Source organism: Acanthaster planci, unplaced genomic scaffold (genome assembly GCF_054643075.1).
Source record: "Acanthaster planci isolate LZ-2023a unplaced genomic scaffold, COTS_SCS Contig34, whole genome shotgun sequence".
In the NCBI taxonomy this organism is placed as follows: domain Eukaryota; kingdom Metazoa; phylum Echinodermata; class Asteroidea; order Valvatida; family Acanthasteridae; genus Acanthaster; species Acanthaster planci.
The window spans coordinates 1-112,156 of record NW_028257658.1 but is presented as its reverse complement, the minus strand read 5'-3'; the positions used below and the strand labels follow the sequence as shown (position 1 = coordinate 112,156).

Sequence of the window (112,156 nt, the reverse complement as noted above, 5' to 3'; positions counted from 1 at the left end):
GTCCTTTTTTGTCAAGATGTATTAGGGTTTGTAGAATAAAGGGTTTGAATTAAGAGGTACAGATGGGTGTAGGGTGTAGTCTGTTCTGGCAAGCATGCCCATAGAGGTGCACGTTCTATGGATTTAACAATGGATGCACAAGCAGGTCACATAGAAGAACGGGTACAGAAAGCAACGGTGGCACATCCAGAACTTGTCGTGGGGAAGGAGGGGCTCCTCCACCACAATGCACCTCCCCCACACTTCACCACAGGGGATGGGGATGTACAGCTATATCTGTGCTTGTAGTTTAAGATGTTGGTATATATTGCATCTTTGTTTCTCAGAAACTAAAAAAGAAAAAGAAAAAAAATGAACCGGGGGGAAGGGGGCTTCAAGCCCCGAGCCTCCCCCTCAGAACTGGTATTGCAAGCAGCACTAATGGACACATTGGAAAATTTGATTTCTCCCTGAGCTGGTCAATTTTGGAAGAAAAATCAGTGAGTCCAAGAAAGAGATACCCAGCAAGCAGTTGGCCAGTTGGCCAGAATGTGGAATGAAAGGATCCCCGGCAATGAAAATTTCAATGCAAGAGCTGTGAAGACCAGTCCAAAATCAACGTACGCTGACACGTACAAGTTTTGAAGAGAGCAATTAGAGTGTTTCCACAGGGAACAAAATCACAAAGTGATCACAAAAGATCGATTTGCATAGCAACTTATTGCTAGTAGAAGAGGCTCCGGGGTTAAGTTGCAGAACAAATAAGAAGAATTCAAGGGAAAAAGGTCATGGCAAGAGAGAGAGTGTCTTTACCCCGATTTGCAGCTGAAGCACTGAGCTAAAGCAGTCTTAAATTTACCTATTATGGATATCATACCTGATGGGTATTATGTTTGGGTACTGCCTAAGCCAACTCATCTAAAAAATAAAAAAAATCAGCTAGAGAGGATCCTTCATTCCTTAAGGAGGAAGTAGAAAAGTCATCCAAAACAAGGCAGAAAAATAGAAACCGCAGATTGTTAAACCCTTGACTGTGGCATAGAGTAAATCAGGCAGTTTGTGGCTGGTATTGGACTGATGAAGCATAAATAATAAAGAAGCACAATATAAGTTTTAAGAGGATGTGTCCGGTGGACAGCAATGTTTTGACATACATAGGAGATATGTATTAACTTTTGATTTAAAATCTTCATATCAACATATTTGAATTGCCAAAGACAACTGAACACACATAGTCTTCTCTTGAAAAGAGAGCTGTGACACAAGTTTTTGTCACTTGAATAAATTTATATAATGATGTATTTCTACGGTGGCATATTCACTAATTTAAAAAGATGAGTGTTGATACATTGGAGGTCCAGAGTTTATCCGGTGGTCCTCATGTTTCGGGATGCTTGCTTATGGACGTTCATCGATATGATGACAATGTCTCTCCCGCAAAAGGAAAAGGAAGAAGAAAATTAGTGTTGGTGAAGGGAGCACCTCTGATGACTCCTTAGGGTGGCTCCCAAGCCCAAACTCAGAGGCGCAGTGTCTCCCACAGGTGGGGCAAGGGATACCATCACGTGGGGAAGGCCTTTGATTCTGTCGCAGGCATGTTTTGTTGGTGGCGTTGCCCCTCTCGGGGACGATTAACAGCCTGATGACATGCAGACCGCCATGGGACCTGGTCTTTGACAAGCAGCTCCAGGGGAGAGGCTGTGACTCCCCACTTCTTCAAGATCGCTTTCAGATGGTCCTTGAACCGTTTCTACCCGCCGACATTCCTGAATAACAGTTTAGGTGGAAATAAGGAGAAAGAACACGCCTGAATTGAACGCAAATTTGTTAAAGGTTCATCACAACAGTTTGGAATCCTGATTACAGAGGGAAAAAGTGCACGGAAAACAGCACAGAAAACAGTTGGGCTAGAATTGGTTTTGGGTCTGGCATACAGATATTTTATAATCAATGCCAAATAAGATTAATAGAGTAGAGACAATTTTAGATTTGCTCACTTTCCAAACTGAGAAAATCCAGACGAACTCATGCCAGCAAAGCTGCTTGCAAGGCAGATTATCTCCCTCATGATCTCAGCAGGTAAATTATCAGTCAGATTGAGAACCATGGCTATGTTACACAGACAAGTTGGAATGCACCAAAGTAAAAGAGGAGCTGAGGCAAAGAATGAGATAATGTTTTGGAAAGGAATGTCTAACAGCCTAGTAAGCAGGGCATGAGCATGCAGAAAGCACAAAGTGAATGTGACACAATCAAAGTACATAGTGATGCATCCAAGGATTGTAACAGTGGATATCTGTGAGGGGGCCTTCGCTGAAGGCACTGAAGTAGTAGTGATGGGATGAACAGGATACAAAGCAAAGCTCTCCTTGGGCAGAGGATCAGGCTAGAGAAAAACAACATGCATATTTTAAGAAATAGGAAAGTAGCACGATTAAAATATACAGAAAGAAAAAAAGAAAGTCTCCCAAAATCGCTTTCAATATTAGCCAATTCAGTAGAGAGAAAGGTATGATTTTGGAGCCTGATCAGATTGAAGAAAGATAAAACATCACTCCTTTGCTGCTATTGATTATGTTATTTCTAACTAGCATGCTCAAATAAAGGAACAGAAATTGTTCCAGCAGAAGGAAGACATTTTCAAGTTTGGATCAGTGTAAAAAAGATGGAAGCAATTCTTCACATGATGGAGTGATTTGTTATCAAAAACAAAAATATGACATTGATATAAAACTTCATCTTGAGCATGAAAGCGCAAGATGAATGTGACACAATCAAAGTACATAGTGATGCAAAAGTGGATAAATGTGAGGGAGCCTTCACTGAAGGCACTGAAGTAGTACATGTCGGGGAGGAACAGGATACAAGGCAAAGCTCTGCTTGGACAGAACATCAGGCTAGAGAAAGAGTGTTGGAAAAATAACACGCATATTTTAAGAAATAAGAAAGTAGCACGATTAAAATATACAGAAAGAAAAAAGAAAGTCTCCGAAAATAGCTTTCAATATTAGCCAATTCAGTAGAGAGGAAGGTATGATTTTGGAGCCTGAATCAGATTGAAGAAAGATAAAACATCACTCCTTTGCTGCTATTGATTCTATTATTTCTAACAAGCATGCTCAATTAAAGGAACAGAAATTGTTCCAGCAGGGGAAAGACATTTTCAAGTTTGGATCAGTGTAAAAAAGATGGAAGTAATTCTTCACATGATGGAGTGATTTGTTGTTATCAAAAACGTAAAACTTACACTCTCAAATTTGTTTTATTTAGGTGTGGCAATTAAACGTAATCGACATTTCCCTCAACTTAAAACTGAATTCCATCCTCTCAGTACCGTTTCACAGGAGTTCCAATAAAAGAATCTAGCATGAGCTGAAATTAAATCCTGAGTAAATATTAATAGATCTTTTTTTTTATTGTAACCAATCAATTGCATGAGAAGTTCCTACTAGATGAATCCAGGTGTCGATCAAACAACACCCCTAACCACAAAAACCAGTCAAAATGTTGTATCACTGTCATGGTCTTGCTGTGACTGGCCATGGGTTTGGTTGGTAAAAGCTCTCAGATGTGGAAAAGAAATATACTAAAAATTATAACAGTCAAAGAGGGTGTGGAATGGAAAACGTATGAATGTGAAGCAAATGAAATCGCATAGCAGAGAGTGAAATTCAGTTGCCAAGAGAGACAGTGGAAATTTGAGAATAGGGAAGGTATGCTGTCTCACTACCAACTAAAAGGAATCTTAGAACACAAGGTTTGGATATTTAAATGGTAAATTCCTTTTGGTAACAGGGCCAAAAAAAAGGCACTAAAGCACTGCGATCTTGCTGTCTGAACATAGCAACCAATGAAAGAACCTACCTAGAATGAAGCCAGTTTTCCTCTGAGCATGTGGTGTATAAAACCACTTACAAATTAAACTGGGATAATTCAAGTTTAACAATTAACTGTGACGATTTACCTGAATTATTCATTTCACCAAGAGCAGCCTTGATGGAGGTTGGAATAGAGCAGATTGAAGAAAAAGTTGACTTTTGCATCATAGAATCGTACTAACTGTGGCTGGACATTACAAGGGGAGGCTTACTAAAAATGCCTCATAAATTGTAGATAAATGATATTTATTGAAATTGTTAGATATTATAATTGTTTGCTGTTGATTACATGGTCTGAGACTGTGATTGTTTAGGGTTATATTGAATATTTATTATATATAGATGGCCACTGATTTACAATGAGGGAAATCAAGGCACACTACCTCAAAGGTTTTCTGCAGTTGGGCCACTATAGGCCTGTAGGATTGCTGGCAAGGAGGCACATGGCGTGGCATAGAAACCAACGTTGGGGACCCATGGTGGAGTACCAGCCTGAACAATTTTAGAATTGTACATTTTTCATGCCACCTTAAGATTCTACTAATTCATACTATACTTCATGCTATAATTTAGTTTGAGATATTAACAAAATGAGCTAGGAGGAAGATAACTGGAGAAGTCCAAGAAAGTTCAGAACTGAATTGTATACTTTAAATACTTTAAACCAATATTTTGGTTATTATCTCTCAGAAGATTTGTGGGGGAATAGTTTTTGAGTTTGAAACAAGGAGTAACAGAAATGATAAATCAAACACTTCCAGTTTTGTTAACACTGGAAACAGCTTTGTAAAGATTTCAATATATCTACGCTGGAAGAGCAAACAGAAAACGTTCCCCTGGCTTCATTTTGTGGTCACTTGTGTCAGACTTTCAGTGAACCAGGCTCACCACTGGTAGAAGTTCAGTATGGGCTGACGATGGTGATAAAGCCTTATTCACAACCATCAGCCTGACTAAAAAAATCACAACCTTACCCTGTGGTCCACAGAGAAACCCTCCTCCTGAATAGTCTCTTCCTTGCTTCCAAAAGCCTGAAGTTTCTTGAATGGGCACAGGGTAGTCCTCCCTGGCACACACTGTATTATGGCAGCGGCTGAAGATGCTTCAGTCTGTCCCCATGTTGGATATTGCTGGAGCTTCATGTTTAAGTAGACAAAGCTCTGGAGGGGGATGTAGATGCACTTGGTAGCTTGATGTTAAGGCTGACGCTCTAGGATCAGATGGATGGAACCCTTGCCCAACACTCTCAGGTCATACCTGCAGGACACAGAATTGAGGAATAAATTCAGCATAGAAAGGCTACAAATAATGCAATGCATGTACTGGGAGTCCATGAAGCTGCTAATGACTTCCATATCACATGTGTGTTATGTCCAAATGGACCAAGAGAATTCGGCCAGGCCCAGTTTGGGGGGTTCAGTCTACAATACTATTATAAGAGAAAACTTGAGTTGTCTTTAACATCCACAGAGTGTTCTGAAATAAAAGGCAGGTTTGACTCATTGCACAAATACCCCCTCAATAGCAATAAAGAGAGAAGCTGGACCCCAAGGAACATCCGGCATTACTTGTGTAATGGTGCTCTTGTCGGTCTTGATCTTTGAGTTTGTGCATACTTATGTCATCCATACTTGGTGCCATACATGCATAAACAAGTGTGCCGGTAGTCACTGCCTGGTAGCTAATTAATCCTCTTCTCTTGTTCATATATGAAGCCCACGGTAGGAAAGAATATAAGCAAAAAAAGTATGGACGGATCAACTGATTAAGCATTTGACTCTTGGTAATAGTCTGAGATTTGGGGGGGAAATGGTGCCAGAAATGTTCAAAAATTGATGACTACTTTCACATTTCTTGAATATCTGTGTGAAAGTGTCAGTCCAAATACAATTCTTACTCATTCCGAGTGGTAAGTCAACCTGGTTTTGACTGTGCACCTGAAAATTAACACGCTGCCTTTGTTTATCTCAAATGCATAGAGAAATTTAAAAAGCTGGAGCGTTGAAGCTGACACTTTCATAAGGAAAGTCAGTGGCCCGGCCGTGCATTGAGAAGTGCTGAATCTAATATTCTGAACGTTAAATCTAGCATTTAATGATTAAATCCAGCAATCAAGTTTAAATGCCAGATTTACAATTTAAAAATGCTGGATTTAGCATATAAAATGTTGGACTGAAACCTTTCAAAATGTGGCCACTTGATACACTGATCTAAGTGTTGGATTGAATGCTTCAGTTCTTTATGTGAAGCAATACAATTTCAAGCAAGTTGAACTATGAGTGTGACTGCATCGTATAGACTTCTCTCATAAGATGCCATCTATGTAGGCATTCAACTGCATATTAACACCATCTGATGTGTGTGTGTGTAGTGTGCAATATGTTCTAGACGCACACATGTTGATCCAAATATCTTTGAAATACGGCATAGTTAGAGCGCGTCACTCTAAACTGACGCTAAAAATACCGATGTATGTAGCAATCTGTAGGAAGTGAAGTCATCTGTGAGGCCCATTTTTATTTCTTGATACAGTAACATTCCATCCCTGATCTTTGTTAGCTGAAACTTCAAAAAAATATTTGTAAGACATTGGTACTTCACCAGAGCTATACAATATTGGCAATTAAATGACAGTATTAAATGTGTATATACATGCCTTGAAGATCAATCACATGGGTAATTCACAATTTCACTTTTATGATATTTAGTTAAATATATTTAAAACAATCCTTCTGTAAAAAGTAATGGCTACCGATGTCAAAAGCATGAGTTGAAGTTCTTCATATCAGGCAAACTGAAAACAAAAGTCGTCAGAAGTATCCAATAGAAGCCTGTTTTGATGACATCGTGGCTGTTTCATAATTTTGGGATGAATGCGTGCATGAGTGCTGTGCTTGCTTGCACTTAACTGTGAATTAAAAGAGGTCGGACAGTGAGAGTGACTTGGAATTGCTTTTCCATTGACAATGTTGATCAACACTGGATCAATGATAGAGATGAACCATCACAATTTGAACCAGAGTAAGGTCCCTGATGAATTTCAGGCAGATAGCTGCAGTCATTTGCCGAGAATGACATCTATCCTACTTTTATGCCCATTTTTTCTCTGTTCTTGTGTGATAAAGAACCCTATTATGGCCATAAGGTCAATAAACTCTGGGGGACGAGAGCTGTATTATGACATCATCAAATCACTACATCTGCTTGCCGCCCTCATTGACGCATTTTTACTGTGAGCATTCTCGTGGCGGAACTTAACTCCGAAAATGACAATTTTTATAACTGCAAAAGAGAAGGTGTCATGTTGGTCATGATACAGCTAACAATGACCATTTCCCTGTTAAATAACCGTTTTAAAAGCAATGTGAATGATCTTTACAAAACACTGTTGTTCTCAAGGGTGGGAATTTAAGTTTATTTGAAACATGTTCAGAAAACTTTCCCACACCGTTTAAACGTGTAAATGTCGCACCCTTACCGCAGTCTCATTGAAAACTTTAAACACAACAAACTGTACACAATGTCAATAGGTGACACAAAGTTCCGTTGATGAATTCATGGTTTTCCTTTTTATGCCGAACAGTAAAGTGATCTGAAAATCACATTACATTTTACAGGCATCGTTTACAATAAAAACAAACGCCAGATTGCATCAATTAAAATGCCAAACCAAAAAGGGTTGGTTCTGTTTAAACATTTGGGAAAATCTACAAACATATTTGGAACTTTTATTGTTTAAACATGTAATCGTCCCACAAAACTGGTATGACTGGGACTCGATTCCGATTCGAGTCACATTTTTTGGACTTGAGTCACTTTGACAAATGATTCAGACTCGGACTTGAGGCTGGGGACTCAGACTCGGCGTGCATGACTTGTGACTCAGCAGATATTAAATCGTTGCATTTGTTTTTCACTGAGCAAAGCAGCACCTGATGCAGCTACTGCGATACACGCTTAATTGCCAATATATTGATTATTGATGTACCGAAACATGTACCCCATCCAAACTTGATACTGCATTGCGTACACCATGCGTACAGAGGGAGGAGGGAGATAATATGTGAAACGCATAAGCATACAGGGTGGGGGGGTCTGAAAAGTCGGCATTTTGCGAGTACATAAAGGACGGCCCCTAGCATGGTGATCCACCACCGTCCAACCTGAGCACAATATAAAGTAGGCCTACATTGTAGGAGTGCCAGATGTTTCAAATCTAGCAGTCTTTCTCTTGACAAAGATGAGAAAGATTTTGCTAGGATCAAACCATCAGGCTCTCCTACTTTGGTGATTTGAATGTAGGTCACTGTAGCGAGCAGCAAGCAGTTTGCAGTATCTTTTGTATTAGGCCTATATACATGTATATGTAGTTCTGGGCACAATATGATTTTGGACCTGTTATGTTCCAACTGATTGTCCACTGCCCCAACTTTGTTTAGGTAGACCTATGGACATGACGGATGAAAAAAGTGGTCCAATCGACCGTCATAGCTGGACATGCCTAATGGTAGTTATTATGATTACTAGGTAAGAATTCCACATACGAACATCCGTTATTTAGCCTTGCAGTGGTTTATAGCCCTCAGAATGTGATCAAAATGTTCTAAATGGTCAAATTTTGCAGTGAAAATATTAAAACCATTACAGTTTTCAGACCAGTCTCATACAGTTTAAGGTTTTTACAAGTAGGCCAGCTTACATGCTTCAATGTCTAAGTTTGGATGACAAAATTGGTGTTGGGTGTATTACAGACAAGTACAGTTGTACTAGTAGTACGGCGAAGGAAGCAATACCGGAAACGATAAACTGATATTAATACCTAGGCCTATACCATGTATACTCACCGTTACCTGGTTACGTACATGCCGCAATAGAAGCAATATTTCATCTACATTTCTGTCGTTTCAACGTATGTTAGTAGGCCCACAAGAACTTTGGAAGTTGATCACCAGTCTCGATATGTTAAAATACAAGGTAGCCTCCATTTAGAACCATTTTTAATGATCTAAAAATCCATCTTACTTTGAGTTCGTATTCAACTTTATGGCTGTATAGCGCCATCATACAGACGTCAAGTTCCAAGGCTAGGCCCGGCTAGCTAAACGGCATGAAATTTCCAGGTGCACGGTGTGCAGGGCAAGAAAAGACTGTCACTGGTAACCTTGTACTTTAGTTATAGCGAGTTTTCAGCCGTGGGTGCCAGTTAATTCAAAACCGCACGTGTCTCTGCCAGCTGACCTGCGTCGCTAGATTTAGCATTTGTAGAGCGGCTGTAATTTACAGTTAGGTCAACGGTTGGGACTGAAATAATTTATCTGCTGGTGTGTGAGTTGGTGAGTAAAGAATTGGTTTTCGTGGTAGCTTTAATGTTAATTGGAATATTTGTAAAATGGAAAAAAATGTACATATTAAAAATAGTGGCCCAGTTTCTGGACATGTAAAAAGTAGGCCTCGGAACTGGAGTTAGGCTGTTACAATTCCGGGGTACTACACGATGCACCACCAAACGTTGGAGTGTATCGCATTTTCTCTTTGGGGGATTGTGTATTTGGGGACCCTGTTCATATTAAACATGATAGAAGGGAGACCCACATTTCAAGTAACTTCACCATGCCCTCAGCAGATGACAATGATATCGTGCTCAATAACTGTCATGACTTTAGGGTTGATGTGAAAAAAGGGCAGGGTTTGGGGTTTTGAGGGAAGTTATGAGGGGAAATTGAGTGTTTTAACACGACACATGGTGGAATCAAATTTGCGTGGCTGGTTTATCAGTTAGAAAGTCAAATTTTCTCACTGTTTACCATTGCAAATTTCAAAAAAATAGGGTCATTACACTAAAGAGAGAATTGCCTTTGTTTTTTTTGGGGGGGGGGACTGACCAGTTTTACAAGATTAAATTGGCAAAAAATGGGGGGTGCTCAAATATACAATGCTATATCAATTCCTTCCAATACATAAAGTGCTCCTCCAAAAACTACTGTGCACACATGCTCATCTTTTGATATTCAGCCTTGAGCCTTGTGTATTAAAACAGAACTGCCCAAACCCAGTGTGGACAAAACAGACGATACCACTTGACAGATAGGGCAGACCCATACAGTATTGTGCAATGTGTTACATAGAGCAACAGGTACAAGACTTCGAAACCAATGTTCCTTTTACATGCAGGCCTATGTTAACTTCATTATAAAAGCAGTGACTCTTAGGAATAAATGTTATTTGAAAAAGCACAGTGATTTCAATCATATAAAAAGAGGACTTACTAACACAGTTTTTCCCATGCACCTGCGAATTTCTACTGTCTCGATGCAACGTGGCCACCACATGCACGCACATGCGGTATACATACGCCGTGCACACATACACGTGGAAGCCGAAGGCTGAATGCGTAATCTTAACTGTTATTTCATTGGAAGCTAAAAAAAAATTGTTTCCATAAAGACAGGGTGAAATAGTGGCCAATCAAAATAATTTTTACAGGACCAGTAAATTAGCTAAAGATTGAGGAGGTCAAAGGGTGGTACTAGCCTGAGTTACGGTGGGTTCAAGTTGGGAAGTTGAGCAGGAAGAAAGTGTAAACGATGAATTTACATGCAAAATTACACCAGAACAAGACAAAACTCCAATGTTGAACTAAAAAATGACGGAGTTAAATCGATGAATTTTGCTGACTTATGAAGATTTTTCCAAAGAAATGTATCTGAAGTTCATAATACTCAATTGAGGAAGCAAGTGTTTGATACGTTTCTGGGCTATGGTAGAAAAACTAGAAATGAGCACTGATTTTTCGCAGGTATTTCTGTGTGAACAAGCTGCGAGGTTCAGCAGCGCGTTGAAAATGAGCGCCAAGGAATTGATATGCCCCCTCCTAATTGGGCAGAAACATACTCGCAAGTCTCGCATTGGGGTACTACTAGGTACAAACCGTCGTGTGTAGTTATCACACAGACACGATGTGCTCAGTGCGATTGCACCACACGTGTATGGCCATGCCACAATGGCAATTGCCTGATTCCCAATTTGGTACAGCTTTACTGGGCACTGGTTATGCAAAACACCTGACTGTATTGCAACAGAAAATACTGTTGCGCGAAAATTCAGTAAAAAAAAAAAAGGGCATGTTGAACCTACGGATTTCCTTTGAACAACTACAGACTAAAGACTGGGCTTTTGAAAATACATTTGAGGAATAAAAATTAGATGTCAAAAGCGTTTACCACCAAAAAAGTTTTTGTTCATGGATCTTAGGGATGTCACTGTAGAGTCGACTTCGCGGTCAATGTAGTCTTTACATGTGTTCACGTACAAGGATTCGTTAAACCATTATGAAACGAAAATAAAAATTTTTTCCTAGAAATGTTGGGAACCAGCTGGCTTGTGTACATATTGAGTGCAATCAGTGAAAGTGTGCAAATAAAAAATTTTGCTCAACCACAGATTGCACACAGTATTGCATGGTATATAAATCAGGCAACAGTCATATGTCAGAGACTGAAATCAACTACACGTTTTGTGGGGCACAGGTATACACCCCACCTGCTACGACATTTCAGACAAAATTTTGCCTATTTCAAGCTTTTTTATGAAAAGTACCTCATGAGAACAATTAAAACAAAAGTGTTTTGGTGTTGCTCTGTGTGAACGCTTCATTGAATTTTTTTTTTCTGGACATTCATGAGTTGTTACCGAAGGTTTCCCGTTGCCTCCGATGTCAAAGGTGTTGGTGCTGAAGCGTTCACATTGACTTTTATAGCTCCGGTTGACTTAGGATCTTGGCCCACAAAGATTGTGACCCCTCCAGGCAGTGCCTGTGGTATTGTGCTGTAGTTTAAACAATGTCATTTATTAACATTTAACAAGAGTGAACATGACATTAAAACTGAATTGAGATGTGGACCTTAAGCACCATGAATGTTTGTTGGCCCATTATTCTGTCCAGCCTTGGCCAGTGTTTTATAACGACTGTGTGAAACCAATGATTTTGCAGAACAGTTTGAAGGCTCAGGCACAGGTGTAATTGTGCATGAAACTGTCAACGTTTACTTTAGATTGATGCATTGTCTACCCAGAAAGTTTTCTGTAACGTACGCACACTTAACCTGTCTTACTGTTTTAGCAGGATCTGGTACAAGGCGTTAAACGATTTCAATGGATGGTTATTTTGCCTGTTCCGCCAATTAAACCGTATACAGTCGAGTTCAGAGTCCAGAAAGCTTTCATTGTTATCATAACTTGTTTCAATTCCAGGTTATCCCCTCAACCCCCCCCCAGTATAAAACCAAAATCAGATCTGTTTCAGCTAGTACTTGGTGAGCCATTTTTGAAGCCTCGGTCTGTGTCTGGGCATTGATGTCTTAAAGCATGGAGGAAGGACACAGGAGTTTGAACTGCCCGGGCTACAACATATGGCCAGTTAACACTTTCTGGTATGCTCAGTATGTCCATAGCCAGGGTGCTGCAATGCGTGCTACGTACCACCTGTTTTACAATCATTTGTATGATCTGACATCAAATTTAATGCTTACACAGTTGCTTTGATTAGGCTATGTACCCGAAGTTTTCATGTGCAGTTATTGACATTAAGGAACGCTTTCTTCTGGAATTATTTTGGGAATAAATGGCCAAGTTGTTTATAAAATTTGGTGTTTTATTTGAATCATTTTTATTGCGGAATTTACACAAAAGGTATTTTATGAGATCACTCCTCGTGATCACTCCTTGTGATGAAACTGCATTTTTTTTTTGACTTACATGTACATGTAACTGTCCTCTGGTCAACATGTTGTTGTCCAGTTTTAGCCAAATTTGTACAAAGACTTTGAAAACTGTATTTTTATTGTAGCTCCAAAACATCAAACATTGCAAGGATAATGGAAAAGTGCATCAAAATCTTTTTAAAAAATTCTTCACGATGGCAAAAATATATCTAATGTTAGATGTGTTTCTTTGTATTTCTGTGACTGTGATAAATTATAGTTAATTGCAAAGAAAAAACCACAAATATTGCTATGATATCACTGGCCCCCACTTGTATGGCTAAGCTGCAGGCAGTGATCAGGCATTTTTGGAATGTTTACTATTGTTTGTCTGACGGGGCGGTGATGATCATCAAGCACTTTGATGGACCAGACTTGTAATTCCTGCGTCCTTTGCTCTTCTTTTCCTACCTCCATGCTTAAAGTATTTTAAATCTACATGTGCATTTTGTTGACAAATTTATCGCAAGGAAAAAAATTGAATTTGAGCAATATTCGTATCACCAACACTACTCACTGCCACATGCAAACAAACCATTGATAAACAAAGATGGAGCCTCGGCAGCCACGTGACTTGAATAGTTGGATTAAAAACTAAGCCATCAGCAGAATGTGCATAGCCCCCATGCACAGACGTCACAGCTTTACACACATCAACAAGAAAACCGGTGTTCTTTCCACAGCAGACAAGCAAAATCCTAGTGCATGGGGACGCTCTTGATCTCGTTTCGCACAAAGCTCTCGCCTAGTCCAGCGATCAGAATTAGGAGCAATCACTGCAGCAGCGTCACACTCTCACGCTGGTGGTATGTGCATGTGTGCGTTAGTTACCTCTTCAACCGTAGTGTGTTGTGTCTTGCCAAAATGCATGTGCACCCAGAAAAGAACTCTTGCCCATGAGTGTTAGCCATTGGTGACTTTACAGTGAAGGCATCTCCTCAGATTAGTCTGTAGTTGGGCAAACGCTGGGCTTCTGAAAGTTCCTTTAAATTCGGTGATTGGTCATTGTCACTTGTAGACCTCTTTATGAGCTGATTGACTCAAAGTGATTGGTTTTGTTTTGTATTTCCGATGCCTACAGATTTCAAGAGCTTGTATCACCCATCTGCAATCAACTTGGTACTATATGTACTTCAGGGAGGAGAGAGGTCCTTGTAAGATTGCTACAATGTCAAGGACTACCTTCCTACTACATCTACAGCTGCAGCAGTGGAGGATCCACACCCATTGCAGGGCATCTCTGCTGCTTGCTAGCCAACATTCAACATCAAGAACGTTACAGTTACTACCAGAGAGCTCTCCAATTGCACGATGCCGGTCACTCTTGATGGGATTGCTTGTATATATCCACTTGCAGGACACCACTGGAACCCAGCTCTATATGAAGAAATTGTCCCCCTCAAACCATCCGTCTTGCAGGAGACCCATCACTCCAACCGTCACAAGTCACAGAAAACAACTACAGTCCATGTCAGTTATGTAACTGTTGATTGACTCTGATGAAAGATCGTCCCCAACCATGTCTGCCAGTTGTTATTCTCTTGATGTACATACCTCCCAGACATCACTGGAATCCATCTCAACTGTGCGTTAACTGGTTGATCCCAAAGACTTCAGCAGTACACTGAATTCAGAAATTAGTGTTTTCAGCATTCATGAGTCATGGAATACGACTGCAGTATTCCTCATGAATTGTGTTGAGCAACTGATCATCTCAGTAATGGAAAGATTTGAGTTTTTAAAATCTGTGAATTGTGCACTGGAGCTTGACGATGCTCATGACTGCATGATACCTGTCCTTCAGCACCCTGACCTCAAAGACTCAGAAACGTGCTTAGTGCAGGGTGTCTGTTATTTTACAGGTTATGATACGTGTTTGTGCTTGAAGGACATCACTAGAATCGACATCAACAGTGCACCTGCTGGTTGACTTCTGAACATGCCGACTCTTGCAATTTCTATACAGTATCTCATACCTGAGGTCTGGATCTGCAATCAGAGTCCCTTAGGTTCTTTCTCAGCTACAAACTTTCATCCAGCCAAGAGGACAAGATCGATACAATTGAAAGTGCATTGGTTTCGTAGCATATTGAAAGATTCAGGCCATCCACTATGCATCCAATGAAATGAGACTTCTTGTGGCATGCATAACTTGTACATGGCATGCTGACCATCGGAAATACATGTACATGTACATCTGCAGGTTGACCCCATTCAAAGCCATGAGCCATCTAGTAATCGTGACATAAACCTTCACATGAGACTTCCCACTTGGAATTACTGAACGACTGTACAACCCACGGGTCCACTACTGGATGTGCTGTCAGCCCATCCACACCTGACTCATGTTGGAATCCATCCAGTCACCTGCTGTCACCAATTTTGTCCAGTTCGGTCTCGTGGGAGCCTGCTTGCCTCTTGGAGCTGCGTGTGAATTGTACCTGTGACTGTTGAGGGATGCACTGTGCCCCTCTGGTCTCGTGGGAGCCTGCTTGCCCCTTGGAGCTGTGTGTGAATTGTACCTGTGACTGTTGAGAGATGCACTGTGCCCCTCCGTTCTCGTGGGAGCCTGCTTGCCTCTTGGAGCTGTGTGTGAATTGTACCTGTGACTGTTGAGGGATGCACTGTGCCCCTCTGGTCTCGTGGGAGCCTGCTTGCCCCTTGGAGCTGTGTGTGAATTGTACCTGTGACTGTTGAGAGATGCACTGTGCCCCTCCGTTCTCGTGGGAGCCTGCTTGCCTCTTGGAGCTGTGTGTGAATTGTACCTGTGACTGTTGAGGGATGCACTGTGCCCCTCCGGTCTCGTGGGAGCCTGCTTGCCTCTTGGAGCTGTGTGTGAATTGTACCTGTGACTGTTGAGAGATGCACTGTGCCCCTCTGGTCTCGTGGGAGCCTGCTTGCCTCTTGGAGCTGCGTGTGAATTGTACCTGTGACTGTTGAGGGATGCACTGTGCCCCTCTGGTCTCGTGGGAGCCTGCTTGCCCCTTGGAGCTGTGTGTGAATTGTACCTGTGACTGTTGAGGGATGCACTGTGCCCCTCCGGTCTCGTGGGAGCCTGCTTGCCTCTTGGAGCTGTGTGTGAATTGTACCTGTGACTGTTGAGGGATGCACTGTGCCCTTCCCCCTTGTGGATTTACCATGAACTCCTATGACATTCACTGAACATGTTGTAGATTTCTCCCTGATGAAACATTCTAGCGGTCTTGAGCTGAGAGAGATTGTTCAGTGTCACATTGAAAGCAACAGTAAAAGAACAATGAACGATGCGTCCTGGAGGACATTCAAATGAACTCTGAACTGTTTGATGAAATATGAAAAACGGCAAGACAGAACCAGGCCTCACAGAATATCAGTCAAACATGCAAATGTGAATTGTTTCAGCGTGTTGCATTGAGGACAGTCTGAAATATTTGTTAATGACACGAAAAATCCAATCAAAGATGTGCTTCTCTGATGAGCCAAATCTAATACTATTTGTTGGGTTTCTGACAACATATATGTGCATTTACCTAATTTTTCTGCATCCTGTTGTTCCTGAACTTCCAAAGAATTTGGTTTGTTGTGTATAACAGGAATTTCTTATATTCCATAAAACTAACCATTCAAAAATCCAAGAGTATTTCTGTGAGGACTGGTGATGTTAATGCCAGCAGGATAAAGATGGTTGAGCAATGCCTGTTGGGTGCTGGGTACTGGATTGGATATGCGTGTATTCCATAAGCAAAAATCACTTCCGGTACACATAAAACAAACAGAAAAAAAAACCAAAATTTTAAAAATCAACTTAATTTTGATGTATTTTATGAGCAAAAGTGCCTAAAATATGTTTCACACAAGCAAAAAGCTTGTACATCTTATCCAAGTCAGATGTGCTGCTCCAACTGCTCTGTATACTCTGTGCCTGTTTGCTCCATCAATGCGGCATTAGCGATCAAAATGGCTCGATCTTTCCACTAGACCTACATGTACATTTGTTGAAAGACATATTTCCAAATTTTTTCTGAACACTGCAGTCTTTGAAAGATGACAAGTTATTAAAATACACAACTGACCAGTCTGGTACCCAGCATTCTGCGTATAATCAGTACTGGCAATTATTTGAAAGTAATTCTAGGGATGTTAGGTCTCTTCATACACGAGTAAACATACATGTAGCTCGTTTTATATTTATGAAAACCTAATAATCATTTCTTGCATGGTAACCAAAACTGCTACATTCTTAATTTGTTATGTAGTACTACACACAATTTTGCCATGGTAACCATATGGTCTGTTGAACAATTTAGAGAAGGACAAATGTTCAGGAATAATTGCATAACTTTGAAAGTTCGTCAATTGGGCAAAAGTTCAGCAAGTTTTTATTTCTTTGAGATCTGAAGCTTATTAATCTGTCAATTTGGCAAAGTTCGTCAAGTCCACATTTCCTCTTGGAAAAGCCATACATGTATGTGGAATCTGGAGCAATTCAATTAATCCGTTTGGCAGAGTTCAGCAAGTCTACGTTACGACTCGAAGAGTAATTTGGAATCTGAATCAGATCAATTTTGTAAAGTTCAGTAAGTCCACATTACCACTCATGAAGCTATATTTGAAATTTGAAGTTATTAAGGTTCAAGGAAGTTTTTAAAAAATGTACATATATTTACGCCAGTACTGATTATACATCTTGAAGCCCATTTTAACATCAATTTATCAATTGTCCTTAACCAACAGGCAAACTCAAATCTCTCGAAGCACCCTAGCGCATACAAGTCCCCCCTGGTGTGGGCTGCGTGTTCCCCGTCCACAGGCGCCGACAGGTTCTGGTGAGTTGCCTTGCTGCATAACTTGTGATCGGTTTGTTCAAGATGTGTTACAACTCTCAGATCATTAAATGCTGGGGTTGACAGCAACATGGTAAGGATCCTGTTAACTTTGACAATCAGTTTATCTTTCTACGAAGCAGATGTGTGTATTCCACACTCCAAGCATTGTGAATAAGGAACACTTCTTGCACTTCCTGTGAAATTGCTTGCTTGGTATTTCAGAGGTTCCTGTACGTTGTGGTTTTTGATCTAACTGAATGGAGCATTTACGAGTGGTTACTTTTTGTTGGTTCTCTCGAATGTTTTGAATGTTTGCGGATTTTAGGTAGTTTTCTTGGTCCCATTTGTGATTAACTTCCATTGTGTTAACTCTGAAACTTCCATGCCATTTGTTGTGTCGCCATGCAGTGTTAAGTCTGACAAAAGAAGTTCACCTCTTTAGACTGCCATTTAAAACTTTATAAAAGTGATAAGCTGCATCTCAATATTGTTCGTGAAGTACTTTGGAAAACTTGTGAAAGGAAAATAGAATTCCTCTGCCTTGTAAAAATTCTGAACAACTGAAAGAAGTTGTAGTATATATTCCAAAAATTCCACCAAGTTCAACTGGAAGAGTTTTTCTCTAGTGCACTAACAATGTCTTTTAAAAAATTCAAAAGTGAGCTGATTCCTGAAGTACTCGAAAGATGAAATTCAGATCATCTTTATAAACTGCAAATACCTTCACTGAAGAAAATGAGCCTAACAACCTTTTCATGAGCTCAGTCTTGGCATTGTAAAATTTGCAGAAAATTCACATGTGATCTATTCAGCGATTCATTCCATTAAATACATGTAGCTAGCAATATCTGCAGGAGCCCATTTACACAGCGAGAGACAGAACAGGCATCAAGCAGCTGGGGAAAGCACAGGAGCCAAACTCTCAAAATTGCCCTTGAAAAGTCCTGGTGTGCCAGAGAGGAAGAAGCATGTTGCTGGATTGTTTGATGGATGATGTACCCAGGCCATTCACTCTGATGATGGGGAGGGGGGGTGCACATTTGTTGCCCACTTTGTCACTCACTTTGAATTATCAAAAAATGCAAAAGGTTTATATGAAAATACACAAAAAGTAAAATCTGGGTCCTTGGTATGACTTTTATATTTTCATTGTGGCCTGTGGACCGTGTGAAGCATGTCATATACTTCACACGGTGAAAAACAGAAAAAACAAATTCGGAATGTAACAGTTTTTCAAAATGACCATGTGAAGTTAAAACTATATGTCAAGTGTCTGGTGCATGTTTTGTGAGGACAATCATTTGTAACTTTTCAATTCACTTATCAATCACTGTGGTTGTTTGTGAATTCCCTATATTGTGTGTACAATAACTTTGTGCCTCCATCAGGAGAGCAGAAAAGCTACACACTTCACAGGGATCCCATTGAAAATGCCCTTGAGAAATCAGGGAAATTAGTCAGAAAAATCAGGCAACAAGAAAGGGACAAATGCGTTTCCCTTCTCCCTCAATGAGGAGTGAATGGCACTGGGGATGAAGTGGCAATCTACCTGTTGGTATCCTTCACAGAAACTGTGGCATCGGGCATGGGGGGCCAGTCCTGGCTACAAGGTCCATGGTAAGTTTAATTGAAGTTTGTAGAATTAATTCATGCACTGTGTAGACATCCTCATGTGTTGCTTGATAAACCCAAGGTACATCTCATGGCTAGGAGTGGTACACTGGCTGCATAGACAAACACAGTATTGCACAGGCAGTCTTCAGTCTACGGCAATACCTGTACACTTGATCAAGGCATTGACAAGGCACGAAAACCAATCCTGGAAAGGTGGCCAATCATTGGTGGCGTACGAGTCAGTTTACTCCAATGCTGACATTTCGACAGTCAGCACAGATGTGGCTGCTACCTGTATAAAAGCATCCGTTTTGTTTTGTACATTTTGTAACGTTAACGTTGACATGTGTTGCATTGCCCAATCCTGCAATCTCTGTATTTTCAGAAGTGGCTGCAGGTATAACCAGGTTGGGCCTAAAAGCTGCTCATGTTCTCAAATATCTAGAGGCTTTACAGTCCAATTGTCTGTTAGCCAGACACACACACACAAGCCTCATGTCAGAGACACTGGGATTGCAAGAGTCCCATTTATGGCCGCCATTGTAGAATTACATTTGTAGTGGCCCTAAAAGATATTCATTTTGTGGGAAGAGCACAGCATTGATGAGGCCCAATTTTTCAATCTTGCATGACTGATTCTCACTGGGCTGCAAAAAATGCAAATTGTGCTCTTGGACATCAAGTGAAACTTTGTCCTCAAGCAGTACAGTAAAAGCTGGCATTTGTGCTTCCCACCTGAAATACTGTGAAATTATTTGAAGTGAAGAATGCACAGTATCGGGTTCTTATATAACCATGACAACCTTTTCAGTGGTTCAACTCTGTGCCGACTCCATCCCATTGGACAGCCACTCTTATATTCTCCTTCACCTCAGTCATCTAAACTAGTGATACTCTCCCTTGTCAACATTCTTATAATTGAATATGAGTACACAGACAGGGACTTGTCAATGCCTTGATCAAGTTAAATACTCCCTGAAATCCATCTTGAAGAAAGCATACAAGTTGTGTCAGAAAGAATAAAAGCCCTACTGTCCCAAAAAATGTTGGACTTCGTGCAACATTTAGAATTGTGCTCACTGCTGTATGAACCCAAGATGGCAGTATTTTTGGGGGGGGGGAACCTCTAACATATTGAAAATGAACAGTTCTACTGAATTGTTCCTAAGCCTTAATGTAGGACACATGTAACTGTGGTTGTACTGCTGTTGCATTCTCCTGTGGTCCTTACACCAGTTTTAAAGTACTCTTGTGTCCTGGTGCAGTTGGAAGATCCAAATCTGCCATGGTGTGTAGAAAAAGAATCTGGTGTGACTTTGTGACCTTTTAAACTGCTTTTACAAAAGAAGGCACATCTCATACTGCATGCTAAGTAACGAATAGTTGCTCTCCAACACCATCAAAAGGTGCTTCAGCATTACCAGAAGAGAGCATACATGGAAGATGTCTGGGATGATTTTCAGTTTCGTCTGACACACCCTGTGCCAAATATCTAGTGCAGGAATACATGAATGAAGAATGAAGAAAGTTATCGCCTTTTGAAAGGACTGGGAATTTCCTTGACAGTTCCATTTCAGTGGAATTTTGTCGATGCCCAAAATAAACATCCTTCCAAAACCTTTTCTCTTTGTGAAACCGTTCTGGTTGGCTTTCACTTGCTGCTGTTTCCATTGACAATTTCTGATGGCAACAATTTGGAATTACAATGAAAAACTGCAGGGACAGTAGAGGAACGAAATAAATGCTCCTGGTATTGCCTTGGACTGAAGACTGTAATGCTCCATGCATCAAATCTTCATTTAGCATTAATGTGCAAGGGAAAAAAATGTTCGTAAGACACTGATTCTGTCTTATTTCTAAGGTTAAACACAAATATTACCATCCTCTGTAGATGGGGCATTAATTACGTAATAGGATGTTAATGAAATGATACTATTGATAGGAAATTAACCAAAGTGTGTTTTAAAAGGAAAATTTACGGAGGACTACAACAGCACTTTTGTAACTAACAGAGTTCTGCATCTTTCATCTTGACAATCACACGCTTTGCTCCAATGAGGTACATGTATTCTTATCGCATCCCTCTACACTCATTAATTAACCAAGTTGCCAACATCTTTAATGTAATAGGTAGTGCGTTGTCAAAAGGAAGATATCTGATTTTCTGGAGCCTGGAAAATTGAAAAAAATTGAAAAAGAAAAAAAAAAATGGAAGTAACATAGTACAGAGACTTACTCTGCTGGGGGTCATCCCTCACACTAGTCTTGTCAAATAAATTTCATAGGGAATAAAACTATAAAAAAAAGCACCTGCTACCCTTGTAGAATGACAATCTTTTTGAAATGACATGAATAGTCGGAGGTAATTTTAACAGACGGCGAGTTGCATGGCAGAGGGTAGTCCCTGTATTGCAAATCAAAATGCATGTGTGAACAGCTTCATGTAAATTAATGTCCCAGTTTGCTCTTCAAATAAAAATCTTGAACACAGAAGGCTGTGTGCCTCGTAGGACACTTAGTATCATTTTCTGTCTAAACACCGAACCGTCTTCAACAAATCATCACCAGGATAAATCTTTTTCGCTAAAAAATGTACTAGAATTAAATCAATTTTTAAGGAAGGGAACAAGAATGTATAGCATTGCTCTGTACAGAAGTTTTTTGAGGTACATGTACATTTATGTATTACAAAGTATGCTTTCGTACAGGAGTTTCTAGAAATGTATTGGCTATAGACACAAAATGCTGAAATCATTCTAGAAATGTATTGGCTATAGACACAAATTGCTGAAATCATTGATGAAATTTGATGATAAATGAGCCATGAATTTCTCAGTATTTAGTTGGTCCTGAACATATCGGCCAATTTAGAATTTATGTAGGGTAGGGTTTGCTTGTTCAGCTGTTCCATTTTCTACAGAGGATGGTTTTTCTTGTTCTTGGGAATTAATCTCCCATCAAAAATGCAGTTCACTTGAATTTAGATCGTTTGCAAAAATAAAGTAACTTAAGCAGGCACCAGGAAAATCCACAATTGCAGACGTTTGACAACAAATATGCACTAAGTTGTCAAGAAAAGGGAAGAAACAGATCAGTCAGTAAATGTGACTTCAGTTGGAGTATTTTCCTGAACGTGATTTGTGTGAGCAAGAAATCGGTTGCATTTGAGTGCGTACCAAAAAAGCTTAGAAAAGATGGCCAGTGTCTTCTGTTTCTGCTGTACAGTGTGCCTCCAAGAAAACACTTTCCGACTTTTGGTCCAGATGTTGCATGTTAGCCCATGGTTTACCATCCATCCTTTTTCATTGTTTTGCAAGTTGTTCCCTAAAAATAGAAACCTTTGGGAGCCTCGATGATACAGCCATCACTTTTGACACACAAGAGTTGCGACACTTGCCGGTGATGGTGGTGTTCTTTGGCAAAAAATGTTCAATTTCAAGGAGAAAAAATGCATCATTCCATAAAAAATACAGCCAAATGCCCTGGCCAAACACCTCATCCAAACACCAACAGTACTGACTTTTTAGTTATTTTTATCGGTGTTATGACACCACCTTGTACGGCGCTCGCCTTGCATGGCGAGTTTAACACAAGAAGATAAGGGAGCCTTTTTTTTTGTATTTTTGTTTTTTGGCAACATTTCATTACTTGACAATACTTGTACTCACTGCTTAGACTGACCAACATTTTGAAAATGTTAGATAGTTGAAGCTGAATGACCGAATTAAGATTAGTCCATACTTACAGCAGTGCTGGTAACAATGAAACAATGACTGGTTTACTTCATGTAATTTTTTTTCTTTTTGTTGGCTTTCCCTGGCTTACTGTGGCGGCAGTTGTGGATTTTTCTGGACCCTGTTTAGGTTAGCATGTGAGCATGTGCAATATCTGTGATTATGTAGACCAGTGTACACCAAACTGCCATGAGATTGTTAGGGTTTATGAGAGCAATACATGAGGATGTAATTGTAATGTGCATGAATTGATGAAACTTCAATTAAATTTAGCATGGAGTACAGGACAGGCTAACCCCGTGTCATCAGATGCCATAGTTTCTACAGATACCGACAGGCAGATTGCTACCACATCGTCCATCAAGGCTCAGAGGAACATGGATATTCAAGAGGGCACATTGGGACTTCTGCTGAAAAAAAAAGGAACAAAAAATTGGGCAAAGGAAAACAAGTTGTGGTGGCTGTGCCATCCAACATGTTGAAAACGTAAAATCAGACGATTCTCAAAGAACTGTTTGCTAGTGCTGACATGTTTTCTATCAAGCAAAAAATACTTCTGTCTAGAAGTAGAGAGTTTGCCAATGGTGTAAAGAAAAAACTCTGCCTGTCAGTTGGGAAGCTTTGGAACAAAGTGCTTGTGCCGTAGGCAAGATCATGTGCAAAGTAAAAGTTGGCTGCTGTGGCCGTTCAGCAGTGTTTTTGAAATCGAAAGGGCTCATGTCAGTGCGATGAGAAAGAGCTACAAGTGCAAACTCGGATCAGAAAGTAGAAACGTTATTTAACAATGCTTATTGCCTTGTGGAGTTTTTGAAAATTCAGAATTCTTGAGAACCTGAAGATGTTTTCTTTAAATTTGTTCAAAATACAACAAACCCTGAAAACTAAATGCCTTGCATTGAGACATTGAAAAAGTTTGAGAAATCTTGTATACGTTACACTAGTCAGTGAATTGTTTCCATATCAGAACTTCTCACATTCATATACTTCAGACATTGAAAACGGCAGTGCTTTATATGAACAGCATGTGTACCAAGTAAAAAACCACTTGTTTTTTTTTGAGAAAGTACAAAACTTTTTTTTCCCCAGAAAACAATTTGAGAAAACTTAGATTTGATGCATTTTATCACTGTCTATAAACACACCCAATATTGAGTTACTTGGCCTTAAAACAAGGCTAGTCAAAATTACAACTGAGGTCATCCAATTCATTTGAAATATGTTAGTTACGTTCGTCAATAGAACGGCATTAATATACAATTCCCAGTACTCTTTCTTGTGAGACAGGAGACACACAATGACGGAACATATTGGTGTAACAAATGGCTGGATTTTAGGGGTTAAACTTACAAAGTTTGTCACAATTTGGCACCAGCATTACTGCTCTAAAGTCTGGCAGATATTAAAAGTGTCCGAGAGAAACCAGCAGAACGTTAACCATCTTGTAAAATGTTTTATTTCATTTAGATTAAATTCTGCAATGCAACTGGGAACATTCTGAAAATACCCAAGTGATGCAGTTGCACATAGGTGTGAGATTGTTCCATTATTTGCAATCGTTTGGGAGTTGTAGAAATACAAATACATCTACTACGTAGAAAGTAAACTAGTTGTTGGAGTTAATGCGATCCTTATTATGTTGCAGTCAACTTGGGCATTTTTGATCAGGAGAGTTGGTATACATCAAGAACAACTGATTGCGAGTTAATGCAGTGGGCAACTCACTGGACCTGTTGGTGTCTGTGGGCGGGGAACACGTGGCCCACACCAGGGGGGACTTGTATGCGCTAGGGTGCTTTTTTTTTGGTCGCTCTTTTCAAGTTCAATGCCAAGTTCAAGTTCAATACCAAGTTCAAAGTCAAGGTCAAGTTCAAATAAAAATTGATTTACAAAAATTCTTAAAAAATAGTTTTTGGCCAAGATGAGATTGAGGGCGCCCTTTCATCCAAGAGTCCTTCAACTGCTGCACCAAAATACCAAGTTTATTGAGGGCACTCTTCCACTTTACCTGATTACTTTAACATGCACACTCCACCTAGCTTGAGGGCGCTCTCATCCAACAGTGGTGCAGTAGTGTGCATTTAGAGAAAACAAACTCCTTTGCCTCCGTCCCCCCATTCCAAGCAATAAGTAAACCAAATTGAACAAACACGCCTGCTGCCTGTTTTAGCTAATTTCTGCACATCTTTGAATTAAACATGGTGATGGATGAAATAGGAAGAAATTGGCTGGTTCCTTCAGATCTACAGCACTTGTATTTCATTTGTTTCTGTTAAAAACAATGGCAAATTGCTCTGCAAAGTTGTAAAATAGGCAGCAGGCACAATGACCACAAAACACACGCCATAAAACACATATTTTTAATTCAGCAATTAACACAAGGACAATCTACACCAGCACATCATACATGTATGATAGTAAAAAAATTGTCCGCAACGTTTAAACGTACCAAAAAAGCTGTCAAGGAGCCTGAAGAAATTTAATGATAGATATCTTAGAAGTTTCAGAAAAGTCGGGAAAAAAAAATCTTGACACATTAATATGCGGAGCTAAATTACAATCAATTACAGAAGTGTCAAGGGGGAGGGCTTTGGTTTCAAAGGACCTCTTGAAGTCTATAATGCATTAGAAAAAAACATGCTATGTACACATCCATGTGGAGTGGATTATGAAAAAACATTGCTTTTTTACACCAAACAAATTAAACTTCACATTGCGACTGTATTTAACTCTGTGACTGTATTTAACTTCACTATTTACGATGAATGTAACCAAGCACTTTATTGCGGCAAATGTAATGCATTTCATGTGTACAACTTCAACAATTGAATTTCATCGGTACTTTTCCTCGCTGAAGAAAAAATATATAATATGATGTGCTGGTGTAGATTCCAATTTCATTTACACACAGTATACAAGTATTTCTAATACTTCGTTAAATATAACCTTTTCAGAAAAAAAAGAACTGAACCAGGCACATGTTGGAATTATCAAGTTAAAATACCTGTCAAGGAAATCAGATTAATTTTGATCCAAAAAGTCCCAGGCATCTCAACTAAATGGAGATAGAGAGCTTTTTAGATAACCATAAATTTGGTCAATGAGAGGAAGATGGATTTTGCCATTTTTTTATGGCATAAAACTACATGTGCCTGGTCCAAAACCAACTTTCGGCAAAACAGTTCATTTTTTTAAAAGCAAATCCATGGCAACAAATGGATTCAATCACTGACTGGATTTGAGTGGTTGGTTTACTAACCCTGGTGTAATACAACGCTTCCATGCGAATACTTTCAGTCGAAAAGTGTTCATTATAAAAAACACAGACTTGCTAATACAGCCGTTGCCATGGATTTGCCCTTCTCTAAGATAAGTGCATCCAGTCTTGAAGGTGAGAATTCAAGCAGGTAGGCAGCCAATCCCTTGGACATCAGTGGTGCCATCTTGGACCCCTTTGTGTCTGTACTCCACTCAAAGTGTTTCTTGCTTCTCTCAATCAGAAGTTTCTGAATTCTAGAAAGAGAAAACAAAATTTATTAATTTCCTGAAATACTGCTTTGCTTTTAGGCAGGGTACAGGAACAAACTGTTTTAATTATCAAGGGGTCTGTGCAAATGTGTTTCGGAGGTTGAAGTAAAGCATGGATGAGGTTAAGTGTGCCAACATATCTTACTTTTCTATTCACAAGCAAATCATCTCACTATTTGTCAAATATTTGTGGAGGTCATGTTTTGGTTGCTTTTAAAGAGAAACAACCATGGAGAAAGAGTGCTCCTCAAGCCATGTGCATTTATGACTTGTTTGAAGTCTGAAAATACTCTCCTTTCTCTATCCTTCACTTATTCACGTAAAACACAACTTTCAAATTCCAAACAGATTACTTTCACGTATCAACCTGTACACTGGAGTTAATATATTTATTCCTGTACCCTGCCTTGAATGAACCGCACGGTCATCATGAAGTTATTACAAATGACTGTCAACTGTATTAAGGATCATTATGTCATCGCTTTACAATACCATTTAGATCCAGTTGGGGAAAGAGGTTAGAAATTCAGTTGTTTGGGAAGATATTTAAGACAATGTGTATGTGAAAGGACACTGCGAAAGACAAGACGAGGCATTAAAGGAATGTCAGTTTCATTAAGAGTCAAGGTGCCATGAGCACCTTAGAAAATCAATTCAACTTGGAAATTGTCAAATCCATTAAGTTTACAGAGGCTCAAGATCTTTTCCACAGAGCAACCATAATGTCTTCAAAACAACCGTTGTCAAATCCATTAAGTTTACAGAGGCTCAAGATCTTTTCCACAGAGCAACCATAATGTCTTCAAAACAACCGTTGTTTTGGCCTTGAATCATGCTATTCCAAAACGTTTAGTTGTATCAGAGAAATAATCTTCATGATTATGCACCAACTTCAAACTTGTAACCATGCAGTTGTATTTCTGTCACATATCACGCAATTCTACTATTCATCCTCTGAACACCACTCATGATGAAATAACTTCTGCTTTTTGCCATGTGTACACAAAGTTTCCAATGTAATCAAAGTACAAAAAGAAAGAAAAATTACTAGAAATGGTATTCCCCAAATCCTTTTCCATTATTTCCTGGAGAAATTTAGGGCCGGCTTATATTATAGAAAGGGCCAAATCAATTACATGTATTTTCCCCTTTAACCATCAAACTATTGAACATTCATCAATTTGATACAAATATTTTAAACACCGAGTTCACTCTCACTTTTTCTATCCAAATTAAAAAGTATTAAGAAATTTGCATCAAGCCCCTCCCACAGAATTGGGTAAAGATGCATTCAAACTGTATCCGTCAGTCAGGTCTTGTTCCCAACTGACACCCTGATGTGAGGCCATTCCAGGGATACAGCAAGTGACATGCATTTACCTTCAACATTCTGCTATAAAGATAAACTGGAAAAAATACCAAAGGCTGATTTTTCTATACACAAATTAAAAATTGCATGAGATAAGACATCCCTACCAAAAAAAAGGAAAAAGCAACTCCTTGTTACAGTCAAATTATGTGACGTCTACATGTACCTCACTCATCATCAGTGTCAGAAAAAGACATTTGATTAATCACTGAAATTTACAAAACTCCCTCCCCCAAATGACATGCATTTACCGTCACCAAACTCTTACTTCAACAGAGTCAAGCTAGAGGAAAAACAGAAAAGTTGAATAGTCAAGATCCCTCCCCAAACTGTTAAACAAAACCAAAACCCCATAAAGGTGAAATGGCTTCACTTTGTTTTGTATTAAATCAGTTAAGTCTATATGTATCTTATTTGAATTCAGAAAAATGACATGTGATTCAAATTGCCCAATTCTCTAACACCCCCTTCCCACAATCAAAAATGGACAGAGTAGTTAACGACACATTCTACTAATTGAACACCTTTATAAGGAGGTCGTTAGGACTACACAAATTACCTTGTTACAACAGGGACCCTGTATTATAAGTATCTGGAAACAAAGATTTCAGGAACTAGAATGTGATCTGTGGTCTGGTAAAAGTACATGGTAATGATGTGAAATTCTCCCAGCTTGGTGTCTTTGTTTCCGACATTGTTTCAACATTTCTGACCAGGCATGAATAATGCTGCCATCAAAGTTGCTGAGAAAATTATATTTTGAGATATATGATTCTGCGATATGAAGAATTGAATGGGAGACAGATTAATTTTCCCAAATATTACAAACCCCCAAAACTGACCTCCACTTCAGTAATGAACCGTCAAATAGGAAAGCGGGGAAAGTGACTTTACGCTCATTTTGGCATGCCTGGTCACAAATGTCCCTTGTTATAAGTACGACTTTGTATTATCAGTGCTCTGATTATGTCTGCTCAACTTTACTTTCATCTACCATGAAGCATCCATTTCTTCATCATTTTCATGAGCATGCAAAAAGTACTCTTTCAGACCCCCTCCCCTCCCAGAAAGTAACAAACAGACTGGAAAAAAAGTAATTTCTAAATAATGTCATTTCAAACATTTTTCAAAAACATACAGTTCCCTCACCTTATGTTTGGGTGTACACACTCATCAAAGTCATGACAAAATTCACTGCCCCAAAATCCTTACAATTGGGGATAAGAATTCCACAAACGAAAATCACAAATTTGCAGTTGTACATCGGCCATCTTAAAAAGTCAAATTCAGCAAGTGATGTCCAGATATGGAACTCTTTCCAAATTGATAATACTTTTTAGAAAGAACAAGTTTCATTTTACATTCCAGCTTAACCCTAACCCTCCTCAATCCTTCACCTGTTGGAGGACTGAGGAGTGTTAGGGTTAATAAAATATTTCATGAATACCAAGGGAAAGAAGGAGCGCTTTACAAAATACTCAATTTTCCTTAACAGTCAAGGTTAAGGAAAACAGGGCATTCTGTAAATGCTTAACATCTAAGGTCTGTGACAGTGATGTAGTCCAGTACTTTTTGAGAACCAAGCTCTCTACCAAATATTTAACTAGTTAGGAGGGAACAAAGCTGAAGTTCATCGGCATTTAATGGTACATGCAAAAAGGTAAGATTACAAAACAACATAATGACTTCAGACCATCACTGTTTGATTAAAATTAACTTTTTAGGACAAAAGTACTTGGAAAGTACTCGGCCGAGTACTATCTGAGTACTTTTCTGGAGTGTCTGAAGTCTAACATTTATTTTGTAATCTTACCTTTGCATATTTACCATCAAATGCCTGTGCACTCTGGTTTTATTCCCTCTTACCTAGTTCAGTATTTTGCGGAGAACGTTGGTACTCGGAAAGTACTCGACTACAACACTGGTCTGTGACAAATTATATCAAAATTCGAGGATTCAGAACTGTAATGGTAAAACCAAATACGATGTGATGAAGCAAACTGAGTCATCTGTCAGGAATTTTTTAATTGTAAATAAAAAAAATCGTGTTACCCTCAAAGAAAAAAAAAAGGTCAAGATTCATGGATGCTGTTTCCATCAACTGGGTGTAGTTTCCAAACTCACACCCTGATGTACGGCTATGAGAGGAATCCAATGCAATACATATACCTCAATACCCCCTACAAATAATAATTACAAAGTACAAAAGGAATTGGGGGGGGCTAGCTCCATGAAGCTGTTGCTGAAACAGACTGAAATAGCTTAATTTAATACGCCAATAAGGTCACACAAGAAAAAGAAACCATACTTTGAGAGGTCAAGCTTCCCGCTATTTTTTAAGTCATATGGCTTATATCCGTCAGTTTTGGTACTTGGAAGAAGTGTGTTAGGTTTCTGATGGGTACTGGGTAGAGAGATGTGATTGTGATGAGCAGTTCTAGGTCTCCATTAGCTACTGGGCAGAGAGATGCCACTGGAAAAACAAGTCTCTGTTTAGTAGTGGGTGATAGATATCATCTTAGGATTCATCATAGGATTCCATTTGCAAGGGGTGATGAGCAATTGGCCCAAAGTCTCATTTTGTAGTAGTTGGACAGATGCTATGATGGTGAACTATCACAGTCTCCACTTACTGCATGGACAGATGTCGTGGAGATGAACTGTCATTGGTCTCCCCTTACGACTGAGAGGAGTGATATCATAGTGATGAACTGTCACTGGTCTCCATTTATGACTGGGTGTGGAGATGTCATGGTGATGAACTGTCACTGGTCTTCAATGACTACTGGGTGGAGAGATGGTAATGAACTCCACTTACAGGGTGGAGTGATGTCATGGTGATGCACAGTCACCAGTCTCCATTTATGACTGGGTGTGGAGATGTCATGGTGATGAACTGTCACTGGTCTTCAATGACTACTGGGTGGAGAGATGGTAATGAACTCCACTTACAGGGTGGAGTGATGTCATGGTGATGAACTGTCACTGGTCTCCAATGACTACTGGGTGGAGAGATGGTAATGAACTCCACTTACGGGGTGGAGCGATGTCATGGTGATGAACTGTCACTGGTCTCCATTTATGACTGGGTGTGGAGATGTCATGGTGATGAACCGTCACTGGTCTCCAATGACTACTGGGTGGAGAGATGGTAATGAACTCCACTTACAGGGTGGAGTGATGTCATGGTGATGCACAGTCACCAGTCTCCATTTATGACTGGGTGTGGAGATGTCATGGTGATGAACCGTCAATTGTCTCCAATGACTACTGGGTGGAGAGATGGTAATGAACTCCACTTACGGGGTGGAGCTATGTCGTGGTGATGTCATGGTCACAGGTCTCCATTTGTGGCAGGGTGTAGAGATGTCAGGGTGACCAACTGTCACAGGTATCCAGCTACTACGGGGTAGAGAGATGGTGATGCATTCCATGTACTGCTAATGGAGCGATGTCATGGTGTCAATTGTCGCTGGTATTCACCAACTTCCAACAAGATGTTATAGTGAACTTTTGCAAATTTCCACTTGCTGTTAGTGGTGCCACTGTGCACAGTGAGGACAGCTGTTGTGGTAATGAACTGTCCTAAACTCTGCACAGGATTGAGAGGTCACTGCCATGAACTCGCTCAGATTTCTGGATACAAGGATGTCACTGTAGACTGTCGACAGTTTCCAAAGCTCTAACAGATAAAAACATCACATCTAGATGGGATCAGCAGTAGACCCATGTTATGATCTCACCACGACCATCTCAAATAACCCAACAACATCTGAGCAATTTTTTACTCAAAGGAGATTGTTTCCTGAAAATCTTCTGTAAAAGAACACATTTTGGTCGCCATATGATGGTAAAACAACTAGACTTCCAAAAATATGGTTTCTTTCTCTTTTTTTCTGAATGTCGGTCGAAGTAACTGAATTTTTGAGAAAAAAAAATAAAAACAGCAAAGAGAGAACATAAACCTAGAAAAAAATCAATAAAATTTTCATACACAAAAATTGGTAGGAAGCAACAAGGTAGCATTTTCAAGACACTGGAGTAAGGGGTGCTTTTTCACTAAAATCTTTGTGAATATTCTTCCTAAGAAAATCCCAGCTTGGATAAATCCTCTTAGAGAAAATGTCTAATGCAATTAAAAGTCTATCTGATTGAAGGACGCAGAAAAGGGGAATATTTCAACGTGACCGATACTTTGTCGCTTCAATGGCCATTTGACCACTGATAAACACAGTTTTGAATCCTCCAATTTTAGTTTTCCACACAATTTACAATTTCTGTTAAATTAACAGGATAACGACTGAAGTGATAAGAATTCCATTACAAATGACACTAATCAGCAGACTGATGCCAACAAAAATACTGACATGTTGGCAATGGTTAAAAAACTCATTACATTATCCCTAACATTCCTCATTCCTCGAACAAGTAAAAGATTGAAGACTGCCAGGTTAACAATTGCTCTACAAAAATGTTTTCCTGTTATCTATGTAGAGAATGCCATCACACTTATGATGAAATACAATTTATATTCACAGGTGCACTTTTTTTATCCAAAAGACTGTGAAAATGCACAACATGAAACAAAAATGAATCAAAGATGAAAAGAAAGACAGCACAATTGACAGGGATTTGTGTGCAACATTTTCAAACCAAAGAGTTGGTGTCGCATTGCGACCGAATTAATTTTTGGGGATCGGAAATATTTCACTTGTATGTCTCAAAGGAACAACTGGTCAGCAAATCCATTCAGTTCTCCCACATCCATTTTTTTTAACAATTATAGATGAATATCAGGCAAATATCTTACTTAACAACTGAGCATGTTATGAGAAAAGGTATGACCAGTCTTGCCTTGAGAGATCCAAGTAAATGCTGTCCTTTGTCCAGAATGCAGAATTTGTTCTATTGGATGTATGCATATTTACTCTCTGACTGTGATGGCAATCATTTTTAATAAAAATCTTATTGATGGAGCTTGGTTTATAAATATGACCAAACTGTATGTACCACCAAAATACGGTATGAAAACATGTTTTTCTCAATTTTTGTCATAACACAAGGTATGATGTCAATTTGAAATGGTTGGATACGAAACCCTTGGGAGAACAATGAACTCACAATTATGTTTCATGGAAAGTGACTCTGATGAAGCTTGATTTTCTGCAGAGTCAAAGGGGAGTTATCTATTTTTTTTCACAACTGCCATTTCATAATTCAAAATTTCCACAGCAAAAACTTGTTCGATTATTAAAAGTGAACGTAATGAGATATACATGTATCGACAAAGTGAACAAATGGCAAGAAGCAAAACCATTTCTTTCATGACTGTTCATTAAATGCCACAAGATTAATCACTGTGACCAAGGATGAGACTGACCAATAATAAAAATAGCTGAGCCAAAAAAAGGCATAAAGTTGAACTGTGACAATATCCCATACTTTTGTACACAGCCAGTGAGGAAAAGCTGAAATCCAAAATAAAAATAGCTGAAATCAGCTAAAAAGCCAGAAATCTCATCCCTCGTAACAATACCACATTTGAACCGTGACAGAAATACAGCACAAACTAATGTAAATCAACACAATCTATGCAAGATTTTGATTCTTCAGGTTAGATCAGTGCAACAATCTTTGAAGATGTTGGTAAAGCACTACAGGTTCAAGGAAGTTTAAGATTAAATAAATTGGAATTGCAGTGTTTGGGCCCTTGGGCATGGCACTTGAAAGAATCTGGAAAAGTCGTCATCCTAGAAGGCAATAATGGGAATTTGTGAAGGTCAAGTTAGAAATCCTGCAGGTGCCACTTTATCTACAAAAGACCCTTACTTGTTTAGCATGGATTGAGCACCAATAGCAGCACAGATTTCTTTTTCCACCAATGGAAATAAACGGTTATATTTTTATACGAGGGTAGAAGAAAATGCTCACTTGGTACGACTTAATTTTTTAGTGACCAAATCACATGCTTCATTTAAAACCACCTTAGTTTAACCAGAACTGCCTACAGTTGTCCTCGCATGTCCTCTGGTTTTTATGTACCTCACTTATATGCAAATTTCTGCGATTATTTTTCTCCGATACAGAGAAATCTTACCGAACTCACAAATGGCAATAGCCCCAACTGGATCCTTAGTACGTGACAAACTACTTTTTTGCAGGACGTAAAGATGAAGTATTTTACGTCACAAATATTGACAGTGCATATAAATACTCGAAAAAAAATTTTCTCTTCCAAATTATTTAGGTTGAGAACTTCAGCGCACTTCTGTACCTTTTTGCAAGAGTAATTTTACACAAAAATCCAAACGTCATGAAAATGGTTCAAGTTTCCAAACAGTAATTTCTTAAGTCCTTATCTCATCCTAACAGTGTCTCAAGTCCCTCGCTCGTCTTATTTTTTCCTCAAACTCTCTCTGATTCTAATATTATTGTTCACACACATGATACAGTAGTTCGGTTATCATGTCCCGTTCTTGCCGTTGAAATTTACACTAACACTCGGCAAGATCTGCGCTTTTATTCACGTCACAAAATTACAATTTATTGCTTTTCCGGGGTCTATGGTGCCAGTAACATTAACTGCACCTTGGACCCATAGCAAACACAACATCTTGCCTTGGAACTTACCTTGTGTTGCTGTACTACTTACGTGAAGGAAAATTAATATTTGTCGGCTGTCATTTCCATATTGAGGAGCAACACTGACGGGGCAATACATTCTGCAAGCTTGTCACCAGCAACTTCCAGAGAAACATTTAGACGACAACGCTGATCACTATACGGCAAATTTTGTAAAGTACACGATATGCTTCTTCTTCAAGTAGACAGGCTGCTCTTGAATATGGAGTCCATAGCACTACCGCAATGCCAAACCGGTTCAGAACGAAATGCACATTCCAATCTACAATTACTCCTTTGTGGTTTTTAATGATATGCAAGACGGCCACGCCTAAGCATGCTCATTTAAGCAAGAATTGCCGGCCACTTCGCAAGATGAACCAATCAACTTCCTTCAGCGACCCGGGATTCATTTCAACATTTGAATACACATAGTTGACGTAATTTTGCTTTTGTCTGCCAATGCTACTGTGTAGAGCGCGTGGAGTATTAGACAATGAAAAAAAATGTCAGGAGAAGAATGAATCTTTGATTCCAAATTTCAACAAATGAGAGCATCTCAAATGAGATATTTTCAAAATTAATGAGAAAGAAGGGGAAGCACTAATTACCATGGCAGGACATTAAAACTCAGTGGAAAGATACACTGTATCAGCAAACAATAACAGTATGAATTACAGAAATGTTTTCTTTTTCAGTTGTTTTTCATCAAATATTTATTCTCAAAATTGGACAAGGCTTCAAACCTTCCCTCAATCAGCACTGTACAAAAATAATGCTTGCAATATTATTAACACTTTGCAATTGAATGACGCTAATAGCCGGGCCGCTATATAAACAGCAGTTATTTAGAGTAGTAATAAAGATAACAAGTACATGATTATCAGCCATGCTATACGTAAAGAATACAAAATACAGAATACAAATCATTTTGCAAAACCTTTGCAACAGAAGATGAAAAAAGGGAAAAACACAAGTGGTTGAAGAGTATTTACATCATAGTTCACTAGCAGCACAATATACACAGCTTTATATGGGCGCCACACTGCCAGGCCACTCACATCATAAAAAAGGAATAAAAGTACATAAATCCAGATTAAAATGGCTACTTTAGTAAGAGTTGTTGTAAAGAACACTTTGGATGAAAAGATGTTTTTTCACATCATCCAGAAAACACATGTAACATAACAAAAACGGTTCAAACACTGATTTAGAATAAAACAAAACTCAAGGTGAGTACAGGGCTCAATTTTACAGCACTGCTTTAATAGTGTAAAGCAAAGAATAGCAGAAAATTTAATAAAAATTACATGTTGTATATTATATGGTTTAATAAGTTTATTACGTGATTGTGCATTCACAATCATGTAATAGATGGAGTCTCATCACTAGCATGGATAACGTAACATTCATGTCTAAGCTAGCACTGTAATAACAGAAAGGAAACAAGAACAGATTTCCATTGTTAGTACAACTATGAAATTAAGCCCAGAATGAAAAGTTACTTATATGAAAAAGGTCAGTCATTATAAAATGGATTACTCAGACCGAATTGTAAAAACTATTACAGCTATCTACAGACATCAGCCAGATAAGCTTGCATAGCACCGTAACCAGTCAATTGAAATTAACTTGCCAATAAATGGTGGCAACGGTTGGACATCTAGTCAATAATTTTCAAGAGTTTACCTAGGAAATATCTTATTCAGATTGTCTTGTACCCTGTGCCCTGTTTTTGCCTACTGATGGCTTTCTACACAAAGAGCTAAAAACCCTGACTATTCATTGAGTTGGAAATAATGAGAACCCTTTCTACAAGAAACTTATTTTTTTCCATAATGAGTTTGGCAAAAGAGACACTTGACTCACACATGGTGATCTACTTTAAAAATGTCTGTGTACACTTTTGTTAATAAAAATGAAAAATGTAATGTCTTTTCCGTATGAGGTATGTACACGGTCATTATTCAAGTATAAAAATAGCAACCCTTTGTTCATGTAACTATCCTACTGCTGTGGCCTGATGTGATTTAACAAGATGATCACGTTCATTGCAAACAAACACCCTGCTGCATGTATATCCACACTGAAAACACATCCTAGTTACAGTTTTGAAATACATCTAATGTAAAAACAAAGGCCTAATTTGCAGGAACATAAATACGTGTATAATGCATTTATATATTAAACTGTTCATGATAGATGTCCTTTAGTCTATTTTAAACTACAGCAGTTTTTGAAATCTCTTTCAAAAATGATTGTCATGCAAGTATGAGCTTTTTCTTTTTATGAAAAAGGAGTTTAAAAAGCAATAAAATCAGTATGCCCTGAATATACACAGGGCTAATACAACATACATGTTCTTCTAGCGCAACATGATGTACAGTAAACACCTGCATGTATAATTCTACCTCTACATTGTTTTAAAGCAAATTCCATGGACAATACTATGTTACACAATGCCATGTGAAACCCTCTGATAATGCTGATGAACAGGCGTATTTGTTGCACAATAATGCTTTGAAACACTTTACTTTCTTTGAAAGAAAAATGGAAAATGCTCTTTTGCGAGCACCTGTGCCAATTTGATATCTACAGTTTCAGCAATGAGTAAACAGTGCATGTTGCTCACTCTCTGGCTCACCGAGTCATTCTTGCTCCCAGGAGCAGCATAACTCTGTGCTATCTAATAAACCGTGAAACTTAAAGTGAATTTGCAATAAATTGAAATACTGTTCTTTTTGTAACCAGCAGAGCATGCTGATGACAGATACTCCCATCTATCGCCATCGTGTACATCCAAGTCCACATTTTTCCACATGTCATTATCAAGTCCATACCTACATTTTATTGACAATCATTTTCTTAATTCCTTTCAATTCAATGACAAGTAGGGTACCTACCTGCTCAATTTCTTGCAAAATAATCTTATATAAATTAAAGCTTCTACTTTCATTTCATGATTTTTATCAAAAAAGCTATAATTACATATTATATTTTGTTTTATTTAAATCAAGTAAATTTTTTTGATTGGAAATCTCAAGACCAATCGACAAGACATATACACATGTACAGGTAACAAAAAAATCCTGAAATAGGACTAATATGTACAGAGTAAAATCTGACAAATATGAGAAGTAACTTTTAGTAGTATTAATGGTTCAGCATTTGGCACGTGAATAGGTATGCATGTAGTATTGTCTTTTTGTTTCAGCAGTATGACCGAAATTGTCACCAAGTCGTTTCATTTTTGAGATACCTTGGTGTGTGGCATAGTGGTTGAGCGAGCATGGTGACCTCTGTTTCTCACACTTTTTTGCGGGAAAATCACCTCAGACAAGTCAGTTTATCAGTAAATAGAAGTTCATCAAGAAAAATGAATTCATCGCACCAGAAAAATTCACCTTAAAAGCAAGCTGTGAGGTCATACGTTCGAAGATTTCCAGGCAGTCTAACACACACTGCAATGGAGCGTTAACACAAGCCACCAAAACCAGCATGCTATTGACGCTGTATCTCACATACATTTCACTACAGGCATCATTTCTTCTGCTAACAACTCTCCTTAAATGTTTGCCAATATACTGTCCTTGTGATACTTTCCTTTTTCTTTGGAATACATGATGAAAAATACTACAATGTACATGCTGCTGTTCCACCTGTGTCCAAAATGCACTTACATTGGCTGACAAATAACACTTTCAACCACTCTTGGCAATCCACAGAGGTTAGAAATCCAGCTGAGAATGACATAGTCTTTTTGCATCCATGAGAGTTCTCAGCTTTAGGGAAGCACTTGAATGAACTGGGACTTGAAATGTCCAGCGAAGGTGCTACAGGATGAGAAACTTCTCAGAAAACATCTGCTACATTACAAAAAAACAAACAAACTTTGGAACTTTGGGAAAGACACTAATTGCATCTTGAGGATTTGCTTAAATTGCATCAATCCTGTGATTGTAGACCTTGAGGCACTCGGACAAGTCGTATGGCATTCCCATCAAAGGCCATTTCTGGGAAGACCATTGGGTCCAGGGTGTATTGCCCCTCGTAAGTGGATAGGAAGCCATTTTGTAAGATGGCCGTCCGCTCTAAGGCAGTCCAATTTATCGAGCCTCGCCGACTGTTCAATATATTGACCTTCTCCTTTTCCCAGGCCTGGGCGACGGCCACTGTCTTAGCCTGGGCTAGCACCATAGTTCTAGCAGCATCTATGGTGATGCCGTAAAGGAAGTGCCAGGCTGTGTAGTCTGTCTGTAATGTAATAATTGTGACGTTTGCTTGTGGTGACGAGCGTGCTGCCACTATCATCCTTCCATCGTTCAGGATCATGTTCAAGCTTGCCACTTCTGGAATCAAATCCAATGTGTCTAAGTCTTCTTCTGCATCATTTGATTTCACAAAATACCGTACATCACGTCCATCCTGTGTATGCCGTAACCTCTCCAGGATCTCCGCTCCAGTTACTATGGAGATAAGTCTCTGTGCTGTCTCTCCAATGGTGCCAAACATTTTAACATCAATTTTGTTTCGGTTAAGAGTCAACAGAAAGTTTCCTCCAATGAGGGCAGGGCTACTGGTGAACTTCACAGTGGGTGGCGCATAGGTCTTTGAGTCGGTAGCAAAGCAGTTGATAGGAAGAGCATGGAAGTTTGTGTACATCATGTCCATGTGAAGACTGCCCTGGCAGTCAAGGGCAGTACAGGGCTGTTTGAATTGAAAAGAGAAACTCTTAAAAATGTCACAAAATTTACACTTACTTGTGGCTTTGCAAGAAAAAAACAGCTTTGGTTAAAAAAATCATGGAAACAAGAGGAGAATGTGGCAGAAGGGGCACAAGTAGGGGAAACGGGACTCTGTAGAAGATCAACATTACAAGAGAACATGACAAAGCTACACTTGGACATTAGGCATTAGATATAGACCACCCTGCTCACATGAAGTTGAGGTGCACATGTATGATGACAAGCTACCTCCATATGAGCATGGTCCCATGACAGTAATAACTTCTAATCCCGGTGGCTGGATTAGTCTATATGTTAGATCTGGTTTCAAAATCTGCTTCTCCTTTTTTAACCAGTTGATGCAGAAAGAAAGTGCTTACTTTTGCCCAAGAGGTCACCAATGTACTGTCCTTCCAGGCTGAGCGATACGAGTCGATCTTCTCAATCTGTCCATTGCGATTCAGCTGGGGTATCATGTTGTTGATGTCATACCCTAACACAGGGAACCAGCTCCACAGATCTAAAAAGAATAGAAAGGTAACCCATTGGGAATGTTGTCTGATTTGTTTGAAGGCAGGGAGTGTGAATCCTCTGATCCTCAATGCTACAGGAGTTAGTGCACACTGAACAGCAATAATTATAGTGTCCCTGATGTGAACAAAAGCTCGAAAAGCAATGATTTGACATAATGTAGGAATTAAGTACGAATTACAGAATTTGTTGACGTTAATGTGTTCTTCATACTGTTTGCAACATAGAGAGTAGCCATGATTTTTGCTGTGCTGCATATTGGAACGTGTGGATAAACCCTTAAAGTAAACTTTACAACATACTTCTCTCCCAGCACAAACTGTCTTGGGCTAGTGGATGACGATTTTTTAATATCTTTGGTCATAGTAAAATGTGCATTTATATTCTTCTTTTGCCAGACCAGGGCTACAAGTCCAATTGGTGGTTTCATGTTTAAGTGAAATATTCTGCTTCAGTTTTGACATCTGCACTAAAGTGAGATATGCTCACCTGAAAGGTAGTGGCTTTCTGTATCACTTCCAACAAAGATATTACCATTGAATGTGTACATGTTGAAAGATTTAGTCCTTGTAGTTTGTGTGATGTCCTTGAAGAAGTTGAGGTCTGGTGAAGTCCAACGGCCACAGACAGGATCGTAGTCTCTCCTGTCAAAATGCACAAGTCTCGTCAGGGGGTCGTAGATGCCTCCTTGGAAGCCAATGTGGAGGAGGAACGTCGGGTCTGAGTCACTGAGGACTTTCCCCAAGGGATCCAGCTTGAGCTGCTTGAGGATTTCTCCATTGGCATTGAAGACGGCAATAGGAGAGCCTACGTGATCACATGCAACATACAGCTGGGTCTGGCCTCGACGGAGTGCAAACAGGAAACCTTGAAGGTCATACTCCAGGGAGGTTATTTCACGAGCTGTGTGGTCGTAGATGTGTGTTACCCTTGTGGGTTTGGTGATATCGCCGTAGAAGAACTGCACCTGCCGGCCTGCGTGGTCTTTGCGCCAGATACGCCGGCCAACACCGTCGTATTTGTAACGGACGTCATAGACACGGGGCTTGTAGACATGCTCCAGGAGGCTATTGGAGTTGTACTCGAAGATCTCCTCTCCTCTCTGGGTCAGGAAACCATCACTGTCTATTTGGTAGTCTGTGGTCCCAACCCTTGTGATGCGGTCTTGGTCATCATAGTCCAGTGTTTCAATTGATCCCTGCTGACTTAGAGAAGCGATGTTGCCATTGTCATCATAGGTGTACTTCCACATCAAACGATCGTCCACCTTGACTTCCTCCAGCTGGCCGTTGATGTCAAAGGAATACTTTGTTGTGTGCGACTCGTTGGGCATAGTCAGAATACGCTGAGCCATGCGGCCCGTCAAATGGTACAAAAGTGCCATGCTGGCAATGGTGCCCACTCCAGTGATTTGGTAACTGACTTCCTGCAGCAAGGCGTAAGTGCCGTACTGCTTCCTCAACTGGAAGAAAGAGTCTGCCATGATTTGGGTGACAGCATCTGGGTAGGTCACCGTGAAGAACCCCATTTGCTCCACTCGTCCGGTCTCACTGTTGAATCTCATCTCCTTAAGCGGCAGCACCGTTGTGTTGAACTCCGCGGAGATGGTGGCTGCTCGGAAAGTTGCATCGTAGACATAATCGTACCGAGCGTTCATCAACCCCTCAAAACCTGAGGTGCGTACCAGCATCTGCTCAACCAGTGGTCCATTGTGTACGAATCGCAAAGAATTATGAAATCGCCCTTCTCGCAGCTCAACTGTCTTGACCTGATCTGTGTTGCCATGGTAGCTGTATTCAATGGCAGTTTCTTCAAACAGGACATCGGCCATGCGATCCTTGTTGTCGTAAATGTAAGTGATCCGGCGCCCCATCCCAGGAAAGTACGAATGTAGGAGATGACCCGAATGGCTGTGATCCTGCATGACCCACGGGGAACTATCCTCATAGGAGTAGATATTTCTAGCATAACTGAGGGAGACAACTGTCCTGATTTGGTGGCGTGATCCAGTTGGCATGGTAACCATCTTCAAATTCCCTGAATCATCATACAGCATGGAGTATTGCTGGCCACTGGGCAGAGTAGTTTCTGATGGCTGAAATAAGATCGAAATATTTTACAATTGAAGAACATTACTTCGGTTCCAAGCATTAGGGTTCATCTTCTTCTGTAATTCAGTATTTTTTTCTATTTAAAGTATTAAGAAAATGATCCGTGTAGGTTTCAACAATGTGTCTCGACAAATATCTCTTTTAAAGAGCTTGATGGATGATGAAGAACAACTGAAATTAAACCAATATCAGTATTTACGTGATAAACCATGTGAACAACACTATTTCCGTTTTGGAAATAAGCACTTTTCCCACTTACGCAGCTGTGTGTCAGAAAGCACAATGCTAATCATTGACATTTGTTCCTTGTTACAATTCATCTTTTACTGAAAAAGTGACACAAATTTTTTCCTTACTTGAAGAGCTTTTTCATATGCAAAATTCCACATGCTATCGTTCCCATGGCGCCTCCCGGTCAGCCGCCCTTCTATGTCATAAAAAAAGGCCTCAAACATCAACCCTCTCTGCCAACGAGTGAGTCGGCCTAGGGGATCATAGGATGCATTGGTTGGTTTGAGGCCATGGGTGGGTAGCCATTCAATGGGGAGGCCCGTTGCATCGTGGGTAATAATGAGCACCGGAATGCCATCTGCTCTTTGGAGGGTCTCTGTCTTAGTAAAGCGGTTGTATTCCAGGGTGAAGACGTGCTCCCCGTTGATCTGTTTGTGAGAGGGAAGGACATGTGACATGAATACCTTGTACAGTAAACTCAAATAAGATCTGACTCCTTCAGAAACAGTTCATATGTAAACTAAACTTTTCCCTTTTTTGCTTCTTACCCGTAGTTTTCGGCCAATGACCAATATCTTCCGCCTGTCTTGGCCACCCCTTCGTCCGTAGTATCGCCAGTCCAACCGGTTGACCAAGTCCTCAGGCAGGACAATCTTGCGCTTAGTCACAACCGCATAAGGGTCATCCTCGTAGACAGGGTGAGAGTCACGCTGTAGCTGGACACTCACACCATTTGGGTAGCTGAGCGAGAACTGGCCGTCATGGCGTGATTGGATGATGGTAGCCATTAGATCAGCTGTATCGAGGAGACAGAGAGCAAAAGTTCAGTTTGCCATCTCAATGACATCCTGATTGGAGTGTGGCATTAACTTCATCCATACAACTAACTCTGTTAGTATACATTTATGGGTTGGAACAGTTGTTCTCTACCTGGTTTTTCCTTCGTGCCTTGGGTTCAAATCCCCCAAAGTTAAAAATACACAGAATTCTCATTCCTTAATCAAATTTTCTTTCCTTACCCATGATTTTGAAATCTTGAATACAATGACATTGATCTTTCCTTAATGTCATCACTCCACATATTCTTCAGGTCCGCAAGCTACACGGCCAAATAACAACCTTGCAGGACCCTTTGTTTTATGACTAAAACTAGATTTAAAAAATCTGTGCTAGAAATATGATGGTTCTGCCCACCCACCTTGCAGTAATGTCTGTTCTGTCAGCCAGGTGTGCTGCAGTGTTGAGCTGATGAAGTCTGCCTGGCCTGGCTCAGTCATCTCCACAATGGAGTGGGAGTCATTGGTCCGGGACTGTAGCCTGGTCACCTCCCCTGTGGGCCAAATTATGGACTCCAACAAGCCTTGGCCATTATACCTGTCAGTGAGAGACAAAGAAAGGAACTTGGAAATCACACATGACTTGAAGAAATGTTGAGGACCTCCGACAGGTTTCTTTTGAGATACCACATTTTAAGTTACACATACATATTAAGGGATAATGCTACAGTCCACTTTGTCAATCTGCTTTAATTGGCCAAATCATGATAATGCTCTTTGAATTGAACCTCAGTAAAGCTTGTGGTGTCATACAGGCTGCAGCAAAGAGTTTATCATATACTTTCTTTTCTGACATTTGCCATATGGAGAAATGTCTTTTGCTTTGGAATTTCCTTAATATTTAAGAAGGCTGAAAACAACTGTGGGTGTTGAAATATTTTGCTGGCAATGATTTAACTTATTTGTTCACACACTTATTAAAATACTCATAGCTGTTTGAGATAACTTTTCTGGTGTACAGGAAAGATTCTGGAGTTACTTGTACGTATTTAACCCTCATAACCAAATAATAAGATGGAGATGAAATTCAGGTTTTAACAAATGAATTGAGGTAACTCACCCATAGACATGCTGCAGTACGTTGCCATGGTATTTTGCCATCAATAAACCTTCACCAGCATTGTGATAGTCTATTCTGGTGATCTGACTTCCATCACCATGGGAGGTCTCAGTCAACAAACCATGAGTGTTCAGGGTCATTTCGACGATATCGCCGCTAGACGGTAGAAGCCTAAGTGGTGACCCATTGTCATCACGGATAATTCTAAGGTCATTGCCGGGACCGTCGAAGACAGACCCCAGCTTCATGTTGCCGTCATAGGAGAAGTTGCGAGATACCAGCTGCGTTAGAGTGTCCCAAGTGGTCATGTGAAATCCCCGCTGGTTGAAGCGGTAGATCTCACGGCGATCCGGTGATGTCAGCATGTAGTTGCCCTGTTCGTCCAGTTGGGGAATATCCAAGGTGACTTTGCGGATGCGCAGGTTTCTCTGGTCAGCGATGATGAGCTCATTGTCTGGGGTCACAGTCAGAGCAACTGGTGTGTTGAGGTTGGCATCAACAGCAAAGAGCTGGTCCTGATCAAAGCAGACACAACCCTCATCATGGCAGTCGCATTCGGAGTCTCGGCCAGCAAACCAGGAGATGATACCATCTGAGGTGATGCGACGAATGCGGTGCAAACGCAGGTTGTCCGTCTCAGCGACAAACAGTTCCCCGGCACTGGAAAATGACAGGGCACTGGGGAACATCAGCTCTTCCTGGGTAGCCAGCTTAGGCCCCGACTGAACACCACTGACCATGTGGTCGTCGTCTGAGGGACCCAACTGTGGGGCACCATCAAAGGGGCAGCTGTGGGGGACACCAGCAAAGACTGATGCAAGGCCATCATTTCCAAGGCGCAGGATGACCGTTTCATCCGTCACATAAATGGAGTCATCAATGGGGTTGATGGCAATATCAGTAGGCCACTGCAGCTTTACCTGGTTATGTTAAAATCACATCAAATATGGAAACTGATATCAACAGCAAAACACTAATTTCTATCAAACTTAACCAACTAAATGAAGCAAAATTAAAGAATTAAAATGGTTCAAGGATTTAAGACAGACCAATGTATAGCCTATGTGGTGTTTGTTATAGAGCTCTTGACATAATAATTATTAATTTGAATTTTTTTGTGAGGTGAGAGATTAGTTTGAACTTATAAACTTGGCTTAGCTGGACTAATTAACATGTACTATGCCTTCTGTTTTACCTGATCAAAGGACATGGTATCTGAGCATTTAGGAAGTCTGGTTGGCCCAACCCAGGTATGGGACCCGACTACTGTGCTGATGACACCGTCTTGGATCTTTCTGACAACAGTCCCATCAACAAAGAAAATGGTACCATCTCGACTGACAGCAATACCTACAAACAAAACAGAAACTTTACAATCAAACACTAAAAGCCTAATGGTTGAAATGGAGGTATTGTCAACACAATTTTGGATTGTGTGTTACAAACTGGGATGGTTATGGTCCACCAACCTTTCAAATGATCTGTGCCCAAACTACTATGAAACTCCAATGTTTCTTTGTTGATCAAGGGGATTAATCTCTCATCTACAACTTACGTTTTCCTTGCCAGAGCTAAGAAGTACCCTCTGCTATCCTGCACCGATTATTCCTCCCCTCCAATTTGTGGATACAAATAAGTGTGCAAAAGTCGACTAAAGTGTTCACGTCCAGACATCAAGTCAACCTAGGTCTGTATTTGGTGCATCCTTTCTCCCAAACAGGCCCCTCGTCACATATCAAAGGAAGGAGCGCAGGGAAAATAGTCCATTTATTAACTGATTCCCGCCGGGCCATTTATCCATGTTGATTCTGCTGGGCCGGGTGATTTTTATTTTTTGTCTGTTTTCAAAATTCTTTAAAAATTTATAACTTCATTTACTAGACGTTTACACCCACATAAATGACTCTCTGGTGGCTACTCTAATCTGACAGAAAACATCTATTGACGCCCGAGTATTTCAGCCAGGCCTGCTGCCTTGTTAAAAAGAGCCCAGATTGTGCAGTGTTATGTAATTTTCTTTTGTTTCCGAAACCGGCACAGCGTGCTGCTGACGTCTTTTCGATAGGGGCCAGATTAGTGTGCAGCGGTATTGTATCACTCATCACTGGAGTGCTGGAGCGCTTTTGTCCCCGGTGGTAATCTGCTCGCGCTGAATGCCACAAACAATGGTATAATCTTTCAAAACAATGACGGATTTCCTCCGCTATTGACAACTGAAAAAAGGTTGGAAATTCCCAGCAGCTAGGTCTTTTGTCCCGAAAACAGTCTTTTTACAAGGCCCACTTCCCTTTGTCCCATTTCAGGCACCGTCTGTGCATATAAAGCCAACGTCTTCGAAACTGGGCTCCCCGGCAGCAAGTAGTTAATCACTGGGTAATGAGGTTAAATATATCCCTCTCACCTTTAGGGTCCAGCAGCTTTGCATCTGTGGCCATTCCACCATCACCACAGCCATCTGGATCAAGGGGTTGACAGGGTGTTCCCGTCCCAGCCACCAGCATCAGGTTGGTGGAGATGTTGGGGATGTCTGTCAGTTTTCTGATCTGGTAGATCTGGCGGATTTGTCCATCTGAGAGATACAGGACGCCGGTGAGGGGGCTGACAGCCAGGTAGTACTTGTAGGAGGGCTGGTAGCTATGGGAAAAGGCAAGTGAGATGAGCTTAAGTGTACATCTTGAGTTATGGAAAGTTTTAAAAGTTAACTAGCCCGTATCCATCAACAAGGCATTCTATTCTGAAAGACCACACATTCTTTTCCGGATGGATCAGTCAGAGATGTTAACATTTTCTGTTGAAGTGCTCAATGCATGCTGGCCAACATGCATGAGGACTTGGAAGTATAAATGACCATAACTTCAAAACCCTCATGCTGAATGGTGAAACTTCCTAGATATAATCATGATGTCTTCACAATTCAATATGATTGGATGTGGAACAACTGAGATCAATGGAGGACTGGGGCTGCATTTGATGTTATTTTTTAAGTTACTGTAAGAGTTGGAAGGTAGGTTGGAAATATTCTTTGGCCTCACTTTCAGAGAACTTAAGGATTTAGCATGCCTGTTTTCTTGTTACATTTTGGTCCCAGAAACATCCCTAGATGTTGTGCAAATCCACAAATTTTTTGACAGAGTTAAATATTGGGGACCTACCTCATCTGCAGAACGACGGTGGCATTGCCGTACTTGTCAATTCTCCGCACAAAGTTGGAGTCACCAACATACACGTCTCCCTGGGGACTGCTGGCCAAGGATATGGGTGCCAGCATGCGGCTGTTCTTGGCCCGGCCCGTGCACTGTGAGCAGTCAGTGCTGCGCTGGCGCCCGTTGCCCATGATGGACTGAATAATGGCTGGCTGATGGTGGTAGTGCACACGCTGGCCTGTGCCAAGGCTCAGGATAGCTGGTGATGTGAAGAAAAACAACAGTGCTGTGAATAAGATATGAGGCTTTGCATAGTGGAAGTGTGAAGTGTTGATGCACACATGAAATGAGAAAGAACATCCAACACCAGCTCTTTTTTTTGAAATAAACAAGGTCCCAAAGACGTGCCGCCTACCTTTTTCTGGATTGTAGTTGTGGTGGACAGGTAGCTGCCAGCCACCTAAATCCAGTGAGCCCCAGTTGGGTGCATCAATTGCAATTCGCTGCTTTCTCCAAATGATGTCTCCACAGCCTTGGTATTCATAGCCAATGGAAACTAGGACAAATAATTATAGGCTATTCTTAGGACAGTGTTTGAGGGGAAGTCAGGTGCAATTTTTACAGAAAATTACAAGTTTCATGAAAGTTTTAAGAAATAAACAGTTTTAATCTTGTCCAAGCATGTGCACATCAAGTCTTTATTGATTTAACAGCAAATCTAGATGGTTAACTTTTAAAATGAAATTTGCTATGTACAAGAAATAATTTATGTGTAATTTCAAAGCCTTTATGATCACCCACAGAAAAATTTCCCATGATCCATAAATGAGGTTTAGTATGGTATCCATAGATATGTACCTCTCTTTGTCAAAGAATGACAGGTAACGAACCTTTGAGGTTTAGAAATGCTAAGAGATCGATCCAGCAGTGTGAACATGAAGTAAACGTGATTCCTTACCCATAGCAAAGGCCCGTCCGTACACCATCTGTCCGTACACATTTCTACTGTCCCACCGCAGTGTGTACTCCATGGCACTCTCGGGCATGAGGATTTCCCTGAACATCCGGCCTTCCAGACTGATGCTGACGTGGACCATCTCTAGGCTCTGGGGCAGTGTGGTGGGGGTCAGCTGCAAGGTGAGCCTGGCTGGTTGGCCCGGTCCACTCTGGCTAAAGTAGTCCAAGGTCAACTTTGTGCCGGAGATGGGAATCTGCTCGTGGATTGCCTAGGAAGGTCATACAAAGTCAAGGAGGTGAGTGGTTTCTTCATCAAAGCAGCGTCGTGATGTAGAAAGCTGCACAGAGTCTATGCATTCAACAGTCTTCTTGAGACTGGTATAGATGGTGGTACACGTATTTCCAACAAGCACATCTACTAAAACAGATATGGTTCCAGAGGGAAACTAGCTTCAAAATTAAGATCACTAAGATTGAGTGGTTTTGTTGACAAAGGTGGAATTCAAGGTAATTGCAAATAAACTTCACACCAATTCATTTCCAAGACACCAAAACAATTCACCAAAATATTCACAAGATTTGAATTCCAACTTCGAGATCAAATCCTTGGGTTTCTAGGTTTAAAAAGATCAGTTAAGAAGTTTTAGGAATTTGTGAAATCAGTACTTAACATGACAAGTAATCAACCCTTCCCCAAGTTCAATTCCACCCCCTCAATTCTTGTCATGTCCAAATTTACATCTGAAGGTTTGCTAGAATCACAAGCCTACCCTCTGATCCACAGAGAAGCCCTCTTCCTGACAAGTCCCCTCTTCACTCCCAACAGCCTCAATTTTCTTGAATTTAGGCACAGGGAAGTCCTCCCCTGCGCACACTGCTCTGCGGCGGCTGCTTAAGGTGCCGCCGTCTGGCCCCACACTGGACGTCGCTGACAGTGGGATGTCCTGTACATGGACAAAACTCTGCAAGGGGACGTAGATGTACTTGGTGGCCTGATGATAAGGCTGACGCTCTAGGATCAGACGGATGGAGCCCCCTCCCTGCACAATCAGGTCATACCTGCAGGATACAGCATTAGAGAATAAATTCAGCTGGGGGCATTTGATACTGGGTATAACCTGAGAATTTGAACAGAATTCTAAAAGTGTTTGCCCCAGATACATTCCCACTCATTCCAAATACTCTATTAACATGGCATCGGCAATTAACTTCAAATCTATTACACTTGATTATACATCCCTAGGAATACCAATGTAGCTCTCTGGTTTGTGTCAAAAGTTTCAGGGGAAAATCTCAACAAAAGTCCCCGCCTTGTAGTATTTTGGGTTCTTGATACACTCACATTCCATCCTGCCTGGTGTAGGTGTGACCCAGAGATGGCTGGCCCTCCACGTAGACCCTGGCACCTGGTATGGGACCATCATCCTCACTGACCAGTCGGCCATGTATCACGGCAATACGACTGCAATAAGTCATGTTAAAAATAAAATCAACTTTTTGCAAAAACTCTTTGCTATTTGCAAATTCAGCGAATATTCCCAACCAATGGGCTGCATTATCAGAAGCTTTATTCCACTTTTGGATAAGGCTCATTATGTTTATATATAATTGCTTCTCAGGGTCAAAGACTCCTGGGTAAAACAATCATGAGCTGTGTGTCGACTAGGTAAAACCAATATAATTTTATCCCTCTCAAACCCCAAACAAAATTACTTTTGGTTTTTCAAAATGTTTTACAAGGGGAATGATTTGATTAGGTTTCTTAATTACCATGGAATATAACTGAATTTACTCATAAAGACACAGTTAAGAACAAAGAAAAGTAATTAAGTCAAACTCCAATCATTTAAATAAATCTTGTACAACCAGTAACGTATTCAGGAAAAAAGGCTTAAAGAAATCTCACCTTGGATCAACACTGTCTAACATTGCCCCAGTCTGAACACTGTCACCTTCCACGAGGAACTTGTAGCGATCGTAAACTGACAGGGGAGGGGTGACGAGGGACATCACATCACGGCCCAGGACAGTCTCAGGGTCTGGGGATGTCTTACAGAGGATACTGGAGGCACAGTAGTCGTCATGGCAACAGTCAGGGTCCAGGCAATCCATCAGGGAATCTTATTAAAAAACAAAGCATACAAAATGTGGATCGAATCATCTTCAGAGAGGGAAACAAACTGAAATGATGCAATATAGCGTGTAGATGTACGCAGACTGGAAGTTCCAATCAGATATTTCACAAAAATCTATGATTTCCCCTAACAATTTCGAATGATGGGTGGGACTAAAATGACAAGGTACCTCCATCATTGTCTTGTCCATCAGCACATGCTGTTTCCATGGTGATTTCACAGGCTTTGCCACGGTGTGGCCCATCACAGACACACTGCCACCTCATGTCCACAAATCGACAGTCACCATGGCCATTACACCCATCAGGGCAACCCTCTGTATGAACCGGAAAAAGAAAATCAGATTTGAGCTCCAACAAACAGCCCACAGGAGCTCAAAACCCTTAAATTCTTGTGTTATTTACAAATATCACATGCTTTACAAACTTAGGTATCGGTACTGAAAATATAGCACCATCCAATTTAACTTGTTTTTTGTCACATATAAACAAGACGGGGTGAGTTAATTTGTGTCTTTTTTTTATATGGCAGTAAGAACAATGCCCATTTCCTGACAAAGAAAGTGCCATACCCAGTCCGCACAGTCGGCCATTCCAGCCCAGCTCACAGACGCAGGAATTGTCCACACAGCGCCCTCTGGGGGAGCAGGGCAGCAGGCAGCTGGCCTCCTGTGAACAGTGCTCACCGGTCCAGCCCTTCTCGCACCTGCACATGCCTGTGTCACACTGGCCGTGGATGCCACAGTCTGTGTCATTGGCACACTCGTGAACCTCTGAAAAAAAAATCATTAGGGATGCAGAGATACATTGAAACCTTTCTTGAAAACACACAGCTGACAGAATGTCCTTTCCAAACTGATTCATCATCTTCGCCAAGGGACCTGCTGAGCGCATTAATAAGACAGACAATTACAGTAGTTTCCTGGAGAAACCTCTGCTCTGTGGAGGTGACAGATGTCTTCCTTTGATTCCTCAAGGGAAAAATCCTTGTCATAAATCTTACAGTCGCAGGCCCTATCAATAAAAATCTTTGAGCAATGAGAAAACACTTGAGAACAATTTCACAAACAGACAAGGATCGCTTTACAGCTTCAGTACAAGTATTTCGTTCAGGTCTGACACTGGACTCTTGCTGAATTAGTTCTGACAGTCCTTTAATGTTGTGTTCATTCACGGATTTTAGATTTGGATTTCCCATATAATCTGTTTGGCAATTTTTCGTCAAGTTTATGGAATGTCAGGATATGTCTCCTCATCCACATTTACCTTATCTTTAGGGTAATAACTGTAAATTCAAAACACGTTGATACTGAATAACATCTAGAAAAGAGAACTTTTATAGTGAGCTTTTTTCTAACAAATGATGGAAAGTACCATTTTTAATTAGGTCTAAACTATGGTGCTTGAAGGAATGAATATAAAATGTAAATAGACACGTGATGGAATAACGGAACTGACCTTCCTCACAGGCCTGTCCTATATATCCCCTGGAGCACACGCATTCTCCCAGGACGCACTGGCCATGCCCACTGCAGTCCGGCACGAGGCACTGCTCGCTGCGCACACTGCACTCAGGCCCCTTCCAGTTGCTGTAGCACTCACAGACCCCGTGGGCATACTCACCATGACCGCTGCAGAGTACCGGGCAAATACCTGAGGGGGTAGAGTTTGATTGGAGTCAGACAGAAGTCCAGGATGGATATGCATTGAAAGGAGCAACAAGATAAATAAAAGAAAATTAGAGGTACACAATCATAGAAAGTAACTACAGAATTTCCTGTATTATCAAGTTCAGTTAAAGATTGCTTATTGAGAGACACATAGAACAGGATTTTTTCAAGCATTAACGGTGAATCCTTTCTGATTAAAGAACAGGTAAACATATCTCGTGGTAACTTGTCGACTGAGTTTAAGCATAACTGGAAAATGCAGTCACTGTCAGAAAGCTCTTGATAATTCCCTGAGCAAATTAAACAGATTTACCAAAAACATTTCAAGTACAATTGTTAGAAATGGGAGAATTTACTTTGTTGGTTTGTCCTGTGAACAACAATATAGGATACCCTATCTGATTTGTGTTAAAAAACTAGGATATTCTGCTTCTAAAGGTAATTGTTCGTGCAACCATGGAAACCATTACGCCATACCTTGTGAGCAATCTTCACCAGTGTAGGCTTGCTCACAAACACACTGTCCAAGGACACACTCTCCTTGGCTACTGCAACCTCGGGGACATCGCTGGCCATCATCCCAGGTATCTGTCCATTTGCAAGAAACCAAAGACAATGATCCATCTGTTACTCAGACACGAGGTCCAGTTTAAGGGCTTGTATGTTAACCTTGCACTTCACGCCAGTAGAACAGAGTTTAAAACAGAGCATGTATCCCACGAACCTTTTTTTAATCCTGACTTTCTAAAATTTTCCTCACTAAAGTTTTTAGACAAGGGAATCAATCTGATTTTGTCTTTGAGGTAAGTACACAGGTGTAAATGTATGGATCAGTTGGTACATAGTAGATCAGGGGCAAGAAATCCAAAGGAGGAGTTAAATTTAGCTTTAGGCTCCAAAATTTTTCCTTTCTAAGATTTTTGTACAATTTCCTTGGGCAAGAGGTTTGGGACTGGTAGAGAAGTCAGAAGCGACAAGTATCCATTTCTGGTTGGGGTTGTTGGAGTTTACAGTGCAGGAAATTTCCATCCAAAATATCCTGAACTTGACCACAGTGACTTCTGACCTGCGGCAAGTAAGGCAATTTCTTAGATGTAAGAAATAAAGGGCAAAGATTCAGCAGGATTCTGCTAAACACGCAAGCCCGTCGGAACATCAAACGCTTGAGTCATACCCTTAATCCATATCTTCAAAGCTCAATGTTTTCGATAAATCAGGCAGAGACTCATGCAGCCTGATGCAGGTGGTAAACTAGAGTAGATGGGTTATTACGGAACATGTTCAAGCCACACGGGAGTTTGTTGTGTTAACCTCTAAGGCTGCTGGAGGTTGGACAATTAGAAAGAGTCTGTTATAAGTATTCCATGAATTCTCACGTGCAGAGCTGCCTAATTCTTTCGGAGTATTTCAGTAATCTCAACTCTAAAAATCAGTAATTTCTTTCGCAGAGCCAATTGGCTACGAAAATACTATTTTTATTTGATGTGCAATGTACAACACAGCATGTTTACATTGTACATGTAGTATGGGAGTTTTCAGTATGTGGAAAGTAATATATTTTAATGAAAAACAGTTTTGAATTATTATTTGCTTCGCATGCCAAATTATAAATCAAATGTACAGCCTTTGATGATGTGTGTACTTCCACAGAGCCCTGCAACATAAGCACAGAAACCAATGTTCGCAATACAGGTAATCCCAATTCTTATTATAACATGTGCATACCGGTACATGTAGCTTCAAATTAAATAAAGTTATTGCAATATTATGCTCGGAAAGAAACTGCACCATCAACACCTCAGCTCGAATAGTACCATTGTCTTTAGGGCGGAAAAATGTTGCTATGTCCTGATTCCCTTCCCTATCATCCTCACCTGCCTTGACATGTACTTTGACGTCATTTGATCCCCCGTGTGCAAAATGCAAAATGTTCACCTTTTGAAGATGCTGTGATACATGGCTATTTCTTGTTTTTCTTTCCTAAACATCTGCAGCTTTTTGACATGTTAGAAGCCATAGAAGCCATTTCTTTTCCAAGAACGAACGACACAGTGCGTGCGATCGTGGAAATATCCGAGCGAGTATGGTGGTGTGGTGTTGTCATGCACGACGCGTCAAGTCACACGCACGCCGTGATAGTTGTGGAAATGGGTATAACACCAATTCGGACCAAAAATAGCTTGGCCCCATACCAACTCAGACCCATACCAATGTGCACACACAATACTACATACACTACACCTTGAGATGCCGAGTTGTCCGTGCCTTTGAGTTGTGTTATTGGTTGATATTTCCCATGTCAATTTGTCTCATGTAAAAACAGCATTTTGTGTGTGTGAGTTGTTGGGCACCAGCGCGCCACAGGTAGTCCTATGTACATGTATGTTTCACTGGTTACCAGATCACACAATGTACATGTATATGCACATGTTACCATGTGGGGTATACAAAAATTCTGGATCGCTGGGGAGTCGGTCTTCACATGTTTCACCGTCGCACGTGAGTGCGGAACACGTCACACCACTGCCCGCGGTCTGAGTGCTGGCCGTTTTGTGTGGTTTGTGCACCCCGAAATATTATGCATGACTGCCATGACTCCCGTAATCACAATCAATTTGCGTGCCAATAACAGAAAATCTGTACCACTTGGCAGCTCTGCACGTGGATAAGAGAATACAAAGTGACATAGAGTCTGCAAAAGTTTTCAGTGTGGTCTCTCACCTGAACATCTTTCCATGTATGAACGATGCCAATGTTTTTAACACTTTTAGTACTGTCAGTAAACAATCTAAATAGTGTTAATCAGATCAAATTTCGCCTACTCCTTCAATTTTTTTAATTCATCCAAAAGGGCTTTTCTTTCTGAATTTCTACAGGTGACTGAACTTGTTTACCTCTGTCAGAAACTTGCAGTTCCACCTCTTCTGTTGCATCGCCATCGTTGTACACACCTACAAACCACAGACCTGGTACCATCTCCTCAATAAACGACAGTGTCGTGTCTGGGAGAACACTGGATCGTTTACTTCTGTCAAATAAGAAGTCCTCTTGGATAATCATGTCGTGGCGCTTGCGTCCCTTCTTATTGTCTGGGACGAACCGGTCACGTTCACTGTGGATGTCCCGCTTCCCACGCTGTGTGTCGTGCCACCGGCTCCCTGCATGCACTCGCACAAAGTCATATTCCGTGTGCGTGGGCGGTGCCCCGCGCTGCCCAAATATAGCAAAATTGGACCGGAGAGGGATGGTCAGGTTCAATTGCACATACTGCTGGGTGTTGATAGGGAGTGCGGAGACCCAAAAGTCCCCTGGTGGGATTAGAACCCTGGATGGGGCATTGAGGGCAATCGCTGATGGCTGGGTGGGTTGAGGCTGAGTTGGGGCTGCAGTGGTTGGGCCTGGCAAAGAAAATCAAACACAACCTTTGTGAAATATTTACATCTGAAAAGTCAATAGCAAACATGAAAACATCATGCTGTTATTTCATTATGATAATCCAATAATAACAGCAAAGCCATGAAAATCAACATGTCTACAAAAGCAGCATACAGCTAATGCAACATAAGTTATTTCATTATGGCGAGGGGAAGTATATCATTAAAAAACATATGAAACATGGAAATGTGAACATCTGTCTCAAAACAAATGGAATACTGCCGCTTTTTCTACTACGTGTTTGGGGCAACTTACGTTTAGTGGAAGCTGAAGCAAGTCCTCGTGTGCTGGGCACGACAGCTGTCGATTTGCAATCTGTTATAACGTTCTCCACCGTCTCGACACGACACTGGTTGATGGAGATGCTGACTACTGAACAAGATCAAATGACAAAAGCCAAGGATAGTTTTTACAGATGTGTTTACAGCCTGAGAACATTTCTGTACCCCCCAAAAAACAGAATGATTTTTGTTTTAAGGGGGACAGTTCCACAAAGCACAATTAGAAGACCATTTCCCTTTTACAAATTTCAACATTCAGTTATGTTTTCTTTTGAAAATCCCTAAAAGGAAACTCAAATCTTTTTATGGATGCTGAAGTAAAGAGACAACTAAATGTTGAAATTTTTTTCATTCCATCATTTTATTATTTCAGCATGTCAGGAAACACCACAGATATTGTTTACAAACTCACCATCTATCAAAATGACAAATTATTAACTGAAAATACACACAGGGAAAACAGTGGTTCTAAAAAAGTAAATAACAGTTAGAAAAACAAAACAAATTGAATCCAAAATGAACACTACTAAACAATCAGCATGACCAACAAACACTTCAGGTTCTAGCATACTGACCTGCTAAATAAATAACTGTAGCGGCAAGCGCAAATGATATGACAGCTAGAAGGAGTGCAGCACACTTCCACGATACCCGCTCTTTCAGGCCGTGCTTGGTCGGCGCCACGCGCCGGTACTTGAGCGGCTGCACATTGCTGTTGGGCCTCTTGTCGTTGTAGAGCGCCGTGAACCCTGGCACTGGTGGCAGGGTGGAGGAGGTGCTGTTGTTGGGGAATTCATAAAACCCTCTGCAAACAAACAAGTATTGAATTAACTGAAATGATTTCAGAAAGATGGAAGACATGCGCAAAATTTTCTCCAGGAAGAGAATGTGTTCTTAATTCCTGATTTACATCATATCTGACGGAGGAAGCAAGGTAAGGTGTTTCCACAGATGGAACATCTGAACTACTCAAATGGACTATGGGTTTAAAAGCTACAGCTCAGTAGGCTGTTATTGTTCTTCTCAAGGAATGACAAGTCGGCAAGTACTTAGAAATATATCTCCACAGTTCAACAAAAAACTTAATGCCATTTTAAAGAAGTAACAGTGTCTGTCATGCATGGCTTACTTTACCATGTGGACTTTGCTATACCTTGACATGTTCTCAAAGACAAGTAACAAGGGAAGAATTTAAACAAACGAGGATGCCTTGTCTACTGGAATATATCCAGACTTAAAACTCACTGCATGACATCTCACAGCATGACTAAAAAAGCATTGCTGTGAAGCAAAATGAAAACTTCAACTAAGTATGAATGAAGTCACTCCACACACAGACCTTGTGGCCGTATTTTGCCTGGAAGAGTTGATAGTACTGTAAGGGTGAGGGGACATCAGGGAGTCATCGCGCCGAGGCTGGAAGTTGTTCATTCTAGAGCTGCCGGTCAGGTTGGTGTTGGGACTGGACGGGATGGATGGAACAGCTACAAGAAATAAAAAACAGTCAATAAACAATATAAATTGAAGTTCTGCTAGACTGTCACTAACTAAGACAGAAAAATATGATTTGCTACGAAGGACAGACTTTGTGGATTGTTTTTTTTTAGGGGGGCAATGAATCTCCAACAGGTATCCATTCAGTACCACAATACTTATTATTTGCAAGCATTTATAAAAGAAATAAATTATGATTTACACTTCCACCGTTCAATTTCTTTACATTTTGAATAAAACTCTTAGTACCTAGCTTGAAATGGTGTGACGCCTTGAATGAAAAAGTTTATCCAGTCAATAAGGATCAGCTTAATGCAGTGCAAAGTTTGATTAGATATCTTGTCCTATTCTAGCCTGTGTAATGAATAAATATTTACTGTATTGTACCTAGCCACACCTTCAATTTTTGATTGGGAGTTACTGGTTTATACCATACTTTCACACTTGGGTAATTCCATTATCGTAAATAGGTGTATATAAACAGGCAGTGCAAGAATAAAGTTGTTGAAGTCTCTTCTGCATCCTGTCGTTTGAGTTTGTCTGCGTTTCCCTCTTCAGATTACAGCAATATCTAAGAAAACTAAATTGAAAAGACAAACTCTCATCTGATCCTTGACCTTACCTCTGCTGGGCATTGTTGAATTGATCATAGTCATGCCGAGCATGGGGTTTGTAATCACGTTGGTAGCTGGCATGGAGTTAGTCCCATGGAACGTGGTCTCCTGCTCCCCCTCGCTGCGGTCCAGCGTATGGTAGTACGGCGGGATCCCCATCCCGTTGCTGTGGGGAGTGGGGGTGTAGTTGATGTTCACGGGAGAGCGGCGGAAGAGCTCTTCCTGTTGGGAGGGTTGTGGGCGGGTGTCGGTGGGGGGCTCAAACGTAGGGTCTGTTGGGTGATTGGAAGGAGGGTGGACTGGCTGCATGGGAATGGGTGGCTCAGGTGCTGGTGGCTCTTTTGACTGCTTGGCTGTCTTTTTACCTGTGGGGGGAAGAAGTCGTGCAGAGTCAGTGGGCATTCAAAGCTTGGAACTCGCGTGGACACAGGGTTTGAACTTTGCGTTTTCCAATCCTTCGATACTCTAATGTCCTGGATATTCCATGGTCAGGTTCCCTTGCTGCAGCATGCAATCCAGCAGAACCAGGGCACCAGTACTAGCCAGTAGCAAATCCTGCCTATTTAGTGATTAGGTTTGCTCACTCTTCTAGTATCTTTTTGAAACATACAGCTAGGGGCTCGAAAAATATCAGGTGCACACAGTTTGATGACATCCATACTGCGTCACAATATGGACACAGCTTTTGAAAAATGGAAACAGTATTATCGACCTCAAAATCCTACACCAAGCCAAGCACAGTGAGTTAACAAAAACTAAGCTACGGCAAGTCCCAAAGGGTTTGCAATGGGTGGGGTGCAACATGCTACTGAGTGACACTCGTCCGTGTAGGTTGCAACATTACGTGTAATGGGTGTTGACAGAGTGTTCCAGAAAAGCCTTGGAGCTGCCAGCACCCTATGATTGGTCCAAATGCTCCCAGTCTCAATTGTGATTGGTCACCTTCAAAATCGAACAACTATTCCCTTGGCTGTGACTGGTCAGGTCAGCCAGTACATGTGGAAAAGAAAGGCAGGGCAAAGTTGTTCCTGGATGGGAACTTGATAGGACAGTGGTGTGTACATTAAGTGCAAGCACACTTTAAGCCAAAGGGGTGTTTAGCCAAGTAAACGCTGTTGAGCAGTGATACGGTCAATTAGGACTCTCCAAAGGTTGCTGCTGTCAGCGGAAGGTGCGAAGAGGGGCTACCACACCCTTCTGTGGGGGGTCTGACCTCCTATTTTGACACTGCCTTGAGTAATTAATGATTCATTCAAACTGTACTCTTGTGCATCAAAGGGTGGAGAGCTGCTCCTTACAACCACCATGTCATATGGCATTTTGAATGCAGACAAAATAGAACTCAGGGCTTAAAATATTATGGGAGGGGCCAGCTCAGGGGAGGGAAACCATCATTAAAGAAAAGAGCAGGCAACCACTGACTGATAGTTGGTTGACTTTTCAAGTTAAGGGGCAACTTTTATTGACCTGGAACACTGCATCAGTTTGGCCAGCATGAAAATTTCTGGAATTGATAGATTTCAGACAAATTTTAGTTTAAGGGCCTTAAGACCATGCATGTCCCAGCAACATGCAACCTTTATTTTCTTGCATATGCTAATCTGACAATGTTCTCCTGGCCCACTCCCTATCTTTGGCAATTTCCATTGGAGGGGCCAACACACTTACTGTCAATAATGCTCCATATTCAAATTCTCTGAGATTCATTCCAACAGTAAAAATGATAACCACACGTGTAATTGATTTCCGCATTTTGTATGAGTACCGGATATTCTTTCCCTGGTTACAATGAGTAAAAACCACCAGAAAGTTTTGAGTGTGGCAGAAGCCAGAGTTTTCACCTCCACTGGCATGCTTGTGATGACTCATCTGATGAGGAACATGTCAAACTGGGGCACTGTGGGGGGTATCCTAAAATCTCAAACCCTATCCAGTTTGGAATAGTTAGGAGGAGGTTTTTTCTGAAGGTTGCAACTTGTCTTAATTTATTCGAGAAATTTGAGTGACTAATTTTAAATGAAACAAATTACAGATGTAACTGTGCTCCTCCAAATGAAACATACACTTGCACCTCTAAAAAGCATCTCTGTAGTTTATAAAAGTTAACTGGCTTCAAGTTAAGAAGAAAATGTTTGAACAAGAGAAGTAAACTAAGGTCTGAACATACAATCTTGGAATTTTCTCTGCCTGAGGGGTGTTGTCTGCCAACACTGCCAGATCCTCTTCATGCATACAGTGAACATGCAGACACATGTACACAACACAATAGAAGCGACAGTCAAGATAAACAAGTGTGGTTGTTGAAACACAGGTAACAGTGTTGGAATTCTGTTGTTAATCCCCCAACTGATAGGGAACTAAGCCAAAAGTCAACAAATCACATCATTTTTCCAGGGAACACGCTCCCAAATCTGTCATGGGGATTAACTCGCTGGAATCTTAGGACTCCCCCGCAAAAGGTCTTTATCTTCTGCTGCTTCCTGCCCCCACACCTCAAGACTCTCTAATGAGTTAATCCCTCTGTCAGATGACACACACTGTGGTGGAGTCTTGACTCCAGACAGGAAGCACCTAAGACATCAGCATGGCTGATTGGACAGAAGTTACAAGCATTACATCAACAGCAGATGATGGTCAGTAAGATAACTGCCCAGAGAAAAAGAGTAACAATAGATAAGAAGAAGAAACCTGAATGGAATAACGGGTTGAACAAATCCACAAAGAGAAAAAAGCTATCACAATTTACCAATGAAAATTAGCCTCCTGACAAATGTCCACTGCACATGTTGAGACAAGAAGGATTACTGCTAGGTACTCAGTGAAAGAACAGCAGATGGAAGTGTTTGGCAGTCTCGTGACAGCCAGTTATGGCCACATTCACATTTACACAATGGTTTATTTCCAAAGATGGATTTACGCCGGGGAGATGTCAATCAATTTAGGATTTTTTGCCCTGCCTGATGTGCATTATAACACTGTATTCTGGTGGGACTCGAACCCACGAGTTCCTGCTTACTAGTGCAGATGTCTTAATCACTCGACCACCGAGATTGCCGGAGTCGGCTGGCTGGTTTGAGTCAGCGGGTACTGCCAGCAACTATTTCCTGGGATTTACAATGGTTCATGTGCACCAGAATTTTTCATGCGAATGTGCAAAAACCTGCAGCATCCTTGTGAGATAGAGAAGAATGCACTCAAGTGCAGACACAATGAAGCCTGGGTTATCTAGTGATCTTTGACATTACTGTCTGCTTGTTTACTGAGAAAGATCCTGATTTGCACAGGTCATTAAAATTATCCAATGGTGGTAACCTAATGTATGGGATTTTGTGAACCAACTGACTAACACAAAAGGGCCACCTGTACTTTTTATGAATGATCCTTAAAGAAAATGTTTATAATATTTAAAATGGTTGAAGAGGCCAGTGTCTCTCTCCAAACGAATCTGGCTGAGCCTGTACCTTTCACATATTTGCTGAATATTTAATCCCGTATTTCGCTGCAAATGCACTGTGTTTATGGCATGCCCTACAAGGTTATTTTTACAATGGCTGGCCAGACCCTTACATAAATAAACGACAGGCTTTTATTTTTTTTCTGATCAGATTGGGAGCTGGAAACCGGATTGATAGAAAGATTGTTATGACATCCCCTGGCGGCTGACAGGATAAATCATCCATTTTATCATAACACCAAAGCACATAAAGGAAAGAGGAGAACCTCTACAATTGTGATGTAAACAGTGCTGGGGAACTGTGATGTAATTTTCTCTTTCTGGTAACGGGAAATGGCAGTTTGTTAACGACTGAATGACTGTGGTGACGGGCAAAATGATGGCGGAAGAAAATTTACAGCTTGGGAGGTTACAGAAATGGAACGTTGAACACCTTTTGAGTTGGCAAGTGATTACAAAATAGTGGCATACATATACATGAGTGTAATGCTACGTTTTTTAAAAGTTTTCCTGAACTTTTGAACATTCTTTCAAATTTTCTTTGAAAATTATAATCTGAGATACATGTATATGTGAATCAAAGCTGAAGCAACAAGAAATATATGCTCTAACCTAAATTTAAAAATTTTAACATAAAACAGCCACATCACAGTGTTTGACGCACACTGTGCCCAGAAGTATCAAATACAAATTACTGCAGGTCACAATTCCACAAACAGTATTTATTACAAATGCTGTAATATATTAAACAAACTGAAATAAAGAGGACATTAAAGTAACTATAAACAATAACACATGAATGTGTGATTATAGTTTTCCCTAAAACTGGCTAAGTCAGAAAACTACCTGCATGAACCATCAGGCATGCACTGCCCACAACAACTTAAACAAGTTCAACTGATCATGCTAATCTGGAGACCATGTGTTCCTACTCACCTTTGCCTTTGTGCTTTCCCCGAACCCCTCTTTTCCTGGCCGGCGTGTGTCGCGGGCTTTCCTGCTCTAGTTCCGTCTCCGTCAGTGTCAAACTCGACCCGTTGCTCTCTGATCCCGCTGTATTCCCGTCTGCGGACTGAAACAAGGGAACAGACAATTAAAAAACTTGGGGGAAGTTTGTTAAATTGCTCCGAGGTCACGACCCCTTTGTATGTAGATCACTAGAGGAGAAATGGGGGGGGGGGAAGATTTGTCATTTTTCATATGCCCCAAGGGTTTCTGGGATGTGATGCATCTTTCCTGCTTGTCTGTCATGACCGGTTTGCAGGAATTTGGAAAGAATCAGTCTGCTTTGAAGGGGAATTGTGTTTTTTTTTTAGTGCTGTATAGATTAATGCTTACTGTAAATTGATGAGTTCCAGAAATACAGACAAATCTCTCCAGAGATGAAGTGAAAATTTTAACTTCATATAGCTGCTGATTGATCATTCAAAAACTTTAACAGTTCAAGGGTGTGGTAACTGTTATTACAATGCTTAAAACAACTAGGATAGGTCTAGTGAACAGGATTTAAAAAAAATCACTTTGAAGTACTGACAAAAAAAATCAAATTGGTTGCAGTGCTCTGAGAAAATTCATCATGTACATGTATGTAAAAATGTCAGTTTTAAACGAGAAACAAACAATCTGGATGTTATGGCCTATCTAACACTGTACAGTGGGTCATAATTGAAGGCTAATTTGGCATGAAACAGTAATTAAGACTTTTGGGTCTGTTCATGTAAAATATCAAATCCCTTGTAAACATAAGGTCCCAGTCTGTGCAAACTTTTGCAAAGGTCACTGACCCCTCTGCCCCTGACCCGTCATTTGGAAAATTCATCAAACCCAAATGAAAAATGCCGACTGCTGTTCTTTCGAGGCGACTTCAGAGGATTCTCCAACTCTCCAGTGGATTTCCACAATCAAGTAGGAATCAATCATATAAATCAGATCCAGATTCGCATGATTTCTCACATAAAAATGAAAAGCAATGTTCAGAGGACTGCAATCTGACAGTGTTTCTGTGGAAATGGGCAATGATGCTCAAATGACATCAGCATAAGTTGCGCAACATTGCCACTGTATTCCTGCACTCTTACCAGATGGGCAATATAGATGTTGATTTGTGAGAGGTACAAATAGTTCAGACTGTATTGTTGTCAACAGATTTGAAAAATAAAGCTCGAGGCCTACATGTAGAGGGGTCGTACTAATCAGCGTCAACACACCGTTAACATGCGTCAACACATTGCTCGTAACGTCAACACACCGTTAACACTTACAAAATGCATTGAAAACAGAAGTATCAAACTGTAACGTATACACTTAGGAATAATTTCTATTTGATTGAGTTTACATTTTACTTCATTTCAAGGGAGTTTTTTCACACGAAAAAAAATTGTCTCTGAGCAGCTCCGCTGTTCGCCGCCATCTTGCCTTCTCACGGCATTTGGACCGTACCATGGTTTACTGTATAAAGGTGACCCCCTGTAGCGTAAGGGTATGGTCCGTCTGATCGAGGCAACATGGCTACTGTCTTTCGTGGTTGTGCGGAGGGTGTTATTTTCGTGAAATAAAACAGCTTTTCCTCCCAAATGTCTCCTACTGTTGTTAGCCAAATTGTATTCTAGGCATTATATTGCTATCGAATTGCGTTTCTCTTAACTTAGAACGTGATTTGGGTGTGTTGACGGTGTGCTGACATTACTATCATGTGTTGACGCATGTTGACTTTGTGTTGCTGTTAATTAGCACGACCGATGTAGAGAAAAAACCTCAAGTAACCCTACTATAATTATAACTGGGTAACCCTTGCATCCTGCAAAACAGATCACCCTTTTTCAAGTATATGGTGGGTGTAACAATTCAACAATGTTGAAAAATACGTGTAACTTTGACAAAGACTTATTAAGTTGAGCATTTATAACTTGAGGTACATTACAATTAGCATTTGTTAAAAAAATCTTGTATACTGTTTTTTCACGAATACAAATATAACAATTGTGGTGTCTGTGATTATTATGTACTTTTAAAAAGTCACTACTTCATTTTACCACTTTTAATACAAAGTTCTGATTTTCTTTGGCAATCTTAGATTACTTTATTTTCCTAGTGTCTTGTCCTGCATTGCCTTAACTTGAGCAAACATATAATACCGCTGTCCTAAAATGTACATATTAAGCATCCAATTGTCTTTCATTATGATGGTTATGTCAGATGGCTACATCAGACATGAACTGGTAAATGCAAGAAACTGGCAGACAGGGAAAGGCTAGAGCTATAATAAATCACTACAGCACTAACTTCTCATTCAATGCACTGAGAATATTTGACGCCGTCCAGGCCACAGACATCTTGAATTCATGTGAATACTTATGGAATATTGGAAATCAGATAGAATGAATGTCAAATTATGTACTCTAAATACAATGCTCATTGGTTACCAATAAAATCCAATTTCAAAAAATGTTAGGGCAAAGATTTCTGCAGCGCATGCACACAAGTGTTTGCATTATTTCTACAGTGCAAAACGAAATTCTCACTTGCAAATTGTGTGTTCAGTTTTTGCGTATCAGCTTTGATGATGTATTGTTTTAGAATACAGACAGCCAAAGAAAAGCTGTAAAATATCTAAAGTTTTCCAGAAGTTTGTGAACAAACATGGATGTGCCCACCAGGCATCACTTTGTACATGAGTCAGCGCTCTAGTTTTACATATAGTTTTATGGTTTGGACCTAAAGCTTAGTTTTAAGAAATGTGTGACAACTTAGGTTTTCAGAGTAATTTGCAGTTAATTTATCAATTTATTAACCACATCCAAGCTTTTCCTACCTGCAGAAAGTTATCTGCTTCAATGATGAGTTGATCGGCACATGTCCCAGTTACACTCTCTGTGTCTCCGTCTATATCAGATCCACAGCTGGGAGGTCTTGCGTAGGGCACTCTGACCCCTTCACCTTGACTCGTCAGAGAGTGATAGCTGGCAGTTTCTGGAGGGGGGGGAGGTTGAGAGGGAAATATATAAGTGAACAGGAAAAACAGGAGGAAATGAAGACGTTTATCCCATAATCAATCCCGGGAGTTTATTCAGACAACCTTTTTAACGGATAGTTATTTAGTAATCTCTCCTTATGCTGGGGCTTCTAAGGAAGGCGCCCATGCGGAAATCGCTGTGACACTGACCAAGCTGTGATGATGCTTGCTTGTCAAGGTAGTTTGTGTTGCCTGAGGGAAAAAAATATTATGAAGAAAAGTTCTCCCCAAAATACCCTCTTCCGCAAATGAACCCCAGTTTGGCAATTCTAAGTATGTTGCAAAAATATTGAGATGAATACACACTCCAGATATTCTCATCTTACCTGAGAAACTAAATAATGTAAAACATGTAGCACATATGAAGAATTTCCTGCCTTTCTACAATACAATGATCACTGCACTCACTCCTAACTATGTCCTCAATGACTCAACTCAGATTCAGGTTACCGACCTGCCAGAGTTCCAATTAAGATACCATATGGCAGACAAGACAAAGTCCATGTTCCAAAAACTTACCAACAGAGTGTAACAAAAGACAGGATTCCTGTAATAAGATGTCTCTTCAAAGTTCAAAGCACAGAGGTGCTTACAAGAGCAACACAATGTGTCCCAATCAACCAATGATGTTCATGAACCAGGGAGCTATTGTCCTCACAACAATAGCCAGACACACTACAAAGGTTTCTTTTCAAGCCTTTAGCTCAGACTCTGCTATAATAAAAGCCACCCAATAAACAGTGGCCCTCCAAATGGCCCAGGTGTCAGCCAAGTCACCTGCAAGTTCCCATTATCATGACCAAGGGACCAATCAAACTGCTTGAAATAGGACTAGCTTCCATTGGCTGAAAATTCAGCTCAGGTAAAAGCATGTGTTTAGTGCATCTGAAAACAGCAAGTTACAAAGTTAAGAAAGGAAACCTGAATGGCTGAACCTGAATAAAGAAATTTACCATGTATCATTTCACTGCAGAGACCTTAGCCACTTTTTACAGTGAGACCTAAAGTTGGGCTACTGCTGGAAAGCATGTGAAAATTTCCTTTGGTACTTTCAAAGAGATTTCCATCGATTTTAAAAGTGTAAGACTTAACTCAGATCCAACCCTCTAACCCACAATGCATTTAAATTGTATGACTATAAAGTAAAACTACTGGTTTCTTAGACAGGAACATTTCTTTACAACATTGAAATTCATCCCTCAAAAACATTCAGATAATTCAATCAAATAATCATGACAATTAAAATATCCAGTCAATATATTTTCCCATGTTCTGTTACATTTTTAATGATGTGAGAAAAGACTTTTCTTACGGAAGGAGTAATTCTTCTTTTCTGATTCTGAAAAGATAGTTCTCAACTCTCAACCCTTTGCAAGGTGTGCTAACTGTTGTGCCTTGCCTATTTAGTTTGATACATGTTTCACAGTCAGTGGTTGCCCTCTTGTACAGTTACCCTCACAAACTACAAACAACCTCAGGCCTGGGGACTCACCTGTCAAATACTGACACCACATTAGCAAGGTCTTTTATTAATGGATAACTTCACACCCTTCTGACATAGGCTTGTGCATAGTTGCCTGGGTACTGTTCCTTTCCACCCCCAGTATTTACAATACTAGACCGATCTTCCCCTGCCTCCTCCCCTGCTCAGTAATCAGTCCCTGCCATGTGTCTTGCTAATCCCCTGCCTGGCCGACCTGTCTGGTGGTTTGGTATGCAGGGCTCCCTGTGACTGAGGGGGCTCGCGACTCCCACCTTGAAATGGATTGGGGGATTACCGACATTGCCCCTGGCAACCGTGACTAATGAGAAAGGAGCGAAAACTGAGATATGCTCAGAGCAGCGGGATTACACAAGGTGGCTCTTGGCGTCTGGGGGGCGATTTTCAGCAGGAAAAACAAGAAGGAATCAGAGATGAGAAGAAACTGTTGCTTGTTCATTTGCGACACATCAAGACAAACAGAGGATGAGTGCTAATGAGTGGTGATCTGTTGGTGAAAGAATGAGAGTACTTCAAATACTTCTACTGAACTTTTTTTTTCAAGAAGACACACAGCGTTGATTAAAAAGTGGTGCCAGGAATCGGCAATTTGGGCCAAGAAAATAAAGACAGAAGATACAAAATTTTAATCACGGAATATTGCCCAAGGGAAGATATGAGAGGGAAGCAATCATCAGCCACAGACAAAATCCATGCAGTTCAGTCCCCCGATTGCAGATTCCTTCCTTTTCTGCTTTCCAAATTGCAGAGCAACTAAAGAGCGGCTAGATAAAACATTTCCAATGGCACTGACGACAGCAGTACCTGTAGCTCATGGGGGATTGACCATGTTGCGTTAACAACTGGAATTATTTTCAGATGCAATGTAATCTTATCAACAGAGACTTCCACAATGGCAGGAAGATTGGCAAAAAGTGCCATTTGTTTGAAGAAAAAGGAAGAAATTTTGGAACTTTTTCAAGAGAATGTTTAATTGGAAATCACCAACACTGTGTGGGAAAACCAATGGTGGAAATGAAGACGAATGAGTCAAAATGACAGAAGGGGTGGAAGACTCAGTGAGGGGGGGGGATTTCTACAACATAGGGATGATTTACAATCAGCCTCAACTGGAACAAATTGCCAGTCATTGCATCGTCAGTGTTCCGCATCACAGGCCCTGGCACCGCTGATTTATGACGGCAGCCAAATGGCATTATCTAGTGATCAGGTATTATACTGCCTCCTGTCTGATTACGGACTCCCTCCCCTCCCTCTGCAGGAGGAGCAGGACTCTCATCAGATGCAGTTTGGTACCACAATGTCAATGCAGTCCAGGAGTGACTCAGTCTGTTGAGGGATGGGGGTTGGGGGATGGTGGGTAGGGAGCAGTTGGGGGTATGTATCATGATCGCCGAGATAGGAAGCCTACTCAGTGATGAGCTTATGAATGGATGGACAATTCGTCTCCCCCTATGTAATAAGAGCTGTCCATTTATCTATGATTCAGATTTCATCTTGTTTGAAAAAAAAAAGCCAATGCACTTAAGCTAATACATTCTTTTTTGCTATGCGTATAAAATAAATGTTCATGTAGGTCACCATTATAAACTTCACATACATCATGTTTGATTTATAGATTTGGTTAATAAGGTAAGAAAGCAACTCAATAGGCACATGGAGGAAGGAATAGGCATGAGAGTGGTGCCTACAATTACAGTGCTTTTGAAAGACTAAAACCTTCTTACACTTTATGAAAGTTTCTTTTGATGTTTCATGTGAATCATTCAGTGTTCATAACATATTTTTCTCACCGGAAAAATCAAGAAACCATAAAGATGCTGGGTTCTTATCTGGCTGCAGTGTTGTGAATATATGATAAAGTTTGATGAATCGCTCATCCAGGGCTTGGTATCTCCAAGAATCATCTGGTCATTTTCCACTAGTGATTGGTAACTTTCTCACAAATGAGTGATGATTCACAGAGATGAAATGAAACAGATGAAAACTGAAAATATTGCAAGCATCTTCTAGAGAACTTTAGGCTACGCTTATAAACATGGATAGCACACCGAGTTCATGTTTCTGTGAATCCTCAAACAAATGTGATTGCTCTCTATGCAATATGTACGTTTGGCATGTTCCGGCATTTGACAATGCTCTTTACTGCAGAAATGGCAATCACATACATGCTATTCAAAAAAAATTACCAGACTGCAGTTCCATGTGTATGCAATTTGACACAATGTAACCCTTGTCCAGAAACTCAAAGCCTGTAGCTCCAGTCAAATGCATGTGATTCCAAATCCTCAGAAAAACCATGGGTCCAGAGGACTTGTAAACAGGGGGATTATGGAGCAAGATAAAGGTGACAGACCTCTACATAACTTGATGAGTCAGTCATTACACACTCCCCCCTAAAAAAGACAGCGAACTGGGAGGGGATGAGGAATTCCTGACACAGATGACAATGATTGAGCAAGTGATGCTGATAATCCAAGTAACTGAAATGGGGTTCAGAACACTTCTGCGTGCCAAGCTCTTATTTTGTGATGAGGTACCAGCTGTAACCTTTGGGATGAGGTACCAGGTATCAGATTACTGGTTAACCTGTTCTGCAAAGTGCAGAATCTGTTACCGCAGCAAGTTCATGGAACATCAGCAAGTGACCATTCCTATGTGACAATCAGAAACCCCAACACTAAATGGCCCAACAAGGATGTGAACCTGGGACCACTAAGAAGGGATGGACTTCCCATACCCAGTGCTCTGCCAATTCAGCTGTTCTTCTCTGAATGATTGAAATTTTTTACTCACACACAGTAACATTTCAAGATGAACCTTCCAACCACATATCACTCAAATTTCAAGATGAACCCCCTGGTACCCTAGCAGTACATAAAAAAATTACCTGGGGTACCAGGTAAATTGCTGAACTGTTTAGAGAAAAAGATCAAAATGCTGCGCAAAAAAGTGGCTGTACAAAGAATATGTTCCACAACCATTTTGAGAATAAGTTTGGGGGTACACCATGGAATCAATCTCTTTTGGGCGGGGTGTGGTTCTTAAAAGAACCGGTGAAAAGAGCCACACCTCGCCCAGAAGAGATTGATTCCATGGTGTACCCGCAAACCTATTTCTCATGTCTCTTCCGCCATGCAAAGCTTCAAATCTTACAACCATTTTGAAAAACGAGTAGTAGTAAGTTTACCTCTACATCAGGTCAGAAAAATTGCGGTTGAGTAATCTGTTTGCCCAGCAGTTAGGGGATTCACCTGGTACCCCTCATTGGCAAAAAAATGTCCCCAGCATTTTTACTGTTTAGGCTAAGTCCAAAAGAGCTATGGCTACGTCTATTGTCAGCAGGTCTATGCATATTTTCAATGGAGTCAAGACCTAGGTCTAGCTGTAGACAACAGATTCGGATGCAGTTGTACAGTAGGTTGGGTTTTTCAAGCTTCCCACGAGGCTCCCAGATCAGTGTTAAGTCACCAAGAAAAACATCCTGTATGTGAAAATTATTGCTGGGGCTGAAGCAACACAGGCTCCTATGAGAGACAATAACTACTAACTGCAGCTAATTCCCATTCACACATGTGTACTACTAGCCATAGCTCTTGAGTCAACAACACAAAATGGTCCGTGTTACACTGAAACAAAAGTAGTCAAGCGTATGGCTGACAAGACATTCAAACCTATTTCACTGAGCTCACAACGTACTGTTTTGCTTTTGAGGATAAAAGTTAAAATGTAAACACTAACCACACACCAGCAGGCAGTATGTGCTCAGTTTACCACGTCTTTTTTTGCCAGGTTAACATTTCAGCAGAGAAAATGTTCCATCTTGCAGCGCTACGAAGTTGGTCTGAAATGAATCTTAAAACTTCTGGGTCAACCCTTGTCAAACAAGCGATGAGACTTACAAACAAAGCAACCAACCTGCTTCATCCATGGCTGAGCTGGACATGCGCTCCAGGCCCCGCCGAATCTCCCGCTCGTAAACTCGCAACGCCTCGTTGGATCCGTAGCCCCGATCGCGTGTGTCCTCCTCCACGGATGAAGTGCTACATGTCGTGGCTGGCCGGGGCTGCCGGGGTGGAGTGCATGCTATGGGTAGGTAGTCAGTGTGGCCCGTGCTCTCCAGCGTTGATGCTGCCATACAAAATTGCAGTTGGGTATGTTCAGGGCAAGACTGGGGTGGGGTCCGTTGGTGTTCAAAGGTTTGGAGTTATTCTGCGCATGAGAGAGTGAAAGAAGATGAAAATCAAGATGAAAACCTTTGAACCTTTGTATCTCAAGCAGTCGCACTCTAAAGAACTTAAACTTTTAAAATACACAACTAGTGGACTCCATGGTTTAGATTTTCCCTTAAACTTGACAGCACAATCATCAAAGCCAAAAGTGCCTTACCCCTGTTCTTCAAACCGTGTATCATGTTCGCCCCACCTAAGCTTAATCACTGGCCACATTAATAATGCACGGGCCTTTGTGCTTCTTGTTTCTGTTCCTTGTTGCCAGTGCCATGTAATCTTTGAAATTGAGAACCAGTTTCCAGACCGTCCCGCGAGAGTTAATTGAAAAAGTAGTTGGTGCAGATAGAAACCCAGATGGGATGGGTTATAAAATGATATCATCCCAAGCTACTGCACGCACTATGGGCCATCTCCGTTATTAGCTCATGCAAGCTAATGTAATCAAGAAAGCTGCTGGAAAGCATAGAGCCTTTTTTAAATGGAGTGATTGGTATTAGCATGAGTCAAGCATGGCTGAAAATAAAGTATGAAACCCCTGTGTCATTTATAATGGTGTGCTACAATTTCTGACGTTAACTGACGGAGAAAATGCATTTTCCAAAGACCCTGAAAGGCAACATCATGTGAAGGCTTGTTTATGCATGAGCAAATGCTAACTGCTGCATTCCATGATGCCACATTATTCAGGAATATTTGCATTAAGTCATGAGACTACCAACTTGCAGGGCATCCTTTTCAACATAAGATTTCAAAAGCTGAATTAAAAAATGTGAACATACTGAGTAGCTCTAAAACACACAAGAACATGTACATACTATCACATGTCATTTTGCAATGTTGGTCATGGATACTGCACGAGGCAACAGGAAATCGAAACAGATTAAAATGAATCAAATTTCAAAAATCAACTTCAAATGATGAACAGGTTCAAGAGGACATGCACAACTTAGTGATAAACAAACAACTGCAAGATTTGAGGTGTGGGTCTGGGGTGTTTCATCTGGATTTTGGAGGATTTAGGGCTAAGGGATCAAAAGATAACAAGGGGTTTGGGCACAATCCAGGTTGAAATAAGTCATAACATCTGAAAATGATGAAAAACATTAGAAGCTATGGTCTGCTGTATTTCAACAATGTTTTACAACATGTTGCCCTGTCACTTCAGATTTTAAATCTGTTTCCTGAAGTTGAACAAAGAGCTGCAAGAAACTCTTCTGGCAAGATTTAAAAAAAAAAAACAACTTGAGTCTGTGATTGGCCCTTACGCTATCCCACTGAGAGACCAGATTAAGATGTCTGGAACCAAAGAGCCACATTTAGGTTTAGACCTGTCATGGGGTGACACACTGCTGAATTCCATTCAAAATCCAGGTTCCTCACCTTGCCAGAGAACAGCATGACCTTGGCTAGGATTTTAGTTTAGTACATTGAGTATATATGTTTTTTAGTGATGCATTTTCGAGAAATGACAATCAACAAGAGACGGGGATAAAGCCCTGGATTTGGTAGGGCAGGTTTAATTGGTTTCTGTGTGCCTTTGGAATTTGGCAGACAATAACCAGCCACTGGAATCTGTCACCATGGCAATTTTTCGCAAGTGTGTACATGTAGTTGGTTAAGTTGGAAAAGAAATGCATGAAGAATAGATCAATGTGCACATTAGAGGTGTTTTTCTTTCTGCATGTGAATTCAGCTCATCCAAATATTCTTACTGTCAGGGTACCTCTGAAATTGTGAAAAAAGGAACATGCCAAGAGACACTGCATTTCCCCAAATTGTAGGATATTACCAGTGCCACTGTACATTGCGATTTGATTTCTTCCCAGTCTAGGGCAAATTCACCTGAAGTGCATTAAGTTTTGATGAGCAATCCAAGTGTCACAAATTGGACAAAGTTTAGAGAGGGGGGCACACAAGGACCGTGCACTTAAATTATTAGTGCTTAGAGTACAGCAACACCTGTGACTGGGGACTACGTCCAAAACTGGGGCTAATAGCAGTCTAATAACACTTTCCCTATCTGAATTTTCACCTGAACATTTTGACACAATGATAGTTGCAACTTAAGGTACATGTACATGTAGCTCAACCTTTTGGTCTAGTTTAGTTGTGAGGCTCTGCAACATTTACAATGATGATTTATCACTTCCTTTGTAACTGACCCGAATCCCATTTGGCATATGACAAGAAAAATTACTGTAAATTGTGTCATAAGTTCACTTTCTGAATGCTGATCTCACCCCCTAACCTCGCCAGTGGAACAAAGTGTTACAGGGGTTTCCTCACACAGGTTCAGGCAAATGAGGCAAGAAATGGCCGCGTGGCCGCTCTGCTCAGTTGCACTTTGATTAATCCAAAATCCACGTGCCAACAAAGTTGATCGAAGTTCTTAGGGGGAGCACACCCCTTAAAGGTCAGAGGGTTGGGGAGGGGCAAAGCGAGGCATGGGGTTGTTTCGATGGGGCCATGCACCAGCTCAACTTTTAAGGAGCACCATGCAGATTGATTCATGGAGCTGTGTAAGGGTTACCAGTGGCTGTATATATCAAGGGAAGCCTCTGACCTTCGATATTGGGGTTAAACATGTGATCGGCAGTGAGGGATCAACGTAATTTTTACATTACCACTGCTTGCCCATGTAAATTAAGTTTTCAGATAAATTTTGAATTGACATACAGTAACATGGATGATGTGCATCATAAGAAGTTAACACGTCTACATGGCTTGGGGAATACTTTCAAAATACAAAGTTTAATGGTTAAAAACACAAGTACTTTTCAAAACAAAAACTGTTGTATAAAACATTTGAAATATATTCAATTCAACTAGATGAAATGAGACAACTAAAAGAAAGAGAAGAGCAGGGAAGACCTCCAAAAATTAACTAAAAAACATGAGAGATTGCTATTTTGAGACATCTTAAACACAATAATTATGTACAGAAATGACAAATACCCAACTCCATTATGAAGTATCAAGAAAGTTACTTTAAAATTTCGTCATGGTAAACAAAATTGAGACAATGTTTTCCGAACTGCCAAAATACACATACATTTGGTATGGATGATTTAAGATCCAGAATGACTAAAACAGAAACTTAGAGAGCACATCAAACTATCCATCAAAAACATCTACAGGAATTGGATTAGCACTGTGACAAAAGCTGAATTCATTGACAAAAAAAAATACTCTGAAATGTTGAACTTCTATCATTGATATCGAAACTTGAATTAGTTGTCGCTGATTTATTGTCTGCGAAATGAGATGTGTTATTCAGTTGCAGTTCAAAAAGACAGAGAAATTTGAAGTTTTGGCATATTTGTACTCACAATGTTTGGCCAATTAGTAGGATTTAATGCCACAAAATGTTCGAGTATAGGAGTGCTTCAAAGATTTGTGGAAACTGGAAAAACATTGTTTCAATTATCTAAGTGATGACAGATTTACAATCGGCGTGTCAGAGGGTAGAGGCACAACAGTCTGAGCATTCTGGAGTGATAGGATTCGAAAATCAAGGGCTGCCGGTGTCTGTGACAGTGATACTTCACTCACAGGGCACCGACATTTCCAGCGTGGGATGCTGGGTACTTAACTCAGCCGCAATAAATAAAATAGGAAAGTTCTGCATTAATGGAGTTTCCATTGTTCGATATCTGATAAGGAGTGGATACATATGGCCAATAAACCCATATCATTCACAACAAACTCAAGAATGTTTCTCCTGCGTTTGACCATTTTTCCCCACTGAGCTTTTCCAAATTGTTGTTGATGATTTTCTTCAAGGGTCCCTGTGGTCCATATGGGCACTGCAACTCCAAAGCTATATGAAGACAACACATACACTGCAGTGTGGAAGTTGCACGGTGAATGTTGTTGAAAATTAGAGATCATGACTAAAGACCTTGTAATCTTTGGACTGTTTTTTGCTTGATGTCCATGGTTGTTTGGCAAAGTACAAATTTCTACAAACTTTCCAGTAAACTGATTTCACTTGGAATCCTATCCTTTCTTGCCTTCCATATCATAACAGTGACTGAGACCATTTAATCATAGAGCTACAATGGAACTAGAAGTCATAATGTTCTTAAACACTACTGCTCATGGACATGGGGGCTTCTCTGAAAAGGTTGGAAAATACCATGTGGAAGAGGCATTTCTGAATAACATCACACACCAGGAAACTGCTTTTAGCACAATTAGCACTACTGTTTAAGTGTAGGACTGTTGAGTCTTTGTCAGTGTCCTGCTTCTCTGTGTGCCTGTGATTGAGGTTTCAGGAATTTTGATGATTTGTCAACAAATGTTACTTTCCATCCTCCAGTTTACTGCCTCCATTAGGAAATTGTTGTCTGAGAAAACAGTCAACTGTTCTAAATGCCTAAAAAACAACGTTGTTGTCTATCATCTGTTCGACAACCCACACTGTGCTCTGGTTTTGCTTCTCCCCTGAGTTGGGAAAGAATGAAGAGATGTCTTCCCAGTGATTTCCCCCAGATGTTGCTAATTGATACCGGGAAATCTTTGCCTCAGTTGGACCATCAAGAGAGATCGGTCTGATGAGGTTTGAATCTGGCAATAACATGATCCAGAAGTGTCAAAAAAATATCCCGGATCCAACAGCTGCTAAGAAACTTTCTGGCATTTGAAAACTTTCATATCAGAAACTTAATTTATTTTTCAGTCCCCTCTATTCAGAAAAAGAAAACGAACCTTGAACTTGAAAAAAAACACGGAAATGTACAGGCCTACTAGTAACATCAGGCATGCTTCTACAGGGAGAGCTCCCCCCCCCATTTTGTCTAGCCCCCCCAAAAAAGAAATCTCCCAAAATAAGAAACATAAAAACAGGGGTGAAAAATATTTGATTTGCAGTTGCGAACGTTAAAAGGTGACATCACTTGCCCAACAAAAAATCTGGCCCAGCCTTCAGAAGACTACTAAATACCTTGATTTCATAACAGAAGTTGGTCCGCTACTGGGAGACGTGTTAAAGAAGAAAACCTGATGGGGTTTCACTTCCTCGTAGCAGCATGTATCAGACTTAACATTTTACCAAATGGTTACCCCAAAAGTGAATTTGGAGTAACAAGTCCAAACAGATGTGATCAAGACACACAAATCCTGCTCTTGGATTCCATTAACAAAGAAGTCCTCTCTGTGCAAGGGTTTTTAGCAGATGTGTTTACGCCTAAGCTACCAAACATGCACATACTGTTCACAATAATAACCTCTGTCTAACAAACTTTGGCAGTTCCATGGCGAAGCGCATGAAAGGTTCAAGTACTCGATTACCCCATAAAACTCCGCCAGTGTACATATTTTCACAGCATTAGAAAAAACCAGAGCAATTTCTTTGCGGGTGCATGATGGCTCCCATATGTTGTAAATCCTTGGTTATGCTGCAGGCACACAGACTGAGATCATGAAATGGGGGGGGGCCTTGCTTGATGTCCAGAAGGAATAATTCATCAGCGATGACAGGCCACGATTCCTTAGGCAATCTTGACACCCTGAGAATGAAGGGATTGTTACAGTTCAAAAAACTGAGCAAGGACAACAGGGAGAGTCTAACAAGTCATCAGATGTAAGGACAGAGGAGGTTGTTTGACATTCCACCAAGCCTGATGACAATGACGATGACCCTTGCAAAGGACAACATAGTTGACAGTATTCTGGTGACGATTGTGATTATGGTAAAGATGGTGATTCCAACAATGTTCACAGAAATCAAAGCTGAATACAGCACAATAACATGTCTACTGGGAAGATGGAAGAAAGGACAGAAAAAGATAAAACACATTACCAACAATGAGTTTGGCACTTGGGGCCATTGACATGGTGAGGGAGGCATATTTCTCTTGTGGGAATTTTTTTTTAAGGCAAGAAAGGGAAAAAAAAGATACACAAGTATGGAGAAAAAAAGTTGAAAGGTGGTAAAATCGAACCTTTCACTATTGATAGCTTTTCAGTCTGCACTGTTGAGTGCTTTGTCCCACCCAAAAAGCTATGTCTCCTTCCTGGTAATGCCACTGTTTTGGGCAAGATCCCAAGAATATTTAAAAAATATTTCTACTCATGCTTAGAATTTTTTTTTTTCATTTCAGTTGCACTTACAATCATGGTAGTCAATTTTTTTTCACAAAATATACTACAGCATGACGCAATGTACATTCCAAAGCAATGCTGTGTATTTTGCCAACTTTTCCAAGTCCTCTTAAAAAATTCAATCTGTAGATCTATTTCTGCTCATTCTGATAAGTCTAGCATATGCCATACTCAATCAATGTGAGAGAAGTATATGATTTATGATTGATGGAAAATCCTATGAAAGTTAATTTCCATCATCAAATCCTCATCAATATTCCAAATACCTTAACATGTTTTCCGGGTGTAATCCGTAATTTCTTTTTGACAAAGATATAGGACTGGCCAGGATGCTGCAGAGTGAGGGGGGGTGGTTGAAGTTGAGGCTGAAACTAGAAGGAGGTTAAGATCCAAGGTGTACATGCCCTCCTTCCCTGGGGCAAATTTCATTCACAGGCAAGCAAAAAATAGAGAGATCAAGTCCATCCAAGGACTCCAACTGTGACTGATGAAATGTAGGCGGACTGATGGCTTACACATTGGTGGGAACTTAGGGGAAAGGTTGATTCAATGACCAGACAGGCTAGTGAGGACTGGTGGACAAAGAGTGGGTTATTATAGGGTGAAACTACGCTTACAATGTGCGAAGCAAAAGCCCATTCTGGTTATTCTTCCCCTTCCATAAAAAATTTGTTTGAATTGACTGCAAGTCCCAGCCTTAATCACATGAAAGTACTAAATGGCAATTTTAAAACTCAGTGACAGATTTTGCTCTTACTTGCTGTACACGTACAGATTAGAGAGCATATCAAAAACCACTTCAAACTGGATGCGTACATACAATCTGAATTGAGGTTGACAAATGGAGTTTTGATCCGGATCTACAGAAAATCCTGAATCCAGTGATGATGTACAAGCAAATTAGTGAATAAACCTGTGTGTGTATCCGATGAGAGGTGACCAGTGACAATTTTCAGAATGCTTCGGAAACTCAGAAGTCGTATGCTCTCAATTACGGTGCTCTGGATGGATCACTTTATGCCAACAAACACCACGGCCCTTTGGGGACAGACAGGAATATAGCATGAATCATTACCCTCTTCAGTATTTCACTGTCATGCATGGTATTTGATACGCTTCTACATGCTGAACAAACCCTTTGATACTCATTATGAGCAAATCACTGTGAAACTCCAATATCTATTTTTACACTTGTAAAGTTCCCCAAGGGTAACCTTACTCACCCCACTGTAACGTGAGTGAGTGAGACCAGAAAACACATCAAGTTCCTGCTACCTTTTGCTTGCATCAAGTTGTAACTGTGGAAACAAAAGAGTGTGATTTTGGAAACCAAGAGTGCTCTTATTTTTGTTTGGGGGTTTTCTTAGATTCTTCAAATTCCCTTCATGAATTTACATGTACATGTACTTAACAGGTTCTTGTACATCAAAGCACTGTGCAGCAAACGGTACACTCTTTCACAGTGCCATCTGTGAGTCCAATTCTGCAGATCAAACACTTCTTAATGGCAAGCCGCTTTCAGCACAAACACAGAACCTTACATGACCATTCCTTTAACTCTCATTCCTCAATTCTCCCAGGTAATAATGATGCTCAGATATCTCCCACACACACTCATTCACAGAACACACATACACCTTACAATCTTTGCTACATTTTACATCCAACCTCATAAAGATGTTACAGTCTGCCCTTATTGAAACAAGTCCATGTCCTGGGTGCCATAAAACATTCAGCCAAGGAGATAATTGGCAACCACAGGCAGGCATCTCTGGGGTGCACTAAAACCTCCTGGCAACCACACAAACCATATTGTTGGTACACATACCCAGATTGATGAAAAACATACACAAGATAAAAAATCTCATCTAGGGCAGCTGCACCTAATATATTTTTCACGAGAGGATTGAGATTAGAAGTAGGCCGTACATACATGTGCACCTGTCTGATGTCTACAAGTACCTCCTCTGCACAACTGAAAACCAACAATAACTAAAATTATTCCATTAACAAGAGTTTGCACGAAAAAAATTCATTCAGTTTGCTTCTACATGGCACAAGCTCTTCGATTTATCAGCAACAAATCATTACAGTCACTTTTGAGTATACATGTTGGTACTTGCACACTCTGCTCAAAATTCATGTACCTGCAGGATGTATGTATTTATTAACAATATCAAGCTATACATTCTCTCATGGAAATGCTGTCTATGTATTCCTGGTTGTGAGCCCACATATTTCATTGCTCTTGCTTGATTTCCATGAAAAGAGGGGTATTTGGTTGTTTTTAAATGCAGCATACTTTAATTTGATTGAACAATGAGATGGTATTTCAGTCTTAATAATCGAATAGTCTCTTTTTTCAGGGACACTGACACTCTCCAGCCCTCAATCTGACAAAAACATGTCTACAAAGATGTTTCAAAGTGACAAAAACATCTAAAAAATGAACTTTTCCCCCCTTTGATCACACTACTTCATGCCATAGCAAAACATATTGACAACACCAAATCCATAAGCATCCCTGGAGTTGGAACTAATCTGTATCATTTATCAACGTCCCAAGAAACTGCCCTTTCCTACCAGAAGTTCAGCCTAGTAGAATTGGTAGTTTTGGCCGAGCTTTGTGCAAAGGAGCAGTCTTGCCTGGCTAGGTCAGAGAAAGAATGAGACTTGAGCCTTCTGGAGGAGGAAAACCACAGGAGTTGTAAAGAGAGGGAGACTTGGATGCGCAGCATATACTGGGTTCAAAATGGGGTAAGGTCTCTGCTGGTGTTCTGCAATGCTGGTGCTTTTTAAGCAATAACAAAATCCACGGCCATCAGATGTGCTTATGGGAAGGAAAATGTGAACCAGCACGTACTGTAGTGTAATTGGAACACAGAAATATGTATGAAGTAATGTACAAAAATGGAACCTGAACATGAAACAAAACTGACAATCTTACACGAGGCTCATAAACTTATGCTTGGTAGGACAAAACTGTTAACACAATTGTCAAACCAAAGGAGTGCTCTACTGGCATTGTCAGCTCTCTCGATCTCCCCAAAACAAACTTCATCTATTTGTATCGTTATTATTGCAAACAGTCCATAGCTGACCCAGGGCTAACACAGCCCTGTTTGCATATACATGTACATGAGCAAGAATTTGTTTTTGTCAAATAATCAGACCACCGACATTTACAAAGGTGAATTTGAAGTTTTCTTGAGTACTTCCAAACTCCCACTCTACTGGTACAAGTACAATTTCAGTGGTGATTTCAACTCTAACAAACCGATAAAACGTTACATTAACCCTAACCCCCAACGGTGTATGTAAAATTGTATTGAAATTGGAGGATTTGGGACTGTTAGGGTTAATATATTGTTATAAGGCATTACTTCAAGTTCGAAAAATTACTTTACATTTTCATCTGCATTTAAAAGGTGGGATCAACCAATGTTGTTTGCATCTTGTTTATCAACTTGTTTACATCTTGATAGAATACTCACTGCTTCCAGGTTCTTTATGGTTTTTAACAACATCTCTACAACATATGGTTTTAATCTGCTTCAGAAAGATGCATACATTGTTCTCTGTCTCAATCAAGGAATGCGCAGTGATGGTTGTTGAAGGTTTTTAGCAACCCATGTCCTATTCGAATGCCACTTGCCGGCTGCTTCCAACAAACAATATGCGATGAATGTTCAAGGCTTTTGTTTGGTAACTTGGGACCTCGAAGAGAAAAAAATGAATCAGTGAACAGTACATGTGCAGGTTATTTCCTTGTAGATTTTCCATACTGCTGAAAATGCTGGAAATAGTCCGGCAAGGTTTGCTGCAAGAATTTGTGTCTGTGGTATGAAGCACTTCACCATAGTTTGGCACTAACGACCTTCCTGTATTTATGCTTCTTGACTTCCTGGTATCAACATGTCGGCCTTACAAGCAATAATGGGATAACTGACTGAATCAAGCTTTGGGGGTAAGGGTGAGAAAAATTCATTAAAACCTAACCTTCAATTGTTATCGGTTTAATGTTCTCATAGTGAACCAAACAACAATCTTACACTGAACAATAAACACATACATGCAGTTAACACACCAAATGCAGCATTTATGTAGATAATGTTCAATGCCATACATAACACAGGCCTACATGTACATTTGAACTAATTTGAGGCCAAGCCAAGAACAATGTCACTTTGCATGTAGTGAGGTATTGTTGAAAATATCACAAGTCTATAGAAAAATCATACCACATTTATTTCTTCATCTTTTCCCAGATGAAGCAAAACTGTCAAAAGCACTGTAAAACACACGCACAATTCTTGTAACGAAGTACATGTACAGAACCAACGTAACATGTATAGTATGTTGAACACGTGGATGGATTTAAAGTATTTTTTGCTATCTTTTGGGACAGTAGACTGTTAAAAAGTTATATTGACTCACAGATGGATAAGGGGTTTTTATTTTAAAAAAAAGTTTCAGCACAGTACTGTAAACAAGAAACTCGTACCCTTGAAATCTAGGAAAATTAACTGTTATAATCATTATGATCATTTTGAAAGCAGTTTGGCACAACTTATTTAAGAATTTCTGAACAGTCTCATGTCTCTGAATGTACTGAATAAAGAAATGCTCCAAGGATGACCTCTGAAAAGCAAACAAGATTACTGTTTTTCTTTTCATGGAATCCAGAGGAAAGTGACTTATGGCACCATAAACATTTGAAGAAAGTTATTTAATTCGATGGAGGGCATCTGGAGGCAAAATATGGGAAAACTGCTGAAGTTTATCCTTACTGAAAAAGACAAAGGCATGGCCCTTCTGGCATTCTTGAAATTATCCACTGTAAACAAGGTACACTCTGCTACACATCACACATCAAATGTTCTCTCTAATTACATTCAGCAGGAAATGTAATTCCTCCGTTATCACACACTGTGAAACTCCCACTCTGGGCTGTCTGGTAATGAAAATAGCAACGTTTAAATCCTCATTGACCGAAAAAAAATGCTGTTCAGATGACTCATGGGATACAAAGATTACAGAGAGCTGTGAAAGTGTGATAACAGTGACAAGGCAGTGTTGTTTCTTTCCTCTAGTGTATCCTTCTATGTAATCACTGGGCGATGTCTTACTGAAAACTTATCAACTTATTTGGAATGTATAGCTCCGGCAGTACTTGTATCATTGTGCATGACCTTTGACAAATTCGCAAGTAAAGTTTGTCAAAAATTAGCTCTCTGAATTCTGTCTTCTAAATTCTAATGGAAGTTAACAGAACTTCCAGTGTTAGTTGATTGTAGGTCTCCACAATACGGGACACTGGTAATACCAGAATTCGGGGGGGATGAACGTGTTACATGTATGTGTTCATCTTTCAGAATATGATGGTTCAAAGAATGTAGTTTGAATACATTAAAATGTATTCCTTTTCATTTGATGAAGTGATCAAATGAATACAAGTACATGAACCTTTCAAGATCACTGACATTTTGGGAATAATTGTCAGTCTAGTGCAAGGCATACATGATACTTGTAGTCAGCATAGCTGGCTTTCTCATAATTAAAAATTGTAGTTGTCACAGGAAGAACTGAAACTTCAAACGATTAATTATCATCTTGGGCAACAGATACTGCACGCAAGTATTTTCCTGATCAAACAGCTGTGGCATCAATCATATATTAAAATTAATATCACGATACAAATCTCACCTCTATGCCTGCACTTTTTAGTCACAATAATTGTTCCAGCGCGCTGTCACAGGAAAGAGCAAGAATTGGACTGCTGTGCATTACAAGAAGAACAGATGTAACATTAATAAAGCATGAACAAAAACAGACTTTGTTCAGTGGGAAGCCGCTCTATAATTTAGGAGGACAAGAATTCCAATAATTGTCAACTTCAGGAGAAGAGATTATGAGAGAGTTATTTCTGTCAAGGCAATACTCAGATACAGTAACGTCTTTTCCAGGTGAAATTATTCCAATCAAAAGGGCAATTATTTGAACTATTTCAATATAAATTTTCAAAAGAATAAAGACCCATTTTCAAGACGTGGGGAAAAATTTTCTTTACATTAGATCAGTCACCAGACCTTTGGTTTTGTAGCCAGTGATTTTGGAGTATAGCCCAGGACATCTGCAGTCCAGTTCAGAGTTCAGACTGCATGTAAATGCACATGTAACTACGAAATGTTAAGTCACCTTTGAACACTGGAAACACTTGCCATCAAACTTCAACTACATCAGCGTGCAAGTTATACTTAGCATTACCCATGATAAAGTCATTTTTCCTAGTTTTAATGAATCCCCTTTAAGGTGAAATGAAACAAATATCAGAATTCAGAGAGCAGCATGCTCATAGATCGTGCAATGAGCAATGAGGTATTCAGGTTGTGCATTTGTTAAAATAACGGGGAGAGAAGAGCTTGGACATTGGGATGTTTACAGTTGGTGAATTGTCCACTGATCTGATCTACGGGACTACGTGTATAATTATGAGTGAGTTTCATGCCGTTTTGAAAAGGGTTTGCCCCTACTTGTACATACCAAACTAAAACTTGCTGACATCTGATAAGCTATTAAGATGTTATCAGGAAGTATTCTGTTTTATTATTTAGGAAGTCCTAATTATGTGGTTCAAGATCTACATTGCAGATATCATTGCCTACTGATATCAAGTGATACACACATAGTAGGTACACCTGACATGCAAGCTGGGCAAGTTGGTAGAAAACCTGAAAAAAGATAAATGTATGGTACCATACAAAGGGAGACTGGGATATTTTATAGATGCTTTTCTGTAGTTGATTTTTTTTTTTATTTCACTTCTACAAAGTTTCATGCTGAGGACAGTCATCCAACAAAGGCCCTCCTGTTAGATGCTATTATTTTTTGTGTCCTCAGTGTATAATGATTATCTCAAACATGCACAAAGATGTTTTTGGACGGTACACAAAGGAATATCTTTCTCTGGCATTCCTTGTGCAACTCTTCTATGTTTGAACAGATTTCAAACTGAAGAGAAGCCCTGTTGCCGGCTTCTGACAAGTGACATTAACACAGGCAGAGTACAAGCTAGGGAGCACATCACAACAATAAGGGATCTTTTTCACACTTATGGTTTTTGATGGGGGAGGGGCAGCTGCTAGCTGGGGGGAAGGGGGAGCCCATAGGGAGACCTTTAGCCCTCTTGTATTATATTATTTTGTCCCTTGTCCTAGTACACCAATAAGTAGATGCATGAACACGTGCAAAAACTGTGTGAAGAGTACACTCACCGGTGCACAGGAGGCAATCCATAAATGAATGTTCCCAAAACCTCTTATGACCAAATCTCATCAGTCACATTCATCACAATCTCAATGACCAAAATTGACCACCGGGCTGAAAGACACTAATCGGTAAGATGACTTTTCACACCCACGCTTTGTAACCGGTAAATGGCCATTTCTCTTCCTCCACAACATAATTTTCCTTTATCAACTACAATGCTTAATTGGTGAGCCAATCCATTTTCAGGGGAAAAATTTCACTGGCACCTAATTAGGCGGGATGAGAAGGAACGCAGGCCGATTTTTCATCCTTAGAGCAATAACTAATTGCCAGATCTTATAAGGTGCAGAGAGAATTATGGCTCCGCCAATGGCTCTTATTTATTTATTGAGGGCAGAATCTGAGCAGGCTCCCATCAGTTATTTTGTGATTAATTCCACAGCAATTAATTTGGGGAGGAAAAACGAGAATAACCCTAAAATCCAATGGAATGCTTTTTCAATAATACTGTAACTGGCATATCATTTTGCCAAAATTATTTTTACTGAAATCCTTTCGTGTTTCCAGAAAATTAACAAGTTCCACTTCACAGATGTATGTACATACAAGTACATCAGAACAAGATTTAATCATGTCTAACTTGAGACATTTCTTTTTCCTGCAGAGACTGCTTGTGTGAGTTTCAGGACTTTAATAGCTAATTAATACATTATCTTTAGTTAGCTTGAAGCATTACAGCTTTATTCTCATATCTTTATTTTACTTTCAAATAATTCATTCTCACGGTCATTAAAATGAAGTGCATTTCAAATTTCTGATTTAAAAATATATGTAATAAAAATGTTAAAATCCAAGGATATGGTAAGACCAAACAAACAAGCTGTGTTACATTTTCACAGACACTTGAATGAACAGACACGACAGATATTACCTGTGCTCTCCAGACTTGTATTCTCTTCGGAGGACGGGCAAAGAAACAATCCCCTCTTGAAAATGAAAGTGTTGCACAGAGTTCACTTGTTTCCTAGCAAACAACTGATCCACAGGCTTCATACCATACTTTACCAAGAGAGTCCAGAAATCCCAAGAAAATCTCTTATTCTCATACAAATGTCTGTGCTGATAGTCACCAATGTCCCCAGTAAAAGGCTAACTTCAACTTTTCCTGGCAAAGTCGTTCCCATTACACAACAGTACGTAGTTACACAGCATTACTCCAATAGTAGTTCATGAAAATACTCCACTGGCACTCCCATTCAAAACGAAGTTCTCCAATTTCTTGGTTGGGTAGGTGAACAGATGTAAATAGCAGAGGCAGTCACTGAGACATTTCAGTGTAAACATGCCACGTCCAGTGAAGAATAGCACTGATGACGACAGAAACAATCTTACATAGTGCATAGGCTAGGTGCCTGCATATAGCCAAAGAGCATGAAGAAGCATGGGGACAGAGACACTAATGAAGTTGCACTTGTACTATAGTGTTGCGATCCCCAGGAACAAGAAGGATGGTGTTTCCTGGCTTAAGATGTTCAACCCATCAGTCTGAGACGTGGCCTTCGCACGGTGATTATTTTTGCCACAGAAATACCACATGGGGAAGACTGGAGATAATTCACAAGTACTTAGAGCCAGGCTACAGTACTAAAACTACACTGCCTGCTATTTTGATTGCCAACATATTACACAGATAGGACAAATGTATAGTGGTTCACTTTACACAATTGAAAATCAAGCAAGCCTTAGACATCACATTACCATCAGCCATACATTGTATCACAAGTTATCAGAACTCAGAAGTGTTTCTGATATTTCCTCCCCCCCCAAAAAAAATATTGTGGTATCATCCACAAAACTACAGTATGCAAATGAGAATAGACCATTTGCTACAAGGGGGCAAGGAAAACATGGCAGGCAACTGATGAACGGTGAGAAGACATTCCTTCAAGATCTTGGCATTTTCACTCCCAGCACATCCATTAGCTGATGGATCACACCTATAATTCAGAGTGGAGAAAGTCATTACACATACAAGGAACTGTCCACTGCCTACACAAGGGGTGTGCAAACAGGAGCAACTTCAGCAATTCCCTTCTTCTAACCTGAAGGTCACTCCACAACCAGCACCCAGTGGGTGACGACAGAAATATTACAATGACTCATGGGATTGGAGGCTACTTTCCAGTAGGTACAAAGAAAAATTCAAACAGCAAGATCCATTTTGGCCAACCACCTTCCATCGTTTATGCCCAAAACAGGCAAATAAAATACCTTAGGTGAATTTGGGGGACATTCTCTGTCCTCTAACAGATAAATCAGAGAGATTTTTTTTAAGGGGGGAAGAGGGGGCAAACTTGGGTGGTGGCGAAAGATTTGCGAAAAAGGCACATTCTTTTGAGGACATGTCACTAGAAGAGGCGGGAAGCGGTAACAGGATTTCGGTCACTGCGGTTAGCTGATGAAAGGGAAATGATACATAAAAACGTTAATTTATTGCTGCATGTTTTATAACTGCTACACCAAAATTTCTTGGTATTATAAGTAACAATATCTGATTGATGGGGTTTCATTTTGTTAAAACAGCTTGGAATCTAAATATAGTCTGATATTGTCAAATAAAATTTGCTCTGACTTGAATGAGGTTCCAGAATTGCTGTCTTTTGGTGTAAGAATGGCAATTCAAATTTTTCAATGCGTTTCCTAATTTGAAGAATAAATATACTGAGATTAATCAAATAGTGTGTTGTATTGAGAAGGAAAAGTATAAAGATACATCTTGACCTTTATATAGCATTATGTTGATTCATATCAATGGGTTTAACTTAACTCCTATTATAAAGACATCAAGGATGACTACATCACAAGCAGCTGCTCCATTCCCATGTGTACAACCAGGTTACACCCTCGTCTAACACATAATTTTCACATCTACCGCAAGAATGTTCACCTGATATGGCAACAATTACTAAGATCAAATCAGGTAGCTCCCCCTCTAATTCTTCCTTCCATTATATTACTTTCTGGAAGCCAGGGGGCCACAGTGCACAGAGCTAGCAGTGTACCTGCCATTCCAGAATTCGTCAGGGATGTGTTGCAGGCAAGGAGACTAGGAAGCGGGAGAGTGGTCCTCATGCCTCATTACCTCCCGGTTATTCATGACTTGATTGGCTCGGCAACCACCTCATTGGGTTACGGCATGACCTCTGAGGTCGGTGACTGTCATTGTCTGGCACAATGACTGGCAGTTACGCAAATGAGGGCAAAGGAACATGACCTCAGGGGTCAAGTGAAAAGAGAGCAAGAAAGAGTGATGTTGAAGAAAAGCAATTATGCCTTCTTATTTCTTGTTCAAGAAACTGATTTGATGTTTTATTATGCTTACAAAATTGTGCACGTTCATGGGTTGCAATTATCAACATTTTTTTACATATGTGATAGGTCAATGTGTAGCAAACAAACATGAGCAAGATTTGGCCAATTATTCGCTATACATTTAGAGCTGTAATACTCATCAACCAATCACTTCCGACTAGACACCATGATATTTGCTAAGGGAAATTTACAAATTTGGCTGATTTCCTCCAGACAAACTTTCTTGTGAGATACCAAGAAAAGAAACCACATGTCATGGCAAGACAGCAGAGGACTATGGGCAGAGCCTGCAGTTACGCCCCCACAAAAGATCAGCTGCCAATCAGTATGGACAAAAAACTCAGATTGCTACACTAGTAACCTTGATCATCTAATCACAGCAGGGATGCTCAAACAGGGGACAGAAAGAAGTCTGTCAGTTTCACAGGCACCCTGCTGCTGCCATCAGTCCCAAATTGAATTTGTGCAACTGTCATTTCCAATGAATCAGAAATTTAAAAAAGCAAAATGGTAAATGGTTACAGTTTATCCTTTGAGAACGGGAGTGACTTTCATTTCAATAAAACTATACACTTTAGATATGGGCAAATCATTTCTGTAAAAATTGTGAAACAGTTAATGCAGGTCTTTACTTGGCACATTTGATACACATGCACACACACAAACCCCCATGTGCATTTCTCACAAAACCAAAGTGGAATCATCTTTCAATCCATCTTTTTCAGTGACTTGTGTAACTAACATACAAGTGAAAAGAAGCTGAAAATCAAAGTATCCTACATCATGAAAAAACTGAACCTCACCACACATTTCTTGAACGTAAGTCCAACTTCCGTACCATTTCCCTATTCATGTCACAACCATCAGAGACAGATGTTCTCTTAATAATAGGACAATAGTCGACACTAAATTATACGAATTCCTCTCACACACTTTATCTATTCAAAGGCCAATGGCATTTGAAATACTTTTAAGTTTAAACAGTCTTTTTTAACAATTTATCTGTTTAACAGTGGCTGACCACATACAACAGAGTGCTTGGCAAATATTAACAAATCTCTGTTGCAAGCACCAATGAATTAGTATATGCATGGTACCTGTATATGCTTCTTCATTTCTAGAAAAGTTAGGTTCAATGGCCTCATTTTGTCATCGTGAATTATCGTTCTCGTGCAACGTCAAGTATTTGTTCAGTACTCCGAAACATATTCCGTATAAACCGCAGATACACAGAGCCGATCGGCCACGTCATCCGGTCAAAGTACAGAAAAACATATATCCTTGGTACAAATATTATTAGGATCACAAGCAAACAGTTTTTTTTTTCTCCACTAAATCTCCCCGTTTTTATTTGAGAGGTGGGAATGGCTGGAGGAGGAATGTATGTAAATCTGTCGGCACGGCGATCAAGTTTGGTTTTGGGATTGCTGGTATGGCGGGCTTTCCTGGTAATTTATGATGAGTCATTGGGTTAGTGGTTCAGGGCAGTGAGTGTGCCTCAATTGGAATGTCCCTTTGTTTGTGACCCTATTATAACTGGCAAAAATTTGTCTATCTTTTGGTGCCATTTTGGGCAAACAGGTGGATGGTGGCCATCACATGCACAAGGCATCACTTGGACTGTCCGAGGTCATTAGTATTGGCACATAGCATGCTATTGCAAACCTATCAGCCAATATCGGAGATGGTTTGAGCATGGAGCTCCATGGCTTGAGACATGAAAAGGGCCTCAGTTGTATCCAAACAGACTATGTTTGACTTGTTGTTTTCTTCCTAAGTTCCATACAAGTCACTGTGCATGACTGTGTAAGTGCCACTGCAGGTACATGTAGGACAAAATAAAGTGTAACTTAACATATGGATTGTGAGAGATGACAGCACAGAGTTTATTACTATGAAAAATGAAAAAATTCCAATGGCAAAAATAGCACCCAAGACTGAAGGCTTTCCTTCACAAAAGTACATGTACATTATGCTGGGTAGTACGCATCAGGTACGTGTACATGTACTTGCATCACAGTACACAGCCACTGCACTGAACTACAGGTCAAATAAGAGTGAATGTCCTAAGCACCTGTTGGGGCAAAGCCAAGGTGTTGACTGGGGAAAATTCAACTGATGGCAATAATGGGTGCAAAGACCAAGTCAAGCTCCATGGATGGTTGTATAATACTTGCAATATAATGGTCACAGACATAAGACTGCATGGATTTGTTACATGTACAGTGTAAGGGCCCTATTAATTTAAATACTATATGCTCAGTGCTAATGGAAGTACACAGCTGGTGTAGAAATAATTATCTGCTCCAACAACTGTTGTAAATTAATTCTGAGGTGTGAAATATCATCCTTGCTTTACTGTGCATCACTCTACAAACCCTGTGTAGGCCTACGGTTTGAAAGTATACTGTGCATAGCAATTTCTATACACTTGTAAGTCGTTAGTTTACTGCAAATTGGGTAATTTTGCCCAAAGAGCAAAGGCCAGTCCATACTTCATGTTTAAGAACAAGAAAATGTAGCTGACACTGACAGCAGATGTCACATTGGAAGTGCAAGACCATGGAAATTTGCTTTGCTTTTGCTGTTGCCTGAGGTATAAACAGACTTCCAGTTGTAAAAAAAAATTAAAAATTGTAACTTTGTCCAAACCTACATGTATAAAGTACAAGCACTGTGTTTGATGACTCATTTCAAAGAATCATCACAAATTTTGAGATGGGGAAAAAAAGACCGGGATTTTCACAAAGTACACAAAGAAAGGACAACTCATCACCTCACCTTGCTGCATAACGAAACCACATCCATGAGCAATCCCGGCAAGGAAACCAAGCGTTTCATTTGAAAATGATTACAAAACGCGCTGACCTGATTGTTGCATGACGACTGATGTAGGGTGCGATCGTCTTGTGTGCCAAAGCCGGGCGCGCACAAAAATTCTTCCAAGGGAAAAGGATGAACCATTCAAAACATCTGACAGCTTTGCCTTCACAGTTTATGGCAGACCTATACACCGATTGGGCATGGTGTGACTGATGGAGTAATATGAGGTGCAGGTATATGTACATGTATTTATTCTGCAACACGTAAACAAAAAAGCCAGAATGGTTTCTTAGAATTTGAATTACTTCTCTTTAAGTTCTCCTTTTTATTCTTTTGTTTAAAGCAGAGCTTGATTGAAACATGCTCCACGTTGTTTCAGTGTTCATTTTCTGAGCACAGCCAACAGGAACTTGAATGGATATTAAAAGAGACCCACAAGTCTGACATCATTTCTGCCTCCTCAGCAAAGCAGCTTTTCAATGCATGAAATTGAACAATTTCTGTAACTGCTGTGATACATTATTTGAACAAGTTACTAAAATTTTGCATTATACATTACGTTAAGGACAGTGACATGAAGCGAATGCACAGACCCAAACTACAATGTTTGTTTTACAAATGTTTGACATTAATTCCTTAATATCTTTCAGAGAACAGAATCAAGCAGTATAGCTCGAAGCCTTCCACTCCTAAGTCCAATTCAATGTCATTATGATCACAGCCATTTACAATCCTTAAGTTCAGATGCAGACTAAGACCCTACCCCTCATGAATTGGTGGCAAAGAAAATCTGCCACTTCCTATTTTGAACCCTTTCAAAAATACCCCCATTTGATTTCACAGAGTTCATCTTGCACATGTACCCTACAATGCCAACCACCATCAAAAAAATGGAGTCCATCTTTGGAATTACAGCACTGACAGTGCCAAACCATCACAAATCAAACCTCTTGAGAAGTAGGCTCTCAACTCCCCAAACATACCATATATATATTTTTTTTCCTGTGGGCTGCTTTCACCCAATGTTGTGTTTACTGTGGAAGCACTACTGCTTGTTGTGTATACATGTATATTTGCTGAAAACCCCCAAAAAGCCACTTCAAGAGCAAAGCACGCCTGAAACCATGACCTTTGCAGCAAAGCACATGTCTGCATGTCTGCCGCAGGCGGAACAACTGTGACTCGGCCCATGCTCGGCCAAACGACCACTTTCTGGTCCCAAAGTCTGGCAAAACTTACAGAATTAGGAACTGTGCTGAGCAAACCCGCTCCTGTCGTGCACTGGGGAAAGTTTATACAACAGAGCAGCAGGGATCTTCCTGCCTTGGGCAGAGTTCAGGATCAGTGTTAGGCACGCTCTTGCGAGAGAAACTGTAAAGGACACCTGGGCAAACATAGGACAAAGACGTGGGCTTGTGTCTCAGGATAGTCTCAGGACAGTTCAAACTCTCAGGATATAATTGGAAACCAATTTGTATTTGTACATATGCTGTGTTCACAGATGCACGTATTTACAGCTCCTTCAGGATACAACTCTCCACAGGCTAACAATATGATATACTGTAGTACTCCATTGCTGAACACCATTCCTCACAGAAGGAATAATGTGTTTTTTATAACAAACTCTTCAAATTTCTGCAGATATTTTGAATAAAACAAATGATATATTTCACTCACCTTATGAAAGATGTCTACCATTCATGTATCATATCACTTCACTCTGATGTTCAGGCCTGCACAAAAGACGAAAGGTTTCAATAATTCATACATTTTTCTTAAACACAAAACAGTAAAATAAATATCCATATATATTGCAATCGTGCTTGGTGCAAACGTAAGGACAAACACAAAACTGTGACATTAGATGAAACATTCACAAGAGTTCGTGAAAACTGAACACTGTACTCAAGTGAACTTCGCTGCAAATATTTCGTGATATCAAATTCCCTTTGCCTTTCCATTTGTCAGAAGTAAAATCTGGTCTTCAACCTGGAATACACTGAGCACTTAAATATATTGCAGGGAAAAAATACCTTCATTCTATTCTTATAATGTAACTGGGAAGTTAAAGTTTCAGTAAATGTTTTGTTTTCTTCAGTGATATTCCAAAGGATTGAACTTAATTGACAATAAAACCTAAAATGGTTTCAATAGTTTAAATAAGCCTTAAATAAAAAAGACAGTATATACGGTTGAAATATTTCACATCATCATGACAGATGTCATTTCCATAACTGTAAAAGTAGACAAAACTGCAATGGAAGCACAGGGAATAGGCAGACAGCATGACTGGTATTGGTAATTTTCATAAACTCAGTCATGTAACAAGTGTAGGAATTCCACTGGTACCCATAATGTTGTTGAGCCACAGTACGTGTAATTATCAATTGATGATTACCAGCAAGTAAAACTCGGTGTAAATCTACCATCAATGCAAAATCTCTCTGCGATGACTATAATGTGGGTGGAACTGCCCCATCTGTGAAAACAACTCTTATCACTGAATGATGACGCCTGCTCCAACAAGGCAGGGATGGTATTTTTAACTTTTCTAAATTTAACAACAGTGGGGAAATGGCCTCAGTGATATCGTGGAGCTATCAACATTCTCACAGACACACTGGTGGAACCTTACCAATTGCTAATGGCTAAAACAACAAACAGCACATCATACCCAACAACAAAGATCAGAAGACGCCCAGTTGATGAAATATTCTGCTGCCCCTGACTCCCAGGATGCAGAAGTTTGAAGTAAGTTTCCTGGCTTGCTGGAATGTTTGAAGTACCATTAAAAGTAAATCACAGATTTTCCTGGGTTTGCAGCAGCTATATCCTGACTTAATCTGAAACATTGGTTCATGGTACAGCCAAATCACAGAGGAAATCCAAACAGCAAAGGGGGAGACATGGTGCAAAAACGTATGGCACACTATCTCAATTAAACCATAAAACAGGTGATAAAGCTCAGGGTATGACTTCCGTGGTCTCAGACCTGTCAAAAATATCACACTGGCCACACACATTATTCTCCCATTCACTCCCTTTATGAACTTGTCCACTGCATGGTCCAACGCTTGACTCAACATGCCAATCAAATCTATGATCCTCCATTCAGCCATTCACAAGTCAGCATGCTAATATGCTAATGACCAAGGTTCCCAGCTGGACTGTGGGGGCGGGGCCTGTGGCCTACATTATTATTTACTGCTAATCCCTCTCATAGACCAACTTCCTGTTTTATTGGCTGTTGTTGTAAGGGGTCCATACAGAAGTTGATACTTTTAGCGACATTCTGAACCCTTTACTCTGCTGTGAATTTTATGTCGTGCTGCACTACTTATGGTGGCATACAATCAATTAACTACACAACAAATCAGAAATAATACTATTCATTAAACTCTTGAGGGGACATTTGTTTCAGTACTGAGCAATATCACAGATTATTTCAGAAACGCTTTGCAGACTTTTGCTTAAAGGCCTATATCCAAAGAGCAAGGATTAACAGGAAGTCACTCTACCAAAAAATTACTTGTCATTCTTTGCCCGAAACGTTATGCACAAAGGTCCATCCTGCAGAAAACGAAGCCAATAAGATGTCATTACAGAATGAAATAAGGCAACTGCTGGTAGACCAACTGAATTAGTTCATTCTGAAACAAATTAAAACCAGTAATAATTTTAAACCTCAATATCTGACCAAAAATTGAAACTCTAGCTTCTAACTGTCATTATCCACAGAGATCAAATTGTTAAAACTGACATATAAACCAAAACGAACTTGCAGAATTTTACATATTGAAATTCAAAAAAATTGTGTGCACTCAGATAAGACCATCTAATACCTGTAAGTGTAGGCCTATACAGTAACTACACACAGTCCAAAGGGATACCTTAAACAATGAAAGAGTACTGATGTGGAACATCCAGTACACACATGAGACAATGGAAGTTCCTGCATAAGTTGCGAACTGTGGAGCTGGTCCCTGTATTAATTATCCACTTAGTTCTAGTATGCCATGTGGGTCAACAGAGGTGATGTAACAACTGGTCAACAAAACACACTGTCAACATCAAGCCATGGGGGACTAAGCAAGCTATCTAGCTAGTGAGTAATTGTGTGCACAAGCCAGGAAGGATTATACATCATGTTGACACTACACCAGAGGCTAGTGTTCCATAATACCCTGGGTGTTTACCAACAAGCCTGGGCACATCACCCACAGCTTACTGACCAGAGGAAATTAAAAGATGCAGGACTTGCTGGAGACAATAGACCTGTCTGGTCTGCATTATGGTGTGAGGAATTCTTTCCATTCAAAGGGTGCAGTTTTAAGAGTCAACATAGACAACCGATTGATAAACTAAAATAACAATCACTGCGGTCTCCTTTTACAGCCTTAATGACCCACCATGACCAAAACATTAATCATGAACTAAATATTACCAGACTTCTGAGTTCTTTTCATGACTTGTTCACATGATTCGATGGGATATACATGTACACGTGAAAAGTGTTCAAGTTGGAGGAGGACAAGTCTTCAATCTCAGCAGTGTACATGTACATCTCTCTCTCTCTCTATATATATATATTACCATGGTGTTATAAATAATACATGTACAAAGACAATTTTTTTTAAATATTCATAGTGGCAGTGGGGGGGGGCAGAGAATGAATGGCCCAAAGTTTGAAGGAGTGTATTTTTTACTACTTGGTTTTGCAATTAGAGATTGGTTTGGAGAGTCAAGGGGTGAAAAAGGCCAGTCCTGTTGCCCAGCATAAAGCCACAAGTGACCACTAAATGAAACAGTTCCAATAAAGGCCTGGTTATAAAGACTTGATCTCAGTTAGGCTGAGGGTGACCAGGAAGTGTTTTACTGCTTAGGGAGTCAAGGACCACTGACCTCTCTGCTTGGTCCCACTGCTCACAATCAGCACCTCAATTCTCATGGGAATGTCATTCTCAGTATTACATGTACAAGTAGCTCTGCAATTCTCGAGTGATTTCTTGTTCTACACATTATTGTTATTATCATTATTACGGTTTATTAAAAATCTGCCCCTTACAGCCCACTAGCTGAATTATGGGACAGATAACATATACAAAATTTAACAAATACATATAGGCTAAAATTCAATAAAAAGTACTTACCACATCAAAACATAAAACAGAGCTATAAATCAAACCAAAAAGGTTCTACATACACATATACATGCAGACACAAAAAAAAATGCACATTAAAAATTTATCTACGAGAACAAATACATTAATGAGATGGTGGAAACACACTAAGGGAGTTATTTACAAGTCTGTTAAAATATGGAACTGGACTGTTTTTTCTTTAGAAGAGTTTTTTTACATGAAGCGTTCTTGATCTTAGATTCATTGGATGGGAGCTTTTGGATTTGACAAACTATCTATAAAATTTATTTGAGTTTTATGATTTTAAAGCAAAATTTGAACAAAGCATGATTCTTGTAGTGTACAAAGGTTCCAGGCCCAGAGTGGTTAGTGCTTGATTGTAATGATTATATTTGTTACTTTAAATAATGTGAGAGGGTTTTTTTGGATGGATTCTAATTGATCAGAAAGAGCAAATGAGATGCCAGAGTGCCATAAGGGTACTGCATTTTCCAAAATGGGTCTAATATAACCCTTGTACACAGTCACTAATTCAATGATAGTAACACCATTCATTTTCAGTTTCTAGGGACCTTTCAACTACATGAGCAATGTGCATATCCCATTTCAAACTGTGCAGAAAGGTGACGCCAAGTAATTTGGCATGCTGAACCTGCTGAGGTGAGACATCTAATATGGAAAACTGAGCAACAGGGGGTTCTAACCCCGCCAAAGAAAATTTGCATAACGAGATATTTGGAAGGATTCAAGGACGGTTTGTTATCATACAGCCCAATCACTCAAATTGTTTAAATCATCGTGAATCTTACTAGTAGCAGTAATGTGCTCTTTTTTCACCCAATGGTTAAATCATCCACATCTTCAGCAAAGACCACTGTATGGCTATTTGCAGCAAAACCCCACGGGGTCCCCCCACACCCATCAGATTGGGATGAGGCACTTTGACACCATCAGAATTGTCCATATCAACTCAAACTTAACTCTGGGATTTGACAACACCTTTAGTTTCTCTTTTTTTACAGCAAGAATACCACATGGCTCCTGCAAGAGGGAAGCATTATCTGGTAATATCAGACTTGTACTGGACCAGACTTGAGAAGCTCTAGCTGATACAAAAAGACAGCAACAATTAAACCCACTCATATAAATTAATAGAGCCAATGGCTTATCAACAAGTGTGTGGCCTGACATTTACACTACACCAGTGTTGATGCAGCTCAGGTGCTACCCAAAAAACTCCTTATTTCAAGGGATCCGATTTCTTGGGATATATAACATGCATACATTTCAATGGCATCCTGGCTAAAAACCCCTTGACATCAAACAGTTTGAAAATCAGGGTTTGAATGCGGCATATGTGACTTTTTGTGCAAGCATCCAGTTTGATTGACATTGTTAGGAGGTATAGGAGGGACCAACGCAACGGATGCTCGCTTGCAAGTAGTACATGTATCTATGACATCAGTGCACATTTGCTGATTAATTATGCAAGATGATGCCTTCTTGACCCCTACATTTTGACCAATCACAGAACATGTATTATGGGCCACAGCTCATCACAGTAAGCTTGATGATGCAAAGAAAAACATGGACTCCCCAAATAAATACCTGGTCCTATCACATGCTGTATTGTTCAGTCTGGTTAGGCCTATGTACGTTTAGCTGGGTTAAAGGTGGTCTGTATTTGTACATATTTGCCACACAAAACTTTTAAAAACCCCACATTTTTCCAGGACTGAAACACTCTTGATTATGCTTTTCACTGAGGCTGCCTAAACCTGGTCAGTAGATCTTGTCAACTGACAAAGTATTGTCAACTTGACATCGACCAATCAATAACCTTTCGCAGATTTCTATTCAAAATGACATCACAGAATCTCTTAAGTCAGCTCTTATTAGCTAGCACACAGGGGTACATATATCAGACATGCACATACATGTACAACAGACATTGTTTCGGATAGGTGGACTCAGTTGAACAATGGATGACACTCAGAAAGCTTCAGACTTTGTCCCAGATGCTGGCTGAGTGGCTGGCCTACTTCTACAGTCTCACCCTTCCTCCTCCTAACCATGAAGACTGAGGACAGCTGGTCAAGGATCAAGGCTCAGCCATCACTCATTGCCCCAGTATGATGCTGTATGATCTTTACTGTTTGTCATTCTCCCTGACTGCTCTAAAGATCTATCCTCCAGAGGACTAGTAGGAAACAAATGTAGCTTGACTCAACTTAACCATGACTTATCTCAACAGCTTTACCATACACAACAGATATAAACTCACACTGCAAGTAACCTGGCCTGTCATCAGTTCTGAAGTAATAGCAAGATTGTTAAGGAAAATGGTTTTGAAGTTTAGCCTTAACCACCTAAAAAATATCACAAAGGATAAGTATCAATACAGAGCAGATTTTTTTAAAGTTGAAAATTGGTGTTTCAAGGAAATCAGAAGACTGTAAGTTATCATAGAAATCTGCAGCTATTCTGGTAACTTTAGGTTAATGATGATTGACTACATATACCACCATACAAGTTTGTGATTTCACTTGGCTCAATTTTGCTCTCTCTGATATCCATGTTTGCTTATTTTCCATAAGAAGGTATTGGCTATGTTTCTTTAATTCAAACTTTGCAATATCATTATTACTTCCGGTGCCTGTCAGCTGAATGACAAAAATTTACCAAAATGTTTAAAACTTGAACTGACAAATAGTGTGCCAGATACTGTCTGACTCCCACTCATTGTGTGCCAGTTGGCTACAGTTCTCCATCAGTAGCAGTAGCATTCACTGCCCTGGTAATTCAGAGAGCAAGCACAGGATATGACATGCCCCTTCAACCTTTGCAAATGATTGAACAGACGACCCACAAATGAAATGATTCAATAAAACACCGGGGCAGGGGGGACACCAGGGAATCAGTTGCCTGGTACTCTGCCCTGCCTGATACCCTCATCACTGGGCTCTGTGGCTTCTGGGAGCAGACTGCCAGCACCACCCCAACAGTTCATACTCCCCCTGGGGTCACCTTTTCAGGACAATTTCTTCTGAAGTCAAGATAAACACATGTCATGTCTGCACATGGCTGGCCAAGATGATTGAGAGATTTTACCAGGCAGGGAAAACCTCCCTGATACAGAATTACAGATTGCTGGACTAGTTTTAATAATGAAACAGTTCAATACTACCCACTGAAACTGGCCCCAATTTAATTTCTTTTTTTTCACTTTCATGTTTCTCCAATGCAACTGAGTTTGAAAATGTTCTTCAGACCGAAGAAAAAACTACGGCAGCAAGGAGACAAACATGAAAGATGAATGAAGAACAACGGGCACAAAAAGATCCAAGGGGCACTGCTGTGCTTGGATTTGAAGAGAACATTTTTGAAGCAGTATCTTCAGCAACTTGAGAAATATTTACATTCAGAGTCAACACATATGATTTATGCAGTACTGTAGCTGTTCAACTTTATATAGGCCTATGTCTTTAGCTAAGAATTAAAAAATTTCCAGTCTAATTTCGCTCGAAAAATGTTGTTCTATATTTCATAGTAAAGCAAGAAAATAACGTCCCTCTTCTGTTCAGCTTCTGATTTATAATGTACTGTACATATATGTACTTCTGCATCCAAGTACATGTACATGCATCTTTTTCCAGGGTGTGCCCAAAGCATTTATTTTTATACTTCAAAATGTTGGCGGATAGGCTTCTGTGACCATTCTGTCAACCCGCCAATAAGGCTCTGACATCATGATTAACCCAAGCAGCTAGCGCCGTGGAAAAGCCAAGCAAAGTTACGTGGGCAATCTACTCTGAGTAGGAGCAAGAGAGAACGTGTTTTACATTGAAAAAAACAAAAGAAAATGACAGTCTTGGTGGGAACTCATCACGTGAGCATTAGGTTCGTGCCCATTTATGCATGGGGTGTACTGAGTACATGCGACTGATGTATGTTGGAATGTATGGTCTTCGCATGAACACTGGACATGTGCACAAGCTTAGTTCAAAAACTTCACACCCGTCTCCCCTTTGCCAGTGAGGTACACTTCAACTCCGGCCGGTTCAACTCACTGTGCATACATGTACTGTACATGTACATGTACATATATGCCTCACAACAGTGTAAGTGCACTACCACCATTTGATTTGGAAACTTTTTGTCTCCTGGCATCTGTTGCCCATAAATTCCATAAAATGTGGACCAAACAGGTGGCGAGGTTGCTAAAGAAATGCAGTTTGGTCTTTCTTTGGGTCTCCGACACAGATGCAACTTGCACGAGCCCCAATAACTCACACAAAACCAATCTTTCTTCCTTCACGGTGCCCCATTACACTTTACAGGTGTGTCTATCTTCCACGCAGACAAAATTTATGATTGCTGTGTTTACAGACATATTTGGGGAGGTATGCTTTTATTTATGGGTGTCATATTTCAAAGTACTGTGTTCCAGTAATTGAATACATATGTTCTGTACAAGAGATTATGCAATAAAATTCGTTCCCCAGATACCATCCTCTGGTAAATGAATATTTCTACTTTTTCCAGACTAGCCTAATGTACACGTACATGTATGTACGAATTACTCTCCATAGATGTTAGGGTATGGGATCAACTTGTTGGCATTCCTTTATGGCTTAAAAATTTTTGTTTTCAGACACAGTTCATGAAAACAAAGTGCTACCATTCAACAGTATTAAGTTCATGGGTAAGTTTTTACATCTCCTGATGTGCTATATGGATGATACATCTCATATTATCCATCCCAAAATCACAAATCGCTGTCTCATGTAAATGTAAGCAAGATCCACAAAACAAGTTTTAAAAACACACAAATATGAGGCAATCACATAAATCTGTTAAAAAAAAACACTGTGGGTGTTTCATTTAAATAAAGAGGTGAATACATCTCATGGAGTGCAACTTATTTTAGGTAGATTTCCAACATTTAATATTCAACAAGTTAAACTTTCAGCACACAAAAGGCATGACATTCAAACAGAATCCAATGAGAAAAAATGTAGCAGGATTACTCCTTATTTAATATAGCTTCACAGGTCAAAGTTCACATCAGTCAACTTTGACACCAATACCACTGTGTGCTGGTACCCACAGCACCACCAACAAACTGGTCATAACTCAAAATATGACCATTTATTTGGCTCTGAAAACTGCCCCTGAACTGCACATCAAATGCCACACCAAAGACACTGGGCTTTTTGTATACGTTGACTCCGTGCCAAGAGAAATATACAGAGTTGTCAGTCTGGTTCAGCTTATTGGCTCGGGTCCCTTTCATTTTAGATGATTCATTGTGATGGTAACTGACAAGTCAGATTTCACATTAGTGTCAAGTCTATTTTTTTTTCTTCTATCAAAGTCAATGCACTGTTATCTGGGTGGTTAAAAAAGGACCTGAAAAAAACAAAAAACCCGAAAGATGAACTAGTGGCGCACGGTTTGTAAGTGCAGTTCCATGTATGAAACCAGTAAATGGCTGAAATTCTGATTGCAAATGCTTGGCAAGGACACGAAGTCCCAACATTTCAGAAATTAACATCCTCACAGTTTTCACAAAGAGGAGAAAGCTTCACCAGAGAGTAAAACCTAGGTTTCAAGAAAAGCGCATTCAAAGTTGGTCTCTTTTCAAATGCTTCTTGTCCAAAGTATTTTGCATTCCTTTGACTTAACGAATGCTACTCCATGAAAGAGGGGATCTTAAATGACACAAAATGACAAAATAATATTGGGAGAAGTCAATTAAAATTGTTCATTTTGTAAACAAACACATTTGTCTGTTTGTGAAAATGCTCAAATTTGCATGACTTTTTGTCCCTTTGTGAAAACAGCACACACAGTACACGCTTTGCCACAACACGTGCATTTCTGGGGTCAAACATGTCTCTTTGTACAAACTGCAGAATGAGTTATGCCCATGGTTTTGCCCTGTTTTTCCAATGTTACACCCATGGAAGACAAAGTTGTCTCTTTGTAAAGATGAAAAATCTGGTTTAGTTGAATTTTGCCCACAAGGATCATCATGATTTGGCTGATTTCAGTAGACTTCGTAAAAAATGATTGTACCAAGTTGTAGGCATCAAATATCCTACATGTAGTTAATATTTCCCCCAAATTAAAAATGAACAAAATTCCTGATTTTGGGCCAATTTGTCTCTGTGAAAATGGTGACGATATGCACGTAATAATTAGTCTGAAAATTGTAATTTAGACAGAAAGTCATGAAAGGGGTTTTAATGACTAAATAATGAAACCCTCACATCTTTTATGCATGTAGTTGTATGCCAGCTTATACTGATATTTTCCCCCCAAAAATTTCTTAAACCATACCTCCCAATAAATATCAAAACTCAGAGCTACAATGTAAAAACCTGTTAAGCATATTACACAATATATGCTGACGACAAATGCTGCTGGTACTTTCATTTCTTTGACAAAGAGTGGGATGAGGAAATTCAACACAGCAAGATGAGACTTTTCATTGAAGGTATTACTGTTTCTGGAGTCTAGACACAGAGCTAATTGAGGAAATTAGCCAAACTTGCTGGAACTCAATTCGCCACAAAATAATAGTTTGCCTTTCTGTCTTATCTAGGCTAGGAAACAAAAGTTGGATATGTTACTTCACACTCACAAACTCGCCAATCAGCATACGTTTCCAGAGAACAACATACTGTCAGTATCAGATAAAGTGAGATATCATGCTAGTCCTTTCGCTTTCTGTGATCTCGATGAGCACTCATTGCCTTATCAGTGACGCATCCTCATCAAATTTGTAGCGTGCCGGAGTAATATTTATTCGCTTGGTTGAAAATGAGAGAAATGATAATCGGGCCTGCAAGCTCGGCACATGTTAGAGTAATTAAGACAGTGTAGCTTCAAACTGTTGATGTGTAACCTAAATGCCACTGGGGTGAGGTCTGCAAGATGTGGATGGACAGATTCCTAGGATCTCCCTCATCTTGCAGCGGACTCGGTCCTCTCTCAGATGCGGATCTGCTGAGAGATGCAGGGCAGGGATTTTCTGGAAGTAATCAGCCAAAGAGTCTGCTTAAGCTGGATTCCATTGTGGCCAAGACAAGATTAGCCTGGCAGACAGAGAGGGACAAGATCAAGGGGGGGGGAGATGTTGAGGCCCTTGATTTATGAAGGTGGAGCTCAAAAGTGCAGGGATGAGTGCTCTCCAGGATACCAAGTGTGTTACAAGATAAGCAGTGTTACAAAGTTTTGACCAATCGTGCCTGTACATATCATTTATCAAACAAAGTCTGAAGTTGACTCATCAGGGAGATTCTTTGGCAACACAAGGCATATTATAGCTTATTGTCTGATCAGGTTGATTTCCCCACATCTGTGGAACCTTTGCACTTCTTACACCTGTCATATGGGGAAAAGAACTTGTCATACAGAGGTTAAGATAAGTAGTAACATTTACATATTGTTAAAGTTTTATAGCGGTATGAGTCTCGATGTACACTTTAGATTTTTTTATTACATCGTGTTTCTGTAGCTGTTTTTGAACATTTTGCAAGTATTTTTTGCACTGCTTAAATGAAGAAAACTTATGCATTAGTGAGTTTCTGCACTGCACATTTGTATGGAAGATGAACGTAAAAATTACAGCGTAAAAAGAGACGACCAGCATTTCTAGTTTTGCTGCACCATGTACAAGTATGTACAATGTATTACTTAAAAAATCATTCTCTCTACGAATCCCATTTAAACTGAAAACATCTGTAATTACTCTTTGTACTTTCCGCCTAAAAAAAGATTGCTACATCCCTTTCCTTGTTACCATCATCATTGATGATCTTCACAGAAAATGCTAATTTTGTTCACAGAAAGTGATAATGTTGGGCAATGTTGTGCAAACAATGATGTTGGAAAGCAGCCACCATTAGGGGTCAGAAAGGTCTCATCTTTACAATATATTTCATATGTACATCTATGATTACTGTTTATATTATACTCCAAAGGGGAGGTTGCAAAGGTGTCATTCTGTTACCATCACAACGCTTAGCTTTACTTGGTCCTTAGAAAGTCCAAATTTCAAAAGAAATGTCTGTGAAAGTGGGACTCCTTTGATGAAGAAAAACAGCACTAGATTGTAGGTCCTAACTTACTACAATTATGAAAAACATGATACATTATGAAAATCCTTTCCAATAACTCTGTTTGTTACCCGCACAATTACCCAGGTCTACATACATTTCTTAACTTTTAAACAAGAGGTTTTAAACCAATATGATAACATTTTAGACCTCAAAAGCCTGATCTATATATAATATGCAGACTTGTAAAACTTTGCTAACTTTTCATCAGTGGAGGCCCAGTAAGAACACGTAGACACGTATAAGCAGCATTCATTTTGAGTCCTGTCACTGCCTTAATAAGAGGGATTCGGTAAAGAAAATGCCAAGCAGGAGGGTTAAGAGGAGAAGAGAGATAAGACAAGATGAAGGCAGAATGACTATTTGAAGAGAGATGAAGAACGGCCTCCTTCATAATTGCCTGAGGAAGTGGTGAAAGAGGGAGCGCAAAAGTTCTGAAGCAATCAGCGTTGAGGCTGCAGAGGTTAGGTCACATTTCAAATTCCATTTTTGCCCTCTTTTCTTATCAAATGAAAGAGAAGGAGCAAGATGATAAACTTTTTGCATACCAAGTGAAAAATTTGAAATCTGCATAAACGTTGAGACAATATCTTAAAAACCGGTTGAATGAATTTCATACAGGGTCCTGAATTTCAGTTATAAAATGGGAGTATAACATACCAAACTTCACTAATTATTTTCCATCAAAGAGAAACTGGATATTGTCTAGATGTCATATGATGGGTTCATCACTGTTGCAATTAACAAAAACTTACACACGAATCTGGCAGTTTGGGCCATTTGTACATAATTTTGACACATTCTTGTTTATGAGGTTTACTATACTGCCACAGCGCACAAAGATCAGAATCTGCAGTCATTCAACATTACTTTTGATGAATAAATAGCAATGCATGTTGCATTCTGTGTGGATATTGAAGAACAACTGCAATATCTGTACAGAGTTGGAAGATGCATTTTTGTTTTGCTTTCTGATTGTTCAATTTATCTAATTTAAATTTTTTGGGGGGGAGGGGAGGGGTATTTAATATAAGAAACTAATTCAAATGCACGAAGAAAAAGACCTCCTGTACTGGTGCTCCCAAACCCTAGGCTAAAGGGCCTGCATCAGAATGTGCACACACAAGTTAACGAATCCTGCGGTATCAATAAAGACATATTTTTGCATTGGGCTGCACCTAAGTCCAGGTTTTCATTGCGGCTGCGACAGATTTACGTGCATTCTAATTTGGCTTATTGGAACGTGAAACCTGGAACCGGCCCATAAAACACTGCACTCCACCTGTACACACCGAACACGGGGACATGTCCGGCTGGAGACGTAATTGGATTTTGTCCCTCCCATGCGATTGAGAAGTATATTGGTGACAGTTTCCTTTTTTGTGCCTGTTCTCTTTCCTCTCCTTCTTCTTCCTTCCATACTCACTCAACAATGACTCGGGGTAAGGTATCAGAAAACTAATAAAAAGGAAATTTATGACTGTTTGAAAAGTATACTATTTCGTCTGGGCTATTTATGCATGGCTGAGCTAACGTGTTTGTTTTTGTGACCCAACAATTAAACACTGTATCTCCTGATTTCAGGAAAAATCAAACTATTTTTGTATAAATGTTGAATCTGTTTCACCACTCTCATTGATGTTTTTGGAAAATCACAGAAAAGTATTTCAATATCAATAAAAGAATACTGAAATATAATGAAATATTGACAGGCAATTATACAAATTAAAATGATACAATAATTCCTGTTTTAAAACAATTACAAAGTTTGAAACATTTTTGGATAATGTTCAACTTAGAAAAGGTCCAAAAGTCAAGGAATAAACTGTGGACTACATGTACATTGTACATGTACATACCCTGTATACCTACATGTACATGTATGTGCATATCTTCACTTTCCAGTCTCCCCCCCAAGAAAAAAGAAAATTAAAGAACAATACAACTATCGCTCAAAGAATTTCTGGGCACAGTGAAACATTTTAGCCTGGAACTGAAACACATCCAAATTGACACTGGCTGACTATCAGTAATGGTGCTCCAGACCTTCAGATCTGCTCTCAAGGCCTAAAGTGACCACTGAAATTTAATGCTTTGAAGTGTTTACTTCATGTAAACACTATACATTTTTAATGGTACATGTAGCATCGAGGTGGGCACATAGTAAATGGATACAAATATAATATGGATGACCAGTTTAACAGTGACGGTGGACTGGATGCTCAGTGACGTATGCTTATATCTTAGTTTTTATCTTTCAAGCTAGAGTTGCCTAAATGTTGATGTCACATGAACGTTTTCTCCAGAAATTCAAAGCCATTTCAAAATGCGGAAAGAGTCATGCTGTGTACATGGATGAACATGCATGTAGGGGGTCTTCACAAATACCCCGGTGTCATTCAAATGCATGGAGACATTTGTTTCTTATACATGGTGAACCAAGGAGGAAAACTTCAATGGGTGAACTACATGTAACTACATGGTCGCTATTATTAATATGTCCAATGAGTATATAGCCCAGCTCTTCGTATTCTCCAAGCTTAAAATTTTATGACAATCATTAATCACATTCGAAGTATGGTTTAAATTACAATCAAAACCAGTATCCGTATAGTTGTTTTCACTTATATTACCTGGTGGTCTTTTTGGTCACAAAGGATAGAAAATAAACATTTGGGGTCTTCTACTTCTAAGAATGCACAACTAAAGTATTCCAGATTGGCCCCCACTCAGCTTGATGGAGTTAGCAATAATACTATACACATATCTCATTACTCTCAGTGTTTCCGGGGAGAAGTGAAGACTACAAACAGTCACTGGGTCCCACAAGGAAAACGTACAAAGCAACATCCAAAATGCTTTCAGAATGCTTTATCAAACATGGTACCTCAAATGAAACTGAAACATTTTTCATACACCTACATCAGCATCTACAAGGCCTTGTTCCATAAAAAGACCAATTTTAGACCACAGACTGCATAACCAGGAGAATGACTTCCCAATGAAAACCAATAACACTGCCGCAACTTCCCGTTTGCCTGCGGAGCAGTTCCCAGCGTGCAGCCTGTACCCTGGCCATAACATTGGGGCCAGGCTATATGAAGGAATGTCAAGACTGATTAGGGACTGGCCAGGGTGGCAAGAAACATGGCCCAGTTAATTGTGCAATACAAGTGTCCTTGCCTGTTCCCTTTCACATGTATTTGTCTTAAATTTTGGCCAGGACAAGAAAACTTAGAGGTGTTTGGACAGCTAAAAGGTGACTTAGATTAAGGAAAGTGCGAAGGTCAGTTCAGTGACTTTATAGCACAATTAAAGAAGTGTACAGAATTTGTCAGCAAAACTCAGCATGACTTTTTTTGTTTTTAACAGCCAATGATTTCCTGTTAAGCACGTCAAGGAAATGTGTGCCAAAAAATTAGTTTCATTTCATACTTCATTGTAATTTGTATCAGTCAGACAGGATGTTAATATCACACTTTTTACACCAATGTCAAGTTTTTTACCCATAACAAATGATTTACATAATAAAAATGGCAAAAAGCTGTTTACCCTGCTTCTTAGATATATTTGGCAGGATATTTTATTCCTCATATTTCCAACCTCCAGCCTGTTTTAAGAATGCGGGTAGTAGTATTTATCAGAATTCTATTTCTCTTAACCTGAACAGGATACTTTCATGTCAGTTTTGTCCTTTTTCAAACAGGCAAACATCCTTTCAGAATCATTCAAGAATTTCTGTCAAAAAATGCCCAGGCCATGGTATGCAGGTACATGTACTAGTGCTGATATACATGTACACATAATGGAAAGCTTACCTGTAGTTAAACTAGTTTAAGTTGAACAGTTCCTGATCAGAAGATACAGTGAAGAGACTCATCTGCAAATTAGCGAATCCATGAGCACAAGACGAGTTCACAAAGTGGCCCACCTTAGATTTGGGTGAAAATATCGGCAGTTGACACTCCAACATGGAAAACAAAGCTGCCCAAAGAATGCGTCTGTTGTCCTCTGACAGAAACCAAATGGCGTCAACAAGAAGTGTTGAGTGCTGAACTTTGGCCAAAGTGTAGGGAAAATTTATGGCGGAGATGACCGTGATCGCAGTTCAGAGTGAAAACCACAAGTTCACTTAGGAAGAGTCCTTGTCAGCTGTGTGAGGTCAATGTAGTCTTAAAATGGCCCTAAAAAGATGAGAAACTGAAAGCATACTCGAGCAACTTGTGTGCAGGCCAATGTGCACATCCACAGACCGCAAATGCAAGAAAAAATTCTGCACGAGAGAGAGTGTGAACAGCTATGAGGACCAAGATGGACCTTTTTGGAAACCTCTCATTCCTTCCTCAGATTGAAGACTGCACAAGTTATGGACCAGCAACATCAGAAGGTCTATGGAAATTGAGAAATGATAACGATGATGTCTCAACTAACGATGTCAAAGTCCAAGTCATGAAGTAGTCCAAACATGCTAGGCAGAGTTTATGGAGCTCTTTTGCACCACAGAGTCAACTAGAAAGGGTATCCCATCCATACAAATCACTACGGTGATACTGCAGATGCTCATGAAAAATCAGCAGTAGGGAATTGCTCATTGGCTTCAAGTCAGCAATCAAAATAGGAGTGAAATACACCCAGTGTACAAACACACTTCAGTGAAGTTGTCTTCAACCCAGCTCTTTCTCTCAAGTCATGGACGCAGGATGGTGATACAGGCATACCAAACACAAGACATGACCCAACTGCTGTCGGGCACTGTTATCTGGTGATGGGGAGTGTTTTGCTGCAACATCAAGGCCGCTGGTTCACAGTGACAGCGGTCCAATGAGAGTATGATGTTGTGGGTCCGGGCGGTTCCGTTGGCTGGCAGGCATGCATGTTCAACTGCACTGGTGTATGTTTGTGGGTGGCTTCCCCACAGTGAGCCTGTCTCTCAGTCTAGACCAGCTGCCTTGTGGCAACAAACAGCCCAAAGCTAAGGGAGAACATCAAAGATTTGGAAACATCAAAGTTTTATAAAGTTTGTGCTTCAGAAAACTTGCAGTCATTTCCTGAGGACAGGATATATGTACATGTACGTTTTGTACAGTGTAGCAGTACTCCAGTTTCCATATTTCACAGAGACATGGATTATCATAACCAGAAATTAAGAAGATGAATAACTTCAAGAACCAGTTCACGAGAGATGGAAATAGGCAGCAATTTAATCAACTGAACGAAAATATAACTTATCAATAAAAGTAACTGGTGAAACTTCAGTGTCCAAATTCATCAACTGAATTGGCTACTGACTCTTTTATCTGTAAACAAATCTAAATGTTTCCTTTTCATAATTTAGTCAACGAATGTTGTATTTATTACTGTCAACAAAAATGAAAAAAAAAGTTTGCAAAGTTACCAGCAGTTTTCAATACTTTTCAAAATCATTTATGAGGGAAATAATGGAGACTTTTAAAGTATTCACATGATCATGCAAAGAACCTGCTTCGGTTCGTTATGACAACACTTCAATAAGGTCTCTCATGATGATGTCACAAAATTAGAAGGGTAGAAGAGGTCAAGACACAGGAAAGTACTGGTACATGTACATCCTAATCTTGATCTGCGGTGTCAACAGAGGGCAGTGGAATCAGCCGCATCCGAAGGCCACATTCACTGGAACTGACGTGGTGTTGGTTCGGCCCCATGCTCTGCATTCCTGTCGGCCAGGTGTATGTTTGAACAGTGTGTTTGACTTCTACTCCAAAGTTGCTCTATCTAGTCTAAATGTATGTATGCCTGGTGAAAAGGAGGTCATGGCCCTTTGTTAATATGTAGGAAATCCTGGATTGGTGTGACTAATTGATGAAAAATTGGCCACAGTTTAAACAGTAGTACCAGTTTACACTAAAGTCAAAAGCTCAAAATGAAATCTATAGTTTTTGCTCAACCTCCCTCTCACACACCACATCATTTTGCATATATGATACAGGAGACTGGACTAGCCTCAAGGTAACTCAGTGGTACTTGCCTTTTAATTCATGTATTCCCTATTAGAACACAAACTCGGGACAGAAAAATGTTGGTTCAATTGTCATTCAGTTTGTGGGAACCCCCTCCCCCGTTCTCTTTGTGTAAATATTTCCTCTTTTTTCCAAACTCTGAAAATAACATCTTATTTCTCAATTGATCCTCGATTTCTTCAACATGCAAGGTTCAAGTTAAAAGAAAAAATACTGTGACCAGTGTTGTTCTTTGGAAAGTGGCAGTAGGGATATTTCTAAGGTAGTCTGAACCTGGAGGGGGGTTACACATGGATGCCCCACCCTTAAAGTCCAGCCAAAGATTACTTCATTGCAATCTTAAGTATGACAGAAACCAGAAAGTCACAGAAAATGCACACAATTTGTTTAAGTCTTTTTCAGTTATTGATAAACACGAGCAGTGAAAAAGCACGTCCTTGAAATTAACATTTAAAAGAAAACTGGGTTAATCAAAGTGTGCTGTCCCTATTTCATTACTGAGGTCAATGTCTCCTTGACCCCCACCTTCCCACAACCATGCATCTCATATTTTGTCACTGTACATGCTAATGCCATTGTCCAATATCAGGCCAATCAAACAGTGTGAAGTAGTTTGTGTACAACACTTCACACTCAATCTGAGAACTGCCACACAACTGAAAAAGATCAGTAATGATAATCAAAAAAACAAATTTCCTTCAGTTAGCCAGTCAATGATAGCTGGGTCAACAGGTAACTGACCCCAGCTGTCTGTGTGTACATTACTTTGAAATGTTCAATAGAATTCTCTTTAATGGGAAGTTTTTTGGATGATTTTTGACCTGACCTCGAGCATGCCTGTTCCAGCTGCATTGGTATTACGTTAATCCTTAAAAAGCAGTTCAGCTAGTTCGTGTTTGAACAGTGGAAGGATTCCTGCATATTCTAGTCATGGGTACTGCTGCATATACATGTACATGTACAACTGCTTGAGCTAAGTAGCAGCTCATACAAGTACATGTACAGCGCATATTTCCTGGTTTAAAGATAGAAGGCAAAGTGTTCTCTTTTTCAATGTAACTCACCTGTTTGTAACATACCATTTTTATTATTCCCAACCCAAAACTCAATTCTACACCCGTCCCCGAAAAAGCTTCAACCCTCAAAAAGTTTACCCTCCCCCCCAAAAAGGGGGAAGGGTTACCCTCTCACCAAAGCAAATATTTGTCAGTACTGTAAACAGAACATTGTGAACAAAAAAAAAGTTAACTAACGACACAAAATATATATTTGAAATATGGTTCATTTTGTTGGACGAACAATGGTATTTGAAGAGATTTTTTCTTGTCCCATAATTCATTTTGCCCCCTGGGAAATGCAAATCAATTCTGGTGGCATGGAACAAGAGGAACCACACATCACTGTTTGCATCAGTCTGTCAGCACTGGTCTCTTACAAGAGGGTTGCTCAAGGGTGGGTTGGTGGGGGTGACACAGTAAAATCTTGCTGGCTTGTCATGGGTCAGTTTACACTTACTAGAGTTGTTGTTTTTTAACCTGTTGCATAGGGTACTGTGGCCAGGCTCAGATAGGCTCGGATCAATGTTCAATAAAATGCCTGAAGGTTTTTTTTTACTGGGATGTTGTCAGCGTTAATTGACTTGAAGAACAAAAAATGTAGAAACCAAAAGTACGGTTTTAAATGACAACAGGGTGCAAACAGTGGTCTATAGGGAAGTGGGGCAGTTGTAAGTGTTGTTACCATGGACAAATAGTGAAATTTCTAGGGGGCATCGAACGCTGATGAGCCATGGTTTTTACATGTACAGTTGTGTATATTTTGATATGTCAAATAGAGAATGAGACCTCTCAGGAAGCACAATAATATCTGCTGGAGAGGGACATGTGCCCTCTCCCCTTGCCTCCCCCTACACTACTGAAGCAGGGGATAAAGTGTGTGGGGGGGGTTGTCATTTCCTGATGAGAAAACTCTATGCATTGGTCATAGATTTCAATAATACAATGGCGTTTTTGTCTTCTCCAATTTTTTTTGTTGGGGGGGGGCAAAGGCAGGACAAAGGCTGGAAGGGGGCATGTCACCCCATCTCCATCCCTATCCAACTCCCTCAGTCAAACCACCATCAGGATGGCTGTTTCTGACCTACCAACGTGCTTCCAGCTCCTGACAAATCCCAATCACCTCTGGAATGGAATACTGATTTGCCTTGTTAACACTGCCACTCACTGGTCACAACCTGATGAATGTGGATCTGGACAGATACTCTGAAAAGCTTAACTTGAGCATTACTCAGAACAAATATAAAGCTCAGTACAGATACTGACGAATATGTATTCGATATATAGTCTCCTGTCTAATCCAATAATTTCTATTCCAGATAATTGTCAGACTTCTTACACCAACATGACTTCCACATATTATTGAGGCTTATTGCATGTTTCATCTATCCTTTAACTACACTTTGGTAATTACTATTTAAACTCTGTGTGCAGCATCTCAATTATAACAATAACAAGAATGTCTTGACAACACGGTGATTTTCTCAAAATGCCAAGAGACAATAATAATAACAACAGTCATCCGTTAAATGGCCAGACTTGTGTCACAAGGGTCATCAATG

At 40.1% G+C, this 112,156-nt stretch overlaps 1 protein-coding gene across 1 annotated transcript; it reads right to left on the bottom strand.

The window, feature by feature from the left end:
- Positions 1–34,969: 34,969 nt before the first annotated feature.
- Positions 34,970–107,836, bottom strand: LOC110976102 (teneurin-3-like). The gene is made up of 29 exons (XM_022229101.2): positions 107,359–107,836; positions 91,951–92,006; positions 70,391–70,684; positions 64,771–64,928; positions 61,896–62,031; positions 57,514–57,870; positions 56,737–56,881; positions 55,973–56,202; positions 55,372–55,488; positions 54,576–55,079; positions 52,159–52,269; positions 51,470–51,664; positions 50,584–50,784; positions 50,182–50,328; positions 49,784–49,997; positions 49,220–49,339; positions 48,648–48,936; positions 47,879–48,146; positions 47,336–47,476; positions 46,930–47,179; positions 46,179–46,411; positions 44,973–45,127; positions 43,778–44,697; positions 43,080–43,255; positions 42,430–42,677; positions 42,007–42,309; positions 40,029–41,634; positions 39,389–39,528; positions 34,970–38,991 (listed from the first exon to the last, which is right to left on the bottom strand). Exons 3-29 carry the CDS (start codon positions 70,608–70,610, stop codon positions 38,230–38,232), a joined length of 8,346 nt encoding a protein of 2,781 aa, XP_022084793.2. The 5' UTR covers positions 70,611–70,684; positions 91,951–92,006; positions 107,359–107,836; the 3' UTR covers positions 34,970–38,229.
- Positions 107,837–112,156: the final 4,320 nt, after the last annotated feature.

Coding starts and splice junctions, on each gene's coding strand:
- LOC110976102 (XM_022229101.2), bottom strand. CDS start 70,610: ATGGCAGCATCAACGCTGGAGAGCACGGGCCACACTGACTACCTACCC. Junction 47,477..47,878: donor CGGACGGGCCTTTGCTATGG/GTAAGGAATCAC, acceptor TATTTGTCCTAG/TTTCCATTGGCTATGAATAC. Junction 42,678..43,079: donor AGAACAGACATTACTGCAAG/GTGGGTGGGCAG, acceptor TCCTCGATACAG/CTGATCTAATGGCTACCATC.